The sequence below is a fragment of the Magnolia sinica genome, chromosome 8 (genome assembly GCF_029962835.1).
Source record: "Magnolia sinica isolate HGM2019 chromosome 8, MsV1, whole genome shotgun sequence".
Classification (NCBI taxonomy): Eukaryota; Viridiplantae; Streptophyta; class Magnoliopsida; order Magnoliales; family Magnoliaceae; genus Magnolia; species Magnolia sinica.
In genome coordinates this window covers 88,791,548-88,935,726 of record NC_080580.1, presented here as the reverse complement: position 1 = coordinate 88,935,726, position 144,179 = coordinate 88,791,548, and the positions used below count along the sequence as shown (strand labels likewise).

The following is a 144,179-nucleotide window of genomic DNA, read 5'->3' as shown; positions in this document are numbered from 1 at the left end:
TGTCATGCGCGCGCTGCGTGTGGGGGACGGAAAAACCTCATGAGGGGATAGTGGTATTTTGGTCATTTGCAGAAACCAGGTGGGTCGTCGACAGTGGATTGGAATACTCATCTCCTCCAACGCACTTTTCGTGTTGACCAAAATGCCCCTGGAACTAACAAGTATGTCCGTCGTTTGGAAGGGCATTTTTGTCTAGGAGAGGCGATTCTGTAATTTTGCACACTCTCTCTGGGTATTTCGTCTTTCTTAATTTCTCTCTCTTTTTCTGAATTTTTGTTCTATTTCTTGTTTATTTAGTTTCAGGTTGAGACACGTGGAATTAGCTGGATCTTTCCAACTGAGGGGTGATTAGGTAAATAAATCGTCTTGCAAGGGTGTTTCCGTTCAGTTGGTAACTCACGTGTTCCCACTGGCATACACGTGACACTAGATCCAAAAAATTCCCACCGTACATTTTGTCACTTTGAATTCTATTTCAGTTCGCGCCATCTTTCGAAAATTGGCGCGAAAAGGGCGATGTCGGTGTTACCAAATGGTACCCGCGGGCACCTGTTGCTATGATGACGCGCTTGCACGATCTGGACCGTTCATCTCACGTGTCACTTGGTGCATGTTGGATGTGGACTGTTGATTGATTATCTTTCCTGGTCCAGGACACATGCACCTGATGAACGGTCCTGATCTCGCACATTGACGTTATCCCAGCATGTGTGACCATTAGTGGGATTTAGATCCTACTCGGGTGAGCTGCCTTAGCAGAGATCGTGTTGGTATGTTGTTATGCAAAAGTGCTGTGATTATTGGTGAAAGTAGCCATCCGGACTTGACTCTCCACACGCATGCCAATGCAGTGTCATGGGGGCTGTTCATCAGGTGGGCCCCACAATGAATGAATGTTTCCACTATCTAGAAATCCGTCCAGGCAGGGCTCTGTGGGACCCACCACGATGTAAGTATTTTATCCACGATGAACACCGTCATCGCTTCTATCATACCGTTTCAAGTTATCATCCTAAAATTGAGGCAGGTCCACAGCTCCAGTGGACCACACCAAAAGAAGCTGCAGTGATAATGATACCCACCGTTGAAGCCTTTCTAAGAGCCGCTGTAATTTTTTTTTTTTACCATCCAACCTATTAATAAGTTCACATAGACGTGGATGAAGCGAAAACACAAATATAATCTTGATCCAAAACTTCTCCAGCTCCCAAGAACTTTTTAATGTTGGATGTTCAATCCCCACTTTGTGGTCCATTGGAGCTGTGGACGTGCCTAATTTTTAGGATCATACCTTAAAATGATCTGAGAAAAGAGATGAATGGTGTGGATAAAATACTTACATCGCGGTGGGCCCCACAGAGCCCTGCCCGCCCGGATTACAGGGTAGGACGTAATCCATGTCCATGTGGCTAATTCAAATTTTATGCATGTGTGGCCTGCATGTATTTTGATTGGACAGGCTCGAATCTTGGGCCAGGGCATGAAAATGATGGAGCCCACCAGATGAACAACCCAAACCTTGCATACATGCCACTTTAGCACATGCAGTAAGTGGGTATGGATGGCTACTCTCACGTCTCATGCTTTAGAATGCAAAGAAGATATGCATGATGGTTAACTCACAACTCACAAGGTGTGAGTTGATGGCATTTCAATCATGATACTGCCTATTCGTTTCACCAATTACCACATTAATATAAAGGAAATGTGCAATAATTACAAATTATTATGACCGTCTCCCGACAACATATGCATTTGATTGCCAATTTCTGTGTTTGGTTCATCGGCAATAGTAAAATCGTAACAATGACATTTTTACATTAATGCTAAATCATCACCAAAATACACCTGCTTGGATTTGAGATTCTCATTGTAGTGCTAGGTAAAAGTGCAATGATTACAGATTCCTTTACCTATCTCTTGAATACATCTGCATTCGATCGACAATTCTTATGTTTGGTTTAGCGGGATAAAATCATAATGATGACACGTCTCCTTTAAATTATTGGGGTAATTGGTGAAACAAACAGGCCCTCGTGCAACTTGCACTGTTAATTTTCCAAATGAAGGCTCGAAGGCATGTTTGTACTGGTAGAAAATCCCAATCAGGGTTTTCACCCAATTGTAACTTGCAATTTCTCTACCTGATTAAAGGGTTTTTTAATTATCTTAGTTTGGATACAAATCTTGCATTTGCTAGCCTTATCATTAATGCATCCAGGAATTAGTCCTAATTTGATCATTGTGTCCATACTTCTAAAGTTCACATGACCTAATCTATTATGTCATGATGAAAATGAATCAACAATATAATCAGAAGAAATCAAATCATTGTCAGAATTGAATTTAAACATATCCTGGAAAGCATACCCTTTGCCAACAAACAGCCCTCTTTGGTTATGGCAAACATCTGAAGCTCGAAAACGAACTCAAACCCATGTTGGCTAAGAAACTGGCTGAAACATGATTTTCCGAATTTTCGGTACATACAGTACATCATTGAGGGTGAGAAACTCTCCGAAAGTCAGTTTGAGAATGAGCTTCCCTTTTCCTATTACTTTTGCAGCCGGTGAATTTTCCATGTAAAGTTCATGTCCATCTTGCACAGTCTCGTTGTTATTGAACAAACTCTTGCTGTTTGAAACTTGCTTAGTAGCTCTGGTGTAGATCTATCAACTTCTGTCGTCTCCCACCACAAATTCTTCGAAGATCGTAACAACCATGTGATCTCAGTCACATGCGCTTTTGGTGCTTTCTTTTGCTTGGGCCTGGTTTTGTCTCGTGCTTGTGCTTTCTTCCTCTTAAGAAGTCCACACTCCTGCTTGAAATGGCAGTCTATATCACAATGGTAGCATTGTCCCTTGTGGTTGCTTTTGTTGGAATATTGTTGGAGTTCTTGAACCAATTATTATTGTTGTTGAAATGACATTCATCATTTCCTTCCACCACATGAGCCTTGGTTTAATTTTTTTCTTTCTTTTTGAAGGATGACAACTTGTGAGCCTCTGTTTGATTTCGATCCTCTTTTCCTCAAGGCCTAGATTCTTCCTCTCTTCAAAGGTTTTGAGCGATATCATCCATTACCATTTCTTCAATTTTGTCTTTAAGACTCTTACGGTGGTTTTTCCAACTGAGGCAACTTTGCAATGATGGACCCGACAATAAGATCGATTTATCCATTTTGCTGCCTTGTCTTTCAGGTTGGCTGACAGTGTGCTGAATCTCATGTACTTGATCAAGAATTGGTCTATTGTCAGTCGTAGAACAAGAAACTGACTTATAAAATATTTCTTTCTCTGCATCTTCAGTCTTGAATCTGTGCTTCCAAGCCTGCCACATATCTTTGGCCGACTTCATAAGTTCGTACATGTTGAACAATGAGTCCAACAAAGTATCTAGGATGTGGTCCTTGCGCGGGTAGTTGTTAAACTCCTAGTTTTTTTTAGTTCTTGGGCTAATTCGAGTGACTTTTTTTTTTTTTTACTTCCTGATGATTGCTTTGGTGTGGTCTGAACATAGGCAACTCCATTGTTGGTGAGATGAAGCTGCAGTTTCTATTGCTACCTTTTGTAATTTGTGCCATGAAATTGATCAAACTTGGTGATGTCATGATGACTTCAAGGTGTTCTGTATCCGTTACAAACCGCCTGTAAGGGGCGATACATATGCGTAACGGCCATGACCGTTACACGATATGGGGTGAAACGGGGTGATTGGCCTTTTGGGACCGTATCGTCCGTTATGGGTGGCTGTAAAGGCCATTATGGGGCATAATAACTGTTATCCCGCAACGGTCGAAAACGGCCACTTTTTTTCTTATTTAAATCCATTTTTCTCCTCATTTTTTCTTCTTATCTTTTCTCATTCCAAAAACTCTCCTAGATTATTTAACAATAGATTTCGACTACTCTTATTATAATTTTTAAGATTAAAACCGTAGATTGAAGTGATTTGAGAGAATAGAAGCTTCAAGGGCCTTTTTTTTCAAAAGATTGAAAAAGGAGTATTTATACATTTTTTTTCTAGTTCTAATGCTTGATTGTGATGTGTAAACATTAGATACATATTAATCATGTTCACAAATTCACTCGACAACTTGATACAACACTCTCACCAAAGAGTGGACTGTTACACTACCATAAACATGTTTAAAAAAACAAAAGAGAATACATATTTGGAATATTTACATTATTTTGAATTTTTTACATGTTTTTTCAGAATTTTTTGGACAAAATAAAATTTTCAACCGTTACAGGGGTCGTTACAGTCGTTGTGCCCCCGTATCGGCCGTTATGGCCGATACCCGTATCGGTAATGGTGGTGACTGTTACAGCCACCATTACTGATACGGAATACCTTGGATGACTTGAACAGAAGATTGGGTGATTATATCCAAATAAGGAAAGAAATAGGAATGTTGTCTTAAGATTGTTAGAGGAAGAAACGGGGGCTTGATGCTAAATGGTCCCCAAGTGAGTTAACATCTTCTTCTTGGTTGCATGGTCCTTCTAATCAGGTGCTAGGTGCCAGGTGCAGCTCTTGCTTCGCATTGTTCTTTGGGCTTGGGATTTTTCTTCCTAGCTTTATACCTGCTAACATTTTCAACTAGACACTTCCTTGCTCCTACACCTAAATATGGTGCTGCTTCGCTTCACTTCATGTAACTGTACTCTGATGTGGTGTTTGTGTAGATGTGTGCATGTGTCTAACCCAAGGAAGCTGAAAATTCAAGTTTAAGGAGCCTTATCAAGTAATGCTTTGTGTCTTCTTCTTTTTTTTTTTCATTTTTGTTTGCATCAACTTCATCCTGCCAATTTGCTGTATTATTTGTTCACTCATGTCTTTGATGAATAAGAAAAATAATTTTCTTCTTGTGTCATTTGTTCCAATTTTCTTTTTAGGTAATTTTAGTAAGTCTTTTGTCTTGAAGAATGCTGGCCTCCTTCAATTTCAAAGATGAGTCTGACCTGTAAATGGATGAGATCCATGTGGTGTATGTATCGTGTCCGTAACAACTGAAAAATGGGTGGGTCCAATCAGTTCGATAGGTGAGGACAAGGGACCCACATCAATTGCTCTTCTTAAAAAGGCCACTCCCTCATGTTCCTCCTTTCCATTCCTTCCCAAGATAACCCCTCTACCCAGTACATGAGTCCCATGGCTTGCTTCTCATTTGATGCATTTTATGTAGAGCCACAATCACATTCATTCAAATGTATGCTGATTACCGTACCTTCTTCAAGCTGTGTGCCTTTATCCTGGCAAGACACTGGATGACTGGGTTGGATGACATTACACAAAATGCTGGACTCCACATTTCATCTGGAAGTTTCTATGGTGGTCATCCCCCTTCCCAATATTCCTCAACGTTTCCTTTCCTGTGGCCCACTTAAGCTATGGATCAGGCTGGAGTTTGGTGTCTCACCTAACTTCTTTCAAATTGTTTCCTGCAACTGTTTCTTATTTTGGCAGAGAGTTCAAAGTTTTCATTCAATCCTCAGATTGCCAAAATGTCCTTAACCATTTTCTTTCATGGCAGATAGACTTAGTGTACCAGTCACCACGAGTGTGAAAAACCACAGTAATAGGCACCAGATACATGAGCTGGAAAGACATCCCTTCCCTCCTATGAAGTGTCGACAATAGTGCTGTCATGATTGTGGTGAAAATGACATCAATTAGATTTGTACTTTTTTAACATATATACTAGGTGCAAAATTCAAGTTTTCAGGTGTCTAGTCCATTGTTCCATTGAAAGACCAATACGATGCATTCTGCATATGTATCGCAACTGCAGGACTAAGTCGGTCAAAGTTCACAGTTTCACACTGATATGGCTAATACACCGGTTTGTAATTGGCTGACATATATTTTTTGTACCTGGCTGACATATATTTTTTGTACCTGGCTGATATGTAGATCAATACCAATATTTTGGACCTTGTTTAGCACTAAAAAATACAGATATTTTCACTTGTTGTGGTCCTTGGGGCATTGGTAGCAGCAACGCCCAACTAACTTTGCTTTCCTATATCTATTTTCTTTATTTTATTTTTATAAGCCCACTTGCTGTCTGTTATTTCGAAACGAGAAATCATCTGGTGTGCAAAGTGTATGGGAACCTTCCAATGCATCTAATTGCATTTGGACTTGTTGGCATCCACATATCACCCATCTGGAATCTCCATTAGGGCCTGTGCACCTTCCATAAGTTGCCTCGGAAAAATCATCTGATTAGGGAATCCAAACTGTCCAGTCAATGGCATACAAAATTGATGGACAAGATCCTTTATTTAGAAAGGAGAGATGATCTGGTGTTTGTCCGTATGGAAACCTTTAGATGCACCTAGTCAGATTTGGAATTGTTGGCGTCCGCATCATCTCTCTGTGCCGTTCACCCTTGAAAAATCATACTGATCAGGTGAACCAAACCCTCCAGTTGTCTGTCTCATTAGATGAGCTGGTAGAGACAGTGATCTAGGGTTCAATCCCTGGTAGTGTTACCTTTCAAAAAAAAAAAAAAAAACTAAACCATCCATTTAGTGGAGTGCGAAATAGATGGACAAGATCATCCATAGAAGATAGATCCAGTCAGGCATGTTTAGGACCGCCCGATTGCCCGATTGCCATGACACTTTCTTAGTAGCCGAGGGAGAGTGGAATGGACCTAATGAATAGCCGAGATAGGTGATGTGGGTGCCAACAAGTCAAAATGCAATTAGGTGCAAGGGAAGGTTTCAATGCGCTCAGATCACTAGATCATTTCTCTTTAAAAAATATTATCCCAAAAGGACTGCTATGCATCCTCATTCAATGCTGTGTGGCCAGGAATTTAATGGCCACATTCTTTTCATATCTTTTATGTTAGATCCTCTCCTTTCCCATGTTTCTCTTAATCACGGGTTTAGGGTCTACCGCGCATCGTGGAAATATCAATCTGTGGAGAACCGTAAGGAACCTGTCTTTCTACATTGTATGCGGCTTGGCCAAGTGGTACTGGTACTACTGTAAGCTACAGCGGTATCAGGCAGATGTGGGCCCATGTAATGCATGCATAAAATCCAACCTGTTCATCTTTTAAGTCAATGCATGTTTACTCCCATGGACCTAAAATCAGGCTGATCCATGAATCCAGTGGGCCACACCATGTGGAACAAGTTGGGAGCAGATGTCCACCCTTGATTTTCGGGGTGGCCCACCTTGTTATGTATATAAAATCGAGGCTATTCGGGTCCTTAATCTCATCTGGATGAAGGGTTAGGAAGAAAATCAGGCTGTTTCATAATTCAGGTGTGCCCCTGTGTAAATCATGGGTGGGCGTCACCTCTCACACTGTTCCCTGTGCTGTAGCTCACTTGAATGTTGGATTAGACTGATTTTTGGCATCTGGGGGTAATATGAGGTGACATATCTGATGGATAAGTTGGATAGCCTTCATACATCATGTGGGCCCACGGTGATGCCAGCAACACTTGAGCGCTCCCCATGTTATATTAGCATTGTTATTCAGGTGTTATTCATAATTCATGCCGTCTATATATTTATGTGTGTTGAAGAAATTTATGGTCACAAACTCAAGGACTCCACTGCAAATTTATTTTATTTTCTTTTTCCGTTCCCTAGTTTAACTTTTTAATGCCAGTTCTGTAACTTAAATTTCTTGAAGTTCTAATTCTGTTACCATCTGTAGAGAACATGTTACATGCAACTAGTTGTAGAAAGAAAATCATGCAACTAGATGCGTGTGGGGCCCCATGGTGTTAGGCATCATACTGGCCAGCATGGTTGCCCAAAAAATGAGGCTGATCCAGTCATCAGGAGGGCCACATCATAGAAAACACCTGGCAACTCAAAAACCTCTAAAATCATGTTGAGGTCCAGCTGATGGTAGGATTGTCCTGATATTCGGGCCATACCATTTTTGTGCTGGGATGAACCTGCTGGATGACTTGAATGCCACACACACACACAGCCCATGTTGGGCCCACATGCAGATAGCTGCATGGTTTTCTCATATACAACGACTTGCCTGTCGGACATTCTTCTATTCCTTGCATCTTGTTTCTTACCAAATAAATTGCTAATTCTTTTTTTATTTCCTCCGTTTTTTTCTCTAATTGACAGAGCTTCAATTTCCATAGCTGTCACGTTTCATTTCACTAGTCTTCTTGTGAGCTATGGCAAAACCGAATCGGGAGATGAGAAGGGCCATGTCGAAAAGATCTCATTCCTGGTGGTGGGACAGTCATATCAGTCCAAAGAACTCAAAATGGCTCGCTGAGAATCTTGAAGGTAAAAGAATTCCATTTCTACTAGGGAAGTCCACAGGTCGAGTGCTATGGTCCTTTTTACCCGGGCTAACTGGTTTTTAGGTCTTGCCGGTCCGGGTCCTCTTGGGTCCAGGTCTAGTTCTTGCAGACCTGGGCCTCGATCCCATTGGGTTTGGGTACCCATCGGGTCTTTGGATTTAGGTTTTGAGTTGGTTTGGGACAAATAAGAGGATTTACATGGTTGGGTCCTCCCAATGGATGGATTAAATTTCACACACGTGCCACTTTGACAGGTTCATAGTGTGTAAACAGGCTCTCTTAAATGGGTATGCTTAGGAAACCTTATTTCTTTTGCTAGAATCACGCGCGCGCGCACACACACACACACACACACACACTATTAAAACAATCCAACCTGACCCAACTTTAGTGGGGCCCATCACACGGACCCAACTCGAACTTCATTAGACCTGATTTTTAACCAAAATCTAAAAGGTGAGATATGAATGCAACTCAACTTCTTAACAGGTCCAATTAATGGGATCCAGAGTGATTAAAATTGGGTCAGGTCCATGTGGTTCTTAAGGGTCTGGGTACATACTGACAGCCCAAATTTCTACAATCCAGTTTTAAATCACTAAGAACCCATTTGGGCATTCTTCCTTTTGGCAGAAAATGGGATTTCAGGCTATCCAGATTGATCTTGGTTTCCTTTTGAGCTATGAATTGAAGGAAAACCTATATAATTTGGAAAAAAAAAAGAGGTGGGGACACCCTGTGTCTTCAAAAAAAAAAAAAAACCCTACATAATTTGGAAAGGAGACGGCGCGAAAGCAGAATCCCTCTTAATATGGTTTCTGTTTTCTTTGCCATCCAAAACACCCAATGGATGGGTTCCACTGAAATCCATGATTCTAAATATTGCCTGAAACGGAGTCGATTCAGACTTCTCTGAGACTTGGTTTTTGGACCGTTTTTAGAACCACGGTTTTCATGGAACCTGTCCACTCGGTCTTCCACTGAAAACCATGGTTCCAAGTATTGTCAGAACTGAGTTGACTCCTGCATTTCTCTGAATTGACTTGGTTCTGGACCATATTTACAACCGTGGTTTTCGGGGGAACCCTTCCACATTGTGTTCCATCAGAAACCATGGTTCTAAATATTGTTTGAAACCGAGTTGACTCTATCAAGCTATCACTCTTGAGTTGACTTGGTTTTGGTGGGCCAAGGAATGAGTTACTATTCTGAAACAGACCTAAATTGAATGTCTGGTCGAGTTCTACTGGTTTCGGTCTCCAAGCCAGTCCTGCTCCGAAACCCGAACGTGATTTCCCACAGCATGAATCACATATCAAGATGACCAAAACACCATTTATCGACAGAGATGGATCAGAGCGTCAAACGGATGCTTAAACTGATTGAAGAGGAGGGCGATTCATTCGCAAAGAAGGCTGAGATGTATTATCAAAAGCGGCCGGAGCTAATCTCCCATGTCGAGGAATTCTACCGCATGTACCGATCACTCGCTGAGAGGTATGATCACTTGACTGGAGAATTGCGTAAGAACATCCCTTCTGAGCTGCAATCTCAGGGCTCGGGCTCTGACTTTGGGTCTGAGCCGTCATCCCCATCTCCTACGCCTGACCAGAAGCCCACTCGGCCCAAGCCAAGGCATCGAGCTGCTGGCTTTGATTTCTTCCTTGGCTCTGGTGGCAGCTCTGACCTCTCTCGGAAGGGAAGTGATGGGTCGTCATCGTCGACAGATTCTGAGTCCGAATCTGATGAAGCATCGTCCAAGAATCCTCTTTTGGGCATGCTAGAGAATGGCGGTTATAACACTGGGCTGCATCGGCGGATATCAGAGCTGGAGAATGAACTCAAGGATGTGAAAGATAAGCTCCAAGCAGCACAAGAAGAGAAATCAGGGGCCCTTTCAAAGGCTATGGAAAATGGGAACTATGATGAGTACCGCTTGAAGATTTCCAACTTGGAACAGGAGCTTACAGCCGCAAACGAAAAGATTCGAGTTTCAAAAGAAGAGATTGTGATGTTGAAGCAGGAGCTTGAGAAGAATGATTCTTCTGAGAGAATCCGTATCCTGGAGGCGGAGCTCGAATCATCTCTCAGCGAGAAGCAATCAGAGGAAGCCGAGTTGGAGCTGGCCTGGAAAGAGAAGGAATCCGAGGAGGCCCGGCTTGAACTAGCTCGAAAACATAATGATTCGCTGGTGGCTGAACTTGAATTGGAGAAGAAGCAGACATCAGAGCTCCAAGGACGGATTGCAAAGTTGGTGTCCGACATTTCAGATCGAGACCGCACGATTCAGGAATTGAGGGCTGCAATTGATGTTGCTGATCAGAGATTTTCTGAGGAGAAAGCTCAGCTGAAAAATGAAGTCTCAGGTTTGTTAGGAACACATGCATCAATGGAAGCAAAGCTCAGCGAGTGGGCCATGAGGGGGCAGTTAATGTCGGACGAGATTGCTCAGCTTGAGGCTGAGAAGTTGGCACTGAGGTCAGAGATCGAGCTAGCAAACGCTGAAAATGCTGAGAGACGCAAGCGGATGGAGGAGATGGGCCATGATCTTGATGCAGTTAGATTGAAATATGACATGATGGTGTTGGAGAAAGATGAAGTCTGTGCGAAGGCGCAATCACTCGTTGCTGAGGTGAGTTCACGTGACGATCGGATCCGGGAGATGGACTCTCACCTGCACCGGCTGCACATGGAGCACGCAGAACTGATCGCGGGGTTCGCCAATGCCGAGAAACTGATGGGCGAGCTGCAGGCCAGGGTGAAGGAACTGGAGGAGGAGGTGGAGAGACAGAGAATAGTAATCTCCGACAATGCTGAGGGGAAGAGGGAGGCTATCCGGCAGCTCTGCCTGTCAATCGAGCATTACCGCGACAGCTATCATGAGCTCCGACAGGCTCTGCATGGCCACAGGCGGCCCGCCACGGTAATGGCTGCTTGACTGTTCTGTTTTTTCTGTAAAAATTTTAGGCCACTGGTTTTGTTTGATCATAGAGAACTGATCACCTACAGCCGGATGTATGCTGACTTAGCATGCAGCCCTGTTTTCCTGAACAATGTGTCGCGTCTAGGACATGGGACCCACACACATTGATCCCCACCGCGAAGATCGTGATTAGAGAATCGTTCTGGTCCACTCATTAATTGGCCACAGCTATGTTGATCGATGCAGTAGGCCGTCGATTTATTCCAGTGGTTCGGCTTGCCTGGTTTTTGTATGAGGTGTTTGTCATGGCGGGGCCCACTGTTTGAATGGCCTAGATGTCCTGCAGGAGTGGCGCATTGGTAAGAAAGATTGGGTTGGCTGTAGGTGATTTTAGTTTGTGTTTGAAAATGTATGCGGAATCTGCTTTTTCTTCAGATGTGTGTTTTGCTACCGTTGGATTTGGTGGGTTGTATTTTGTTAGTTATATGTATAGAAACATCTTTTTATTTATATGATTAATTATATATACATCTATCTATTGAAATTCTAAGGTCCTGATGCATCAGAATGTGAAAATTTCATCTGTGATCCCGAGATCAAGACCCTTGATCTAAAGGGGAGATGAATGCCGGCGGAAATAACGACTGTGGATGGTGGGTGTTTAGGATCATGACCTTACAATTTCTCTTTGATGGATTTTATATAATCGGAGGGCATGCTGTGTATGTAACACAGCCTCGTCTGGGACTTTCTAACCGTTCATTTGGTGGTTGGGAAATAAACGGAGAAGAAAGAAACACGGGTTGTCCAAATTCAACAGAAACGCCAAGGATTGGATGGTTAGGATCCTTAGCTCTGGGGATCTGTGGGTGCATGAACCGCCCATCGGTCCGTCAAATCAATAAGCCTGAACATGATGCAGATCCAAAGCTCAGGTGGGCCACACCATAGGAAACGGTGGAGATTAAACTCCCACCGTCAAATACTTCTTGGGTCCACGTGATGTTCGTATCAAGCTGATATTTGCATTATCCCCTTTAGGTCGGAGTCACCTTATTATAAGATTGAATGGCAGATAAACATCACGGTGGGCCTCAGGGAGCTTTCAACGGTGGGCGTCATTATCCCCACCGTTTCCTGTGGGGTCCACTGGAGATTTGGATCTGCCTCAAGCCCTAATATTAGCTGACGAAACAGATGGACATCCTAGATATAACAAATACATCACGGTGGGCCCCACAGAGCTTAGGGCTGGCAATCCTCCTTCCACTTTTACAAATACAAGGAATGTACGTGCCATGATGCACGAATTTGGAAGTGTGGGCCCCATCGGATGTGAGCCCAAAAATCAGACCGGTTCAAAACTAAAGTGGACGGCACCACAGCGAATAGTGAGGATAGAGGCGCGCTCACCGTTGAAACCTTTCTGGGCCCCAACGTGATGTTTATATGACATCCAAGCCGTTCATGAGATGATTATCCACCAGGACGAAGAGAAAACCAAATATCAGCCGGATTGAGAACTTCGATGGGCCCCAAGAAGGTTTCAATGTTAGGCGTCCCATACCCAATTTTACCTGTGGTGTGGCCCACTTGATTATAGAACGGTCTGATTTTGTGCTCACTTGCTGACATGAGCTGGCGCAAATAATGGACGGATTGGATGTCATACACACATTATGGTGTGCCCCACATAGCTTCTTTTATGTAGTGTGCCTGATTACTGGGCATGGACTAGGCGGCCCAAGGTGTGGCCCCTGTCGCAATCAAATCTGGACCGTTCAAGGGGTAAAAGGCAAAAGGAAAATGATATGGTAGAGCAGGAATAACTGGACACGGAACGAAATCGATCCATCGGGTCCATTCATCAACTGGGCCAGGCATGGATGGCTTATCATTCAAAAATAGTATCTATCAGACAGTCCTATCCATCTGATCGGTGGCTCTGGAATGGACGACCAAAAACAAAAATAGTTAACAGTCGAACATTAAGAGGAGTAAATTGAAGAAAATTGATGGATAGGATTTTCTAATAGATTGATTAATCCATCCATGAGGAATCAATAGATGGACGGACCTGATTGATGCATTAACTGGCCGATTCTTTCAGCTCTACCGTATCATCTACCCGGTAGCTTGACAAATGACAATTGGCCCGGTGGCCCCGCCAGTAAGGCCCGGTTTGGAGCCCAAATCTAGGCCCGATATCCATGCCTGGCCCAATAACAAAAGGTCAGCCCGACCAATCATCAAGTGGGCCACCGTTATACAGAAAGAATGGATGGTTTAAAAACACTTGTGAGCCGGTCCCATTCATCGCACGTGTAGCTTAAATACATTTGTTGTATCTGGCCCAAGTTTCAAAGATCCAAACCGTTGATAAGATGGGCTCATGGTAGATGGAGGATACCCAAGAAAATTTCTTAGATTTGACTATTGCTTCGTTTAGATGGCCCACCCTAGCCTTGCCTTTCACTCGTGTTGCTATCTTGGCCATCAAAATTGTGGGGCATGTGATGGATGATATCTCTAAAATCAGGCGAATTAACCAATCCTAACCATCCAATTGATCTAAACACACTTAGTTCCAAATTGGCACGTGTGCCTGCATGTACGGTCCACCTGATGAGTAGATTTGGTATCATCCATCGCATTTTCACCGTGTTCTCACATATGGATGTCCCAGATCCCTCACACGTATCCAATTGGCCTGTCCTCCGTCTCTGCGTGCGCGAATCTCGTTACTCGTTGTCTTGTAAGCTGACATCACCGTGATGTATGTTGGTATGCCACGTGGCACGTGCCTATAGGACGTCTCCTTTCCAGATGGTTCATGACCTGTTTGGCACGGAATGCACGGATGGAAAGTGGGCCCTACACAAAGCGCCTACCCTCCCAACCGCTCTGTTTAGACTGCTAATAGCTACGCCTCCACGTGGATCCAACTTTAGTTAGATCCAACCCGTTCATCAGGTACGCTGTCTTTCGTGCAACCTGGGACCCAAAAATCATGACGAACGAAATCTTAGGCAGATCACACCATAGGAAAGTATATGTAAGAAGGTCCACCGTTGGCTTTGTTTATGCCCCACAGACTTATCTTTTTATTTCATCCAATCCATTCATCTAACTTTTCTCTTTATGATAAAATTATTCTCCAGAAATCACATTCTTCCAAAGATCAGTGGGCCATAAGATGTGAACTTAGAGGTTCAGATGTAATTCCCTGTAGAGTGGCCCAATTGAGTGTTGAATCGTTCTGAATTTTGGCATAAAGGTCAAACAGGGGGGTTTGTAGCTGATGGATGGGGTAGATCTTATCCAAGAAAATCTGTTTCCCTCACGGAAGCGTAAGGAACGCTCTTTCTATCCCCTGCCGGCCTTGACTCTCACGGCCGTTGAAAATGGGGTGTTGGCTTCTCTTTTCACACGTGGCACTCGTGTAAGTCTATCCATTCCATCTAAATTGTGGGTCGCGTGTCGTATAGGGTAGGTAGTTGAACTCAAACTGATAAACAATACTAAGTATGCAATAAACAGCTATAAATTGGACGGTTAAGAATAAATAAGGAGCTGTCCTTTATCATCTTATCTATCAATTTTTATTTATTTTTATTTTTTAAAGAGTTGTGATCCACTTTTTTTAGAGATTTGGACGGTGTGGATTGCCTTACAACTTCCTCATGCTTACGGCTGAAGAGTCGCTGCTATCATTTAATTTAATGGTTGTGAAACTTCGATTAAACAGTGGCCGTGCATTTGACACGTGCTTGTGGGACCCGCAATGAAATAGAAAGCGGCGATCGCCTGGTGAATATCATGCCACGTGGAGTTGTAGGCACCAAGAAAGCGGCACTGTCGTGACGTCGGGGCGGTGATCAGACCCAAGTCTTCGTTATCATCTCTTCGCTCGCTAAAATGAGGCTGGGGTTTGCTACATACGTACTGTTCCCGAATAAGTCGTCACTGTAGCCGTTGGATATGAATTCATAGTCTAGTGATCAAAGCCATTAATATGATGGGACTTAATGAATATTCTTATTTCCAGAAGTATCTTTGAATTTTATCATGCTTTCAATGATATAGACAGTCCAAGTTCAACAAGTTGAATTATCAACGGTATGAAATTATTCCAATTCGAGTTTTTTTTTTTTCTTTATATCTCACAAACATAGTGTCACCCGTTATATAAATGGTACAGATCATTGTATCATAATCTCAGATCCAACGAATTGAGCCTCGAGTATAAAACCAACAGTACGTCGCGGCGAACCTAACCTCGAAAGGGCGGCTTCTCTCATCGCCGAGATGGACATATACTGTACATTGCGATGAACCGGAGGAGGCCACGTAAAAGTCGTGACAAGTTGACTTGTTACTTCCAAACGCCGAATGGGAGTCTTCGTGGTTAAAAAGTCAGATGGAAGTTTCGCTAATCACACACGCGTGTAGAGTCCGTTAATGGTCACCTCACCACATGTGCCAGCGTGGCAGAAAGGTGAAATATCCCAGCCGTCGATCAGAAGGACCACGGTACAGATTAACTATCTACAGAATTAGGTTGGTCCAATAGTCATGTGGGCCAAAATTAATTGAATATACGTAGGGTCGTGAGCAAATCTGCTGAAGTTTCCTAAGCCGTCCACTTATTTCTAATTTCGTGGAACGGTGTTGCGTAGGTTGCGTTTATCTTTCAGCAGAAGCATGGGGTCCATATGATGGATGGCTTGGAAATTTCACTCGTGTGCCATGCTGGCTTAGGCAAAACTGCGTCCAACCCCGATCGGACAATAAGCCGTCCGACCAAAGCTCCTGTGGGTCCCACTGTGACGTATCTGTTTATCCATGCCGTCCATCCATTTAATTATCATATCATTTTTAGGCATGATTCCAAAAAGGAAGCAGATTCAACGCTCAAGTGGATCATACCAAATAGTGAGCTTGGGGTGCATTAATGCACGAAGCATTAAATGCAAGAGTCATCTCTAATGTGGTCCACTTGAGCTTTGAATCTGACTCATTTATATTATTCATATATTAAAATGATACGAGAAGATGGATGAACAGTGTGGATAAATAGATACATCACGGTGGGCCCCACAGGAGCCCTGGTCCGACTGCTTATTGTCAGTTCGGATGCAATCCGCTTCCTATTTGGATGGGAGGATTTCAATAATTTTTTAAATTGCATTGGAGAATTTTAATTAAAAAATAAATATAAATTGTGATTATGACTTTGAGATATGGTTGAATACCGGTGTAAAAAAGGCGTCAGTGTCAAGATGGAAGAAATCTTCGTTTAGATTCACTTGTCATTTTTTAAATACAAGAGAACTCTATGACGCGATGTTTGTGAGAAATCCATCCGCTTCATCTTTTTTCCAACTCATTTTAAGACATCATCAAAAAAAATTCAAAACTCAAGTGGGCCACATGATATAAATGCTGATGATTAAACACCTACTATTGAAACATTTGCAGGGCCTTAGAAGGTTTGGATCAAGCTAATATTTTGTTTTTCAGTTCTTCCCGATGGAAATGACATTATGGACGGTTTAGATGACATATAAACATCACGGTAGACCCACCAGGATTTCATCGGTAGGATTTCAATCCCCTCTGCTTCCGTTCATGTGGCCCACTTGAGTTTTCTATCAGCCTCATTTTTGGGCTCTTGCCTTGACGTGAGTTGGCAAATTAGATGGATGGGATGGATTTCTCACAAACATCTCGGTGGGCTCCACCTAAATTTTGACAGCAAACTGAAGTAAGTTTAATCCTGTCGTTAAATACAATCCAAACAACGTAGTTTGATTTTAATATTTTTCTGTTTCAAACGCAGTGCACTGAAATTGAATGGGATTATAGTCAATTTCATGAGAAGGGTCAATGAAATTGCAATAATTATGTGACAACATGGCCAATGTCACATCACATCTGAAGCATTCATTAGGTAGGGCCCACGGTGAGCATGACTTGACAAAAATAAAAAAATAAAATCAGATCTGTCCGCTCATCAGATGGGTCATATGTGTAAGGTAGAAATGGACGGTTGTTGAGTAAAAACACCCATAGTTCTTTACTTTCACCATACATGTGTGTCCCACGAGGATGAGGGAGCATTCCAATTTGGTAGGATGTTGATGGTTGGCCCAACTGATGAGTGGTATGGACCTTATGTTTATTCTCCTTTAGAATTGTATTATATATGATACAGCTATACATTAGGTTGCAACTCCAACACGGCACTTTATTTATGTTGGACGTGACCTTGGCCCACTTGTTGGATGGACCCCACATAATTTATAAGTCAATACACATTATGAGGAGATATACAACTTTCATTTTCCTGGAAAATGATGGAAAGTTTATTTTATCAACCTAAATCAGCGGCTGAATATTACGCAACACGACACTTGATTTATGTTGGACGTCAGCCATTATAGGCCTACTTTGCATGACCCCTAGCAGTATGGCCCACGTAATTTGCATGCCAAGGGTAATATATATATATATATATATATATATATATATATATATATATATATATATATATATATATATATATATATATATATATATTCCCATATATATAGGGAAAAGGTACTATGCGCTCGACCTCACGAGTTCGTCCCATGAGGTCGAGCTGTGTGGGCCACACCGTGATGCGTTTAGAACATCTACCCCATCAGCCAGATGCACCATTCCATAGTGGGAATAGCTTTCAAAAATCAATTCAATCTATGACTTTTGTGGGCCACACCACATATAGAAGTGGGGAGGGTCTGTGCACCATTAAAACATTCATAATCATTTTTTGGGCCCACCGAGAAGTGGTTTGCAAATCCAGCCCATCCATTATGTGTGTCCCACTTGGATGAGGGTTTAGACCAAGTTTCAGTAGCATTCAAAACTCATGTGGGCCCCACCAAGTGCTTTTATATGTTTTAACTGTGTCTTCACATGATTTTAGATGGTATGGCCCACATGAGTTCCATATACGGGTGATTTTTGGAATATCCCATAATTTAAAGGAGACCCATCAAATGCACGGTGTTGATGATTGACACGCATCACGATAGGGCCCACACAGCTTGACCTCACGGGAGCTTACCATGAGGTGAGGTGAGGTCAAGCGCATAGTACCTTTTCCTATATATATATATATATATATATATATATATATATATATATATATATATATATATATATAGACACACACACACACACGGAAACGCTCACCTAACCAGTTCGCATCATACGTATGTAGATCCAAAATCAACTGCTCATGAAGCACTCGTAAAACCTCCCAGACCAAGTTTTAATCTAAACGTTGATGGGCCACGCTTTCCTCATTTTCATTTCTCTTTGCTATGGCCCACCAGAATTTTATATCGGGGTGAAATTTTGCCACATAAGGTTTCATGGGATTATCACATGAATTCTGGTCACTAAGCAACCTTCAAGTGGAGCATATATATATATATATATATATATATATATATATATATATATATATATATATATATATATATATATATATATATATATATATATCTGGAAATAGGATTATGAGGTTGACCGTTCCGGAACTTCCCACGAGGTCGAGATGTGTGGGCTCCACTGAGATGTGCGTTGAGCATCAACTGTTGTATGTGATGTGGCCCACCCAAGTCATGGATTGACTTGATTTTTAAGCCCGTGGACTACCATGGAATGTGCATCTAACTGATGGGGTAGATGTTCGACACACATCACAGTGGGGCCCACACAGCTCGACCTAATGAAGGTTCCCATGAGGTCAACCTTGTAGAATCATTTCATTTATATATATATATATATTTATATATATATAGAGAGAGAGAGAGAGAGAGAGAGAGAGAGACCCTTTTTTCTAATGGTTGAAAATTTAATTTATAGAGGTATATCAACGGCTGCAACCCGACATGGCACCTGATTTATGCTGGGTGTCCGTTTTTCATTGGATTTGTAGGTTGAAACATTGCAAAACAAAAGGTTTAGAAAAAATTAAAATCAATTCAATATATTAAGCTAAGGATCTTCATTGTAATATTTTAAATTTCATACTTAATTTAAATTACATATTTAAATATGTAGTCATGTCTGATGTTGACTAACAATAATGAAATCTGATCTTTTGCACATGAAATCCTAAAATATAAGAAGAGATTTTTTTGTATATATGTAGATGAGAGAGACTATAATTTTATTTTAAAAATGAAGGCGAGAGTAGTTCAGCCCATCATAACTTCTGTTTCCACGTGATAAGCGTACATGTTTCTTCAAAATATTGTGTATGCTTAGTATGGTTCAAGCATACCACCCCTATACATCTGAACCGATCGCAATTACTATGAGGCCCACCGGCATGCTCAGTTCAAATATCCAATGGTTGTTAGATTTTATCAATCTGAACCATTGATCATGTAATCCTAATTTATAAATGGCTAATACATTGATCACTCACATTATGTGATCACTAGTGAATGGGCCCACATATTTTGAATGGCAAGTCTCAAAGGGATATTTATACCCACTGGTCTATTTATGCACCTGCACTTGGCTAACCCATCTGTGTATATAAGGCAAGTCATATACAGGTTACTCATGTGTCACCATAATATATACATGGGTGGGTAAGAAATATTAACCATTCATCAAAGGGATGCTACATCGCAACTTACAAAACAAATGCACGACTGAAAAGCTTGGTTGAAGTTTTCTTCACCATCTGATTATTTTTTTCATCATGGCCCACTTACCAAATGGATGATAGCGTGTACACTACCTACCTTGTACACGCATGCAAGCTTAGAAAAATTCTTATACATGAATGGATTGGCTATTAGAGACTTTGTAAGGAAAATGAGAAAAATGAGTAAAAAAGGGTGATCCATTTACTTTTTGACTCCAAAGTAATGGGATATAAACATTGTTTAAAAATCCAAAAGCTCATATTCAACCGGATGTTTATTTGGGTGGGGTCAACTTGAAAAATGGACCCCACTTGACTCAGATATTTAGTAATTATAAATTATTATATTCATAATTATAAAAAAAATATTTAAAGAGTTTCTAAGGACAAGACAAAAAGGTAAAAAATAAAAATAAAAAAAATGGTCATTTACTTTTGACTAAAAAGTTATAAGATACTAAATCCAAAAACTCCACTTCCGTTTATTCAAGTGGGGTAATAACTATAAATTATTGTGTTATGGGTAAAATCGGACGGACTATGCAACAAGAATGGGATAGAAAACACAAATCAAGTAACTCGGAAACAGAGGTCGGGTAAAGAGCTTGGTTTAGATGGCTGAGTGCGACCTCCACGATCAGCTCGAGTACCAACCACAAGCATTGACCTCGGCTCTGGCTGACATCTCATTATCACGACCGACGAACGACTGTAAGTATCGATTCGGCCTTAAAGATAGGCTATAACTATAACCAATAGTTCGGCTTAGTTTGTAGGACCTCGGCTAAACCAATTTGGAGGTCGGCATCGACAGTTAACCATGTCGTCCTCAAAAGCCAACCACATGGAGATCTACTCTCCACACAAGGAAGATTAATTCCCTGAGATCTTCACCAAGAATCACGCTGAGGATAATGCCTTGGATCCTGATGGCAATTCCATGTATGATACGCGATTGTATGACAAATTCATTGCCATATATGTAACTAGCAACAAAGGACTATAAATACAAACCCTACGCATCGTAGAATGTATGCACAAAAACCCTAGTTATACTAGACCTAGAGTGCATGTTCTAACTTTGGCATCAGAGGGTCCCCTGCAACAGCCAGGGTCACCCTTTGTGGTTTAGTTTTACAGGTACATGAAGGTCTAGCCGAGACAACTAGATTTCTACATCAACATATTGTATTCATAATTATATAAAATATTTAAAGGATATTGCTTTCAAATGGCATAGGGGTTAACCTTTTGTTAACATGAACAATTCATACAACTTGGAACAAGCCATGGTGCAAAAATCAGGCCAATTAAATGATCTTAATGTTTTCAATGGGGTCAATTTATAACAATCGTTTGTTATTTTTGAGTCCTAAATCATATAATTAAAATCACCAAATCAAAATGTTACTTTAGAACAAAAGGAAATACAAATTGGGATCAATCAACTAGATGTTTGGAGAAGATGATTGGACCTATTTTACTTCTCTAGTTAATCTTAACTGTCCTTTTTCATGCTATTGATTGGAAGCTTAGATCACCTGATTGCATAAGTTTTACATCAAGGTATGCTCTTAGTTGTATAAATGAGAGAATGGTTGGGTGACAATATGTAATGCCCTGAATTTCATAGCTCGAGTACGATAGTCGTGTCCAAAAATCTTAGGTATTATCTAAACTACATAATTATACATTTTTATGAATTTAATCACATTTACATTCATTTCGTACTGAAATTTGGAAAATAAATCCAAGCTATTACATCAATCACCATTAGTCCACCCATATGGGGACTTACTACAAACCACATTACGTGAAATCAATGGTTCAACTACAAACAAAATAGAGTTAGCTACTAATTCAATTCAAACGATTCAACTGTGCTATAATATGGCGCCTCCTTTGATAGCTCCCCATTCACTTCCTTAGGATCTTCTAGTCTGAATCATCAATTGGTGTACATGTACATACACATTAAAGAGTGAAAGGTCATATCTCAATAAAAATTCCCCATCATGATTATTCATCCATCTTCATAGTCAAATATAGTTTACAAGGCAATCAAGAACATCACAATTATCATATTGTAATATAAAGTTAATTAAATGTATGCATGCATGAATGCAAATCGTCCTGAGGATGCACATACAGCCAAGACTTGTAAGTAAATCCACGATGCAAAGACTACCATGGAATAATCCGGGAATCACAAAGAACATACATACAAAGAACATACGTCGACCTCGTGAGGGAGTCTTGAAATAAGTACTCGAGAATCACAAGACATACATCGACCCCACTAACAGGTAGAGCTGGGCATCAGACCAAGTCGGATCAGATTGGGTCCAATTCAATTCGGTCCAAAATCTATATAAGTTGACTCGAATCGATCCAATTTGGGATCGAGTTCGGGACATCTGACTCGAACCGATCCAATGCACGGTTGGCCTGACCCGTACCGAGTCCGACTCGATCAGGGAAACCGAGTTGGATCGGGTTGGGTACGATTCAGATCGAATTTTTTAACAGTGAAAATCATTATCCACGCTGTTATTTTTGGTGCGGTCTATTTGAGCTTTAGATATGATTCCAATTATTTTTTTTTTTCAAATACTCTAAAATGATCATGAAAAATGGATAAATGGTATGGATATAATAAATACATCATTGTGGGGCCCATGTAATTTTGATTTCATTTGAGCCGTTTGTATAACTCGGAGCTCGAAGCACGTAGTTGTGTTAACGTGCACAACACGAAAGTGCAACTCTGTTGATGTGCACTTTGCATTGTTGTATTGACATTAGTAAGTTCTGTGGGTCTGATCATGGGGTATGTGTTATATCCAAACCATCTATCCATTTGGCGAGCTCATTTTAAGGCTTGAGACGAAAAATAAGATAAATCTAACTATCAAGTGGACCACGCGAATTGTTTAATGGTGAAAATCATTATCCCTACTGCTATTTGTGGTGTGGTCTAGATGGTCTTTGGATATTATTCATTTTTTGGATTATGCTCTATAATGATCTTTAAAAATATATGAACGGTGTAGATATAATAAATACATCACTGTGGGGCCCATATAACTTTGATCTCCTTTGAACTGTTGGTACAACTTGAAGCTCGAGGAACGTCAGTACTCGTCTTCACACGACACGTACCAATACGTCTTTCCGGTGCTTAAAGATGATAGTGATATCTCAGTCACTAAGGACTGTGAATCTATGTACATATAGCATACGTTGAATCTGATCCACACCGTTCAGTTATTTGAACATATGATGGATAGTCCACATGCCAACATATCAATGGGATTAGTTAACTATTTGATGCCAATTAGCAACTATCAAGAGTCTTCAAATCACTGGGGAGGATCACTGGATGGCTGTAACCATTGGGTCATGCCCCATTAGGGCCCAACAAATGAAGGGACATGATCTTGTGCAAGTGTACTGAGTAAACTCAGTACCACACACCAGCTATATAGCTATTGTAGCCTATAGGTACGACATATTGAGTAAACTCTGTTGGGCCCCACCGTGAATGCATGTGGTTTATCCACTCCAGATTGAGTCGGGTCGGATCGGATTGGATTCATTCAGATCGGGTTTCGGATCGGATCGGTTTGGATTGACCGCAATCCAAACTCGATCCGAAAAACATTCGGATCTGAATGACCCAACTCGATTCGCACCAATCCAGGCCGTCGGTTCGAATCGGGTCAGACATGCCCAGCTCTACTAACAGGGGATCACTAAACACATACATTAGCATCATGATCTGGGAATCCCAAGTGACATGCAATCCACATCAAATGTACTATGGACACATCATTAGACCAATCCTTTATTAATTTGATTTACAAACAACCAATTATGACTTTCCATTTTTCTCAAGATCGATGTAATAATCATTATAACACAAGTCCATTCAAGGATACCACATAAAGAACAAATCAATGACATACATGAACTACCACGCAATCATCTGGGAATTACAAAGGACATACATTGAACTCGCTAGTTGGAATCACTAAGGACATACATCGATATCTTGATCTGTAAATCATAAATAACATACATCGGCCTAATACAGGAGTCATAAACAGTAAGTCGAAAATCACAAGAGATATACATCAACCTCACTAGCCAAAAATTACGTACATTCACATCATGGTCGGAGAATCCCAAGTGACGTGCGATTAGTGTTGAAGGTGTTATAGATGCATGATTAGGCCAACCCTTTATTAATCTGGCTTACAAACAACTACTTGTGAGCTCTCCTTTTTCCAAAAGGTAGATATAATGTCGTTAGTAATTCTCGACTAGTGGGGTCAATGTATATCCTTTATGATTTCCTTGTCATTGTTTTATAGCTCTCGATATAATTCTCGTTAGTAATTCTCGATTAGGTCGATGTATGTTCTTTGCGATTCCCGGATCATGTTATGGTAGTTAATGCATCGTGAGTTTACTCAGAAATCACGACTGGACGTGCTGCATTCATGCATTTACACATTTAATCAAGATTATATCTTGATATGATTATTGCGTTTGCCTTACTTGTCTTATAAACTAGACTTGATTGTGATAATGGATTAATAATCTTGGGGGAGGGAGTGTATACACATCAGCAGATGACTTTAGACTAGAAGACTCAAAGGAAGTGAGTGAGGTGCCATCAGAGGAGGCTCCATATTATAGCGCAACCAAGTTGTTTAAGTTAAATCGATAGTTATTCCCGTTTTGTTGTAGTATAATAGGTTTAAATTCATATATTGTGCATATATTGTGGTTTATAATAAGTCCTCATTTAAGTAGACTAGTTAGTTGACTTATGTGATGATTGAAACTCTACTTTTAAAGTTCAATTTATTTCACTCTTGTGTGATGTATACCATACAAATGTGGAATGTGGTTCGAATGTTAAAAAAATAATAATAATAATAAAAAAAAAAAAAGAAGAAGAAAGAAAAGACATGTAATGAATAAACATTCGTATATATTATTTAGCTAATACTCTTGAATTCGGGATATAACTGCTGATACTCAAATGACGGGTTCTGAGGCCTTACACAATAAGTCTTCATATTTTTCATTTAAAAGGTTTGATAATGTTGTGGAGAAAATTGAACTGGTCTACCGCTCGAAGTATAGAAAACAAATGTCTTAAATCTGTCCCGCGCTGCTCAACCAGTCGAGGGTCCACTTGACCGGTCGAGGCTCGCTTGACTTGAAGTCCAGCGTGCTATATTTTTTGGAGATCCGGGCCGCTCGACCAGTCGAGGGTCAGGCTCGACCGGTCGAAGGGGTCCTTCGACCAATCGAGGCCCTGGCTCGACTAGTCGAGGGTTACGCAGCCCACGCGTCGACTGCGTAAATTTGATGCGGTTTTCAAAATTTTCCAAACTAGGTGCGTAGGTGGAGTTTCTTAAACTATAAATATGGGTCCCTAGGGCTATTCTACAGCTTCCTCTAGGGTTATCAAAGGGTGTAGCAGGGGTGAGATTCGAGATTGTTCGAATCGGGTAAGTCCTCTCTTTGTAATTTCTATTTCATAGTGAATTTCTGTCGCTTTGTGCCATGGTTTTTTTCTGAAAGGATTTTTCATATTAAATCTTTGTGTTCTCTTGTGATTGCTTGTTGCTCTTGGATTACTATCCTAGATCTAGATTTGTGTGATTCCGCAGCACAAATCCCTAACAAGTGGTATCAGAGCAATCGTTGTGGCACAGATCTGAATCTGTAGGATTAATAATAATAGGAAATGATAAATTTGATATTGAGAAGTACTCGGGCAAAAATAGTTTTGAGTTATGGAAGGTTAAAATGATTAGCCTGTTAACCAAGTAAGGCGAGATTAAGGTTTTTGAGGAGCGAAAATCTACCATGAAAGATGATGGATGGGAAAACCTTGATAGTAATGCTTTAGCCTCTATCCGTTTATGTCTCACGGATGAGTTCTTTATAATATTTTGAGGTAGAAAACTGCGGCTAGTCTGTGGATGAAGTTAGAGAATATTTACGCTAAGAAGTCCTCTGAAAATCGCCTACACTTGAAGCTACAATGTTATACCTTCAAGATGGTAGATGGTGGAGATCTAAAAGCCCACATCAACAACTTTAATAAATTGATGTGTAAATTGCTGGATATGGAGGAAGAGGTCAAAGATGATGAACATGCATGTATTTTGTTGAATTCTCTCCCTGCATCATATGAGTCATTGAGGGACACAATGTGTACCGCCAATAAAACCCAAGTGTCGACATCGTTATCTCAACCCTTCAAGGGAAGGCTATGAGAAAGCTAAACGGCGACATGGAGGCATCTCCCGATGCATTGATTATGAGGGGCAGAGATTCTGAGCGAGGTACAGGATCTTCAAGGCCTAGATCCAAATCCAAGGGCAAGGGTAAAAGAAAATTAAAGTGTTAGAACTGTGGGTTGTCGAGACACATGAAGAAGGATTGTAGAAATTCTAAAGCGAAGAAAGAAAATTCAACGGCTTCTTCCAAGGAGGCCAATCTTGTCACATTTGATGAAGAAACAATTGGTGGTAATGTTCTGTCTGTTTCCATGATTGGTCACATACACAATAATCATAAAGACGAGTGGATACTTGACATAGGGGCATCATATCACATGACTCCTCATCGGAGTTGGTTCGCCAGTTATAAGGAATGCGATGGTGGACAGGTTTTTATTGGCAATGACAATGCTTGTAATGTTGTGGCTATTGGTACGGTGAGCATTAAGATGTTTGATGGGATGGAGCGTACCGTGACTGATGTCAGGCACGTTCCTAATATGAAGAACAGTCTGATTTCTCTCGATGCACTCGAGGCTAAGGTGAAAGTTCACCGGTATTGATGGTGTCCTTAAAGTTTCAAAAGGGTCACTTGTGCTTATGAGAGCGCAAAGGCATGGAAACCTTTACAGGTTGATCGGGAACACTTCAGAAGGTGGAGCGACAACAACTATTGCAGATTCCACATCTCTACATATGTGCAATGCTCGTCTGGGCCACATGTGCGAGCTGGGCATGAATGTACTATCTGATCGTTGTTTGATTCTAGCTTTTAAAAATTCTGATTTAGATATATGCGAGTATTGTATATATGGTAAACAATCTAGATTATTTTTTAAATCTGAAAAATATATATGTAAGGGAGTACTTGATTATGTGCACTTTGACGTATAGGAGCCATCGCCAGAAGTTTCCATTAGAGGGTCGTCATGGTTTGTTGCATTCATTGATGACTACTCCAGGAAAGTTTGGGTTTACTTCATGAAACGTAAATCAGAAGTTTTTGCTATATTCAAATAATGGAAGGCAATGGTGGAAAAACAATCAGGGCGAAAAATAAAGGTTTTAAGGATTAATAATAGTGGAGAATTTACTTCCACTGAGTTTAATGATTATTACAAGGATGAAGGGATCATCAGGCACAACAGTGTGCCACACGCCCGAGCAAAACAGTGTGGTTGAGTGAATGAATCGGACTCTCCTGGAGAGGGTCAGATGCATGTTAAGTAATGTTGCGTTAGGCAAGGACCTATGGAAAGAGGTCGTTAACATGGCTTGCTATTTGGTTAACCGGTCTCCTTCAACAACAATTGAATGTAAAATCCGAGAGGAAGTATAGAGTGGTCAAAAAATTGACTACTCAGATCTACGCATATTTGGTTGTGAGGCTTACTCTCATGTACCGTCAGTTGAGAGAGATAAGCTAGATCATAGAGCCAAGAAATACATCTTTGTTGGCTATGACATTATTGTGAAAGGTTACATGTTATTTGACAAGGTCACACGCAAGGTCATCACTAGCTGTGACGTCAGATTTGATGAAAGCTCTTTATTCCGCAAGAATGATCAAGAGAAATAAGAGGAACTAGAAAGGTTGATCATAGATGTCCAGATTGACACAGATGATACTCAGGTAGAGACAGATGCACAGACAGAGGTACAAGATCAGGTGGAGCAGCCACCTATGAGAAGGAACCCACCGCGTGATCACAGGTTATTGACAAAATACAGGGACGACTCTAATATTGCATATGCTCTCATTACAGATGAGGGAAAAGCGGCTATGGATGATGAAATGGACTCGTTGCATAAAAATCACACATGGGGGTTGGTGAAACTTCCAGTGGGCCAAAAAACGATCGGATGCAAGTGGTTATTTAAAAAGAAACAGGATAGATACAAAACAAGGTTGGTAGCGAAAGGTTATGCTCAGAGAGAAGGAATCGATTTCACAGAGATATTCACGCCAGTGGTTAAACATTTGTCTATCAGATTTGTATTGGCACTGGTTGCCCAATATGATCCCGAGCTAGAACAGATGAATGTTAAGACTGCATTCCTGCACTGGGAATTGGAAGAGCAGATCTACATGAAGAAACCAGAGGGTTACGAAGTTAAAGGAGTAGAGAAAAAGGTTTACAGGTTAATGAGGTCGTTGTACGGCCTGAAACAGTTGCATAGGCAGTGGTATAGAAAATTTGATTATTTTATAGTGAGTCAAAAATTTACTTGGAATGAATACGATCACTATGTCTATTACAAGACATTGAGTGATGAAAAATTTATCATCCTAGTACTGTATGTTAATGATATGTTGATCGCCTATCATGATATGTCTGAAATCAAAGTACTGAAGACTCAGTTATCAGGGACATTCGAGATGAAAGATCTGGGGGCTGCAAAGAAGGTTCTCAGTATAGATATTTATAGAGACATGAAGAAGATCAAGCTTTGGTTATCACAGGCAGAATACCTTGAAAAGGTGTTGATCAAGCATGGGATGGATCAAGCAAAGCCAGTGAGCGTTCCCCACGCGGCTCACTTCAAGCTTTCCTTAGAACAATGTCCTAAATCTAATGAGGAAAAGCATGTTATGTCTCATGTGCCTTATTCAAATGCGATTGGCAGTTTAATGTATACCAGGTCTGTATAAGACCAGATATTTCATAGGTAGTTAGTGTTGTGAGCAGATACAATGTCAAACCCCAGCAAGCAACATTGGGAAGCGGTGAAATGGCTAGTTCGATATATTCGAGGTACAAAAGACTACGTCTTAACTTTTGAGAAGACAGGGACAAAGTCGGTAGGGTATGTGGATTCCAACTATGCAGACAGTATAAATTTCAGGAAGTCTACTTCAGGATACTTGTTTGTACTAGCGGGTGGAGCAATTAGTTGGATGTCGAAGCTTTAGTCCGTGGTGACTCTTTCCACGACCGAAGCAAAATATATGGCAGTGACGGAAGCGTTTAAAGAATGTGTTTGGCTTATAGGCATGATAAATCAGTTGGGACTTCAGCATGAGGCCGTGCCGGTTAACTGTGATAACGAGAGCGCTAACAACTTGGCTAAAAATTCTGTTTATCATTTACATACTAAACACATTGATGTTCGTCACCACTTTATCTGACAGGTGCTTGAGGAAGGAGGCGTAATACTGGAGAAGATTCACACCAGCATGAATCCAACAGACATGCTCACCAAGGTCGTTCCTATAGAGAAGTTCAAGTTATGTGCAACTTCTCTAGGCTTAGCGATGACGTAAAAGAAGGACGAAGTGTGCATAAGAAGCGTTGATTGAAGCTATGATATGATGCAAAGATAAGAGAAGAGGTCAATGAGCTACATGGTTGAAGATTGAAGACATGGTGGAGATTGTGGAAAACAGATGTCTTAAATCTGTCCCGCGTTACTCAACCAGTCGAGTGGCAGACTCAACCGGTCGAGGGTCCACTCGACCAGTCGAGGCTCGCTAGACTCGAAGTCCAGCGGGCTATATTTTTTGGAGATCCGGGCCGCTCAACCGGTCGAGGGTCAGGCTCGACCGGTCGAAGGGGTCCTTTGATCAATTGAAGCCCTGGCTCGACTAGTCGAGGGTTACGCAGCCCACGCACAAATTGCGTAAATTTGATGCTTTTTTTAGAATTTTTCAAAATAGTTGCGTAAGTGGAGTTTCCTAAACTATAAATAGGGGTCCTTAGGGCTATTTAAAGTATTCTAAGGTTTTCTAAAGGTTTTCTAAGGGTTTCTTAAAAGGTTCACGGGTTATCAAAGGGTGTAGTAAGGGTGAGATTCAAGATTGTTCGAATCCGGTAAGTCTTCTCTCTTTGTAGTTTTTATTTCATAGTGGATTTTTGTTACTTCGTGCCATGGTTTTTTTCCGAAACGGTTTTCTACGTTGTGTTCTCTTGTGATTGCTTGTTGCTCTTGGATTGCTATCTTAGATCTAGATCTGTGTGATTCCGCAGCGCAAATCCCCAACACGAAGATCATAATCAACCATAGGAGGACACCAGGGTGAATTTTCAAAAAAAAAAAAAAAAAAAAAATGACAAGGCATGGAGGTTCGGAGAGCTTGGAAGCCACTATTGGTAATTCCATCAACGGAGAGATCCGTCTTCGGACCAAATCAAATCCAATCTAAGCTTGGTTAAAAAGCATAGCTTAACTACAAGAGCCATTCTCTTGAGATGAGCATGTCAACCACCAGGGTTGGGCAAAGATCTTGAAGAATATCCTACCCCAAATCAAGAAGTGAGATCGTGTAATATCTGAAGATATATGGAGATCACGATGACCGAGACGGGCTCGACAAAAACTTTAGATGAAGATCCCCATCCAAATAACGACCTTCCAATAAATCCAGCAAAACTCATAAGAATATGCAGGTCTCGACATCGTCTAAAGATCCTGTAAGTATCTCCACTACAATTGAAGGAAGGCAAGTAACAAAAATCCTAACTCAAGTCTCCTTTCAACATCAAGTTTCCCTGCCTAACTTAGGCATCGGAGGGTCTACCGACGTAGTCAACACTCCCATTGTCTTGTACACATTGTTTGTGCAGGTATATTCAATTGACCCACTTCCGTAGCTGACTATGCCTGTCCATCCAGATTCCAACAATAACAGGTAACATTGCTAACATCCCCATAAAAATGGGAATGATTAGCAAAACTCATTTACAACTTTTCAATTTGTATAAATTCTGGTTTAGCCAGCATGGCTTCATGTTCCAATTATTTGGATGGGTCATTGTTGAAAATATCATAATAAAATTGATGATATAATTTTATAAAAACTTTTGTAAATTGCTTTCTAGATAAAATTTAACCCACCATAAATTTTATTGTCATCAATAAAGTTATGGATGGTGTGCTCCCACACTCCTTTAAAATAATAATAATAATAATAATAATCCATCATGTATCTCATGGTCTACCATGCAAATGTCGCACCAATCTAACAAACAGATACCATTGATCAGTGGACTTTAATATGAATGGTCAATATTATTTACAAGATTTAATCAACAATTTAATTTATTTATTTGTTGGAGCCGATCATGAATTGCTTATGATTTGGAAGAATTACTTTTGCTAGACAATCATAACCATGTCATCCATAGCTTAGAAAAGGGATGGCAATAGAAAATAAGACTAAATTAAAGATGAATTGAATTATTTGATTAGTGTGATTTTTTGCGTGGTAGTCCATAAAATGAAATGTGCTAAGGAGTAAATAGACCGTTCAGATCAATCAACTGAACTGCTCAAGTGAATAAATGCAACTAGGAGCCTAATAACTTATAATGCTCTTCTTTTGCTTGTATGAATCATTTATTCAAAGAAAATGGTACAAAGTTATCTTTGGCAGGGTACTACGTACCATCCATCTTCAAGCACTGACACATGCCTACTATGCCTCTGTTCATCTTCAAGCAACCCACATGTGTCACTAACAATCTACACATACTCTACATGCTCACATTGTTATCATGCTCCGGCCTAATTAGGATGGGCCACTCATCAAGTGGGCAGCACTCTTACGAGAAAACTAGATTGATAAAGATCAACGGTGCATATTAGATGTATATGTGTTGCCAGCTGATGAGTGGATGTTCTACGCCCTTAACACATATGTGTCATACATTCGCAATGATCTAAACCATCAAAATAGCAGGGCCCACTGTGTGTGGATTATAACTCGTAAATCGTATGGGTTGGACGATTTTATATCTAACATCAGCATTTGGGAAGCGGACAGCGTAGTGAGTAAGTCACTTCATTTAAGCGTACTGAGTAAACTCTGTGAGCTCTGGTATGATTTATGTATTTTATCTGCTCCGTCCATCCATTTTACCAGGTAATTTTAGGGCTTGAGCGCAGAAATTAAACATGCAATGTTCAAATGGACCACACCACAGGAAACAGTTGGATTGAACGTGTACCATTGAAAATTTCTTGGGGGCCACAGAAGTTTTGGAGCAAGCTTATATTTGTTTTTTCGGGCCTAGCAAGGTTTCAACGGTGGAAATCATTATCACCACTGTTTCATGTGGTATGATCCACTTAATCGTTGGATATGCTTCAATTTTGGGCTCAAACCCTTAAATTAGATGGAAAAACAGATGGACTGCATAGATAAACCACGTACATTCAAGGCCAACTTAGTTTACTCAGTACGATAAGAGCGCGCTGAGTGATTCAGCAGGCAAAACGATTTCCACTAAAAAATGGTTGTTCTCAAACAACCACGTTAAACAATTATTTTCTTTAAAGGTTTAAACAACAATTTTCTTTAAAGGAGCGAGCTGTGAGAGAAAGTGATTGTTTGACATTGTATAAAAAAAACAAGGTCTTGTGTTCGAGTCTCACGGGGGAATTATTTTAGTGCCTGCATATCATCCATCCTACTTTGCAAGAGTATAAAGTCATTCCACTCTGCAAATCTATCAAAGAAGGTGGGTGGACAGACCACGCGTTCTGTTACCTACCTGAAGTATGTCCTTTAACACGCCATAAGGGTTTTTTTTTTTTTTTTTTTGTTTTAAACACACCCACCCACACCATGAGATTAACTATTGTACACCGTTGATGGATGTACCCCATTGGGAATGGCCCGTGAAAAAAAAAAAAAAAATTAGGAGAGAAGGAAAGCCCAAGTTGTAAAAGTCCTAGTCCTTCAAATAGGTGGCCATGAAAGGGACGGTTAAGAAAGAAACCCACCTTTTTCTTGATTGATTGAGAACCGTCGCTGTATTTTCTTTCCCAACCATCTATTTATCGATCGGCCATTAAAGGGTTGGGATTTAATTTCAAAGCTAAGAGATTTTTGGTCCATAGGCCATCGACGGTGGAGCCCATAGTATCAACCGTTTGGATCAAAGGACCATGGGCCCCACTTGTGCAATTTGAAGCCTCAAACGTTTGCACATTACCCATGTTAGAAGTGGGCCCGTTTTACTATAATGCCATTTTGGACAGTGGGCTACTTTGCTCTCATGGCTCTTATAGATGACACGCATACACTTGAAAATTACTTAGAAATTGCTTACGTGGCATACAACATCAGTTTAATTTCGATTAGTGGATGCCATGTCGACAATATCTGTGTATTGCCTGTGTATCAAATGTTGTACTCTGCCAGAGCATGAAATAACTCCCCGACTCATGTTATCATAATGACCAGACCATCTTAACCGTCTGCTTTTACCTATTGAATTTTGATTGCACCGTCCATTTAATAACAAAAATTTGGATGGTCGGTCGTTTTTAAATGCCACTTTGTAGGTTCATTCCCCATCCAAAATAAGGCCTGACATTTGGACGGCCCAGATTGGCCTATTTCTAAAATGATATTAAATTATCATAGTACTCATGTTCCACGTTATCAGATTCTAAGAATACAAACTCCAAACTTTATATTATTTTACTATTTCCGGTTGGTAGATACAAACTCCAAATATCATGAAATATCATGATAGTTTGCACCACATTATACTGATTAATCATGGAAATTCATGATATATATTTCGTGCAACCAAACGCACCCTACACCAAGGAATTCTTATTTTGCAAGTGAATTTGAAGTACCGGATTCCTCTACATGTGTTGCAGGCAGCAGCTACAACATCAAAGCTCTGTAGGGCCCACCGTGTTGTGTGTGTGAAATCCACTCCGTCCATCGGGTGAGCCCCTCAATGCCACGACCTGTAACAAAAAATGGACCTGATCCACAACTCAGGTGGGCCATGCCGAAGTGAACAATGGGGACTGAGACACACTCCACGTGAATCTCAGATGCTGTGTGGGGCCCACCATAGATATCACATTACATCCACCTTGTTTTCCAGGTAAGCTTCAGAGAATGAAGGGAGAATATAAAAAAATGGTGCAACCCTAACAGTGGAACTCACCTTGATGCATGTATTGTATATCCACGTTGTCTGTCCATTTTGACACATCATTTTAGGACGTGATCCAAAATTGAAGCACATCCAAATATCAGGTGGGCCACATCATAGGAACCGTGTTGTTTAAATGTCTGCCATTGAAAATTTCCTATGGCCCACCTTAATGTTTACTTACCATCTATCCTGTTGATAGAGTCATAAAGATCTGGATGAAGAAAAAAAATATCAGTTTGATCCAAAATAACTCCAATACGGGCTCCCTTAGTGTGTCTAGTGAATCCATTTAGATACACCGATATTCTATAAATACACCATCCTACTTCAAGGGAAAGGTACGCATAAAAATCCCAACTCCAACTGCATCTATTCGAAATTCATCTACTTGACTTTAGCATTGAAGGGTTCCGGCCACAACTGGCCCTCCCATTGTCTGTTGTCTTTCTATTAAGTGCATGTGTTCATGCTCCACAAGTGGAGTTGTGGTTTTAACCAGATTCAAGCAATAACACTTACAATTGCTTTTTGGACAAACAATCGAGGCAGATTAGTCAACAAGATGTAACATGAGTTTGATCTTCCAAGTAAGAACTCGGTGAATTAGGATCCAACGACGGAAGGTCATAAATATTTATACCACTCCTAAGTGTATTGCAACGATGGTGCTAGATAATAGCATTCTAAGCTAACTTAAACCTCAAACGTTCTACAATATGGTTGGACGAAAGTAGAGGAACTAATAACTAAATTAAAGGCAACGTTGTGCTGTGTAGATAGATTATTTTTGGCATGAGCCTAGGGCACTTCATCATGTGCTTATTTTATTGCTTTAAGAGGTAGCAAAACTTTGATCGAGTTTTCTTGCTAATCCAGGATTCTCAACAATCACAATGCGCAATTATACTCTGATCATCCCAGGATTGGCCAAAGAAATCTTCCGAGATCAAAAATCATTTTCGAACCTTTTACAAGTGTGATCATGGAGATTCGTTGATCTTATAGGATCAATCTCATTAGACCCGAATCGATCACGGATCCATTGATTTCCATCTACTTTGATAATATGATCTGCTTCTCAAATTTTTATAATCATCACAAAAGCATCGAACGTCCTTAGGAGAATCTTATATTTTGGAAGGATTGTAAGAGATGGCTTTGCTGAGTATATATAGATTTGTGATAAGATATTTGTCTCAGTGGGTCTTTTGTAGCCTTATCGAGTATGTTACCTCGGTCACACGTACCACGCATATTAAGACTAAGTGTTATTCATCATAGTGGTTTATATACAGACGTGTATATGACTTTATACATCTTTTACTTTTATCGTATCTCCTTCTCTAAATAAGGTGAGACAAAAATTATCCTTGAACACAAATAAGATTTTATCACTATTAAGCGTATAGTGCCAACATGTGGTGTCATCTCATTAATCTACATTGGTACGCGAAAAAGAGTAGAAACAAATGGCATATAAACATCATGGTGAATCCCAAGAAGGTTTTATTGACAATCATTTCCCAACCCACTTTCCCTTGCCTTGCAGCCCACTTGAGTTATGGATCTAGTTTATATTTTGGTTGATTTCCTAACATGACATGGCGACAAGAAAGATTTCTCGCAAACATCACAGTGGCCCATTTAGCCTTCCATCCCTCCAAAATTTCTAGTAAAGGCTTTTCACAGGCAATCCATCGTCCACGTTCTTTATAATCGGTCTCCTTGTTAAGAGCAGATTAGGTGAGACCCCAGCCTCACCTAAGATGGTGCGGCCCTTGCCACCATGGGCCCACCATGATAAATGTATTCAATGTTCATGCTATTCATTCATTATTTTTTTTCAACTCATTTCATGGCATTATTCAAAAAATTAAGCAATCCAATTATCTTGGTGGACCATACTATAAGAAATAGGTGATTGACCATTAATGAAGCACACAATTTTTGGATCAAGCTTATATTTTTTTCCTACATTTATCCAGTTTTACATGACCTTAAGAATGGTTGGTAAATAAATGCTACAGAAACATTAAGGTGCACTGGAAGAAATTTTTAATGGGAGGACTGTCAATCACCACTATTCATTATGGTATGATCCACATTGTAACTGGCCGTTCTTCTTCATTTTTTGGGATACTGCCCTGAAATGATTTGGAAAAACGGATGATGGTATGGTCCACATGGTAATTGTATCTGCTTCATTTTAGATAATGCTTTAAAATGATCTAGAAAAATGAATGATGGTATGGTCCACGCGGTAATTGGATCTACCTCATTCTTGGGATAATGTCATTAAAATGATATGGAAAAACGGATGAACAGCGCACATAATACATACATCAAGGTGGGCCCCACGGTAGCCCCATGCGGATTGCGCACTGATAGCGTAAGTAGCGAGGTGGCTACTGACAGGAAATCGGATTGCATACTGTGTTACTCAGTACGCTCTTATCGTACTGAGTAAACTCAGTTGGGCGCACCGTGAATGTATGTAGTCTATCCACACCGTCCATCTGTTTTTTCAAATAATTTAAGGGGTTGAACCCAAAATTGAAGCATATCCAAAGATCAAGCCGATCATACCACAGGAAACAGTGGGAATAATGATTTCCACCATTGAAATCTAGCTAGGCCCCACAGTGATTTTTATCTGTCATCCAACTTGTTCATAAGATCATACAGACATGGATGAATGGAAAACATAAAAATAAGCTTGATTCAAAACTTACTTAGCCCCTGAGAAAGTTTCAACGGTAGATGTTCAATTCACACTGTTTCCTGTTGTGTGGTTCATTTTAGTGTTGGATATACTTCATTTTTTTGTTCAAGCCTTAAAATTATCCAATAAAATGAATGGACGGAGTGGATCAAATACATAAATCCTGGTGAACCTCATAGAGTTTACTCAGTACGCCAGTACGCAATCCACTTCCTACTGACAGTACTCCGTGGGCCCCGAAAATATGAACGTGTTTTATCCCAGCCGTTCATCTATTTTTCCAGATAAATATAGAGCATGAACCTAAATTAGGAAGATCCAAATCTCACATGGACCACACCATAAGAAAACAGTGGGCCCGTTAAAAACTTGGTAGGTTTCATTGTAATGTTTATTTGTCAAGATAAGGTCACACAAACCTGGATGAAGAGAAAACACAAATATCAGCTTAATCTAAAACTTTCGTGGCCTATAAGAAGTTCTTAACGGTGAGTGTTCAATCTCCATTCTTTCCAATGGTGTGGTTCATATGAGATTTGAATATTTCTAATTTTTGCACTAATAACATAAAATAGTCTGAAAAAAATGTATGGATGGCGTGGATAGGACACATATATCATGTTGGGACCCGCAGAGCACTGTCAGTAGCTAACTCGCTACTGACGCTGTCAGTAAGCAATCCGCATCCGGGTGAGGCCGGGTCTCACCCAAACTGCTCTCCTCTTTATTGCGTGGCCACGGACGCGGATTGCGTCCTACCCCCGCCTGTCTCCAGCTGGAAACGGGTAAGGCCTTTGAGTGGCCATCGTGATGTATGGGTATTATCCACACCGTTAATTCATTTTTTCGTATCATTTTAGAGGATAATCCCAAAATTGAGATAGATATAAGGATTGAGTGGACTACACAATGGGGATTAAATTCTTACCGTTGAAAACTTTTCGGGGGCCAGAGAAGTTTTGGATGGAGCTGATATTTTTGCTTTCTCTTCATCTAGGTCAACGTAACTTTACGAATAGGTTGGATGGCAAATAAAAATCACGGTGGACCCTAAAAATGTTTCAACGGTGCGAATCATTATCACCGCGGCTTCCTATGGTGTGGTCTACTTGAGACTTTGATCTATCTAATTTTTTTTATTATAATATAAAATGATACAAAAAAATGAATGGATGGTTTGGATAATACCTGTACATCACGGTGGCAACTCAAAGATCGTGCCCGTTCCCAGCTGGAGACGGGCGGGGGTAGGACGTAATCCGCGTCCGGCGGGTGGTACAGTGGTACTGTTGTCTTTCAAAAGTACACGTTGCAGACGCGGATTGTCTGTGCCATCGGGTGCGCATGAAGTTTCTGTGGTCAGAATGTGTGTGGGGCTCACACAGATACCCGTGAGAAATCAACTCCGTCCATTAGTTTTCCAACCTCACAATAGGACATAAATCCAAAACTCAGGTCACTTAAAAACTTATGTGAGCCACACGACAGGAAAAATGGGCTTCGTGAAGTTTTCAACGGTTGAAATTTCCATTCTCAATTTTCCTCTCGTGTGGTGCACAGGAATTTTGAATCTGCCTGATTTTTGGAACCCATCACTTTTGAGAGGTTAGTAAGCTAATGAACCGAGTGGATTTCTCACAGGCAGTGTCTTCATGTGACCCGGGCACAGGCAATCCATCTAATAATACCCATCATGGATGGCCAATGCTCCCAGAATCAAGCATGATTCAATCACATCCGTCGATTTTCTTCTCTTTTCCTTCACTGTTCTGATCTGATCGCTACAATCATCCGACGCATGTATATTTGGAACCATTTTACATCCAAGCATAAAAAACTAGATGAACGGTACTGATTGACACATCACCCTTCATAATGTACTGTGAGAGATGGCCTGCTATATTCTGCTTCTATCGGCTCTACCACACTCCGATTCAAAAGATGGACTGATGGACCAGATGGACGGACAAGATGCAGACCGCGTATCAATCAAAAGAACACGTCGCGACGAACCAAAAGAACCTGCTCGGTTTTAATTGACTTCAACGCTAATCGCTTCCCTCCTTTTTTCCATCGCTGTCGAGGTTTCGCTACTCGCACTTTTGAAAGCCGACACGCGAGTGGAGCATTTTCACACGCATGAACAAGTTGGTAATAGATCTGAGCCTTAAATAAGGTGGGGCACAACATTTAGGTCTTCTTTTCTGGAAATTAGGTCATTTCTCTAAAGAAATTAACCACAATATACTAAAATAAATCAACGGCTATAAAAAGTTATTTCATCCGTCCATTTCTTTTAGAAACTGTGGCCCACAAAGGGGCTGATATTTTTTTCAAAGGGATCTAAAAAATTTGGTCCACCTGATAAAAATCTTGGATGTTTCACACGTGTGACGTATTCTCCTACGTGCTTGCGTGTTGAGGAGCTGGGTCCCTGCACGCGTGTAGGCTTATCAAACCTCTTCTAATCGTGAGATCTGCGGCAGAGACGAAAGAAAATTCCCCGAGAGAGAGGGAGAGACAAAGAAATAGTAATATCTCTGCCAAACAGCCCCAAAGAGAATCTACCAAGGGTTACGCTCCCATGTTAATTTTGCACCGTTTTAAAAATGGTGGTGACTCATCCTCATCGCATGTGAGGCTGATTCACAAAATCCAGACCATCCAAATTGTGGGTCACATTATGGATGGATCATATATTCAAAAATAACAATAATCGAGCAATCAATCCTAGCTTTCCAATCAATCGAAATCAAAATGGATGGTTCCCAATTTGAAGGAAACAATGAATGGTTAATATCATGCGAAGTTTTTAGGTACAGGCATCCATAGTTGTTTCAGCCATTTGAACGGTCATGATTTCCTGAAAACTATGCCATGTTTACGGTTGAAGAATCACCACCATTTATTAAAGGTGCAAAACTAACATATAGGAGTGTAACCCATCTTTGAAAAATGAAAGTTCTCTCCCTAGACCAAAAAGAAGAAATCTCTTATATTGTCGTAGTTGCTTTGATTCTCTATCTCTCTGGAAGCAATCTGTTATAATTAAAAAAAAATTAAAAATTAAAATCGTCTGGAGAATTGCTATCTGTTCCGTGTTTGGTTGGAGCTCTTGAACTCTGCTTCTGTTTCAAAGTTTCCTTCTAAAAGGTAAGGAATGTCATTACCATAAGCAAATGCATTTTATATAATTCAATTAGGAAAAAAAAATGAAGATCTCTTCGCCTGTTTTTAATTCGATAATTTTCTTTTTAAAAAACTAACATTTTATAATTAGATATCGAAGTCGTTTTTCTCCAAAAAAAATAAAAAAACAAAATCAAAGAGTCTGTTTATATTCGCAAATGATAATTACATGTTCTTGGTTCTTTCTTTCTTTCTTTCTTTTCTTTTGGGAATTGGATTGGTTTTCTATTGGATTTCGTGTCGGTATGTGTTTGTTCTTTGTATATTTTCAAATTCTGACTAGATCTTGGTATGTGATTCCACCCATGCTGGCCTTTATCTGATTCTCTTGTACAACTATTTTGTAATTGGTAGGATTTTGATTGCAGGGGCGGATTTTCAACAAGTTGGTGTTTTTGTTTGTTGGATTGTTAGTGTTTGGATTTCAATTGTGGGTAGAATTTTGATTAGTTGGTGTTTGATTTTGCCGGATTTTTTTAGTTTCTCTAATTGAATCGTTTTGTGATTGTCCAAATTTTAAGTTGTATGTGAATTTTCGTAAGTGGGAGTGTTTACTTGCTGGATTGTAATGCTAGTAGAATATCTGCATGAGATCGAAGTCGTTTGTCGGGAGAAAATAAAATTAAAAAATCAAAGTTTATTTATGTCGGCAAATGATAATTACACGTGCTTGGTTCTTTTTTTCTTTTTTTCTTTTGGGAATTGGATTGGCCCTCAATTCGTGGCAGATTTTGCATCGGTTTGTGCTTGTTCTTTGTATATTTTTGAATTCCGGCTAGATCTTGGTATGTGATTCCACCCATGTGTTGGATTGTTATTGTTCGGATTTCAATTGTGGGAATTTTGATCAGTTGGTGTTTGATTTTGCCGGATTTTAGAGTTTCTCTCATTGAATTGTTATGTAATTATCCAAATTTAGGTTGTATGTGAATTTTCGTAAGTGGGAGTGTTTGCTGGATTGTATCACTAGTAGAATTGCTCCACAATAGATTAGCTGGGTTTTTTATTTTCTTTCTTTCTTTCTTTTTCCTCGTTGCGTTAGAATTTTTTCTGTGATTAGCTGAATTTTTGTGTGCTTTTATTGATGGATTCTTAGAGTTTCTTTATAGCTTCTACATGTAGGTTGACTTCCAAAGGCAGGTTTTTGATAAGTAGGTGATTTTATTTGTTGGTTTGTTATAGTTTCTCTTGTAGAATGATTTTGTTGTTGGTTGATTTTCAATCCCGAGCGGATCCTCAACAACTTGGTCTTTTTATCTCTTCTCAGATTTTTACGATTTCTCTTCTCAAATTTCAATTGCTGGTGGATTTTCGTATCTAGTTAGATTTTTATAGATTTTCTTTGTAGATTGTGTTCCGTCCAATTTGGATTAGTGGTGAGGGATTTCTTTTTGTAAGATTGTGATATCATTGGATTTCATCTGCCATCTGTATGGATTACTACCATAATCTTTCTGGCTTTCAATTACCACGATCGAGTGTTCGTTTGCCCATAAACAGGCTGCCACCAAAACCCACTCGACGAGATCTGCTCAAACACCTTGAAGGTTTTGCAAAATTCAATTGCTTCAGGGCTGGATTCTGTTGTTTCTTAATTCTGGTAGGATTAGGTTTATTGAGTTTGATTCAAATTGGGGTTCCCAATTCAGTTATGTTATTTTCCTAATTGTCAGCAGAGAACCCTTCTAGCATCCATATTTGAAATGTAGTGAAACTGTATTAGAGCTCTGTCTCTCTAATACAGTTTCTCTACATTTCTTAGGAGATATTTTTCAAATTTTAGTTTATCCCGTTGTCTTTCAATGTTCGCTGATTTTCTTAACTAGATTATGAGCTGGTGTGTCTGAAATTCTTCAAAGACTCCGTTTGGATGCGGAAGTGAATTGGATTCAAACACAGTTTAATGAAAGAGGAAACCGCATGGATTAATCACCCTTCCTAGTATTCCTGCCCTCCAATTGCAGTTGAATTTCTTTCCCAGTCCTACTCGATTGTACTGTAATTGGCATTTGAAGTCCAATCTGTCAATAAAGGAAGGAAACTTTTGTAACTTTGTTCCTTTGATTTTACTGGAGTTGCTATTGCAATTCAATTCAATAGCATGTCCAAACGCACATCCAGATCTCTCTCTCTCTTTCTTTTTCTTTTTGGTTTTACACTCTCATAGAATGTCTCGAGAGTTGTTTTTCTTATGTTTCGCTTGTATACTTTGTGAAGCAGAGCAACCACCCAGAGAGAGCTCGGAGATCGTGTGATAGGATCGAACGGTGAGATTCAAACAGAGGCCTTTGATCTGTTTTTCATGGTGCCATCTCAGTGAATCACTTCTGTATATTGGATTCATTCACCAATGTGCCATCCTGTCGGCTTCGAACAATAGCCCAAAAGCTTGTGAACTCCTGAGTAACGAAGTGAGATTCATTAGTTTGGTGTTTGTAACCTGTCGGAAGATCCGATTCTTTCAGGTCTTTGGTGGAACATGGCCAGCAATGTCCCTAACATCCGGTTCGTCCGTTGTCCAAAGTGTCGGAAGGTTCTTATAGAGCTGCCTGACCTTCCTGTGTACAGGTGCGGCGGATGTGATGTGGTTCTCCAAGGTAACATTTCCAAGCAATTTTTCTTTCCTATCCTTTGATCTTCGATGTTGGTTTTTATGTTATTATGTTATGATCTCAGCGAAGAAACGAGGAGAGAGCAGCCGGTCTAGAACAGCTGAAACAAATCGAGTTCAGAACAATGAAGCAGAGCATGCATCCAACAGTAATGAATCCATTGCTTTGAGCCAGCAACTTACTGCTTGCTCTACAGATGCATATGTTTCAGATGCGGACCATCCAAGAGAGCTGGCTGTGTCTGGGAATGCTGATGTGAGAAACCCAAATGCAGTTTCTTCTTCTGGTGAGCTTGATAGCCATACTAGCAATGGAGAATCGGCAAAAACAGCTAGAAATGGAGAAGAATCGAATGTAAATGAAATGAAAGATACCAACTTTGAAAGCCCAAAGTCGAATGTTGAAAGCCAAATAGTTACTGGTAACTCGACTTTGGACGAACAGGCAGAGAAACCTCAGCCACTTGATCAATGCATCCGTGACCGTATAAGCCCAAGAGAGAATAAGGAAGTGAGAGAAGAACCGATCCACCGCAGCACCATTTCAGATGATACTGTCATTACAAAGCTTGGTGGGTCACTTGGCAATCTTTCAAAATCGCCAACTAGAAGCTCACATGCTTATGATGCAAGCGTCTCTTCCTGTGGTGACGGCACCGATGATCATGTTCCAGACCGGCATCCAAATTCATCGAACAGAATTCTGTTTGAATCTCAAACGGGTGTGGATTCCATCGGCACTGGTAAGATTAATGCCGATTTGGAAATTCAGTGTCAAGTAACCAACCTCTCAGCAATGTCGCTGAATGAGTATGGTTCAGCTACCACAGGCGGCATTGCTTGGAATCAAGATAACCCGTCCAAGTCTGCCAGATATGGACTTCAAGCACCAGAGCAGGGGAGTGTGCAGGAGTCCGACGTCTTCCATTCGGTAAATAGCTGGATGGAATCAGAAAGAGATGGGTCATATCGATATCCACCATCAAGGGACTCTGGCCACGGGTGGGGCCCGCCCAGCATTTATCAGAATGGCGGCCCATCAAACTACCAGCATGAAGAGCTTCCAAATAGCCCGAATTCTTATTCATCCAATAAGCTCAACTACCTCGAGAAGGACAGGATCGAACTCTTGAAGAAGGTGGAGGAATTGAAAGATGAGCTCAGTCGATCATATGGCCAGAGAAGAAAAGGGAAGGAGAAGGTCCCAATCAGAGGTGTCCATCTGGAAAATCAATGGCCGTCAGGCTACGATCACCATCGCCTGCCATACTACAACACAAGCTATCATCAAAATCCTCATCAACCATATATTCAGAGGAAAACCATGCCCCACCAATTTGGGCCATCGCAAACACAATTCACAATCAGACAGCCCACAAGCTGTTCACTCCATGTCGAACACTCCTGTCCACATTGCTATCACAAAGATTGGCAATTCCACGCTCATCCCCCACCCAGCGCCTACCGCAGCCAAGGGCTATGCCAGGCTTGTCCCAGTCATACATGCTACCATTCCTGCAATCCAAGTTCTTCCCACCCGCAGCTGCATCCAGACTCCAGTTTCCTGCCACACCACCACAATCCTCATCCACATGAGCCGAGGCTCGTCGAACATGAGATGGAGAAGCTGCAGCGCAAAGAGCGACGCCAGCCGACAAAGCGGCATTGCCTTCCGTTAGCTGGTGGGGCCCCCTTTGTCATATGCAACAGATGCTGGAAGCTGCTGCAGCTGCCAGCAGATTTTATGCTGTCGACGAGGAGACGCCACAAGCTACAGTGTGGTGCCTGTTCTAAAGTGCTTGCGTTTTCACACAATGGGAAGAATCGTACCTCTTCTTACGTTCTGACCCAAGAACACCGTAAATGGAGTGAGGCCAGTGATATCATTAGCTCTGCGACGATGAATGCCGCATCCACATCTGGTGTCGATGGATTTGTCCACGGTGACCCGATCTCATATTCTGACGATTATGGGCTCTCCGTCTCTAAAAGCTACTCGACAGAGGGTGAGCCTGTGTTCCTTGCTCCTCCAATTCATCCCCATCGAAGTAGTTGGAATGACAGGAATCATGCTGAAAGTAGCTCTCTGAAGCCACGAACACAAGGAAGAAAGAAAAGGGTGATCGCCGAACAATCCGAAAAAGAGCCCGAGCACTCAAACAAAGTGTCAGAATCTGAAGAAGCGAACATGGAGATGTCGCCACTCCATATGCTCATGGGCTATTCTTCAGTCAGTGAAGTCTTATACGGGCCCCGCTTCCTACGGAGAGGTTCTCAAAGCCGTAACATTGAGAATACAGTCACCAATGGATCACTGGAGAACAGTGTGGTATCCCCACTGCAAGATGCAAGCGAGGAAGAAGTGTCATCGAAGTTGTCATCGAGGAATGCAAGACTCCAAACTTCCCTGGTTTCATAAATTTAAGCAACTAGAGCACCAAGCGGGCCGACGGACCTGGGAATCCTCGCTAAGTTCAAGCTTCAAGGAGTGCGGCATTGCTCCATCAAGTCCATCGGGTTATCTTTGGCTAGCCCATGTGATTTATTCTTGCTGGAATCCATTTGAGAACAGAGATTTTCGTTCGAAAATCGAAGGCTGATATCAATCGGCTAGTGAATATGTAGATGATACACTTAACCTTCGGTGATGATTTTATCTTTACTGGTTCGATTATTAGAAGCAATAAGCTAGAAATTCACATATCTAGTAGGACATAATCAAATGCTGATTTTTTATTTTTTATTTTCATGTTGTAATCTTGTATTTGTAAGTGATTTTTTTATTTTTTTTTTTGTATTAGTTTTTTAATGTTGTAATCTTGCAGTGAGTATGTGTTGTAATTTGTCAGTTCTTTTGTCTATGCAATTGAGAGATCATCTGTGCATATATTAAGATATATATTTCATTCGTGGTTTTAAGTCTGGTCCAAGTCACACTCAACTCAATGAGTCGACTCAGATTCTGGCAAGCCAAGCTAATAAACCCGACTAGGTGAGTCACAACTTGACAGACCAAACAAGTCGATCCGACTCTAAAATCAGTGCTTTCATTTGATTCTTGATTACAGTAATTATGTTCTAAACAAAATAGAGTTGTTGTAATGCATTTGAGTTCTTGTATGTTTAGGATGTTATTGTGTAAGGGGTCATTTTGCTCACTGGAAAATACCCATCTGGAAGTGGAATCCGTAAGGGTAAATTCCTACATGCAGGACCTTTTAAAGTTTAGAAGAAACGGTTTCCAGTTGGAGATTCTAATTTTCAGGTTTTTTTTTTTTTTTTTTGGGAATTCTTGGCCAGAGGCTGGTTTGCAAATTCGAAGGAAACAGGTTCCATTCCAACGGTCACTTTTTTTGATTTTTTTTAAAAAGTTCCTATGCAGTATACCCTAACAGAGTCCGAATTCTGCAAAATTGCGTTACTAGTACTCAAACATTACAAACAGAATCTAGTTCTCAGGGATTTTGTTTTAATGGAAATGAATTCTTCAGGCCCTCTTAAATTCCAGGTCGCCAAACAACCCCACAGCTTGAAATGCAGAAATATGTGACTGACACATAACAGTTGCCGACTAATGGATGCAATGTTTGCTTTTTCATTTATTGAGAGTATAAGAATTTGGGTTTGTGAAAACACATACCCAAACGATTTAGGATTTCAAGGAGAAAATTGTAAGATTTGGGGATTTTAGAGAAAACCCAACGGTAGAAAAACAACTTTCCAAACTTGGACTTTTTTTTTTCCCGCGCCCCCATGTCCTGTAGTCATTTCCACTCCGAGATGAATCCATCCACCGGTTTGTCTGACCATGTTTGCCCTAAACTTAATTTGGTTCACTCAGAAGGTGGGCCACAATATTGGAAACAGGTGGATCGGTTACAAAACTTTGGCTACTAGGCCTTCCAAATCCTTAAGGGGTTTATCTAAAAGACTCACGGTATAACTAAAAAGACGTGTATTTGTTTTGCAAACTGTAGCCCACCTAACCAGTGAATCAACCTAATTCTTGGGATAGGAAGTCAATATAACTTTGCCTTTCTAAAGGACGGATTGGATCTTTAGACCTACATGCGATAATGGTAAACATGTAGTGTGCACATGAGCTTGTATTGCACAGGTGCATGGGCTTAACAAGTCAGCACTGGGTTCTTAACAAGTCAGCACTGTGAACCCACCACGATGACCATGGGACATCCACTCCATCCATCCATTTAGGTATGGGGCCATCAATGGGCTGGGCTCGGGCTGGGCAAAATCAAAATTTTGAATAGGCACAGCCCAAACAATTCAATGAAGTGAACCCATGCCCAGTCTGTTGACAGCCCTAATAGGGTTATGACCCCAAAAATTAGGTAGATCCAAGACTAAAGTGGGCCACACTTGCTCACCATTAAAACCTTTGTGGGGAAATTGTTTTTCTTATGCATGTATATCAAACATGCATTTTTTATTTTTTTTTCACACAAGCAGTTCTCATGAAACATTCCAAAGAATTGTTTGTTGAGAATCAATTCTGCGGATGCTTTTGGCATCGCCAAACAGGCCCCAAGAGATTTGGAATTCCAGAGAGATGATGGCATGAAAAAGACTTAAAAGAAACCTACATCTTTTGGGTTCCAATGTACACTGCAATGACATTTGAGATTCGCATCCGGTTACATACCCATGGGGCCCATCCAGTGAACGGATAAGATCTCGCACAAGCGCACCCCACTGGCACATGGGCCCACATAGCTGTTGGCATAAAGGATTAGGGACTCTCTGGGATGTACCGGATAGGCCGTGCCACCCCATTTTTTGGTTTTATCAAATCAGGCATCATCACTTCTCTTTGAGGTACAAAGATGACTCTGCTCAGGATGATTGGATTATTCAAGCGACTGAAATTTTGCATGATTTGTGTTTCACAAAATCCTAAAGAAATATCAAAGACAGACATTTCACTTCTGATTCTCTGAATGTTTATCTATTAGACATTCTTCCTGTTTTGGATAATTGTTTATATACAGTATACTTTGACGTTTGTCCCTAAATAAAGCAAAGGGGATGGATTTCAATCATACTCAAATTCTATTTACAATAGCAGATGACAGAGCACACGGGAAGGACAGGTTATGGAATATCTAAGTTCTTGGGTAGGGACTCCTCGTGCTCATTTGCCGACTCATTTTACGGTTTGAGGCGATGGAGATCCTCTGGTCCTGGAGCATGTTTAGTTCTGGTGCCAATAGCCGGGTGTAACGGTCAAAATACAGGAGCTGTTTTATGAGAAGGGCAAATTCACGAGGAAATTTCAGCCCGTATGATTCACTGACACGAACCTGTAAAATAGATTGTCAGGAGGAGATAAGTGAGTATTATCTTCGCAGAACTGGAAAACACGTGCACGTGCGCGCACACACACATGGTTTGATTCTCATTTGTTCGTGAGCATCAAAACCATGCCGATGCGCACGCAATGTAACAAAACCATGCCAAGATTCCAAAATAACATGATTCCATTTTTGTTTAATTTCTCTACCAAATGGAGAGTTGCATTTTAAAATTTCTAAACATCAGTGCTTTTGCAAGAGATGGGTGTAAGTGTTTTTTTTTTTTTTTTTTTGGGTTAGCTTGTTAGTACACACCCATGTCAGTACACACACTCCATGTTAGCCACCCCTGCTAGGGATCGATACCAAGACCTCAAGTGTTGAAGCGAGGTATCTCCACTCAGTCTGCCAGTTGAGCTATGGATCTGGGTGTAGATGGGTGTTAGTGTTTGATGACTTTAGAAGTTTGGGTATGCTTCATTTCACAAAATTTTACTGGTTTCCTTCCTACCATTTAAAACACTGGGGTATGATACGTGCACTGCACGTGGAGAGAGTAAGGGAGAGAAAAAGGAGGGAGGCCGAGGGAAAGGGTGTGGCTACACACATGCAAGGCTACAAGCAGAGGAGGAGGAGGAGGAGGATTTTGATGGTGGACAACCATGCCCACTTTTCCAGTGCTGTGAACCAACCAAGCTTTAGATCTGCCTCATTTTTCAGCCGACATCCTAACATGAGCTGCACAACAGATATACCGTGTGGATGTTGCAGATTCATCAAAATGGGCTCCATAGAGCCATTGTCGCACGAGCTCCTTGAGGCTACATCTTCTATGCAGGTCACTTGCAAAGAAGAGAAGAAGCGGATGCAGGCTGCTCCCGGTAAGGAGTTGAAAGGACAAAAATACCTTGTGGGTTGAAGGACTACCGAATGAAAAAAGAACCCAATGTTTTTCCCACCCCACAAATGATCCATCACCATCATCATCTAAGCCTTATCCAAACTAATTGGGGTCGGCTACGTGAATCCTTTACGCCATTCCACAACTAATTACAGGGGTAAAAATGTCCAAATGCACTCATGTTATATATAGTATAGAAAACATTAACAGTAGATGACCACCATGAAATAGATGCTTACCACATCAAGGAAAAGAGCATTCATCTGCCTCTCGTCAACAATTACATTAGCTGATACGGCAGCTCTATCTGGCCCCCTCGCAGTCGCAACAACAATTTCCGTATCTAAATCCTGTATTGAGAAGGGTATTAAGTCAATTTAGGAGATAATCAGCATGCAAAATTGTCAGAAGCATATGAGTGATGACAATGGAAAATAGAAGTATAACGCACATTTCAATTTCTCAAAATCAGGATGAATAGCAAATGGTGGCAGTTTCCTTCTAAATCAGATGCTTTGAATATAAGAGATCAGTATCCAGGTACAAACAATTCTTTATGAGTCATGACATTAGCTTAATTCTCTGCATGCCACCAATGTGCCAGACTGCCAGTGCTTTACACCAACTGTAAGGCAGATGGAGAAACAGAAGGGTATGAGAATATTCTCTTCATGCTTTTCCAGGGAGTTAATAGTTGAGAGAAAGATTAAATACATTACCAGATGACATCTAGTGTGAAGTTGGAGAGGTGGAAGTCAGTTTTCAATTTTTGTGAAGTTTTGGGACTCTTCATGGCTAAATATTTCTTGTAAGGGTGCACTGACATGGTACAAGTACCACCACCAATAGTGGCGGTACGTAGCTATTGTTGTGTCCATGTGGTATGTGCATAACATCAAATTCATCCAACAGGTGTGTCCCATCATGATGGTAGACCACCCAGCCCCCCCCCCCCCAAGAAATATTAGACAGATCCAACCATCAGGTGGGCCACAACATAGAATTAATGTAAAATTGCCTAAAATCTCAAAATTCATGTCTCAGGCCCGACTAGATGATTGAATTGGCCTGATTTTTTGGGCATCCCGTCACCATGGCGCGGCACATCTGTTGGATTGGATGTCATGCACAAACAACGTGGACCCCGCCTCTTGAATTTTGGGGGGTTTGGGGCATTGTGCATTGTTTCCTTCAGTGTGGGAGCCCACCGGAATCGTGGATTAGCCTGATTTTTAAGGCTTCTACCCATCACATGGGATTGCCCATGTTGGATGAGTTGGGCATGCACATACCACATGGGCCCCACAATAGCAAGGTACCAAGTACAGATTTGTTTGTGGGCAGGCCAACCATACCACAGACTTGCTTTGGGGGGGGGGGGGCGTGGAGAGGATTGGAAGCAATAACCTTTGTATCTGGGGGCTCTTGGCCCCCTGGTGTTGTTCCTTCTGTTCTTTAGCGAAAATTTTAAGGATACATATTAAATGGGGGAAAAAAACTGACAGAGCCAACTTGACTCGATTGAGACATGGTTGAGTGATTGGAAGCAATAACCTTTGTATTTGGGGGCTCTTGGCCCCCTGGTGTTGTTCCTTTTCTTTAGCGAAAATTTTAAGGATACATATTAAATGGGGGGAAAAAAAACTGACAGAGCCAACTTGACTTGATTGAGACATAGGTCGAGTCAATAGTGTAGCATTGTTAGCATGAAACATCAAAACTTGATCTAGCAATCCCAGAAAAAAACGTGCTCGAAATCTTGGTGAAGCCAAGCAAGAACACTAGGTTTCATTTTTATTTTTCTTTTCTTTTTATTCAGTAGAAAGCTTCCAAATTTGAAAAACTCGAATGAGTTCTAGGCCTTGTCTGGGGTGACTTGGACTGAAACCCTCATTGAATACCGGCTGAGCTACAAAAACAAAACAAAAAAAAGTCAATTTAGCATACCAACATTCATGCCCAAGTGCCTACATGTATACTAATGTTTGTGTATGATGTATATTGAAACAATTTACTGACTTATATAGGAATTTCATATATAATGTAGAAATTGTTTTTGTTCACAAATAGCCTCATCTTTTACCAATCAGGCAGTCAGTGATGTAACCCATAGATGCATGCAGGTACTTACAAACAAACATAAAAACATACACAGGTACATTAAAACCATACCATTTTCAAGAAAATGATTAACTCGAAGAGAAAAAAAAAATCATCAAACAAATTCTCTGACTCGGAGCCCTAAGCTTTTTAAAAAAAAATCTTTTAAAGCCTTGAAAACCTCATATCTTCATCATATAGTGTAACCATTGTTTCCACTTGAAAAACACTGAAACAGGTAACTATCGCAGTCCATATGCCGCAAGAAAATCAAATATACCTGTATTGAAGAAAATATCTTTTCCAAGTCTCTCGCAAATGCCTTAGTATCTACATCCTTATTTGTCGCACCCATCTCGATCAGGGCTGAAGCCATTGATTCATATTCTTCGCTTGAAATTGAAGCCAAAAATATCTCCATAGCAGCCCACGTCTTTGGGGATATGCGGCCCACAATCCCTGCAGAGTTTGTCATTTAGCGTTCTTGAATGAAATTTTGGGCAGATAAATATTCATTTGGGTTCAACTTGCACAAACCAAAATCAAGAAACCCAATACGGCCATCACGAAGCAACCACAAGTTCCCCGCATGTACATCAGCATGGAAGGTTTCACAGGCAAGCAAACTTCCAAACCTGCATGATAATGTCATTACATCAACATTGTATTTATGATATCTCACAAACAAAAGAATTTTACATCATAATAACATTTCAAACCTATTAATATAAAGGGCGCACTCCAGTGGTACCGATACCACCGTAACCTTACATGGTACAGGCCAGATGTGGGGACCAAAAATGATGTATTCACACCATCCAACTCATCCATCAGATGTGGGACCTCAAAAAAGACAAAAGGCCTAATACTGAGTGAATCCAAAATTGAAGTGGGCCACAGAAAAGGAAACCAACTGAGAAGCATCGCCAACCTTGAGTTTCACAGGGACACCCAAGTCATAAAACAGCCTGATTTTTGGCTTGACCCTTCAACTGGCATGGTTGAAGAGTCTGAACAGACTCAATTCTATATATGCAACACTGTAGGTCCCCACTCTAAATGGCGGGCATTCCCCTCAACATGTTCCATGTGCTATGGCCCACACGAGTTTTGGATTGGACTAATTTCGGGGGGCTTGGGGTTTTTCGACGTTACACATATGATGGATGGGTTGGATTCTGTGAACACATCACTGGGCCCCCACATCTGTCAGCTACCTCTGGAGCACACCCCTTAACATAAATCATCGGATAACTAAAAGCTTAACTATTTTCTCTCTTTCAAAGGAGGAACTCAATGATCATGAACGGAACTGTCCTGGAAATGTACAACAAAGAGTTATATGATCCTACACTTGAGGATTTCTATGGCACTGGCAGTTCATTCATTCACACAAGTGGGGCCCACAGTTTGGCAATCCCGATGGTTGATCTAATGGCCAGATCATTGGATGGACTATTGCTCAGAACCTCCTCAATGGAACAATCCTGAGTTTCTAATCCTTCCATTGGCAGCCTGCAATAGACAGTTAAGAAAAGAGAAATAGCAATGGTCCACACTCAACTGTAAAACTATAAGAGATTGGATGGATTTTTGTGTCATCACGCATCACCCATCATGGTGGGTCCATCAGATCAACAAAGTGGATGGACAATTCCTACAAAAATAGAATTAAAAAAATAAAAACTAAAAAAATCCAAGGATACCATGCGTATCTTCAGGTCATGGATCATTAATACTCTTGTACCATTAGATGGCAAAGCAGATGTCTCATGTACACTTACCACACATTAAGTGCAGTAATTAGACTCGCCTCTGGACTAGAAACCAGCGATCTTATAGAATCAAGATCCGTGAGAGGAACTCCATAAAGCCTCTCCATGGTCAGTACTCGCCGTGTGCTGCAGTGTCGGTAGACTTCTGGAGCTTTAGCCTGTCCAGTGAGTCCCATATCTTCTAGATATCTCCTGAAGGACTCTATGTTTACAGCTTCTTTTTGGAAGTCAACCTCTTCAAGCATTGATTCCTTTATATCTTTGACAATACCCACCTAGTGTGAGGATGTATAAGATTGATGATCGATAATCACAGAGAGGTGTATATATCAAAATGAGAGAATTCTAACAATCACTTCCTATTCTTAAACACTGAAGTTGCATAGAGTGATTTGAGCTGTGCCCACTGCCCATATATTGAAAGAGGGAGGACCCAATGCTCAGTATCATCTTAGTCGTTGACCATTCAATAACTGTACACATGGTAAGCATGCAGAAGGTATGGGAAGGTATGGTCCTGTCATCTGTTGGCATCTACCATGGATGGGGCATACCCCTAGAATCACAGCAATCAGGTGATCCCAGCAAATGGCTGGATTACAAACAGGCGTTTAGGAAAATGCCCAACAAAAAAAAAAAAAACCTCCAATTGATGGGCTGGGATGATCTAACTGATGCAATTTTTGGTGAATGGCCTACCCAGAGTAAAGTACTATTCACAAGCAGTCCCCATTCCGTAAATGTGTGCCACATAACTTAGACATTAGCATTTACCATCGCGTGCCTTCTTAAGTCAGTACACTACATACCAGTGATGTACGGCTGAGTTCAGGATTCAAAAACTCCAAAATGCGTGCGACGATGTACACAAAGTTCAGATCTGCAACCAATATATCTTCCATTCCAGGCTTTAAGACCTTTATTACCACATCTTGTTGGGAGCCTTTAAGCCTTGCCCCATGAACCTGGATGGAAATATTTCCAATTCTATGATCTTCGCTGACATAGAAAATGAATGCAGTGGCAAAATTGGGTCCCTGTGCATGAGGACATGAATGGTGTCATGACATAGCATCATGTACAAATGAGGCTTATGGTTTCATGATCGATAACATTCATTTGATCGACCCCACAGTTGAAGGAGATTCCCTGAAATCTGGGAAGATTCAATCCAGCCAATCATTGGCCTTTTCTTTCCAGATTGTTGACGTATTTATTTTAGCCATCCATTAGTAGGCCACCGATCTGATAGTTAGCATCTTCCAATTTGCAAGATTTTTGGGTCATCCCGCATCCAGTGGGGTATATCAGATCTATTGCATGGATCACCAAGACATGGGCCCAACCTGTGCAGATTGATGCATCAGGACATTCCTTGATACACAGGGACCTGATAATTCAATATATACAGAGTAAAAAACATGCAAACCTGAGCAATTGATGCCGAGGCAATCGGCACTGGATCAACAAACTCATAGACACTGTCTATCGGCCTCCCTAAATCTGCCCGCAGAATAGCCTCAATTTCACTAAATGGAATTACTGGAGCCTTATCAAAGCAATTCTGAAACTCCTGGACATATTCTGCTGGAAACAATGTGGGCGCAGATGCTATGAACTGCCAATTTGCAGTACGAAGTAATCAACAAAATTGTCACCCGCAATACCAAGATTGCAAAAATTCTCATATGATCATAACCATCAGAAATATGCAGTTCAAAATCAATTCCTGGTATAGGTTCTAATGTGGCTTTAATGTAGGGTAAACTCATTGGAGCTATAATCAAGATGGTTAAACATAAAATAGAAGGGGGGAAATACTACTATGATGGAAGATGCAGCAACAATCTAATGAATACAGCAACAAGATTCATCAAGTAGAGATGCGATAGGTCATGAGCTTTGGCTAAGATGTTTTCTGATACTCCTAATTCCATATATGAGGGGCCCATGGTTGAATCCAAGCTGTTGATCTGACAAGCCCAAATTTTGATAGGATATGCTCCAAAATATTCCAGATTGGAAGTCCTACCCATAGATCTCTGTCCTCTGTTGAATTTGGACCATTTCTGTATTCTTTTCTTAGATTTCTATCTCTGTACATCCCCCCAAGGTGGTACATTTTTTGGGGTACCTGCATCCAGAGTGGGACCCATCAGATCAACAGGATGAACATGAGAAATGACTAGGGAATTACAACAATCAGCAAACTGTGCATTTGTTGAGGCTCATGACCCTACATTTTCTCTTGTAACGTCAGAAAGGAGAGGATAACACCCATCATGACACATATTTAGCAAGCCAATGACTTCAGATCCTCAAACTATACAGCAACAGTTTGGTCCAGATAGTACATCGATTGACAGTCTGAAATGCAACAAGCATCTAACAGTTGTTGCCTCCAAGGTATTAATCATCATCATCATTATCATCATCTACGCGTTATCCCAACTAAACAGGTCCTACATGAATCCTTTTCTGCTCATATTAATGTTGGAAGTTGTGACATAAATTCGACACCAGCTGCCAACCTGACACAACCCTATTCCTTTATCCAGGCTGGGGACCAGCAACGAGAGCATAAATATCCCACAGGCGCAATGTAATAACTATTACACAGGTTGACTACAATCACGCACTATCTATAGGTTCATTACATTTTATTACAATCAACCTTCACAGGTATTCTGAATGTAAAATTTCAGACAGTCCCACCCTTCACATGCCAGCACGGGAGAGCTAAGACATGGTGAAAACAAGGAGTTACAAATCACCACCAAGCAAGCGTGACAACTGATAGTGGCAAAAGAGAATTCATGACAATATCAGAAGAACTAAATTACTCTTCAAATTAAGAAGAACAACAATAACAAGAAGAAAGAAATTACTCTTTAAAAAAATGAAAAAGAAGTAACTAAATAGCTCTCAAAAGTTAACATGCAATGTGATGTAGCAAAATGAAGGAAATTGGGCCTAACTGAAAATTAGAGCATTTGTACCACTTTAATGAGATCTATCTCTCCTTCAATGACTACAAATAAGATGCTCTCTTCAGTTGCCGCAGAAGATATAGTAATAAAGGCAAAATGATAGAATAATGGAGTCAAACCACCAAGAAACAACCCTGCAGAGTCTCACATAGATCTAGAACAAAAGAAATCAATTTCATTCAATCTACTTATCCATAATAATTCCATGTGTGGGCTATTTATATATAACTTTATAGAATGCCTTATCAAATGCAAAAAGCCAAGGCTTGAAGCCTATTGGCCCAAATAATAGCTTTCCTAAATTGTCTCGACTTGCAATAAAAGAAATTAACTAAATAAGGAACCAAATATGATATCCTGTCATACTACAAGACTTTATAGCCAACTGCATGAAAGATATTGGCACTTCTAAGGAAGAGGAGGAGAGGCTAGATAGGGTGTTCAGGTGTGGCGGTGGGTCATTTTCGTCTTCATATCTTGGCCTTCTGCTATGTGTGGGCAAACATGTGAAGCATCATGGGACAGCTCATTGAAAAAGTCGAAAGGAAACTATCACAGTGGAAGAGCAAGCATTTATCTTTAGGTGGTAGGATTACGCTCATTAAAGCAGCAATGTCTAATACGCCCTTATACTTCATGTCTTTGTTTAAATGTTTGAAGTCCGTGTTGACCCAGCTGGAAAAACTGAGTGAGAATTCTTATGGCAAGGATCCTCGGATCCTCAAAAGTTCGACCTGTTGAGGTGGGAAGAGGTCTGCAAGCCTTATGGGGAAGGGGAGCAAGTATTACAAGGCTGGAGACGGTGACTCTTACCTTGTTGGGGAAATGGTTATGTAGGTTTGAGCTCGTGGAGGAACGAGATTGCTAGCAAGTACAGAGTCAAGGAGAGGAGTTGGTGGGTTAGGGACTCATCTTTATACAAGGCTTCTAAGCTCTGGAAGGTAATAAAGAGTGTTGAATCATTAGCTTCTCAGTTGAGAACGAGAAGATGATCCGTTTTTAGAGGATTTGTGGCTAAGTGACATAGGAGGCAAGACAACTAACCACTTGCTCTAAAAGCTCAAACTGATAGAGTGTGGCGAATCAATCCCTTTATCTCATACCCAGGTTAGGCCTTCAACCAAACCCCCCTTGTGGGCCCCACTTCACGTGGGTCCTAGCTCACACGAGCCACCCACCCCAAGTGTGCCTTTACTTTACACAGGCCACCCCACTCGAGCCCGGTGTGAAAATGCCCCAGCATTAATCACCCCCGATGAAGAGTTTCGAACACAGGACCTCCCACTTTGATATCACTTTTGACACGGGACAACTAACCACTTACTCTAAAAGCTCGAACTGATAGAGCATGGAAAATCAATCCCTTTCTCTCATAGCAAAGGTCAAGCCCTCGGCCGAACCCCCCCTCCCCCAAAGGAGGAATCTGACGAGTTTCATGGCTTTCGCCCTTCACTTGGCTTGAAGGCTGCCATGGTGTGGAGGTTGCAAAGTCGGGTTGGTTTTTTGTCCAATCCTTCTATGATTTGCTTTCCCAATCGTTGTCGGATTCATGTCCGAGTTAATACAGCTTTTGTGTGGCACTACAATGCTCCTCCAAAGGTTGTGGTCTTTGCTTGGTTGGTGGGAAGTTCACCATTGACAGTCTCCAAAAGAGGTCAATGGTCATTCCTAACATGTTCCTCATGTGTTTGCAAGATCCAGAGTTGGTAAACCACTTGTTCATCCATAGTTTGTTTCCTAGATTGGTTTGGGAGAGGTTTTTGGGCCTCTTTAAGTCACCTTAGGTGAAATCGGGGACCATGGAAGGCTTGTTTTTGTTAGACAAGCTCACATGCCTTGTATATCTTGTATACCTTGTATAGCTAGTATACCTTGTATAGAGGATTCTGAGTTTAAAAGTCCCTTGATATACATTGATACACCACACTCTGACGGCTTAAGCTTTTAGAGTAAATGGTTGTTTGACATGGTATCAAAGTGGAAGATCCTATGTTCGAAACTCGAGTGCAGCAAAAATATGCCTCTCTAAAATATTATTCTCCCACGGGGGACTAGGAAAAATCAGGTCCGGCTCTGGAACTGGGTAATTAAGCCCGGCCTATTTATGGTGTGAGTGTCCCTCCACCCTCGTTAGTATGTTCCCGTGCGGAGTTCCCATCCTGCACGTGCCGGGGGGTGTTGAAGTGATAAAAGTCCCTTGATATACATTGATACACCACACTCTGACAGCTTGAGCTTTTGGAGTGAATGGTTGTTTGACAGTTTTTAGCATTACCACCGAGGTGGCTATGGGAAAAAGGAAGGAATTTTTATTTTTTTATTTTTCATTTTGTTGGAGGCTAGCTCCGTTGGTTGGTTTATCGGCTATTTGGGGGGGAACTGGGAAGAAACAACCGGTGCTTTCGAGATCAAAGCGGTTCAAGTTCGAAGGTCTTTAGAAGGGCAAAGTCAAAGGTGTTGAAATGGGGTTTTTCCCTAAAAGTCTTCGTTGAGTGTTTTTCTCTTCTTTGAGCTGGGTTGTTGCAATAGTAGTTTGTTTACTATCTTTTTGGCATTTCTCTAATAAAATTTCATTTCTCAAAAAAAAAAAAAAAAAAAGTTGTACTACTTGTACAAGAATCCTCTTTAGGGCCTATTTGATTTTCCAATTACAAGCGTAAAATGGTTGTAAATGGGTCATGATTATTTGCCCTTGTAATTTGGTGGTCACATCACATGCATTTTACTGTCATGCTGATTTTGTTACGGTGTTTGTTTCACCCTAAAATCACCCCAAAAATGGTGGTTTTGTAATGTGAAAATGTAATTATCACATTTTACTTTACCTCCTCCTTTCACAAGTGTATTCTACTCTTAATATAGAAGCAAGGTGTCCCGTATCGGTATCGGTTGGCGTAACGGTGCCCTCCGAAACCGATACGGATACGGGGGCGTAACGGCCCGTAACGGCGCAATTTATTCATTTTTTGCCAAAAAAATATGAAAAAATATGGATTAAATCCAGAATATTCTAAGCATTCCAAATATGTATTCATTTATAAATTGGAACATGTTTATGGTGGTGTAATGGTCCACTCTTTGGTGAGAAGTTGTAACGGACTGTCTGATTAATTTTTTAACCAAGTAACTTGAATTTGACTACAAAATTCATATATTTAACTTTCTAAATATGAAATTTATATACTTAACAACTTGATATCATTTCTCCCAATAGTTCTTTAAAAAAATAAAATTAAATTCAGGTAGATGCCGTTGCCAATTTAGGGCCGACTTGGAGGACCAATCTATGCTCCAAATCAGCCTCAAATTCATGCAATTTATTGCCATTATCTCACTTATGAATTGGTGGACATTTATTGGATAGTGAATCATTAAAAAAACCAAAAGGCCCTATTTTAAAAAAATAAAAGTCCACAAATTAACAATTAAAACTATTCAAACAATTTGATTTTGGCATTGTGAGTTAGCAATTGCAGTCCATAATTTAATTGCTAAATTTTAAGTTAATATATGTCTCGTGTACAAATTTTTAAGGCTCGAATTAGGCGGGACTCGGATTGTGAAGTGTAGCACACATGTCAAAGTTTTTTGGGCCCCACCCGCGATGAATGTGTTATATCCATATCGTCCATCCATTTTGCCAAATAATTTTAGGGCATGAGCCCAAAAATGAGGCACATCCAAAACTCAGGTAGACTGAACCATAAGAAACAACAATAATTAAATGTTCACCATTAAAAATTTATTGGGGGCTACAAAAGTTTTAGATCAAGCTGACATGTGTGTTTTCCCTTCATTCACGTCAGTGTGACCTAATTAATAGGTTTGATTGAAAATAAACATTACAGTGGACCTTAAGAAATTTTTAATGGTGAGCATTCTATAACCACTATTTCCTATGGTGTGGTCCACCTGAGATTTGGATATGACTAATTTTTTGGATCCTGACCTAAAATGACGTGACAAAATGGATGGATGACATGGATGAAATATATACATCATGGTGGGGCCCACTCGGGTCTGATAAGATTGGATGGAAAATAAACGTTACCGTGGGCCCAACGAATTGTTTAACGGTGAAAATCATTATCTCCGCTGCTATTTTTGGTGTGATCTAGATGATCTTTGGATATAATTCATTTTTTGGGTAGTGCTCTAAAATGATCTCTGAAAATAGATGAACGGGGTAGATGTAATAAATACATCACTGTGGAGCCCATATAACTTTGATCTCCTTTGAACCGTTCGTACAACTTGGAGCTCGAGGAGTGTCAACGCTCATCTTAGTGTGACATGTACCTATAGCAGCTGGTGCGTGGTACTCCTGCAAATTTTAAAAAAAAGGGAGAGAGGGAAACCGAAAAGAAAAAAGAGGGAAAGAAGAGAGAAGAAAAGAGAGAGAGAGAGAGAGAGAGAGAGAGAGATAGAGAGAGAAGAAGAAGAAGAAGAAGAACAGGAAGCAGGCCGAGGCCGCAGCCGCATCTACCGAAGAAGAAGAAGAAGAAGAAAAGAAAGGGAAAAAGGTAAGTTTTTTTTTTCCAAGACTCATTACAGCCGTTACGGGTCCGTAACGGCCGTTATGGCCCGTAACAGCCCCGTAACGGCCGTTACGGTCACAGAATTCCGTAACGGCCGTTTCGACCCCATATCGCGTAACGGGTCCCACTGTTACCGTTACATATCGGCCGTTACGGCCGATACGTAACTGATTTGGGACACCCTGTATACAAGCCATAATTCCTTACTAAACAAACACCTAGAAATGGTAATGATGGCTCATTTACCTCACATTTCATAGGAAATTGGAAAATCAAACAGGCCCTTAGACATCATACAGTTGGTATAAATGCCTCAAACTAGTATCTAGTTTAACTTGTGGATGTGGGCCCCACAGTCTAATCGGACTGTTGGATTGACCCAGATATATCATTCAGGCAATTTACTCAGTCTAGATCATTAATTGGCTGGATCTGGACCACTGATGTGTTCCATGTCTTCAATCCAAATGGATGGACTGTCCCAGATCTCCAATTTGCAATGTAAATGGTTGGATCGCCTGATCATTTAATCTGGAACCTTGAATGGACCTGATTTGCAATTTGAACCTATAGATGGGCCCGATCCCACATTCGGCAATATCTAGGCTTCGGATCATTGGGTCGCCTAGATGCATTACAATGGAATTAACAGAGCACTGCTCAATGTGGCCAAACAAGGAATTTATAGAGCCAACAACATGATTGATCTGTCTAGTAATAGTTACGAACAACGAAATGAAATTGTATGGTACATGGAGAAGTAACAAGTTATAGCTTATAAGAGTAGCTATACAAAGTTGTGAAGATCATTGTAAGTATGTTGGGTCGTGACCTTAAAGGTCGTGACATTGATCACTATTCACTTAAGCTACACCCTCAACCCCAGAACTCATTATTTAAGAAAGAACATGATCTGTTGGAGCTTTCCTAAGCCCATACACAACTCTACACCTGGCCACCAGGCATGTGCATTGACACTAGATCGATGCATCAAGTGACGCGATCATGTAGATTACCTCATGTAACCTAGAGGGGGACCCATAAAAGCCTAGGAATGGACCCCCATGATTTGTCTTATTAGTAATCTAGGCCCTAAAAATCTATAAGTTGGCTTTCTGAACCTCGATGATGATTTGATCAATCTATTGGCCCCACATGAGTAGGTCAACCAGTTAGCGGACTCCACAAGTGATGCAATTAGAAAGTGGATCCACAAGTTCATATGGTTAGTTATTTAATTAGTTGTTAGAGTTCGAGTTAATCATGATTCGCTGAACAAGTTCATCTTAGCATTTTTGCCACTTATTTTGTGGCCCATTACTTAAGTATCACATGACGTTAGAATTGATTGAATTTGCAAGTTATTGAATTAGCTTTCAAATAAGACCAAGATCGGGTAATTTTGATACCATTTGAGTAAGTTATGGACAACTTCCGAAAGAATGCATGGCTGTGATAGGACTCAGAGATATTTTAATCATTTTTTATATTTTATTTAAGAAGGCTGTTAGGGTTAGAAGTGAAAGGATGGTAAGGATTGTAGTCGACTTTCTTTGCTTTGAGAAAAGTACATAGATATGAAATATTCTTGAATGGTTGAATGAGAAAAAACAATGCATTTACTCACTAAAATAATTTCTTGCTTCTAGAAGTAATTCCTCGAAACATTTCGAGTGTTATGCTCACTACAAGCATGGTCTGATGTTATGCTCACACAAGATGTGATGCTTTGCATCTGGTTGACGCAATGATAATCATTATTGGACAGTCTTGTCCTATCAAACTTGGAAGGTAAGATCTAAACCTGCAAATTTAGTCCTTGTTTTCGAAACTGCTTAGTTAATATGTTCTTGAAGAATTGAGAAGAATGAAATTGCAGGCTGAGCATAAACATCCTACGGTCACCATCATAACCTATCCCAAAAATCAGGCCATCATCCAAGGGTCACCATCATAACCTGAACGTGGACCTTTAACAATTCTTTTAGACCACTGATTTTCATGGATGTGTGGCCAACCAGGTAAATTGGCCAGCCTGATTGTCAAGCCAATTCAAGTGCAATTGAAGCCCATCTCATAACAGCTTGCTTGACCTACACATGAGCTAGGTCACCATACATGTGACAAATAAACTTTAACTTCCTATTGGATGGTGGTGGTGCTGAGTGCTGACGAACAACACAGCTCCACCATTCTAATGCCTTGGGATTGCAATATAACAAAAGGATCCAGCATGCAAATACGGACGTGTCAGAACTCAGAGCAACAAGGAGAAAATGGGATAACACACCATCAAAGACTTCCAACTGCAATCAAAGCCATTGATATATGACTTGGTAATTACCTGACCTAACTTGATGTAGGTTGCTCCCATGCGTTCAAATAGTTTCCGAAGATAAACGGGTGAAAGTAATCCAAGCTGCATTTCAGTTGGCAGTCCTGCAGATGTATTCGCTATCTGCAGAAAAGTAAAGACAGTCGTCATTCACTGCAGTATAACTATTGGTTTGCTTTTTAAAAAAATGGTGTTTGAAGTAAAAGAAGTCATTTAATAGAAAGAAATGGATGTCATTTGATTTATATATATATATATATATATAGAATGCTGATTTGCAGGCCAAGATCCCAAGTCTTCAATACTGAGCAAAAATCCCAAAGTTAAGCTGTTGAATCCAAGACTCAGAACCAACACACTTAGTAATTCAAATAACATATTTGATAATTTCACATTTTAACAACAAGAATCAAGAAATACTAATAAATAAATAAAATAAAAATAAAAAACACACATTAGTCAGGTTAAAAAATTCATTACGAGGACAAAATCACCGACAAGAAGACATTGCGTCTTCCACATACAGCACTACCTTCTGACTGCTAAAAACATAACATTGTTGAAGCATGCATCGGCCAGCACCAAAACCAATACGAATCAGTATGCATTGGATACTGCATGGTAAATATCGTCTACATAGGTGCTATTTTGGACCAATCCAAAGAGGGTGTGTTCATAGCTTCAAGCAAAATTTCAGGTTGCTCATTGAAGAAGATTTCGAGTAATTTGACTGATGTCCAGCTGAAATTTTTGAAAAGCTTCTGCTTGCTCGTCAAAAAAATATCTGACTGTCAAAAATCTTCTGCATCCATACCAGGGAATATTCATTAACCACTTATGAAACTAATGCCAAGTGGTAACAAGTTAGGATCTACGATGCCCAGATACTAATGAATGCTCAACATATCACTTGTACATGACCAATGTTTTAAAACCTGGACTGGAACTCAACCAGTTTCTGTGGGCAGTTTGGTCAAACAACCAGTCCAACTTGTCAGACCCAAAGTGCACCCATCCTGTCTGGAACCTACTTAAAATTATATGAAATAAAAGGAATTAGTGAGCAATATGTTGTTAGCATAATGGTTAGAGCATTTGACTCTTGAGTGGCAACCGTGGTTGTGAGGTTTGGCTTGTCCATTTGACTTTTGAGTAGCAGTTGTGGGTTCAAGGTTTGGCTCGTGCATTTGAATTTTGAGTGGAAGTCGTCACTTCTTTCGTAAAACCAGCTGTTCAATTTTTTAAGCTTCTCAAAAAATAAATAAATAATTGCAAAAGGTTTACCAAATTGACATGCGTGTATAGTCAAGCACTAGTGAACTGATATTTCAACAAAATCTACTGGTCAAGCAGATGATCGATTGGCAAAATTTTTACAGAAACTCTGCTGGCATTACGAAATGCAAAACTTTTTGTTCTTTTTGGTCAATTTGTATTATTCTTTGAATTCCAAGTTAATTTTGTCATTTACTCATATTGGGCAGCTCTTTTCTGTCTCTAATTCCCAAAATAGAAGGAGCCCCAAAATATTAAAGATTTCTGCCCCATCAGTCTCAAAGGTGAGCCGTACAACATTCTTTCTAAAGTGTTGGCTCAAAGGCCTAGGGCTGTGGTTTCTAAGGTTGTTTCTCCTTTCTAATTTGCCTTTGCGGCTTGTAGGCAGATCCTGGATTGTGTGCTTGTTGCTAATGAGTGTTTGGATTCCTGCATGTGTCACAAGAGATCAAGTATCCTTTGTAAGCTTGATCTAGAGAAAGCCTGTTGATTGGGCTTTCCTTGATTATATGCTTGAGAGGATGGGCTTTGGCTTCAGGTGGAGAGTGTAAACCGAGAGGAGCTGAAAGCTTTTGTGTATTTGAGACAATCCAAAGGGGTTGAATATATAGAGATTACAACATCTATACAAGGAAAGAAATAAAATCAAAAACATCTACCTATGGAAAACCAACTATATAAGGTATGCTAGCTATACAAGGTATATTACAGTCTGTCTAACATCCCCCCTCAAACTAATGCGGGTCATCGACAAGTAATAGTTTGCCAACGAGAAATGAGTGACGTGCAGAAGTAAGGGACTTGGTGAAGATGTCTGCAATCTGATCATGGGATGCAACATGTGGTAGAGAAATGAGCCCAGACTGAAATTTCTCACGGATAAAGTGACAATCAACTTCAATATGCTTCGTCCGTTCATGAAAAACCGGGTTAGAGGCAATCTGAATGGCACTGAGATTATCAACATGGAGTGGAGTAGGATTCTGCACAGGAATGCCCAAGTCGGAAAGAAGTCCACGTAACCAGACAAGCTCACTACACGCAGCAGACATCGCTCGATACTCGGCTTCTGTGCTTGATTTGGAAACAGTGGCCTGCTTCTTACACTTCCAAGAGATGAGAGAAGTGCTGAGAAAAACACAGTAGCCAGTGATAGATCTTCGTGTGAGAGCGCAACCAGCCCAATCAGCATCCGAATAAGCATGAAGGTCCAGAGTCGCCGTGGAGGAGAAGAACAGTGATCGATCTAGAGTTCCACGTAGATACCGTATGATGCGTAACATCGCAGTCATATGAAGAGTCCGAGGAGCAGAAACAAACTGACTAACGACTTGGACAGCATAGGCAATATCAGGGCGAGTCATAGTTAAGTAAACCAAACTCCCAACCAAACGACGGTATAAGTCGGGCTGTGCAAGTAGATCACCATTGTTGCGGCCATGATGAATGTTAAGTTCTAAGGGAGTCTGAACAGTTTTCTGATCTGTCAATGATGCCAAAGCGAGAAGATCCTTGGCATATTTACGCTGGCTGACCAGGATCCCAAGTTTAAAACGTGAAATTTCAAGCCCAAGAAAGTATATGAGATGGCCGAGGTCTTTCATCTTGAAGGAGGATTGCAGAACTTCCTTTAAAGCCGAGATGCCAGCAGTATCGCTACCAGTCAGTAGGAGGTCGTCAACATAGACCAGAACAATGACAATTCCGTGAGCAGTGATGCGCAAAAATAAGGATGGGTCATGACCACTTTGAGTAAAGCCAGCACCCGTAACAACATCGTGAAAGCGTTGGAACCATGCCCGAGGTACCTGTTTGAGGCCGTACAGGGCTTTCTTTAGGCGACATACCTTATTGTCAGGGATTAAGGAGCCAGGAGGAGGTTTTAAATACACGGTTTCTTGGAGATCTCCATGAAGAAAGGCATTTTTCACATCCATATGAGCGAGTGGCCATGAGCGAACAGAAGATATAGCCAGAAGAATACGAACAGTTTTCATCTTGGCCACGGGAGCGAAAGTCTCATCATAATCAATTCCGTATTCCTGTTTGTATCCCTGAGCGACAAGTCGAGCCTTGTATCGATCCAATGATCCATCAGACTTGAGTTTGACCGAATAAATCCATTTGCTACCAATTAGCTGTTGAGGGTCAAATGACGATGTCCCATGTATGATTATCTTCCAATGCCGCAAGTTCTTCGCCATAGCCTTCTTCCAACAATCATGAGTGGTTCCCGAGAGTATGAAGTAGGAATAGAAACGGTATCCAGAGTAGCATTCATGGCAGACATAGAGCATATCAACCGATCAGGCGCTTGATGTTCACGAGCGGAACGACGGATCAAGGTAAGTTCGGGATCAGCAACGGGTACAGTAGGTTCGGGTTGAGTAATAGGTGGTGGATCTGTATGTGGTCGGCGTGAGTAAACCTGCAACGGACAAGGGAGAGTACTTGAGGCAAACGGAATTTCTGGAAAGGCAGTTAGACCAGGAGAGTTTGGAGTGTGCGGAGGAGGAAGAGATGAATGAAAAGCAATGTGCTCAAGAAAAACAACATGTCGTGAAACCCGAATACGACGAGAAACCGGATCATAACATCGAAAACCCTTCTGAGTATCCCCAAATCCCAAGTACATACATTTGACCGATTTTGGAGATAGTTTGTTACGTTCACGTGAAGCCAGGTGAACATAACAGATACAACCAAAAACACGAAATGTGGAATATGCAGGAGGTAAGCCGGTGAGAACAGAGTAAGGAGATTTACTGTTCAGAACTTTGGTTGGCATCCGGTTAATCAAATAGACGGAATGTACTTCAGCCCAGAAAGAACGAGGAACACTCATGGCTGTTATCAGGGTGTTGGCAGTTTCAACAATATGACGATTTTTTCTTTCAGCCACCCCGTTCTGTTGTGGAGTATCAGAACAGGTGGTTTGATGAAAAATTTCATGCCTTTGAAGAAATGTAAGAAAATTAGTTGAGAGATATTCCCCCCTGAGTCAGAGCGGAGAGTTTGAACTGAAACCCGAAATTGAGTCTCCACCATAGAGTGAAATAACTTGAATTTTTCAAAAACTTGTGACTTCGATTGCAGAAAGTAAATCCAAGTGTAACGTGTGAAATCATCAATGAATATAACATAGTATCGTAACCCAGAGAGAGATATAATTGGTGAAGGACCCCAGACATCCGTATGCACAAGTTCAAACATAGAAGATGATTTTGTAGCACTTAGGGAAAATGGAACACACTTACTTTTTGAAAGACAACAAGAAGAACAAGAATAATCCAAATCTGTTTTATTAAGAGAAATATTCCCTAATATGCCAGACGAAATTAACTGAAGCAACCGATCAGAATGTGGATGACCCAGGCGAAAGTGCCATAGTTTCCACAATTTATTTGCCGAAGAAATATCTGATGAAGAAGGAGAAAAGAAACAACGAGCCGAAGTGACAGATGGATCAAAATCTAGCACGTACAGACGACTATGCCGCCTACCCCTTCCAAGTACCTTCCCCGTCGCAAGATCTTGCACAAAACAACAGTTGGGAAGAAATATGACTAAGTAGTTATTTGATGTGAGTTGACCAACTGAAATTAAATTGGAGGAGAGGTTAGGGACATGAAACACATCACGAAGGGTGAACTGGCGATGTGCAGAAGGAGAGAAAGTCAATGATCCAACAGACTGAATAAGTAGTTTGGTGCCATCCGCAGTAGAAATAGCCTGATTGCCGGTGTAGGGACGAATGTCACGAAGATGGGATACAGCACCGGTCATATGATTGGAAGCACCCGAATCGAAGAACCATGTAGAAGATGAGGATATACCTGACATACCGGCCGCAAAAAGGGCCTGAACGATTTGCTGGAGCATCGCAGGAGTCAACGGAGATGAAAGTCCTTCAGTAGAAACAGTAGATGTAGAATCAGTAACAGTCGGCTCGGAAGAAATAGTGGCAGCAGTAGCAGAAAGAGCACAACCACAGCCACGACCACGACCACCACGTCCACGAACAGAAGAAGATGCATATGCATGTGTACAGCAGTCTTGAATACCATGACCAGTTCGTCGACAATAAGCGCACCATTCTTTGCATTGAGCAACAACATGACCCACCTTGTTGCAGCCGCGACAGGTCAAAAAAGAGGAGCCACGTGTTGGTGTAGTGGTGGACACAGCAAGCACCATATCAGATGATCCCGGAGTCGAGGAAGGAAGTGATAGAACTTTCAGTCGTTGTTCCTCAGCCAATAGATCATTAATAACCGAATTCAATGAAGGTGTAGGGCTACGGTTCAAGAGAGCAGCTCGAAAATGCTCGAATTCCGGACGCAGTTTCATAAGAAATTGGCGAACTTGCGCACTCTCGCGCATAGTTTGGAAAATCTTAAAGTCATTAGGAAATATTGGATCCATCAAGGCCATCTCAGTCGAAATTGTGACAATTTTAGAATAAAATAATTGAATACTGTCGTCACCCTGAGTAAGGTTAACGAGATCCTGTTCCAGACGATATGACCGGGCTGCATTACTTTGTTGATAAATTGTCTGAAGATGCTCCCACATTGCCTTAGCCATGCGATGAGGTGTGAGGCCAACAGCAATGGACCGATCGACCGAATCGAGAATCCAGGTAATAATCCGTCCATTGTTCATTTCCCAATCAGCCAATTTTTCGGTATCCGTGGAAGTGGGAATAGTAACAGATCCATCAATTAGTCCCCACAAACCACGACCTTTCAAGAAGTTCTGAAAATGAATGGCCCATAGCGAATAGTTCGTACCATCAAAACTACACCTTGGGGCCTCTGTACGTGATGAGTTCTTGTCCATTAATCGGAATTAATATAAGGCACACAAAGAGTTGTAGCAGAAGAATGTTTTAGGTGTACCGTACAGCAGGAGATACCCAACGGGTAGCAGTATCTGGATCTGGCGGAATAGGAACAGCAACAGGACTTCTGGATCTGGAAAATGTAGATCCGGCGACGCAGCAGCAACAGCAACAGATCAGGCGACGCTGGACGAGCAGAGGGGCTAATGGACGAGAAGTGGTGGTCGGACGAACGGTTGGACGCGCAGGGGGTGGTCGGATCTGTAACAGGGGGCGGTCGGACGCGCAGGGGGTGGTCGGATCTTCAACAGGGGACGGTCGGACGAGCAAGGAGTGGCCGGATCTGCAACAGGGGCGGTCGGAAGAGCAGGGGGTAGTCGGATCTGCAACAGGGGCGCAGGACGAGCAGCAGATGGCGCTGGACGAGCAGAGGGATGATCGGACGAAGCAACAGAGGTGGCCGGACGACGCAGGGGTGGTCGGATCTGACAGGTGGTGCCGGATTTGGATCAGTGAAGCTCTGATACCATGTAAACCGAGAGGAGCTGAAAGCTTTTGTTTATTTGAGACAACCCAAAGGGGTTGAATATATAGAGATTACAGCATCTATACAAGGAAAGAAATAAAATCAAAAACATCTACCTATGGAAAACCAACTATATAAGGTATGCTAGCTATACAAGGTATATTACAGTCTGTCTAACAGAGAGCCTAGATAAGAGTGTGCATATCCTCTTCAAAATTTTCAGTGGTGATCAATGGCTCCTCTTTTGGCTATTTTAGAGCCACCAGAGGTCTCCGACAGGGTGACCCCCTGTCCCCCTTCCTTTCTGTTCTGGTAACCAAAGCCCTAAGTGGTATGTTGTCCAAGGGCCAGGAGGTGGGCCTATTGATGGGGACATCAAAGGACCTATTTGGATGTACCAAAGATGGAGACGACTACCCACATCAGTACAACTTTCCTTGTGGATGGGAGACAAGTTCCAGATAGGGCCCACTAGGCCATTTTAAAGATCCCATATGCATTGAACGCGCATCAGAAAGACCCCACCTTGGGATGATGCATGTGGCCTGCTTAGGAGATCATTTTAGTCATAGGATTTCTATTTCTTGTCAATCCAATCGTTAGATCTTGTCGATCAAGCCATCGGGCCACCAGATCTTTTAGATATGGGCCCCTTGGACTCTGATATTGCTTTCTTTATGTTTTTTGTTATTTTTAGGAGTTATTTGATTGTTGAGATTGATCATAAATATTTTTATTTTTTTATTTTGGATGATGGGCCACTTCACTTAAGTGAGTGACATAGTTGTAATTACGCTGAATTTTTAATTATAAAAGCACAGGGTGGGTGGAGTTCCAAACCTAGTAGAGATTTGAGAAGAAAAAAGAAGAAGAGAGAAGCTCTCTTGTATGAAGGAATTTTTCTCCTTATTTTCTACGGTTTCAAAAAAAAAAAAAACCTCCCTTCCAATTAAATTGTGGAAGAGTAGAAGCTTATTTGGTAATGAATTCCCCATGGTACATCATTTTTATTTCTCTTCTTCAAAAGGTATTCTTCTTATTCTTCTTTTGTCTTCCTCTTTTCCCTTCCATTACAACCTTCTAAACCCTAGATCTTCAATTTCTTATTTTCCCCAATTTCTAAAAACCCTAATTCCAAAATCCTCAATTCTTATAAACTCTAATTTTTCAAATTTAAGATTTTCTCATTCCTAACCCTAATCATAAAACCCACTAGTCATTCCCTTGAGTGTGGAACGTGCCTATGATAAATTAGAAGTTTTATCCTTCCATCGAGCCTACTTTTAATTGATTTATGTGATTTCTAAGCATGCGAGCATGTGATTTAGATTAAATCAGATTTTATTTCCCATTGTTTACTCATAATTACTTAGTAGGTTAGCATCTTTTGTTAATTGAATTACTTTATGGATTCTTTCATAATCTCCACGTTGCATGCTAGCATTAAATCATATGTCCTGCATCACCTATTCAGAGGGGTTTCTATTAGAAATTTCCCATCTACCATCTGTCATCTTCAGTTTGCTAATGACACATTGTTGTTCTGTAAGGTTCACGAGAACATGATTACCTTCTTGAGTATGACCATATGCTAGTTCGAGGTAGTTTCAAGTTTAAAGGTCAATTAGTCTAAAAGTGAAATTTACCGGATTAATCTTGCTCTGGAGGTATGTAACTCTCTGCCTGGTCTTTTTGGTTGTAAGGTAGGCCGTCTCCCTACCATTTATCTAGATTTACCTTTATGAGTAGGAAAACCTCCCTTATTCTTGTAGGACAAAATTGTAGAAAAGATAGAAAGGAAGCTCTCTATTTGGAAACTGAATGTTCTATCTCTAGAAGGTAGACTTGACCTGATTAAGGCATCTCTTTCTAATTTGCCTATATATTATTTGTCCCTAATCCAATGCCCGAAATCGATTATCAGCAAAATAGACAATCTGGAGAGAGGTGTGTACTCCTTTCGATGAAGGAGGCCGGATGTTAAGAATCTTCAAATTGTCAACAAAGCTCTCCTTGGTAAATGGATTTTGAGATTTGGAATTGAATAGAACAGTTTATGGTGTCAGATAGTGGCTGTTAAATATGGCACCTCCCCTCTTGGATGGAGGACAAAAGACTCTTCTTTGTATAGAGTGTCCTTTACATGGAAAAGTATAGTTGAGATGGGCCCCTTGTTTTTGACAAGATTAACCCGCCTACACAAGCAAATTGTTGATAAAACTCCAAAATGGCATTTTCCCTCTGTTGTACTGCGCTCTCCAAGTGTGCTTGTTCCCCCCTTCTTCCTTACAATGGCAAGTCTTTGTGAAATAACTCCGATGAGAAGAAAAAGAAGGCGAGTTACTGCATTTATCCGAGTGATCCACAAACGACGAAAATCTCTCTTTCGCCGTTTTCAATAGAATCTTCTACAGTCATAGGTTCCGTCGTTCCCATAGCTTCTCCATTAATGGCTAGGCCTGAACTCCGCAATGGAGCTCCTCAATTCAAGTTCATTCCCAAGTCAATCTCCTCAGTCTCTATTGACTTTAGGGAATGGCCACATAATTAGGTTTTGGCTAGATATTTGGTGTGGCTCCCCCACACTGGTTGAATGTTTTCATGGTCTCTTTTCCATCAGCCTAAACCCGAACATTTCAGTGGGCGATTGTTTTGTAGAAGATGACAATGGAGAATTCGACTACCTCTGTTCAGAAGAAATCTATCTACCCCTGAGATCCATGAGTTTACTCTCCTTATTTCTCGCTTGCAGGAGTTTTCTACTTCATCCTATGAGGAGGATTCCATTCGTTGGATGTTGTCAAGTTATGGGCTCTTCTCGATCAAATCCTTTTATCGCCACCTTGCAGCCTCTGCCGATCCAGTTGGTTGTTGCCACATGCGAGCGCTTTGGTCCTGTGGTGTGCCTCCAAAAGTGGAGGCTTTTGGCTGGCTCGTTGGTTGGAATCGAATACTAACTATTGATAACTTGAAGAAAAGAGGGATGGTCCTTCCTAATGTCTGTCTCTTTTGTTTGAGGAAGGAGGAATCGGTGGATCACATGTTCATTCATTGCCATTTCACTATAGATCTATGGTGGGGTGTCCTTCGTCCAGCAAGAATATCATGGGCAATGCCCAATTCCGTCGATCAACTTATCTATATGTGGCATGAGGAGACAGGTGGCGCTAATGGAAAGAGGAAAAAGAGAACTCTTCTATTAGATGGTTTTTAGGCTATTTGGGCTGAGAAAAACAATCGATGCTTTAGAAACAAGAGTGTCTCCTCGGTGGGAGTGTTCTCAAGGGTTCTTGTGCTCTTTTGAGATTGGGCTCATTAGCTTTTATTCCCTCGGGTTCTTGCCAAATGTGGATCTGGGTGCTGTATTTTTTTTCTAGGTTTTTCCTGTATATAGTTTGTTTTCTTTTTCTTTTCTTTTTCTTTTTCTTTTCTTTTTCCTTCTTTATCCTTTTCCTTTGTTGTTGTTTCTGCTCTTGTAGCCTTTCTTTGTGCTTTAATAAAATTATCACCTTTCAAAAAAAAAAAACATTTTTGCTTAACTCTGGTTTGATGCTTTATCTCCTTTTGTGTTTTGCTTCCTTCTCCTAAATCAAATTTAAGTGACGAATCAGAAAAGTTACAAATGTATTTGGTTTGAATCATGTTTATACCACCTCCACAGAAGCTTAACAAGAACCAAAGCATAATGTCTAAAATATTAAACATTAGCAGCTTCATTAAATATAGAAAGTTAGAAAGATGGGGAAAAAACCCTCGTAAAATAGGCCAAATGGTTCAAGCATGTTGCAAATGGGATACCATTAATCCCTTGTTCATAGCTGTGTCCTGAACTTTAAGAAATGGACATTTGCATCCCAACCTCAATACATGTATGCACAAAGGGAAAATTCTAAATTGGAGTTTTGGAGGAAGGCTCTAGAGTCTAGAGGCTTATAAATTAGCAGAACCAACAGAGTATTTGGAATACAACTAATAGGAATTGTTAATAGAGGCAAGGCATTAGTTAAAATTGATGGCCTGGAGATCCTCAAGTGATTTCTTTCATTACCTAAGCACTATTAGTCAAGAGGATTAAAAGATTATGGGGATGTTTCTAGTGGAATGAATAAAGAGGAGATGTGCCTCTGTATGCATGTATAACTGTCACATGCCCATGAGATTAAAGGGGAAATTTCATAAGACAGATCCTCAATCAACTATTTTGACCAATTACAAACCAACATAGCAAAGGATGAATGTTGCAGAAATGAGAATGTTGAGAGGGAAGTGTGGCAAGAATAGCAAGGGTAGATTTAAGAATGGGGTCATCCAAGGCGGCCTAGGAGTAGTCCCTATAAGAGAGTGATGGAGAACATATCACCATGTTTCGGTCATGTACCCCAAAGATGCTCTGGTAGGGACGGCAACTCAGTTAGGGTTGAAGAGCTTCGAAAAGAGGATGAAAGGAAGAGCTCAAAGAACTAGGGCCAAGCTAGCAAGAAAGATAAGAACATACGAGGGCTTGTTAACTTACTGAGCATAAGGCCCTAGGTAGGAATGATCAGCAAAATAGGATTCCTAAAGCTAACTCAAATTGCTAGGACCGTATTTCCAAAACTCGGTGACTCAACTAGAAGCTCCACCGAGTCCACTCGAATTAGCAAGATTTCAAATCGGATCATTAGGAAACTCAATCCTGTGTGAGACTTGGTCTTGACTCATCATGACTCGTCGAGTTGAATCAAATCAACACGACTCACAAAGATTCTTCTCCAAAAAACAAATAGGTTAACTTTTGAACCACAATCTCTGTGAGAGATGAGTATTGAGTACACATCCAACCAGTGCACCGTGAGCCCAATGTATTAAAGTACTTTAAACATTTGTTACTACCATAACTAGTATTAACTTAATTCCAAAACACCGACTAAAGTAAAGAACATGTCATAGTCTTCGAGACAACCCAAACCAGCTAGATATCAAGTCGAGTTTTTGGCTTTTGAACCATGGCTAGGACAGCTATAACAACGAGAGAGATAAATATGGGTATGATAGTTCAAAGTCCCACATGGGTTATCTTGGTTTACACCAAATGAAGATCTCGAACAAAAGAATCTTAACCTCACAGGATATTTTTTCAATGATTTTTAGCTTAAGTAATTCTTTTCAGCAATCAGTCTCATTATATCTTGGAGCACTGATTGAGGCACATTGCCTACTTTTCACATTTTAAAACCTATCAAGAATAAGCTCCACTCAAGCTTTACCTCCTCTTTTTTGGAGAACTAGAACTTTATTTAAAAACAGAAGAGGAAAAAAGAAAAAAACTATAAAGAGGCTGCTGATGAGGGGTCAATGACCACAATACAACAAAGAGCCCTCTCCCCAAACAAATCAAAGAGCTCAATGGAAAAATTCTTGAAGACTTTTAAGGCCCAGGCATGGAAAACCTTCAAAGGATCTTCCCTTTTGGATGGTGACAACCCTCACGCCAAAAATACAGACCAAAGCGATTGAGGCATCACACATGAGAGCTGGTCAAAGAATCACCACTAAGGACCAAGCAAGCTCCCAACGACTGAATAGATGATCCACCAATTCTGCATTGCGGAGACATAAAATACACACATTGAGTATGATCATTTCTGCTTCTCAGGTGGTCAATGGTCAACATCTTATTCTCCCCAATCTTTCAATTATCCTTTTCTTCAATGGAAGGGTTTTAAAACTGCAGATGGTCCAGGAGACTATTTCTTGAAAGTCCACTTCACTAAAATAGAGACAACCATACAACCTAATCCCCGCCCCCGGTAATGTAGCACTGACAATGGCCAATTCTCTTACTTTCTATCTGGGGGGGGGGGGAGGGGGCGGGGGGTGTGGTGAACCGACCCATCAGACGTTCACTTCTTATTCATGCTTTGAATGCAATTCCCTTTCCTGTCTATATAAGTTCACTAACACTAAGCATTTACACAGTACTTTAAATTCACCATACAAATATTTTCATGTAGACAAAAAATGCAACCCAAATATCCTAAACCGAACAGATGTGGAGCTAATGGATGAGAATAGATCATCATCATCTAAACCTTATCCCAACTAATTAGGGTCGGTTTAATGAATTAGAATAGATACTTTAAATAAAAGAATGGAGAGTTTTACAACAAACTACAAATTGATTGAATGAGCAAAAACTGCTGCATCAGAAAAGAAAATGCACATGTTGGAGATTGTATATTTTATTTTGGTGCTTCTTCAGGACATGATTCTGTTTTGTAATTAGGTTGTTATCTTAATAAAAGAGAGTCAGAAAATACTCTCTAATCTAATTCCCCCCCAAAAAGCTCTCTCCATCCTTTTCTCATGGTATCTGATCAAACCCTAGATCAACCGCCTTCAACCCTCCTTTCCTCCCTCTCTTTCTTTCTTCTCTCTTCTTCTTCTTCTTCTTTTCTTTCACCTAAGGTTACTGCCACCAGCGCCAAAATAAAACGTGCAATCTCCAACAGTACACCAGAACATATGATGCAAACAACATATGTTTGTTTATCAAACCAATACCCATACCCATCCTAATTGATAGAAGCACCTTTTCCTTTCAACTATTGGCAATACAATGTACAACTTTGCATGGTTGTATTACCAAAGGTCAACAGAATGGATTCACTCTCAGCAAGGGAAAGCATAAATAGTGACTCTCTAAAAGTAAATATTACCTTTGACACATCTGCTAGCCACTCCCCACCAACCCCTATAACAGCTTGAATGCCTTGGGCTAGCCTCAGGGCTCCACGTGGCCCTGTGTTTATGGAGGTCCGGACAATGTCCTCCACTAACTTGGGCAAATTGCCAATGCTATCTGAAGTAAAGAGAAAATCTTCAAAGGCTACAAAAGATAAACCTCTTTATAGAAATACAATCACTGTACGAAATTTAAGTTCGCACATGAGATAGCCCGTGTTTCAACATTGTGTTATTGAGTACAAGAAACCATATTTAAATCTTAACTTTCAAGTGGCATTAGAATGCATAAGTGGATTGAATTGAGAGCATTCAATTCAATCAAGAGCAAATGACCCAATTGTAATTTCACCTTCTTTCATATTCAAAATGACAAAGTAGGCCCCAAATTGCAGTTACAATCCTTTCAAGTCCAACTTGAGAACAAGTTAACTGCCATTTGGAATCAAGTCTCTTGGAAAATACTACTGAAGGTGATTAAAATTTGGTAATTTCCAGCACATCACACAAAATATTGCAATTTAATTTGATAGTGCATCCAAACACACGCTCAGTTGGTTGCCTCATGCATGAATTTGACTACCTTTTAGGAAAGGGACAACCACAACAATACCTTGAACACGGGTAGAAAAATCCTGAGTCTGGGAATACCGGGCAAATGTAGAAAATCTGCCTGACCGAACATTGAACTTCTTCAATCGGAATGATGATTTTATAGCAGGCAGCTGCAACCAAAATAATTGAATAGCTCAGTCTCAGATAGAGAATATCCAAGAAACAAAAGGAAACAAATTTCTTGTGTTCATTGGTAAATAGGAGATTATGCACACCCAACCATCTGCTCATGGCGGATGCAATCCCTAACCATCCAATGTAGGACTGGCTAGGGACCCATTTGTGCCTATGATGAATGGACAGATAGTGTTATGGTACAGTGCCAAATGAAACAAAAAGGTTTTGCTGAGAACAAGAGCCCATTAAGCAGTAAAGGTGACAATCCGTCCACAAACCCCAAAAAATCAACCAGATTGTTTGGATTGGAGATTATCCAAATTTTTAAAGAGTTTATGATTATTTGCCTATCTTTCAGAAACAGGCATTAGTACTCCAAATTCCAGTTTGCAGGCATCTGCCCCACACTTCGGTTATCGGAACTATTCATTTGGTTAGCCTTGCAAGTACGAAACCCCCACCGACCCAATGATCCAGTGGGCCCCAACATGGCCGGCAAGTGGACAGTTATAACATGAAGGCCAACTATTTATGCTCCGCAAGCAAAGTTCCACAAAGTGAACAGTTGAGCTTATTCAACGGGTGCAATTCGTCCATATTGAGGCCTGACAACCAACAATGCCAAAGGTGGGCTCCACCATCAGAACTAAAAGACTGGAATAGTATAGGAAATAAAATCCCTACACACAGAAAGAGAAGAAGAGAAATGCCGCACCAGTTTGCTTGAGGGGAATATCTGGGCCATTCATCAGGAAGGGTCGTCCATGAGCATGCTCTGGCCCAACCATTCACTCTCCACAAGCAAAGGGTCCATGAATTGGACAGTTAGGGCCTGTTTGGATGCCTGTAACTTTTCTAAAATGTAACAAAGTTACAGATGACTTTGTTACAGTTGGTGTTTGGGGGAGGAAAGTCACAGGTAACTTTCTCTCAACCTGTGACTTTCTTACAGGAGAAAGAGGCGAAAATCTTACAGGCGCTTGAGTCGTTTTTCAAGTTACCTGTATCTTTGATATAGGTAACAGTTGAAATTTTTGAAATGAAAATCGTTGGGAAGAATCGCACTTGCATTTCCCTCTCTCAGCCTCCGTTTCCCTCTCTGTCTACTTCTCCCTCTCCCATCGAGCTTCCGCAGGGTAGGAAACCCCTTTTCTCTCTTTCTATTGTGTTTTTTTTTTTTTTTTGCTTTTGCATTGACAGACGCAGCTTGGCGAGGTGGCGTGGATAATGCAGATGATCTGTGGGGCCCACCATATTGTATTTGTTTTATCCATGCCGTCCATCCATTCTTTTGGATCGTTTTAGGGTTTGATTCCAAAAACAAGAGATATCTAAATCTAAGGTGGACCACACTACCGAAAACAATAATGATTGAAAGTCCACCATTAAAAAGCTACTAGGGCCCACTGTAATGTTTGTTTCACATTCCAGCTATTGATTAGGTCATAAAGACCAGGATGAAGGGAACAAAACAAATATCAGTTTGATCGAAAACATTGGTGGCCCGCCAAAAGTTTTTAATGGTGGGTGTTCAATCAACATTGTTTCCAGTGATGTGGTCCACCCAAAATTTTGATGTACCTTATTTTTGAGCTGATGACTTAAAATGATCTGGAATAATGGATAGATGGTGTGGATGAAATAAATACATCATAGTGGGCCCACATAACACATCGCATAGCCTTCATGACTTACTTAAAACTATAGAAGGCCAAAGCAATTATCATTGAGGGCTCCTGAATTTGTATTTTGATCCATTTTATAGTGATAGCATCATTTAAAGACCTTGGATTCAATTTCTTGGGTCGATTTGTTATCTTCTTTTGTTTCAATAACATGTTAGACTTCTGTTGTTTTTTTGTTTCTTTGGTATTGCTGTCGATCTGAAGATCTGGGTTTCTTGATATTGTTGTAATGAATTTCTTTTTCATGTTCTTCTTTTCTTTTTCTTTTTAAAAATGAGGATCTATTTTTCAGTTTCTATTTGTGGGTTCTAATGATTTAAGATTGATGTTCTTGTTTCTTTCCATTTCTTGGGTAAGGAATGATATGATCTCTTGATTTGGTGGTGATCCGACAGTTGATCTGATGGGAGAATGTCCAAAGATCTGTTTCATGGGAAGATCTTGACCATTTTATCTTTGGCCTTCATCAATTAAATGAGGATTGCTGCCTTTTGTTTTATGTTAATCATCAATTCGTGGGCAGCTGGTCCAAAGGTCAGGATTTTCCAATCTGGAAAATATTGGGTATCTAGTATGTGCCTGGATCTTCCACTTACTGTCCTGCATACCGTACATTAGTGCAAGTACCTCAATTTCTGACCTTTATATGCCTTTTATGAGGGCCACAGTACTAGCATTTTGAAAACATGGGCCCACTTTTATGGCCCACTTGTTGATTAATTTAGCCTAAGCATCGGCCAAACTATTCATTTACATGGGCTTAATAAAATGGAATAATTTTATCCCATCTTTTTTATGTGTCAATCTGATTTTTCAACAATTCCCTACTTCAACTCTATCTAGTGTGAATATCCAACTTCTTACCAGTAAGAAAGTTACAGGTTATCCAAGCACAAAAACAAAATTACCTGTAACTAAGTTACAACTTACATCCAAACAGAAAGAATTATCTGTAAGTAAGTTACATGTAACTTTCTTACAACTTTAAAAAGTTACAGGCATCCAAACAGGCCCTTAAGCTTATTCAACGGGTCTGATTCGTCCACATCGACGAACGGTAGCAAAGGCAGGCTCCACGTTCGGAACCAAAAGACTGGAATGGTATGGAAAGAAAAAGCCCTATAATCGGAAATAGAAGCAGAAAAGGGAAAGATCTGAGTCATTCTTCAGGAAGGGCGCTCCGTGAGCATGCTCTGGCCCAAAAACCAGGCCAGATTACTCAACAGGTGGGCCACACGTGTTTGAGAAGCACGAACGGATAGATAAAGAGAGAATAACGGTCCACATCTAAAGGGATATCTGGACCGCCTGATTTTCAGGCCACGGCATATTCAAGGTGAACCACACCGGATGGATGGACCAGATCGCCTCTTCAACCTATCATCTTGCAAATCACCACCCAATGTATTCTTGAAAAGGAAAAGCAGCTCTTGGGAATTTCATGCTCGCGCAGAGAGAGGGAGGGTGGGAGGGACGGAAGGAGAAGCGGTGCGCAGTATAACTAACCTGCGCCGTTGTGGGATGGAAGAGTGGCAAACGGCCGTAACCTGCGCCCCTGAAAGCTGAAACCGCCATTAACGAACTACTGCTCAGCTCTCTCGCACGCGCGTTTACAGGGAAAAAAATGGAAAAAGGAGAAAATCAAAAGGGTCTAAGAAGTACGAGGCTTGTTGAGAGATGAGCGGGTGATAGATTGCCACGTGGCACAAGGAAGTACAGTGCGCTCGCAACATATTCGGTCAGGTCGGGTAACACGGATGCGGATTAGATACTGACAAGTTCAGTATCCAAATCGCTACTGAAGTCACGTTACCAAGCTCTGTGGACCCCACCATGATGCATGTGTTGTATCCATACCGTCCAACCATTTTTAGAGATCGTTTTATGGCATGAGAAAAAGAATGAGATAGATCTATAGTTCAAGTGGACCCACCACTGAAAACCGTGGGATCAGTCACTCCCACTGTTGAAACATTTATAAGGCCCCTATTATGTATCTTGTAAGTCCAACCTATCCATAAGTTAACATAGAGATATATGAAGTGAAAACAAAAATATAAGCTTGATAGGAAACTTCTGTGGCTCCTAAGAAGTTTTGAACGGTGGATGTCATTGTCCCCACTTTTTTTTATGGTGGGGTCCACTTGAACTTTACATATATCTCATTCTTTTTCTCATACTATAGCGATTTGTATACTGACTTGTCAGTATCTAATCCCTGCCCGGGTAACACCGAGTTCGGTGGAAGCGGATTGGCTGGTGTACCGCACATCAGCTATATTGCTGGGGTGTATTGACGTCAGCAAGTTCCGTGGGTCTTCAGCGGGTGCATCGTAAGTTATTATGCAACCATTTTTCTCCCAAGCGTGTCATATTTTTTTGTTTTCTGTCTTTTATATTTTTTAGAGATGCGCATATGCAGGTGTGCATATGCGCGGTTAAGGAAGCATCTCCCAACATGTGCCATAGTGGCCCACCTGTGTGATGTGTTAGATGTTTGATCATGCGGCACCCAGAGTGGGTGGCCCTTCCACAAAAATCCTGTGGAATCTGAGTGGGCCACACCTGCATCTTATCATAAGGTGATTAAAGAAAAAGATTCTAATGGTCCACATTCAACGTAGAAATCTAGCCATCCGGACAGTAGGACATCCAGGATTCTAGTTCACCAAATGGGCCAAAAAATCCGGGATATTTCACACGTGTACTGCATCGGCATCCATTGAGCACGTGCATTTGGATCAGCTGCTTCACTGGATGCAAATATCACTGCGATGATGTGTGATTTTTTGGGTTTTAACTCAAACCACCCTGTAAAATGTCAAAATTTCACAAATGTCCCCCTTCTAATATTTCTAAAGCTTTACATTCTAAAATTTTTCAAAGAGGAATCATAGCACATTATCCTTCTTTTGACTGAACCACGCTTCTTCAATCCACAGCACTGATTTTATTTTATTTTTTATTTTTTATTTTCATTTCAATGGTCCATTGGATGATCACAATCTATCATATAAAAACACAGTTTGAACATGGTTTCCACATTGTGAGCCATGAGGCCTGTGATTTGGATGGTTTTGCTGGAAATGCATATATTCAAAGGGCTCTACAATGTTTTAACTCTCCTGGAAGAGCCTACTCCTTTTCACGAACAGGTGAGGAGACGGTTTGATGATTTGGACCCTGGACCGATAATGAAAAACCCATTTTGTGGACAACCCATCCCAACTTTTTTTCAATTTTGTGGTCCACCCTAAATATAGATGTAGATCATTTTTGGGGACAGCTTCACTGGATCCTTGGATCCATTGAGGTCAGTGGATCCCTGACTGTGGGGCCCACCTTGATACACGTGCCTTATATCCATGCCAACTATATGTTTTGCCAGCTCATTTTAGGGTTTTATTCTAAAATTACCCATTGAAAGGAGCCTACACAAATCAGGATTAGGCCTGCTGGACCTAATATGCGTGGCTCTACATGTGTCACCATGCTTGGACCCTACCCTAATGTTTCAATGTTTAAAATCCATTATGCCAATACTGTTCATGTATACGTTCGAGAGAAATCATTATACATCCACATCAATATATGATAAATCAATGTTTGGATCAAAGTGCTTGTTTGGGCAGGTATACAAATGCATCCAGTGATCAATGTTTGGATACGACATATTAGGGCTGCGTAGTGTATATACGTGTAATATCGATCTTGACTAGAGCTGGCTATACGCAGCAGGACATGGTTTGGCTTGTGACGCTGACACCAGCCAGGTGGCTAGTGACTTCAATCAATTGTACTGTTAAGGTAATTGGTATTTTATCATTTCCTCTTCATTGGACAACTTACTGCAATTCAATTACACTGCATCCAAAAAACAAACGCACCCTCCAATCTCCTCAAAATCAATACAAGGTGAATAAAGTTCAAACTAAAAACAAGTGCACTTCTGATCTCCTCAAAATCAATACAAGATGAATCATTCCCTGCCTGAAAACCTTGCGTGTTTAGGAAACCTTTTACAGTTGTTTGCAAGAATTAAACTCGTATCCGAGAAACCAGCCTTTCCACTCTTTCCAAAGCCAGTGTTAAAGAGCAGCTGACATTTATGAATCTGATTCCGACCGCCAACATCAATCTGACTCCGAATCAGATTGCAACTCATGGGGTCTGATTCTGTTTGTATTGGCTTCAAGTGGGGGAAGTCCATCATCATCGCTTGAATTTGATTCTACTTCCAGCTGGGATAGGGGTCTTTGCAGGTGGCCGTTTGGATCATCTGCTACTGTCGTCTTGAAGATTTCGGGCCTGCATTTAAACTCAGGAGCAAGTGCAAGGGATGAACGATAGAGAAATCATCAATAAAACATGAAAAAGAATGTGTAGAAAAAGAACTGAATGAGAGTTTACAAATGTGTGATTTCCTGACTGAAAAAGAATGTGTAGAATAAGAACTAAATGAGAATTTACAAATGTGTGATTTCCTGACTTGTTTGGGGCAAACACATTAGCCTAAATTGGCAGTAAGATTCCATACTTCCATATAAGGCTGTCAATGGGTACCCAGAGATCGTAACATGGTTTTAATGGGGTCTGGGTCCCTTCTATTCAATCCATTAAGAAATTGGGTTGGGTTCGGGTCTCACCTTTTGGATCTGGTTAGAAATTGGGTCTAATCGGGTTTAGGTCAGGCCCATGTGATGGACCGAGTTAAAGTTGGGTCAGTCAGTCAGGTCCGTTTTAATAGTAATTTTTTATATTTGATATTATTATTCTAGCAAAAGAAATGAGGTGAGCCCCACCATACAAATGCTCTTATTTGTCCAAACCCAACCTGAAACCTGGATCCAAAGACCAAATGAGTACCCAACGGTATCCAAACCTGATCGGATATGGTACCGGGCTTTCAATAACTAGATCCAGACCCTAAAGGACCCCAACCCAGCAACACCTGAATCCGGATAGCCTGGGTACGAGTACTATAGGACAGACCCAACCAGTTGACAGCCCTAGTTCCATACAACGTTGGGTCAGTCAGTCAGGTCCGTTTTAATAGTAAATTTTTATATTTGATATTATTATTCTAGCAAAAGAAATGAGGTTTCCTATGGCACACATGTAAGAGAGCCTGTTTACGCACCATGCACATGTCAAAGTGGCTCATGTGCTTGGAATCTAATAATTCCATGGGTTGAGCCCCACCATACAAATGCTCGTATTCGTCCGAACCCGACCTGAAACCTGGATCCAAAGACCAGATGAGTACCCAACGGTATCCAAACCTAATCGGATCTGGGACCGTGCTTTCAATAACTAGATCCAAACCCTAAAGGACCCCAACCCAGCAACACCTGAATCCGCATATAGCCTAGGTACGAGCATTGTTTTAAATATCGACGATATCGGCCGATATATCCCACGATATATCTTGTATCCCACCAGTGCGATACGAAACGCACAAGTAGTGCGATATATCCCACATATTATCTAGTGAGCATTTTCGAATTTCGATGCTCTTATTTTATGTAATTCATGCTAAATTAGTGTCAAATTGTTACAAATTCATGATTTTTCAAGTTCTGCATGAAAAATCATGGATTGGGAGCTTTGATTTCGAGATTTGGAGGAGATGGGCTGAGTTGTGAAAAATTGAAAAAAAAAAATCAAAATTTTCCAATTTCTCGTAAATCGTCTGCAATCTGTGTTCAAACATCACATTAAAAATGTTTGTAACCTAATCTAGTGATTCTTCTTTTGCTTTTGAATGTATTGCTTGTGTTTCCACACGTCTTCTTACATTTATAAATTATATGAATAGACATTGAATATACTTGCATCAATTCAATTAGAAAACGCATAGATTAGGACCCCATACAAAGAAAACCTATTATGTGTACTTGTTTTTTGTAATGTTTTGATTTATAAGTGTATATTGATGTCTTTTTTAACAATCACCGAAGTTTCATCGAAAAATTCAACCAATTTCCCAATGTTTCCCCATGTTTCCAACAACAGCGATACATTACACGATACAACCGATATATCCCATGCGATAACCAATACGTATCACCAATACGTATCTGTATCCTAAGAATACGATACGTAATGCGATACCGATATTTCGAACACTGGGTACGAGTACTATAGGACAGACTCAACCAGTTGACAGCCCTACTTCCATACAATAGCACAATACTTTCTATAGCACGGATGTTTTGACTTGTCCAGGTGAGGATCCATGTCTTAGCCATCCTAACCATTGATATGACCCACCTTGGATGGCCATTCACAAAAATCTCTCAGAATATCCTTCAAAATGTCCAGCAAATAGATGGTTAAGAAAGAAAGCACAACAAAAGGTCCACATTCTACCCGGGAAAAAAAATCGTACCCGTGAGAGAATCTTCCAATCTGGGAGATTTTTGGTGTTCAAGGTGGGACATTGAATCGGTGGCTTGGATAACCAAACCATGGACTGCACTTGTATGAACTGAAAACCCAAACATACCTCAGAAGGTATTGAGACGAGATTGTATGATAGATACCTCATCAGCAATAGAGGGAGTGTGTGGTGTGTGCATGTGGGCGGGCGCACAAGCAGTAGAGAGAATGGGTAATTTAGACAGGTTGAAGCTTGTCTTGTCAGTCAATACCCTGATGGATGCAACTCAAAACAATGTTAAAAGGAAGAAGAAGAAGGAAAGAAATTGTGGATGATTTGGCCAAGGTGGGGGTCTCCAGCCCTTCTTTGTATTGGGAATTCCATTCCCTTCTTAGTCTTCAATCAACACTTCATTTTCTCAAAAAAGAAAAAAAGGAATAGAAAGAATAAGAAAAGAAAAGAAAGGAAAAAAGTTCAGAAAGTTGGTATATATACGAGTTGACTCAATTCGACTCACTCAGCTCCAGATAATCTGATAACCGGCCAGCTCTCCTCGAATTGGACAATTTAACTGCGAAATTGAGAAATCAATCTCCTAAGTTTGAGTCTGAGAATTTGACTGGGATATTTGTCAGCAATGTGATGCCAATATGGCACAAGTGCGAGATTCGAGTTTCCCATCAAGTTGGCGATGCCATAATCTTATGCCTAAAAATCATGCCGTTTAACTCCTCGGGTGGGCCACAGTGTATTGAAACAATATTTTCTTGCCATCCATTTGCATTGTACACTGTGGCACCTGAGGTGCAAAACAGTCCGACTTTTATACCAGAAGGATCCCTCCCAAAAAAAAAAACTACTGAATAGGACAATCGCAGCTCTTCAATTTGTAGTCTCAAAATAGATGATTGAGAGTAATACAGCAACAGTCTAAAATCAACTGGAAAAAGCTCGAGAGTAGGATCATCCAATAGATTTCTGGGGCATGGTCATCCATGATGGGGCCCCACAGACCATGTGTCTGGATCACTGAACCATGGACCCCACTTGTACAACCAAAAAGTGTCTGCTGTACAAATCTTCCAGTAAGGCTCCAATAATGCCACTTTCTTCTATAAACCTACCACAACTTCTCATGGTATCAACATGTTGAATGGGAAACTTATCGATGTCTGTATCTGTGTATGCATGCCCAGGCATCCATAGAAACTGACGCAGTCTGAATGGATGTTTTAGCAAGTCTAATATCTGTGGAAGAAAAAACACACCATTCAGGAGACTTTTGAAGTGCACGGACTTGCTCATAATAGAGGACTTGTGAAACCATACATGCCACCTTGCTCCCCGATTCAAGGGCCTTGTCCTTCCCACTTTCATCTACCACAACAAAGCTTCCTGCATAAATTAAAACCCTATAAGAGTTTGTAAAGCATTTTGCTCAAATAACGTTAACAACTTAGCATGACTTTTTTTTCTTTCGAAAGATCAAAGTGAGCATGCTCTTGCAATAATTCAAGGGGCAATATATGATCCTTGGCCCGAGGATTGCACTATATCCTTAGGGTTTCAGTTTGTAAAAGGGGAGGTCCATGGTTTGGTGATCTAGACAGTTCATTTGATGGTCCTTCCATGGATGGACCACACCTCAAAAATCTCCCTGATTGACTTATCCTAAAGACCCATTTTGTGGCCTTTTCAATTGTATGTGAGCCATTGCCTTATTTCTCTTCCTAACTGTCTATTACCACATGAGAAACATAAGACAATTAGCAAAAAGAGGCCCAGCCATAAAGAGTGGCAAAGAAGTAGAATATGGAAAACCTCAAAACATATAAATGGTAAGGAAGCAAATAAAGCAGAAGCATAAAACATAAAATGATTATACGATAGGTTAGGCACTAGAAATGGAAAGGGATAAAGAGAGGGAGAATAGAAGCAAAGACAAACCACATTAGATGGATCAAGGATGTGGATTAGAGAGTCTTGGTGAAAGACAACGATATTAAGGAGAGATGGAGAGGCTACTTTCAGCTGTTGTTGAATGAAGATGTATGAATGGGATATATGTTAATGAGGAGGGTCTTGGACTTGGGGTTAGGAGTGTATGTGTATTTTTGTAGAATTCGAGTAAAGGTAGCCTTAATAAGAAATAAAAAGAAAAAGGCTTTGGGGATAGGTGATATACCCATATAAGTTAGGAAGATACTGGGCGAAATTGGAATAGTTTGATTCATATTCTTCAAACCATGTGGTCAACCCACGACTTGGTCAAGTCATTGGATCATGATAACTAGACAGTCCCTAGTCTGCATGTAACTCAGCCTTGGTTTATCGGGTCAACTCGACTTGGTTTCAACGAGTTGACCCAAGTAAGAAGACAATGAAGAAGAAGAGGGAGAGAAAAAAAAAAGGTTAAGAGGTAAAATGAAGTGGAGAGAGGAAAGAGGAAGATGAGAATGAGGGAAGAGGGAGGAGTGGAAGAGGAATTAGGAAGGGGAAAAAGGAAGTGGAAATTTCTCTTCTTCTTCTTCTTCTTCTTCTTTTTTCTTTTTTTTTGTTTGTATAATAAGAATCATTTGTTGACCCAACCCAGCGACTGACCGAGTCCTGAGGAAGGTCCTACTTTGAAAACTATGGTTTGGTTAACTAGTCACTTAAATACATTTTTGAAGGAACGGAAGATGCCAAATGAGCGAAAGAGTTCCTCTTCCGATGTCCCAAGTCTCATTAAAACCTGCTTCTCCTCCCTCTGTACTTTGTCCCTCTTCCGATTTCCCAAGTTTGTCGTCGAAAGAATAGACAAGCTCATAAAGGACTTCCTTTTGTGTGGTAGTTCGTCTTCTGGGAAATTCCACCTCTTGAACTAGAAAGGGTTATGTTCTCCTCTATCTGAGGGGGGTTAAAAGATTGGAGGTGACCTCGGCTCTTATGGGCAAATGGATTTGGAGGTTTGCCATTGAAGAGGGCAGCTTTTGGATATCGATTATAGCTGCCAAATATGGCTCGGTTGCAATGGGCTGGAGAATCTAGGAGTCCACTCTTTATCGGGAGTCCCATATTTGGAAATATATTACCAGGATGGCTCTTGCTGTTCAGGAGGGTATAGCCTTCACCCTGGGTGATGGATCTCATATTCATTTTTAGGAAGATGCTTGGTGCGATGACACCCCTCTTCGTAACTCGTTCCCTTCCCTTGCGGCAGTTTGCACGATTCCAGAGATCTCAGTTGCTGACTGTTACTCAGGTGTTGAAGGCAAGGGTGTGTGGATTCCCCATAGCCATCGGAACCTCCGGGATAACGAAGCAGACCAACTGACCAATCTCCTCTTGCATTTGCAGAGCCTCAGCCCAGATTTGCTGATTTGGAAGTTCTGCCATTCGGGCATCTTTTCCATGAAATTGCTTCACGACAGAATTTCTAGTCAAGCCTCCCTTCCCTCCGGCAGTCACGTTTTGCCAGTCTGATTCTCTGATGCTCCTCCTAAGATGACGAACTGCATACTCATCATAGATAACCTGTGCAAAAGATCTATAGTCCTTCCTAATATGTGTTTACTATGCTACGAGGATGCTGAATCAGTGAACCACCTCTTCATCCACTGCTCTTTCACAAGGGAAGTCTGGTCCAGAGTACTTCGAACGTTTAGCACATCTTGGGTTATGCTGGATGCAATGGAGGCTTTACTTAGATCATGGTTTTCCAAAGGCTGGAAGAAACGCAGGAAATCTGCCTATTGACTTTTCTCTTCTGGCTATCTTCTGGTGTATCTGGCTAGAACGCAATAGCCGATGTTCTAATAATCTAATCCAGTTCAGCTTTAAGGGGGTTCTCAACAGGGTCTTTCGTTCTGTGAGAGAATGGATGTTGGTTTAAATCTGGCTGAGGATTCCTTTGGTTTTGTTGTACAGTTTTCTTTCTTTTGCATTGTTTCTATTTTCCTTTTGGCCTTTGTGCCTTCTTAATAAAATTCAGTAGCTTTCCCGAGAGAGAGAGAGAGAGAGAGAGAGAGAGGAGATTTGGGACTCATTTGGCATCTCTTCTCTAATATGATAAGAGCTTTTCAAATAAGAGCTACTCTAAAGCTCTTTTTATTCTAGCTCTTATTTTAAATAAGCTCGATCAGTAAAATCAGGTTTTCAAAAAAAAAAAAAAAAACACTCTTATATGAAATAAGCACGTTTGGTAAAACATTCAAATAAGAGATTTTTCTTGGGGTAGTTGATGCCATTTTTAAAAAATTACAACAACTACATTATAAGAGTAATTCAAACAGTTGTTTTGGTGGATTTCATCATAGACTGACCATGCCTCAAATTGCAAAATAATGGATGGCTACAACCTTCATGTTTTAAGACATTTGGTCCGTCCATTATGTCGAACATTGGATGTGGATCCTCCATCATATGGAGCCCACCTTTGATGTGGATCATCCATCGTGTGAGCCAAACCTTCAAAGTGGGTCGTCCATCATAAGAGGCTTGTCTTGGATGTGGACCATTCATCATTAGGGGTTGACCTTTGATGTGGACCATCCATTATGTGGGGATCACCTTGATGTAGGTCATCCATCATGTGGGCCCCATCATCAATGCTAATTGTCCTTTATGTTGGGCCCCTCAATGTCCACTACCCACCACGTGGAATTTATATTTGATGTGTCCATCATGTGGGGCCCACTTTTGATGTCCACCATCCATCATGTGGAGTGCACCTTCTATGTGGATCATTCATCGTGTTGGGCCACTTTGGATATGGGTTGTCCATCATGCGAGACCTTGGATGTGGATCATCTATTAGGTGGGGCCCACTTCATGCAGACTGTCCATCACGAGGGGCCATACTTTGATGTGAGTCATCCATCATCCATCATGCTTCCTCATTTCTCCTTAACCAATTCCAACCCACTCTCTCTCCAATATGAGCATGCTGGTGGTTTGGTCATGTGATCCAAACTGTCAATCTGATGAGATGCATTGTAGATTAGAAGCCCCAAAAACTTGCGGATTGGAAGATCCTAAGCATGTACATTTGACTTAGCTCGGGGATCCAATCCAAGATGTAGATTTGATGGATCATAGGACCCAACTTGGATGAGGAGGCCCCAAAATTCTTGCATATTGGAAATTCTCGACCTCATGTCTGTTGGAATATTTTCCATTGGAACATAGATATTACATTTTCTCTCCCACAGATGCATTTGTTGCCCATTCATGTGAGATGCAAGGGTTATAATCTTCCAATATAGGTGACAAGGATCCATCATAGTAGGGCCCATTTAGATCAATGGCTTTGCTCATGGTCTCCCCGCCAAGGGCCCACAACTTTTTGAACATGCCATGCTCGTGCCTATTGCACTCAGACTCTCAACCCAACATGGGCACAAGCCAAGCTTTGGCTCAAGTTGCATGTCACATGATGGGTACGGCCACGTTACGGCCACCACCATTATCGTCATGATACGGGCCATAATAGCCGTTGAAGCCCTTTTTATTTTTTGAAAAAACTGTTACATGACCGTTACAGGGCCTTTACGGCATGTTTTTTCTGTAATGGTCCTTTCGACCCCGTAACGCGTAAAGGTTATGACCATTACTATTACGTAACTGATTTTGAATACCTTGGCTTGGGCAGACAACCAGATCCTCACCTAGCTTGAGCCCTACCTATGGACAGCTCTACTGGTGGATGAAGTGGACATGTGCCTCCAAAGTATTATGCCGAAACTTGAGAGAATTTTTTAAGACATGTTGAACCACCTACGTTATATTGCGGCGGAGTGTCAAGAATTCAACATGAGCAGAGATTGGGTTTGGCAGAGATGGGGATGTTGAGATGGATGTGTGGGAAGAATAGAAATAATAAAATTATGAACGTCGTCATCCGAAGCAGCCTAGTAGTAGTCTCAGTGGGAGACAGAATGATGGAGAGCAAACAGACATGGTTTGATCATGCACAATAAAGACTAGAGATGGCACCAATGAGGAGAACATTGATTAGGACAAAAAGGGCTAAAAAAGGGGTGAGGGGAGAGCTAAAAAGACTTGAATTGAGGTGGCGTGAATGGATGTGGAGGCTCTATCGCTTAAAGGATATAGCCTTAGATAGGATTAATTAAATAAACATAATTCCAAAGCCAACCCCAAATAGTTTGGACAAAGCTTCAATGACGACGATGATGATGAAATGTCATGAGCATAAAGGAGATTTATGCGACAAGGTCCCTCCAATGAGAGGGCCCAACAGTTCAATGGTCAAAGATCAACCAGCTGTTGGCCCATTCATACAAAGGACCCAATGATACTACACGTCCTCATGTCAAGGATCATACAAATCCTCTTAGGTGATATAACTATGATGGTAAGAGAAATCATGAAGATTTAAAAATGATATGGCTATGTGGGATCAACTGCACCCATCAAAAAAATGTAGGAACAAGTACTTGAGAAGAATTATCTAAAGTGCTTGAACTTTGAGCGGCAATTTGATGAGGATGAAATGTTATGCACATAGATGAGATCTTTGGGACAAGGTCCCTCCACTGAGAGGGCACAACAGTTCAACAGTCTACATCAACCAGCTATTGACTCCATTCATACAAAAGACCCAAGAAAACTACACATGTTCTCATGTCGAGGATCATAAAATTCCTCTTAGGTAATAAACCATAATGGCAAGAGAAATCACGAAGATATCAACAATGGCATGCTATATAGGAACAACTTCCTTAAGAAGAGTTGCCTAAAGTGCTTGAACTTTGAGCTGCAAATGCTATAACACAAAAGCTAATGTTTAGGTACATTGGCACACACCTCGTTTTATCCACATGCTCTTCTGAAATCTTGCCGGAAAGAGTGCTAGTGCTTTGACACCTCCAGCATCCATTACCTGAGAGCAACATAATGGAGAAGAAATAAAAAGAGTTAAAATTTTAAGTTTAATTGTGCAAATTTGGCATTATTAAATTCCCACTGGGTGGAATGCCCATTCTCCAACCTCACTTTCTTCTCCTACAAGAACTGAGCTTCATGGTAATTTGGCATCAGTTTGATAAGAAGTCAGTCGGAACAACACACAATTGGATTCTCCATTTGCCAATAAGCACACATTTTAAATTGCACGATGAAGTGCGATGTGGTGGTTTTTGTGTCATTTCGGCGTTTTCCAAATACAGCCTAAACTAAGACAAAACAGGGACTAGACGGTGCACCCCACGTCAAATAATAACAGGAGCAATCACCATCCATTCTCATATCAAGGTGGATTTTCGTGATCCGGAGTGTATAGTGTCTACATCCACTGATCCACATACTGCAGGATTTGCCAAATGGTCTGCTTCTACATTATGCGCCTAGGCTAGTTAGAAAATGATTCTATTCCAACAAACATCCAAAGAGGCCCTAATTTTTTAACAGAGTAGAAGCACTGAAACCATATATAGCCATAACATAAATAGCTAAAGTTGCATGCTACTTTGATGCACATCTTCATGAAGTTCCATGAGTTGCACGCCATCACAACTCTAACGTACTCGAGGCAATTCGACATTTTTCCAAATGCATCTTAAACTAAGACAAACCGAAGGCTCTCTTGAGCAAGGAGGCAAGAGGCAAAGATCCTATTTGGAATTCTGCTAAACAAGTACTGGAGGGTGCACCCCACCCCAAAGGAGAACAGGAATCATTATCATCCGATCTTATCTTCAAGAGGATTCCCTCCATCCACTGATCCATATTTTGCAAGATTCTCAAAATGGCTCCACTTTTGCGGAATGCACATGACCTAATAATGCAAACTTGATTCTCTTCCAAGTTAAATCCAACATGGCCCTAGTCTTTTGAACAGAGTAAAAGCACTAAAATCATACTAAGCCATAACAAGGCCCTACTTTGATGTACGAACTTCATGAAGTTCCTTGAATTGTCTAATCATAAGAAGCTAATATACAAATGGCTTTTCAGCATTTTTCAAGTGTATTCTAGACAAAAACAAACCTAGGGTTATCTTGAGGTGAGAGGTAATGGGCTTGTCTACAATGTTTGCCAGACAATGACTTGATTCATGCTGGAAGTAATGGCATAAGTTTGACAACGGCTGCCAACCTGACACAACAACCCTCCTCCTTTATCTGGGCAGGGGACTGGCAATGAAAGCATAAAACTCCCACAGGCATTATGTCATAGACTATTATATAGGTCAATGACAATCAAGCACTATCTAATAGTCTACTACATAGGTTGATTACCATCAACAAGTATTATAAGAAACATCCAGTCATTGCCAGATGATAATTGAATGTTTCTGACAAGACATGTCCTGTTATCATCCAGACTACAATCATTGGGGATATGGAGTAATGTTCGGCGATCTATACCATTGGTCTGACAAGATACAATGTTAATTGTAGTTACATCAAAGATCTTCACAACTGGAAGATCCCAAACTTTTGATATATAAATGGCACACAAAACAATGGTTAAGGCAACGTTTGTTTCATGTTTCAAATGAAAATAGTTAAATGATCAAAAGGTTGAAATATGTAGGTGTGAGAGCTTTTCTTTTTTCATGGCGGTCTGCTCCATCCACTGTGAGGGACATTATATCAATGGTTTGGATCATTCAAACATGAACCGAAATCTAACAGCTCTAGTCCCATTTCCTACAACACTACATCAGAGCATGTTGCAAAAAAACACCCATAAACCTTCATTTTCCAACTGCCAAGTGATTCTGCACCTCTGTACGCATGTCTTTCTCGCGCCTCCACATCTACCACCATCAATTCAGTTCCAAATGAAATCCTTACCATTTGATGGAGCCAGTTTAGTCTGGCTAATAGACACATGAACTGGCCCCATCCCGAAGGTCCTATATTCACCAACAAATTCAAACGGACGGTGCTACGCGGTGCCTCCAGAGGCACTGAAACCACTTCAACTCTCTCCACGTGAATTGCACGTGCTAATTTACTCGCACACCACTAAAATCATTTCAGGTCCAGCTAGAAACGCATGGAATTGCAATTTCGGCTTTTGCTCTACAAATTTCGATGTGATTGGAGTCAGGCCGGTATGCAGATGAACTACTTATCTCCACTCCATTTCTGATTAGATTTATCACAATTTGATTCGATTGAGCATCCAAACATACCACAAAAAAGCAAAGAAAGGGAGAGAAAATCACCTCGATGAGATTGGATCCTCGAAGAGATACGACTTGCATGATGCTCTGTCCTTGTTGGAGAGAGAAAGCTCCGTTTTCCACCGTTGCTGCTCTCTTCAGATTCTTCCTACCTCCTTTCATGGCGTTTTTGTTTTCCTAGTATCCGGCTGCGATCTTCACGACCCTATAACAGAAGAAGTCGAGAAGACGTCGCGTCGAAATTGATACTCTGGCTGCTCATGACGCTTGATACGCAGGCGCTAAGGTATCAAGTCCGGCAAGTGGGACCATAGATTTGGACGCGGGTGGCCTCTGCAGTAAGCTCTGTGCGGTCCACGATGATGTATATGTTATATCCACTCCGTCCATCCGTTTCACCAGCTCGTTTTAGGTCACACGCCCATCAAACCAAACATGAGGTGGACCCAAAGCCCGGCATGTGGACCGTGGGAAGTTTTCAACGGTGCGCTTTCATTCCCCACTGTTTCCTGTAGTGTGGTCCAGTTAAGATTTAATTCTGCGTCGTATTTAAGCTCAAGTGGTTAAATAAGCCGGTGAAACGGATGAATGAAGCAGATACAATACCTACATCATGGTGGCCCAGTGGAGCTTAGGCGTTGAGGAATTCCCTGCAAGCCCTGGCTCGAGTAGGGTTGTACACGAACCGAGCTAGCTCGACTCGACTCGAAAAAGCTCGGTTTGAAGCTGAGTTCGAGCCGAGTCAAGCTGATTTTTTGAGCTCAAAAGTGAGTTCGAGCCGAGTTCAAGCAGGCCAACTTGACTCAATTCGGATCGAATCCAGCTCGAATCGGACTCAGATCGGACTAGTTCAGTGACTCAGTTACTTTACCATTGATGTTGCTCACCAACTATGTAATAAAATGATTCAGCGAAATGTGGTTGGTGGCAACAAAGGTATGTACATGAAACAAATGCCCTTTTTTGCTTTAATTTTTTTGGTTTTTATGTTACTTAGAAGGTGTTTGATAAGATACCTATAAAACTATTGCCTCTATTTGTAAAACAATAGGATTTTGAAGTTGCAATTCAGGTATTTGTGGAAATGCCTCAATAGTGAACTCGGGTCGATCTTGGCTCAAACTTAGCCCGAGCTGCTTACTGAACCAAGCCAAGCTAGCCAATCAGGCTTGAGGACCAAGCTGAGCCGAGTTTGAGCTGAGGTCAGCTAGTAGCCAAGCCGAGTCGAGTTGAGGCTAGCTCGACTCGATGTACACCCCTGGGCTCAAGTGTCGACCACCCAACATGTTACTGAAATCAGATTGCATACTGGATAACCCAATACGCTTTTATTGTACTGACTAAACTCTGTTGGCCCCATCATAGATGGATGTGGCTTTTTTTCAACTCATTTTTGGCGTTGGCCTAAAATTGAAGCATGTTCAAAGTTTGAGTGGACCCCACCACATGAAATAGTGGGGATAATGATGTCCGACGACAAAACCTTCTTGAGGCCTTGGTATGCAAGCTGATATTTGTGTTTTTTATTTCATCCATGTATTTTGTAATTTTATAAACAAGTTGGATGACAAATAAACATCTTCATCAGCATTGCCAAGAAATAGCCACATTCACTCATTGTGTGGATCATAACTATATCTCTCATTGTTTGTAGTTAGCTATAAATATTTTCTAGGATGGTGGCCCACTTGATGAGGCACTCTATTTAAATGGTCTGATTTTTACATGGAGTGATACTCTTCGTCCGGCCACTATTTGGAGGGTTGGATTTTGGACAAAGATGGAAGTTGGAAATTACATGTTGGGTGGATGGTAACTTATGATCCAGCTGGTTGAACGTAAATCTTCTCATTAACTTAAAATAGAGTAGACTAAATTGTGGAAACCACTGCTACTAAGTTACAATCCAAATGTATGATTGGTTAAATAATCCTAACTTTTAATTTGTTGACAGTTAAAATAAGGCTATTGATTTAAAAAAAAATAAAAATAAAATAAAATTAGCCCTTCCAATAAATCTAACATATAGATAATCTAATGTGTAAAATTTTGTTCACAGCACCTCTTAGCTGTTACCCATACTTGGAACAATTTCATTTTAATTATTGAATGTCATCGATGTGACCTTTCAAGTAATTTCAAGTGATTATTATTACACTTTGCCAGAGCATTGAAGTGTTTTTTAGGAGCTTGTTCCGATCTAGACAATTTTTCCATGTGACAAGCAAATTTTTATATCCTATCTAGGCTTAGTTGGCCATTGATATATTGTTGTTTGTCAAATGATTTGTATCATAAATGCGATAAATTGTAGCACGTATGAAAAAAAATACATTAGAATTTAGTTTATAGTATATTTATACATGAGCGTGTGCACATTTGATGTACATGCCACATGTGTCATGCTTGAATGCATGATTGAGTTTGAAAATGAATATGGAATCATCAATGAAACATGATTATAGGGTTACAACTTTTATAATGCAAGAATGAGAATTTAAATAATTTATATTAGGATTTTATAGCTTGTTTATTTTGACAATTTCTCTATTAATGTAAAGTAATTGTGTTCTTGTTACTGTTTTACTACTATTGAATAGGATGCAAGAGGGGTTGATTAAGTGCAGATGTTTTTGGCGGGCAAATATAAAATTATTTGTGATCATTTCATTTTTTTATGTAATTACTATAAGAAGCTTCATCCAAGCAATAATATCAATTTATTTTAATAATAATTTGATGTTAAATTGTCATTAATAATGTGGATAAATCAAACAATATGGATTTAACTCCATTGCAATTTATAAGGAGATAAGTAAAGTTATTCGTAATTATTATTTATTTTCTTTTCTTTTCATTGCTGTGGCAATTAACAAAATAAATCATTGAAAGTAATAGAGGGGAAATTTTGTGTTTTGTATATCACGCTAGTTATTATTGTTATTGGTTGGAACTACCATGAAATCCTAAAATTGTATGTATAAACGGTTGGACGGCGTGGATATATAACAATCATGTTCTGTCCAGAAGAAGCGGATTGCCTGCACAAAAATCCGTCCAGGCAGGGATATGTGGAGCCCATGGTTATGTAAAAGTCTTATCCACACCGTCTACCCATATTTACAGATCATTTTAGGGAACCAACCCATAAATGAGGAAGAACGAACGTTTAAGTGGACCACAAAGTGGGGATTGAACGCACGCCATTAAAAATATATTGGGAGCTGCATAAGTTTCGGATCATGCTGATATTTGTGTTTTCACTTCATCCAGGTCTACATGACCTTATGAATAGGTTGGATGGTTAAAAAACATCACGGTAGTCCCTGGAAAGGTTTCAATGGTGGGTGTCACTCTCACCGCTGCTTCCTTTTGTGTGGTCCATTAGATCTGTGGACCTGCGTTTTTTTAATTTTATTTTATCATGCTGTAAAATGATCCTAGAAAAGGTATGAACGGCGTGGATAAGATCCTTACATCATGGTGGACCCCACAGATCCCTGCGTGAACGGATATCGTGCGGGCGGGGGTAGGACGCAATCCGCTTCCTATCCAGAAAACGTTAGTCTTGGATCCGATCTCTTTCCCACAAATACCCTTCGTTTACAGTTTTAATCACCACACAACCCTTCGAGATTCGAAATCCGGTTTCTGTCTTCATTCCGCAGGTATAAATGCCCCAAGCCGCTCTTCACCTCTAACCTCTCTCCCTCTCTCTCGCGCGCGAGCGAAAAAGCTCGATTTCAGCTCTGAAAATTCCATCTTAAAATCATTCCACTATTCCCCTTTCAGGTCAGCATTCAAGAACTTATCTTTTTTTTTTTTCTCCCTTTTTCTGTTGAATTTTTCTTGAATTCAACCCAATCCATTTCTACTTCCTAATCTCACCCTCAGCTTTTCTTTAGCATTTAATAGTGAAATTTCAATTGTATTTTAATAACGATGTTCCCAATAATTGGGCTGTTGCGGTCTTGCCCGCCACAGGAGGGCAGTTGCTAGTTGTTGGCTAATCCATTTATGGGCTCTAGATTGGATGGTTAATCTGGTGGGCCACCACTTTGACGGTTCATAACTTGAAAATCACATCTGGACAATGTTCCCAATCATCTGGTTGTTGTGTTTGCTGGTTATTGGGTAGAATTTGTGTGAGCTGTCCATTTATGGGCTCTAGATTGGATGGTCGCTGCAGTCCAATTGTCTTGCTTTTTTTTGGAACCTGGCCCATCTGCATAATGGCCTGCCGAATCAATGGACTTGCTCTCTATATGTGCATGCCACGCAGACTTGTTTACAAATTCGTGGAGGTCTTTGCCTGTTGGGGATTTGGAATGTGTGATTCACAAAAAATTACCAAATTTGCAAACAAGTTTCCCCTTTGTACTGTTTTATTAATTTGTGGGAGCACCATACATTCCAGGCTGTGATATATCACAAGCCCTTAATTACATGCTTCGGAGAAAATCCTTGATTAAAACGGAAAACCCAGTAACCAACATTACATTAGTTTATAGTGCAGTGCGTGCACTGTCAGGAATGATCGTGCGATTTTAGACTAATCTTTTGTAGCTCCACATGTCAAAGATCTTTGATTTTGAGTTCCTAGCTGTAGCTGACTGCGTTTGGTAGGTTCTTTGGTAACTTGTCAAGCATCAAGTAAGGCTTGACCCAACCCGAGTTTGGGTTGGGTCGGTTCGGCTTGTCAAGGTCTTTAGGTTGGGTTCAGGTTGAAAAACACCAACTTGATTTGAATATGGTTAGGTCTGGGCTGAGCCAAGTTGGGTTATTTAGATTGGGTTGGGAATAATCACATGTATTTGGGTTGTGTTGGGTTGAGTTGAGCATAGAGGACTTCGAGTTGGGCACATTGGGTTGGAATTTGGGTTAGGTTGGGTCATCTTGAGATTGGGCAGGGCTCAATCCATAGCCAGACAAGCCTGCCCGAGTAGCACCCTTAACATCAAGGGCGGCGTATGTTGCAAGATGGATAGCCTAAATTATAACGATGCGAATGAATTAATAACGGATTATTAGAGTAAATCAAAATATAAAATATTGCCAATCTATCATTAATATAAAGAAATCAAGTAGTCAACTATGCTCAAATTCAAGGCTACATCAACACCTAGATCCATAGCTCAAGTGGTAGACTGAGTGAAAGATACCTTGTTTCAACACTGAGGTCTTGGTATCGATTCCCTAGTGGGGGTGTAACAGTGAAGTGTGAACTGACAGTGGTTGTAGTAACAAGCTAACAAAAAAAAAAGAAAGAAGGCTACATCACAATCTCGTAGTTGGATCTTAAGATTATCGATCGGAAACGGCCCAATGGAAGGAAGAACTTCCATTTAGCGTAGGATTCGATTTAAATATGAGGATTCACTATTTCGCTTGTGCTTTATTAGGGTTTGCAGATTTAAGGTTTACAAAATTTGGGAGATTAGAGTTTGGAATTCTAGGTTTACTGAATTTGGGAGATTAAGATTTAGACTTCTAGGTTCTAGGGTTTGGGTTTTAGATTTTAGTTTTAAAGGGGAAGGATCAAGCACAAAAAAGAAGGAAAGAAGGGGGGATAGGGGCAACAAAAGAAAAAGAAAGAATATAGAGAGAGGGAAGAAGAGAGAAGAGAAAAGAATACCTTGAAAAGAAGAAAAAAAGAGAGAAGATAGTTGGAATCACTCTATAGCTTCACACCAAACTCTAATCACAAGAGGAATTTTACTCCAAAACAAGGTAAGAAGAAAATTTCATTCAATAGTTAAATGCCACAGGCTTCACACATCTAAGCCTTATATACTCTATTTGGGGTGTTTTTACTAAATACACCCTTACTATCAAATGTCCAAAACACTCCCAATATCAACTAAATCATAAAATAGATCAAAATAATCAAACTAACTAAAACTAGTGTCCAATATGAGTCCACGATCAAGATGACCCAACCATCAAAATGATCCAACGGTCAAGATGGCCCATTGTGCGAAATCCAACGGTCCGATAGATGTATCCAATTGATCCAATGGTCCAATACTCTCAACTAAGCAGCTCACATACATCTTCTCAGTGGATTATGCATGCGTAGTTTTCAAAGTGGCTAGTAACTAGAATTGGGCCCACTGGGCTCTGCGTAATGATCACCTAGCCATAAAGAAACTGGGGCAACTCTCCTCCTTTGATAAACTCTAAAAAGGTGCTTGGATGTCATCATCAACTTATTTAGCTGCCAGGCATAAGACATACCTATTAGTTGTTAGGTATCGGGATAACTCTTTGAGTGTGTAGCATCGAACTATCCGTGCAGCCGCAAAGCATTAGATAACTCTAGCCATGAAACATTTAAGTCTCTCTAGCTATAAAGTATGTAGAACATCTTGTAAGCTGTAAAGCATGTGGAGCTTGTTGAGGCAACAAGTGACCCAGGATTGATCCAGGGTGCAGATTATGGAGTGTAAGCCTGGGTGGACTTTTAGAACTGGCAGAAGGCATTGCTCAACTCCATGACATATGTGGGAGCATGATTTAGTTGCTGAATCATTTGTGCATGCCTTCAATACTTTGGTAGAATTTATAAATTTTTATATGATTTTTTAATTACTAATGGTTTATTCATATGCTGCCATGTATTAGCTTAATTCCAGCATCTTTTTCTTGTATTGATAGTTTGATAGTTCTATCCTCTGTATTCAGTTAATTCAGTGGACACTATATTATAATGATTTAAGTCTGAACCTTGAGCTCTGCTAAGCCAACATGTGTGTGCAGTAAAGTGAATGTACATGCCATTCATGTGCCTGCATGGCATGATAGGTTCGAGATCCAATCCATCCATCAGAATGGCACCACTATATTGATTCCATACCCCAAGATTCAGGCCGATCCACTGGTCAGGTAGGCCTCAGTTTGCAAAACAAAATATATAGCTCAGAAAAAAACTTGGCTGAAGTTACCCATCCACCTGTCTCCAATATATGGTGCACATATTGATTGGACCATATTTTATTTCTCAGAAAAGATCTGCAAGGTTGGACCAACCTGATGGACGGATTAGATCTCACACTTATGTGCCATGTTGGCACATGGATGGCATGTACACGAGCTTTTTGCACAAGTGTGTGCGCTTAGCAAAGCTCCTGAACCTTAGTATAATTACACACATTCCAATTTCAATTTTGTTCTTTGTCAATGTCTGATGGTCAAACGGGGACATTAGTATCTTGTGATCTAGCTGTTTGGGCATTCCCGTGATGGAAAAATGTTTTTATTTTTTAAATATTTATTACAATCTTTATTTTGATTGCAGCAATGGGTAGAAGGAAGCAAAGACGTCCAATTAAGTCAGGAGGGATGATAGACAATTTTAATGCCACAGAGAATAGTGATGGAGGGAGGTTAGAGAATATTGAATGCTCGAAGCCCGTTGATGCAAATGAAAGAGGCAACATTGTAGATTCTAGCAAGCCTTTTTTTGTTGAAGTAGATCGGAGTTATTGGGATTCTGCTGAGCATTTTGATATTGCCGAAGTTGTTCTAACAGATGTCAGTTTTGCAGATGGGTTTTCAGATTACAAATTGATAGAAGATTGTTACCGAGAATTGAACTTCTCTCTTAGGTTTAGGTTATCTCCATTAGAGAACCATTCTTTTAGGCTAGGCCATTGGCCTGTAATATCAGCAGGTGATATCTTTTTGGAGTTTCTTCTAGAAAATTGTCAGGCAGAGCAGAAAAAGACTACGAATGTAATTTTTTCGGGTAGTTTTGATGGACCTGATGAGGGGGTTTCTGGGCTTGTGCATTTGGTTTCTCAGAAGCTTTTGACAGTGAGGCCAAGTTCAGAAGTTAGTTTGTCAGAGAATGGTCTGCCTTTTAGGATGAGGGTAGAGATTCTGAATAGTGCTTTTGATGCATGTGGGTCACTCTTGGAGAACATTAGGCAGCCGTGGAAAAAGAGTATGATGAACGTCATGTCTTGGCTACGTCCGGAAGTTACAAACCAGGAGGCTAAATACGGATTTAGTAAATTGACGATTGAGGGACTTGATGAGTATTCTGAAATAGCTGATAACTTTGGTTCAAGGAAGCGTGCCAGGTTTGATGCTGCTGGATTCTATGAAGCGATTAAACCATCCAAGTGAGTTTATTTTCTTTTACTTTTAGTTCTTTCATTTTTTCATAGTCACAGTTGCTGACTTGTTATTTCTTTTATTTTCTTATTCTCTCTCTCTCTCTCTTCCTTTTATTTTTGTTATTAAGCATTTTCTTGATAGTTGCCTAAATCTCTTTGTTTCATGCTATGTTATAAAATTCACACTAAACTTGGCAATGATCTTTAATTTTCTAAGCCCTGACTCAGGAGAGTCAATCAAAATTCACTTGGCTATAGAGGGAGAATTCTCTGGCGTCTTGCATTCTGTGTGGGATTATGGGAGATTTGGATTGAGCGCAATAATTGACGATCGTCGTCATCATCATCTAAGCCTTATCCCAACTAATTGGGGTTGGCTACATCAATGTTCAGGGTATTCAGTATCGTTACATTTACTGATTAACTAGTGATACAGAAACATGTATCGGTATTGCCAATTCTCGGAAAGATATCACTGTCTAAGGGAAACATTGGGAAAAAAAGGTGGAAACTTTTAGTGAAACTTTAGGAGATGTTAAATGACACATGTTTACACATGTAGGAATCAAAATATTGTAAAAAACAACCATACACAATAGGTTTTGGGCCTAAGCATGTGTTGTAAAAAAATAAGTATAAAATAAATACATAAATTCATAACCAATCAATAGATCAGCCCACACTCATTGATATATAAAATTTCCACATTAATCAGTAATGAAAAACACATAATTTTCAATATAAAAATGGAAATTAGGATTTCACCAAAATTTCCCATTTTTCACTGATATGTTTTTTTTTGGCCACAAATTCATGTCAATGCATGAGAATCATGCATAGACATGGATTTCCATTGCAATCCATGCCAACATTTGAAAACAAAAAAAAATGAAGTTTCTAACCTTCTATGGATTTTTCATCACCTTTGAGTTTCGGCCCAATCATGCATTGACATGGATTTCCATTTCAATCTATGCCCACATTTGAAAAAAAATGTTTTCTATAGATTTTTCATTACCTTTGAGTTTCGGCCCATCTTTGTTTCGAGTCGAGCTTTCTATCCAAATCCAAAATTCGATTAAATAAAAACCAAGAGTGATTGAAATCACCTAGGGAACAAAAAAAAAATCCATAAAAAAATGGAAATTTCTTGGGTTTTTAGAATGCTTTTCCAAAATTTTGTCAAAATTTGCCAATTTATGGATGTTTTCCAGGTATATGGGGATATTATCATTGGTATCAGGGATATTATCAATGGTATCGCCATGGGAGGGAACTTTTATAAGGGATTCTTTTCAACACGTCGCTGATATATCGATAATATCAGTAAATATTGCCAATATTATTGAAAACATTGGTGATATTTGAAACTTTTTAAACTTTCAGCTGTTTCGGTATCATTGATCTGGTGATATCGATAATATTGGCAATATTTATTGATAATATCTACAATACTTGGAAGGTTGGGCCTACACACTGTTTTAAATATTGACGATATCGGCTGATATATCCCACGATATATCTTGTATCCCACTAGTGTGATACAAAACACACAAGTAGTGTGATATATCCCACATGTTCGATCTCTTGAGCATTTTCGAATTTCGATGCTCTTATTTTCTGCAAATCATGTTAAATTAGTGTTAAATTGTTACAAATTCATTATTTTTAATGTTCTGCATGAAAAATCATGGATTGGGAGCTTCGATTTCAAGATTTGGAGGAGATGGGCCAAGTTGTAAAAAATTGAAAAAAAATCAAAAATTCCCAATTTCTCGCAAATTGTTTGACATCACATCAAACATGTCTGTAACCTAATCTAGCGATTCTTCTTTTGCTTTTGAATGTATTGCTTGTGTTTCCATGCGCCTTTTTACAATTATAAATTATATGAATATACTTGCATCAATTTAGTCAGACAACGCATAGATTAGGACCCCATACAAAGAAAACCTATTATGTATACTTGTTTTTTGCAATGTTTTGATTTATAAGTGTGTATTGATGTCTTTTTTAACAATCACCAAAGTTTCATCGAAAAATTCAACCAATTTCCCAATATTTCCCCATGTTTCCAACAATAGCTTTACATTATACGATACAACCAATATATCCCATGCGATAACCGATACGTATCCGTATCTCAAGAATGCAATACGTAACGCGATGCCGATATTTCGAACACTGGCCTACATGAATCATTTTCTGCGATTCCACTCTATTAGGGGACATAACTTAGTTAACCATAGGTCATCAAGTCTTTCCTTACTACCTCCACCGACGTCCTTTTGGGGCCCTCCTTTTGTCCTTTTAGAGCCTTCAACTTGTATGAACTCACTCCGTCTAACTGGCATAGTTCTTGGTCTTCATTGCCTATGACGAAACCATCTAAGTCTGCTTTCCTTCATCTTGTTATCTATTACTGCCACTTTTAAATTTCCTCAGATGCATTCATTTCTAAATATTGTCCCCCCTTGTGTCCATCTCAACATCCTCATTTCAGCTACACTCATCCTATGGACATGTCGTTCCTTAACTCCCCAACATTCTGTCCCATAAACAAGGTTGGACTTCTAGCCATCCTATAAAATTTCTCTTTCAGTGAAATAATTGGTGCTTCCGCAACCAATCCTGCAGCCCTGCCATGGTGTTTTGGAAGGCAAAGTTGGAAGTGGTGTTTTAGGCTTTGGTGTTTAAGCCTTTGCTAAATGTCATTTTGTAAATGTTGAGTCCTTTTAGGATGCTGTTTGTAGTTTGCTAAGTGTTGATTTCTCGTCTTTGCTCTCTCTTAAAAAAAAATATCGTTGCCTCTTTTAAAAAAAAGGAAAAAAAAGAAAAAAAGAAAAAAAAAAAAGAAAAAAAGAAAAAAAAAGTGAGGCTTTGTTGATATTGCGCAGCCAGATTTTTCCAATATCTGGAATTTGGACTTGGTATTAACTGGGATGTTTCAGCCAAATTCGAAGTTGATTAGCAGGTGTTTGAACATTAAGGGCTGTTTGCATTCAAGTTGTTAGAAATGTTAGAAAGCCTTATCATTTCCAGCAAATTCTGAGGTTTCCACACCAGCAACACCCCTGTTGTTTACTTGGAACGAGCAGTTTGCATTCAAGTTGTTAGAAATGGTAGAAAGCCTTATGATTTCCAGCAAATTCTGAGGTTTCCACATCAGCAACACCCCTGCTGTCTAGCTGGAATGAGCCCTAAAAATTTTGTTCTCTTTTATTTCTAAAGAGGAAAGGAAATGAATCCCGTTGTATAGTCTACCCGCTCCTTTCGGCTAAGTGATGAGGCTGCTGACTAGAGGTGTACACGAACCGTGCTAGCTCGGTTAGCTTGCTCGACTTGACTCGAAAAAGCTCAATTTGACTCGGTTTGAAGCTGAGTTCGAGCCGAGTCGAGCTGATTTTTTGAGCTCGAAAATGAGTTCGAGGCTTCGAGCCTAGTTCGAGTTGGCCCCAGCTCGACTCGACTTGGATCGAACTCTGATCGAACCAGTTCGGTGACTCGGTTACTTTGATATTGATGATGCTCACCAAGTGTTTGATGAAATGACTCAAAGAAGTGTGGCTGGTGGCAAGGAAGGTATGTATATGAAACCAACACCCTTTTTTTTCTTGATTTTTATGTTGCTTAGAAGGTGTTTGATAAAACCATTGCTGCTGTCTCAAATATAGTGAGATTTTGAAGGTGCAGTCCAGATGTTTGTGAAAATGCTGCAATGGCGAACTCGGCTCGAACTGGCCCGAGCTGCTGACCGAACTGAGCCGAGCTGGCTAGTCAGGCTCGAGGGCCGAGCCGAGTTTGAGCTGAGGTCAGCTAGTGGCCAAGCCGAGTTGAGCTGAGGCCAGCTCGACTCGGTTCGACTCAATGTACACCCCTACTGCTGCATGGCACCCTTGTCAGAACTTTTCGGTTAGAAAAAAGGGTTGGTATCCTTTTTAGTTGTTTGAATGAAAGCAGTCCCTAACATTGAAGTTTGAGAGGGAAACTAGTAATGATTTTGGATTCTCATTTTATCTGAACAGTGTAATTTCTTGCCGACAGAGGGGAGCCAATGCTGGAGGATGAATTGCCTGATTTGCTTCCACAACTTAGACCATACCAGCGTCGTGCATCTTATTGGATGCTTCAACGAGAGAGAGGAACCCTTGAAGCTCCAAGCAAGAGGAATCAAGATCAGTTCTTTAGTCCTCTTTGTGTACCTATGGATTTCCTTGACTTGCACTCACGGATGTTCTATAATCCATTCAGGCAAGATTTCTACAAGTAGAATGCTTGTTGATGTTCCCATAGATAGTCCATTGCAAACCTTGTACTGTTCATTTTATAGCTTTCCTGAAGCATGCAGAAAAAAAGCTTTGCTAGTCCCATATGAGTGTGCAACAAAGCTCATGTACACGCTACAGATGTGCCAGCATGGCATGGCAGGTCTGGGATCCAATCCACCCATCAGAATGGCACCTATTTTGATGCCCTACCACAAGAATCATGTTGATCCACTGGTCAGATGGGGCTACAGTTAGCAAAACAAATGTATGGCTCCGAAAAGCTTGGCAGAAGTTTTGTAACCCATTCAACTGTTCCCGATATTGGGGCCCACTTGTTGAATGGAACAGATTTATTTCTGGGACAACATGCACAGGGTTGGACCAATCTGATGGCTGGATTGGATCCTGCACCTATGTGCCATGCTGGCACTTGTGTGGTGTGTGCATGAGCTTTATTGCACGTGCTTGTGCACTTAGCAAAAGCTCTGCAGAAAATGCTAATAGACTGATAATTGGCAGTTGAATATTTAATCGTGGTTAATGGTATATTATTCCGTTACATATTTAGCCACATGAAAGGACCTTATAAATGAGTGATTGAAGGCCTTCTCTATTTCTCAAGAGAGTGGAAGTATGATACCATAACATCTTTACAAGGCGGGTCCTTCCCCTTGCTCGGGTGGTAGACTCTCAGGAGTTTCAACTCCCGGTCAAGGGTTCGAGTACCCATAGGTGGTGAAATTCCACTAGCGTGAGTGTGTGGGGTGTGCGTGCGTGTAAAAAAAAAAAAACATCTTTACAAGCACATCTTGGGCCTCATTGAATGTAAACCTGAATAAGAAAGAATCGGATGCTGTCCACGTGAAGCCATTTGATGGATCTCTCCATATGCAAATGGCTGGATGTGCTAAACACTCCTATCAATGAAATGCCCCCCAAAATGAGAATGTGATGATGCCATCTGGTCGGACTTGTTATCCTCCCATTCTCATTCCACACATCATTCATTTAATGTTCGAAGCCCATTACTTACACACGTGCGTGTGTGTCCTGGGGGGGTAGGTTTCAATCAAATGGGTTTTATCGTTGATTTCTTTTTTGCTCTGAACTTGCCGTCATCTTGTATTCAAGGGATTGCCTTACTGGAACCTTTGAGTTTTTGCACTCAGCTTTTCAGTTTACATCCTTTTGCACTTCTCATATGGGTTACATTTCATTTTCAGTGGAAATGTTTCGCTTCATCCAGAATCCTGCTCATCATATGTACCTGGTGGGATTCTTGCTGGTAAGCAAGTGCTGTGTATGTTAGTACTGTTTGCATGTATCATAATGCTATGAATTTGTTGTGATACATTCCTGATATGATGACACCTGCCGATATTATCAAAGTTGGTTCCATTATCCAGGGAGGAATGTATCGACAACAAATTAACTATGCTTTGTATTGGAATGAATAGACGATAGCAACCAGAACAGACAATACTTTCTGGATATGTATCCATTTCACAATACAGATGCTAATATAGTTTCCCCTGATGAATTTATCATTATAAATTCCTGATAAAATATGCTGCATTCTGATATTTTAAACCTTATCTTGAATTTATTGAAACAATAGTATGTTCCACTTTTAGTGTCTTTAACTTGTTTTTCGTTGTTTTGATTGACAACCACAGATGAGATGGGTCTAGGGAAAACTGTCGAGCTTCTTGCTTGCATTTTTGCTCATCGTAAGTCATCTTCCGAAGATGGCCTTCTTTCTGACAAGGAAATCAGAGATAGTGAAATCCTCAGAAGTAATATCAGAAGAGTGAAAAGAGAACGCGTTGAGTGTATCTGTGGGGCTGTGACTGAAAGCCCTAAGTATCGAGGATTGTGGGTACAGTGTGATATTTGTGATGCTTGGCAACATGCACATTGTGTTGGTTATTCACCTAGACGGAAATCTTCAGGATCTCGCAGAGTTTCAGAGGGAAAAGGCCGTAAAAAGGATCAGTCAATTAAGTCACGAAATCACTCAAAAAAGAATGGTGCTACTAACATAGTTCTAATGGATGGAAATTATATTTGCTCGCTTTGCTGTGAACTGATCGAAGCTACGAGCTCCACGATTACTACTGGTGCGACTCTTATAGTCTGCCCTGGTCCTATATTACAACAATGGCATGCTGAAATCATTCGGTATGTTTCTTGTTCCGGTACCGTCTCTATCTTTTCCAAGCAATGCATATCTTGCCAAACCAATTGTTGTTGTTATTTTACATGTCGTAGTTGCCATTATCTTTTAGATCTTTCTAATGTGTTGGGATGTTTTACTAATCAGAATGGTTTTAGTTATGGATGCCAGGGATTACACTATTTTCCTGGCCGAAATATCAAAGAATAGACCAGTATGAGACATTATCTAATAATCATAATGCATTGAAGCATTTGATTTAAGCAAAAATTTCTGCGTGAAACTTAGTGGTAGATACAGTAAAAGGTGAAAATTGAAGGCATTGAGAGTCAGAGGGTAGCAAGGGCATCATTTTGGGATTTTAGTAGACATGTCCTGAGAAGGATGGAATCGAACTTATAAAATCAACCATCTGCTGGTTATAATATTAGTTTGGAAACTCAATGGGTTGACTTCAGAATTTCCTGAGTTGACCCACTTGGTTGAAATTTTGTATTTTTCCTTCAAATGTTTGTACACTTTAATTTAATCAGAAGTTCAGCCGAATAGTAACTGGTATGTTGACTGATGAGTTGAACATTGTTTTTTTATTTTTTAGAATATGATTAGTTTTTTTTTTAGACATGGTATCATGGTAGGTAGTCAGTAGATCTTAAACTCAAATCAGGCTAGTGATTATGTATACATTTCATAGGATTAGAATGCTGAAGTGAAAGAAGCTTTTAGAAAGATGAAGATAGGATAGGCCTTATGACCAAATGGTATACTAGTAGAGCTTTGGAAGTTCATAGGGGCAGTTGTCTTATTTTGGTTGGATAAGTTCAACAAGATTGTAAGAACGAAAAAAATGCATGCATGGAGGAAAAGTACAGCGTTACCTGCCTACAAGAATAAAACAGACACATGGAGCTGCATTAACTATTGCAAGAGTGAATTTATGGATCATGCTATGAAACTCTGGGAGAGTGATTGAGCCAAGATTAAGGCATGGTAATGATGAATTAGAAAGTCAGTTTGGTTAATGCCAGGGAGGTCAACCATCGAGGCTATTTTCTTACTTAAAAGTTGATGTAGAAGTTCAGGGTGAGGAGGGGGATCTCCATTCTTTATTGACTTTGAGAAAGCATACGGTAGGTACCTTAGAGAGATAACTGGGTGGGTGTTGGGAAACAAAGGTGTCTCAAGATGATATATTGACGTGATTAAGGACATGTCCGAGGGAGCAGCAGGTAGCGTGAGGACCACTGATGGAGAGTCGAGTGAGTTTCTAGTTGCAATAGGCCTATGCTAGGGGTTGATGTTTGAAGCTGTATCTTTTTTAAATTGCTCATGGACAGGCTAACTAGGCATTACAAGAAGAGGTCCCGTGGTATATGTTGTTTGTATGGCAAGTTCTGATAGATGAGAAAAGGGAAGGGGTAAACACAAAACTATAACTACGGAGTGATGCTTCAGAATATGAAGGTTTAAAATTAGCCAGACAAAAGCATAGCATATGGAATGCAGTTTTAGTAATAGTAAGAGTGAAATCGAGGAATTAGTTAAGATTGGTTCTCAAGAAGTACCGCCAATATGATCATGTCTGATATCTTGGGTTGATAATTCATGAGAAAGGAGAGATTGAGAAGGATGTTGCTGACAGCATTATAGCTTGGTGAAGTGGGGTTTTACCTCTAGACTTCCATGTGATTGTTGCATACCGATGAATTTGAAGGGTCATAGGACAACTATATGACTACCCGTGCTTTATGAGATAGAATGTTGGCTAGTCAAGGAACAACACATTCATTGCACGAATGTAGCTGAAATGAGGATGTTGAGATGGATGAGTGGCAAGACGAGGATAGAATTAGAAAAAAATGAATGCGTTTGAGCGAACCGAAGAGTGGCCTTGATGGGTAATAAGATGAGGAAAGTAGACTTAGATGTGCATCGAAGACCAAGAACTGCATCGGTTAGGAGTAAGTTGGTTCAAGTTGAAGGCTATAAAAGGGAAAGGGGAAGGCCTAAAGGGACGTGGGTGGAGGTGGTAATAAAAGATTTGTTGACCTATGGTTTAATTGAGGATATGGTCTTTGATAGAGTGGAAAGAGCCTAATTTGGTTTCTTTTCAATTGCCTCCTCCAACCTTCTGTAGAGCTTTTCTTGTAATGTCCTTGTACTGCTTTTGTCTTCTTGCCCTTGATCTAACAAAATTCCTTATTGCTGATCAAAGGGGGGGAAAAAAAACTTCCTCGCCTTCCACCTAGAGCCTTAAATCCTATCTTCTATGTATATGTAACTTGGAAAAAAGAAACAAACTTGAGAGTTCCAGTCATATGCCTCACACCTAAGAAAACTGGGGCTCATTTTGCTCTTAGTAATAGTCACTCGTAATAATTCCAATTTATGAATATTTTATCAGATAACTTTAGATCTCAATGTTATCATTTACTTTATTACCAATAAATGTTATCAATATTATTTATTCTTGATAATATTGCAATTAATTAGTCATTGCTGATATTATTTCCAATAAATAGTTGCATAAAAATATGAATAGCAATAGCAAACATGCCAAAGATGGACAAGGCAAGAGTCATCCATCAAAATCTATCAAGTTGGGAAGGATTTGAGATAATATTTGAGAGAAGCTGTGAATACCATCTCTCTCTTTCTCTCTCTCTCTCTCTCTCAAAAGAAGAAGAAGAAGAAGAAGAAAGAAGAAGAAAAAGAAAGTAAAAGAAAAAAAGAAGAACCAAGACTATGAATACCTCACATTGTAAGTCGCCCTTAACTATGACAGAACTACATGCAAGAGGTACTTGTCTCATGGATAACATCGACATGGTAAATCCTAAACAAGTGAATTTGTCATCAGCTAGAATTCTTGGGCATGATGGTTCTGTCAAGTTTCCGTTTGTCCCATTGTTGTTCAGCTATTTGAGGTGGTTTGGTTGGTATTTTTTTTCTGTCTATAGATATGCATGCAATTTGATACAACAAGAGTTTCTTAGTGCTTGTTGAATTGACTCACCAAAGAAGGGGTCCCTATAGAGAATGCTAGTGTATTGCGTATGTGGTTAGTAGTTGTGTATGTAGTTAATAGTGACCCTTTTAGTGTAAGTGCATGTGCACACTTTTCTCTTTTCCTGCGGTGTACTATATGCTCTATTATAATAAAATATTATATGTTAGGGCAAGCAAGCCTAACACAACATCTTTCCCAAACTCTCCTCCTTCTCTCTCAATCTTCTCCTCTTTTCTTCACATTATTATCATCAAATCATTCTCTACATGGTATCAGAGCGGAAGGTCCTACGTTTGAATCTCGAGAGCAACAAATATGCCTCGCTAATATATTATTCTCCCACGGGGGGTCAGGAAAAATCAGGTCCGGCCCAGGGACTTGGAAATCAAGCCTGGCCTATTTATGTTGTGAGTGTCCCTCCACCCTCGTCAGTATGTTCCCGTGCGGAGTTTCCACCCCGCATGTGCGGGGGGGTGTTAAAGTGATAAAATCCCTTGATATACATTGATACACCACACTCTGACAGCTTAAGCTTTTAGAGTAAATGGTTGTTTGACAGTCCCTTGTTCATGTTTATGTACGGGTTCTTCTTATCAATTGTCTTTATGGATCCTATGTAATGTTCTGGCTGTTATCAATAAAATGTCATGTTATGATAAGAAAGGCTTTGTACAGTTGGATGTTTGCTTGTTTTTGGCATTTGGCTTATCTAAATGCAGGAATCAAAGACCATATATTAGTGATAGCTTTTGGCTCCATATCATTTGTTAACGTCTTCCATTATCTGCAGTGGCCTCTTGCACATCCATATAGAACAAATCATAACTGTTTCTGAGGAAACTTTTGTGTCATCAAAGCAGAACTGTTTGGATTTTGGCATATCATTGCCTCTTCATGGAACTTCATATTAAAATTCTACGGGATTTTGATTTCTTGTGTGTTTTATGTATCAATTTGGATACTGGGGCTGACTTATTGATTGTGTTTTCATCCAGTCATACAAGGCCAGGTTCTCTCAGAACTTTTGTTTACGAAGGTGTAAGAAACTTGAACCCTTCAACCACTTCAAGAATGGATATGAATGAACTTGCCAGTGCTGATATTGTCTTAACAACATATGAAGTGCTAAAAGAAGACCTGTCACACGATTCTGATAGGCATGATGGGGATCGTCGCTTCATGAGATTCCAGAAGAGGTTCCTTCAAAGCATTTGTTTTAAGTTTCATCATTTATTAATTTTCTTCCAGAAGAACAATATCTTTATTTATTTATTTATTTATTTCAGAGTGATAATCATCATTATTGTCTGAGCCTTATGCCAACTAATTGGGATTGGCTACAAGAATCCTGTTTCCACTCTATCCATGTCCATACCCTCTTACCTAGAACATTCTAGCATGATTTTGAAATGTGGGATTGTTAGGATTCATGAGAAAATTTTGTGGCAGAAGTTTAACGCGGGCTCCAACCTGACACATCTTCCTCCTTTAACCAGGCTTGACAATATACACGTGCACACACACACACACACATCCACCAGGTGTGTTTGCCGCACTTTGCTAATGGCAGTGACTTGTCCACTTTAGACATTGCTTGATTGTATGTTAATCCAGACTATCCAAATTGCGGGATCCATTGTGGATGCTGGATAGCCAAAAAGCACACTGACAGATGACCTTAATCATCTGACTGCTGATCATTTTATTCTTGAACGGTTCATTTGATGACCACTAGTTGTATTGATAAGATCACTCAATCAATTTGATTTTCAAGCTCATCTATATACACAGTGGGGACCACGGTTCAGATTCTTTGGAATGAGGTAGTTGCACGTCATGTAAGGTGGATCAGTTTCTGCCATTTCTCATTTTACGACAAACGCTCGTCAGGGTCTAGCTTTTGGTTACCAGTTATAGTGGTTGTTTCTTATACGAGAGAATGTGTAAAGGAATCATAAAGCAGTGTTGTGCATATTCATGCTCAGAATTGGAAAGTTCTTGTTGCCAACTGTACACTTCTCTATTCTCTTTGCACACACCATTATATGGTTGCTTAAAAATGACCCAAGCACAATGTTTTACCTTTTGGTTTCAAGACCTTGGCACTGAATTTAAGATGACTGTATGACTGCAGAACTTTTTTGTATGGAGTTCTTTGTATCATGTGGATATTCTGGATTAGGCGTCATCATTTTTTATGCATGATTTAAAATATTATTATTTATGACTTCCTAAATTTGGCAGTTCTTGTCTTATGCTGTTTGTACATTTTGCTGCATTTACAGATTTTCCTATACCTTGTAGATTGTGGGGTTTCTAGAAGTGTTTTTTTTTTGGAAAGATTCTAGAAGTGGATTTTCTAATTACCATTGTCTAAGACCAGCCGATTTCTTGTATAGATACCCAGTTGTTCCAACTCCCCTTACAAGAATCTTTTGGTGGCGGATTTGTTTGGATGAGGCTCAAATGGTGGAGAGTAATGCAGCTGCTGCAACAGAAATGGCAATGCGATTACATGCTCAACATCGTTGGTGTATCACGGGAACTCCTATACAACGTAGGCTTGATGACATTCATGGACTGCTGCGGTTCCTTGGTGCCAGTCCTTTTGATGTCTATAGGTGGTGGGCTGATGTTATCAGAGATCCCTACGAGGTATGATAGCTTTTGTACTGCTTGTTGCGAGAATTATATCTGCTGTTTTTAAAGTGGCTTACAAAACCATAGGCAGCGTAGAACTGACAAACTTTCCTTTGTAGTCATTTACATTCTTCTTGGGCTATCACTAGCCAACTTTTATTTTTTTATTTTTTATTATGAATAACAATAAATTATTAAATAGCCTCCTTTCACGGTTTAACATCTGCTGGGTCTCTCCATGCTCAACCCGCAGTTTTTTTAAAGCTTGGTTTGGCCTTAGGTGTGGAAAGCAAAGATCTATAGTCTGGAGAATCTCGCTCTTGGCAGTTTGGTGGGCTGTGTGGGAAGAAAGGAATGCTAGATGTTTTAATGGAACCTCCAAATCAATCGAGAGTATTGTGCTTAGGGTGATTTCTTTCATAGCAGATTGGAGCTCTTCTGTTGTTAAGCTCCAGAGTTGTAATTTATCTTTTTTGGGCTCTAGTCGATCCGCTCTCTCAGCGGAGTAGCTATCCTTTCTCTTTTTGTTTCTTTCTTGCTTTTTCTAATAAAGTTATCGTTATCTCTAAAAAAAAACAATAAATTATTAAATAAAAAGGAAAATTACATCAGTGGGAAAGAATTCCCAGTGCAAAGAGAAGAATGCTGGGCTCCCTCTTTCACTAGAGTAAGAGCTACAATGTTATCTTACCAGTAGCCTTGAAGCTAAAACCCCAATCTTGTAAAAAATAAAGGCGAGTCTCCTTGCACTGTCCTTTTTTTGCTAAACCAAGAGGCGAAAAGTTTGGATACGCCTTCCAAGATCAGAGGACCTGAGGCCAAAGAGGAAAAGATCCAATGCCCTTTCCTCAACTTGTTTTTGAATATTTGCTCCTTTCTCCCAGAATGCCCCAAAGAACAGCAGAATTTTTTAAACCATGGTTGCTCAAATCATTCAAATGTGGACAATATGATTTTTTATTATTATTAAAAAAACTGCCCATTGTTTTTGTACAATATGCGGCTACCCAGTGAGTTAACAAGCTCAATGTTTGGTTGGATTCATCTACTGGTGTGGCACACTGCACACCTGATGCATGGATTGGATGTCGTAGACAGTAGGCATGTGTGGCCTCATGTCTAGCCTTGCATGCGGGCTTAGCAAAGCTCCTACCTATACCTGTACCTGTGAATGTATAGGGTTCTAAACCTTAATTCTTTGCAGATAATCTTCTGACATGTTAGAATTATGTTCTCTCTTTTATGTAAAAAAAAAATGCAACCCATGATATCTTTCCGTCTTCTTTTGGATGCGGCAGCTTGTGTCCCTACTTCTTTCTTATAATACAGTGCACCTTTTTCCTAACATTCTACCTGTCTTTACAGAGGAGAGATGCGGGCGCTATGGAATTTACACATAAATATTTTAAGCAAATCATGTGGCGTTCGTCCAAATTGCATGTATCAGATGAGTTGCAACTGCCTCCACAGGAAGAACGGTTGTCCTGGCTTGCTTTCTCACCAATTGAGGCACATTTTTATCAGAGGCAACATGAAACTTGTGTGAGCTGTGCACATGAAGTTATTGAAAGTATCAAAGATGATATTCACAAAAGAGATGTCCAGTCTGGTAGATTACCATTTTTCTTGATGTTATTATTATTATTTTTTTCCTTTTTGTGTATTGAGGAATGCATCTATAAGTTCTAAGATATTCATTGTGTTTACTCATTTCCAGGTTCTGATGGTTCATCTGATCCTTTTCTTGGCCATAATGAGGCTTCAAAGCTGATGCATTCACTCTTAAAGCTCCGCCAGGCATGCTGCCATCCTCAAGTTGGGAGTTCAGGTGTGCGCTCCTTGCAACAGGCTCCTATGACTATGGAGGAGATATTAGAAGTAAGGTTCATATCAGAAAGTAGTTCTGCAAGCCAATGTTAACATTTATGTGGGACTCTACCTGATAAGTTGACTGGCTTGATTTATCGGGCTGGGCTATTTATACTGTGGCTCACACACACCTGATCCACAACTTGGATGTTTCACATGCGTGCCAGGTTGGCATTTTGCCCACATGTAAATGTACATCTGGGCTTGGCAGAGCTTCAGAATTAGTTCTTTCCTTTTTTTTTTAAAAAAAAAAATAAATTTTAAAGAACTTTCTAGCATGTGAATTTCTCTCTTGAGTTTTCTTTCACTTGTCTTTTTAATAGAAGGATGTTCTGTGTAGGTTCTTGTAGGCAAAGCCAAGATTGAAGGAGAGGAAGCTCTTAGGAGAGTAGTTGTTGCACTGAATGGGCTAGCAGGAATAGCTGCACTTGAGCAGGATGTCCCGCGAGCAGTGTCACTATACAGAGAAGCACTGGCTTTAGCTGAGGAGTATTCAGATGATTTCCGTTTGGACCCTCTGTTGAATCTTCATATCCATCATAATTTATCCGAGTTACTTGCAATCAGCTCAGAGCATTCACAACAGAGTCCATTGGGAGGACACTTCTTCCAAAACCCTGAAGAGAAGAACAATGAATTTTATCTACGTAATGGGTTTGATCATCACGTGGAAAAAAAACGAAAAATAAGCAGGGACAGCAGTTCAGATTTAATCTTTGATGATGGGCATTTGGAGCGTGATGAGAAATTACCCAGTTTTAATTTGGATGAAAAAACAATTTGTGTAAATGGGGACGCAGGTGTGGAACTTGATGTTCAGCCCCAAGTGTCATCTAGATCCTTCCGTGATGGTGGTTTGAGAAAGGAATGTGAAAATATTAAACAGAAGTACTTATCTGTATTTATATCCAAGCTATCCTCAGCTCAACAAGAGTTTACAAACTCATATATGCAGGTACTGTCCTGTTTATTCTTTTGTTTTTTTAATTTTTTCTTCACAGAGTTGTTGTAAACTTGTAACTCTACATTTTCCTTGCCCTTCTATGACCTTAAAAAAAAAAAAAAAACAAAAAAAAACAAAAAAAAACAAAAAAAAACACGTAACTCTACATTTTCCTCGCCCTTCTGTGACCTTAAAAAAGAGTAAAGAAACAAAATAAAAAAATAATAAAAAAAAAGAATCAAGAGAGAGGGAGGGAGGCTCCATTTATGAATTTAGTAGTGTTGAGGACCAATTTATTATCTCCGGAACAATGACTTGAGTTGTCCTTTACTGTTTCAACTTTTTCTTAGTCGGGCTTCTTAATAAAAATTGTTACTTATCCAAAAAAAGAAAAAAGGAAAAAAAAGAAGAAGCCTTGATTTCGGGGATGACCAATGCATTATCTCCGGAACAATGACTTGACTTGTCCTTTCCTGTTCTAACTTTTGCTTAGTCGGGCTTTGTAATAAACTTTGTTACTTCTCAAAAAAAAGAAAAAAAAGAAAAAAGAAGAAGAAGCCTTTAGTTTGGGGATGAAAATATTGAAGCATAGTTGTTTTCTCCCTTGAATGAAAAGAAAACCAAATATGGGCGTTTCGGTATTTATAGGCTTCTCAAATTTATCTAGGAAGATCATAAATATCTTCTCACTCTTATCTAGAGATATCTTAAAGAACCTTCTCAAGGTCATTTAAAAGATTTATTTAAATTACAAGAATACCTTCCTTGTACATAGAGATTGCAAGAATGCTCTAATAGAAACTACACTATTTCTTACCACCTGCTCAAACTGCATGTACAGCAGCTCATCGTTCCATGTCTGTACATGATTTTTGAGTTGGGCCCACAAATAGAAGGTTAAGACGATAAAGATATGGTATTTATAGGCTTCTCAAGTTTATCTAGGAAGATCATAGAAATCTTCTCAAGTTTATGTAGAGAGATTATAGGGATCCTTCTCAAGCTTATCTAAAAGATTTAAATTACAAGAATTCCCTCATTGTATATAGAGATTGCAAGAATACCCTAATAAAAATTTCACCAAGAATACCCTAATAGAAATTTCACCACCATTTCTTAACACTCGCTCAAACTGCGTGTGCCATTGTTTGTACCTGATTTTTGGGTTGTGGCTTACAAATAGAAAAATGTTAAGAAGAGAAATACGACAAGGTCCACATTCGAGGGACCCATGCACCAAAATCTCCATATTTAGGCTCAGTTTGAACACTTCAACTAGAATCCTAAGACTTGGCAAGTACCCAAGCCTGATCAGAGCAGTGTTCGAAATATCGGCATCGCATTACGTATCGCATTCTTGAGATACAGATACGTATCGGTTATCGCATGGGATATATCGGTTGTATCGTATAATGTATCGCTATTGTTGGAAACATGGAGAAATATTGGGAAATTGGTTGAGTTTTTCGATTAAACTTTGGTGATTGTTAAAAAAGACATCAAGTCATCAATACACACTTATAAATCAAAACATTGCAAAAAACAAGTACACATAATAGGTTTTCTTTGTATGGGGTCCTAATCTATGCGTTGTCTGATTGACTTGATGCAAGTATATTCATATAATTTATAATTGTAAAAAGACGTGTGGAAACACAAGCAATACATTCAAAAGCAAAAGAAGAATCGCTAGATTAGGTTATAGACGTGTTTGATGTGATGTCAAACAATTTGCGAGAAATTGGGAAATTTTGATTTTTTTTCAATTTTTTACAACTTGGCCCATCTCCTCCAAATCTCGAAATCAAAGCTCCTAATCCATGATTTTTCATGCAGAACATGAAAAGTAATGAATTTGTAACAATTTGACACTAATTTAAAATGATTTATAGAAAATAAGAACATCGAAATTCGAAAATGCTCACGAGATCGAACATGTGGGATATATCGCACTACTTGTGCGTTTTGTATCGCACTAGTGGTATACAAGATATATCGTGGGATATATCGGCCGATATCGTCGATATTTAAAACAGTGGATCAGAGTCGGGTCTCATACCTTAGTTATAGTACCAGGACCTGAATCCAACAAGACCAGGACTCGATCCCCTTGGGTGGTCGTGGATATGTGTACACCAGTAACTGATCAAAACCTAGCCCTTTGACAATAGGAGGGACGCAATAAAGTTTTTGTCCGCAACTCTATGTAGAGATATATGGATTAATGTACCATCTATATTGTGTAGTCATGTGGAGTAGCTAACACAAGATTAAGCCCCCCCCCCCCCCCCCTTTCTATTACTTCTCTTTCATCTACTAATTTCAACTTGGTATCAAAACATTGATCTCTGCCGATTGAGGATCAAATTGGTTGCGAACATAGCTAACAACATCTCTGTCCATATGGTTGATGTCAGCACCATATGATGAGATGGTCTGTTAAAAGAAAACTACATATTTGAAGAGAGCATGACTATACAATATACATGGTAAATTACTCCACATATCTCTACATTTTTGAAATATCTTGAGTCAAGAGATTGTTAAGAATCTTGTCCACTGCAGTATTTCTTGGGCATTGAGATGGATTGGTTGCGTTAGGGCATAGTCATCTTGCAACATAAGTAATACTCTAGCCTGATGTTACTCATTGTGACCATGTGGTTGCAATTTTTATCTCTTCCAACTTCGTGTATCATGGATGTACCAAGCACATCTAAGTCGACTATCATTTTCTTTGAGAAACGGTGACTTCAAAGGAAGTGAAGATTGTCATGTCACTTTCAGCTTGCAGCTTTTCTGACTAAAGGAATTGGTGGTCATCATCTTGATTAGGTCTGTCATAAGTTGGCATGATTGATGTTCATACTCCAGCTTGAGGTGGAGTGTCAAGATATACGGAGTAATGTAACATGTATATTATGTAGCCATTCAGATTACGATACTCCTTTTCTATTATGAATAAGATAGTGTTAGTCACATTAGGCTGACACACAAGATCCTCTCTCTATTATTAATAAGATAGTGTTAGTCACATTACGCTGATACACGAGATCCTCTCTCCCTCTCTCTCTCCCCAAATTCCTCCTCTTTCCTTTTGCTAAATTTTAATTCTCTACCCCAATAAGAGAATACGATGATCGTGGGTTGGACTCGTTATCTTTTAATTCTCATTCTGGGTGATGGGCAAGCTGTCAGCCTGCATGCTTCTGAACATTCCATTCAAGTCTGTAGGGACACCCTTAGGCATTCAGTTCTGGGGTCAAGAAACTTGAGTTGCCTCAGAACTCCCTGAAAAGGTTCCAAACCATAGGTGTCTATTCACCATAGGCATGTCTATAAAAGCTCCATCTCTGGATTTAAATAATAACTGGGGAGAAGTCATCACCGATCAGCGATCTCTTCAACATTTGAATTTCACCTTCAAGTTTCAAATTGATAATCTCTTATTTCATGATTTATCTTATGCAGTCCAAGCAATTTTATTTATTATTATTATTATTTTTTTAACTTTAAAACTTTCTACTTGATGCCTCTAATGCTTTTCTTGTCTTTCAAGGTCTGTGATGCATTTACTGAATTCAAAGGACAACATGCCACTTGGTGGTTGCATGCTCTTGATCTTATTGAGCAGGATGACTCCTCGAATGAGCTGATGAGAAAGATCGATGAGGCTGTTTCAGTGGCTGTGAACAATTCCAAATCATCGAGACTTGCTTCGAGGTTAGTTATAGTTATCTTTTTCCCTTTTTATATCTCTTTTTTATGACTCATTGAAATTAATTCTTATTCTTTCTTTTCCTTGGAATGGCATGACTTTTGATTTATCATGCAGCATACTGCGCAGACCATGTACCTGACTCTTTAACACTTAAATCAGTTTATTGACTTTAGGATATTGAATTGCCTCCTTTCTCAAGTTTACTATCTCAAGTCTACATGCTTTGGGGCAGCAGTGAAATACAATGATAGAATGGTGGTACTTGGTAAGGAGAAAAAGAAGAAGAAAAGGAAAAAAAGATAGGTTCCCTGTTATTCCATGGTAACCCATTTACTGAGGTTGTGAAATTACGTCTCCCATGCTCAATGACTAGTTGTTGAGGGGGACAAACCTTATTTGCAGGAACCTTCTATCCAGCTGCCTCTCTCTCTCTCTCTCTCTCTCTCTCCACACACACACACACACACACACACACACAGAGTAGGTCTCAAGTCCAACCGGTTGGACCACAAAGTACAGTCCAACCAATGGATAACATCCAACCTATTAAGTGCATGTGACATCCAACCCTTCCAATAGGTTGGGCCCACCATGTGGATCATCTAATGCAAAAATCATCCCTATCTACTTGTCAGGTGGTCCACACCATATAAAAAATTTCTAGCCATTAATAAAGAGCAAAAAAGAAGTGTGGTGCACTCAATGAGTAGATTTTTATTTTATTTACAAGGTGATCCTCATGATAAGGCTAACATATTGGATGGGTTGGATGTCATGTCATACATTCATGAAAAGTTGGAAGTTATTGACTGGGTGGACCATAACTTATAGCCCAACCGATTGGACTTGAGACTACTCACACAGACACACGCGTGCGCGTGCACACACATTTGTGTGTGTGCTTGCGTGAGAGTGGGCAGGTGTGGGTGGGTGCGTGCATTCGTGCACGCGCACACACATCTGCTGCTGCTTCCCTTCACAGTTTGTTTATCCATGGGATTGACATGGTGTTATTCTGTGGGTGAAATGATAGACGTGCCTTGTTGCATGTTTGTGTGTATATTCTAAAGATATCTGATCCTTGTTTCAGATGGCTCCTGCTATTTGCATTTAGAAGGTTATGGTTGTCCTATATGGTTTTGTGGGCTTATTGCTCCTATCATGTCTTATAATTCTACTTTATTCTTCTAATTGTTTCTGTTGCCAAAAAGAAAACATCAGGAAGCAATCATAGGTGCTGAGCTTTATCGAGGCTCATGATTCCTTTCATGTGGGATCCATATCATTGATCTGATGGACACCATTGTGGACAGGTGATGCACCAAGATTCTCTGCAATTGGAAGACTGTAATCATTAATCAGTGGACTTAAAATGGAGGGTTAAGAAATAAAATACAGGAACGATCCACATTGAATGGAGAAAAAGGTGAAAGTTTGAACTGTTAGGATCTTCCAACAGGAAGCTTTTTAGGGAATCCATTCATGCAAGCCCATTGGACCAGGTCTGATTTGCAGATCATGGGTCCTAGATGTAAGGAACTGTGTGCCTGGCAAGCTGTACTCATTCTTAGGCGCTGTACTCAATTCCTCAACAGTAGGGAACACATAGTCTTAAATCATTAACTGTAAAATACACTGGTTTGTCTTCCTCAATGGGAAATTAAACATGGTTGGCAGCTTGATATATATGAGGACATGAAGTGCAAATATTGTTTAGGCCTGGATAATCGGTTTTTTCATCCTTTTGGTTTGATAAGCTCCCTTTATTGTGTAAATATATTTGATGAAGCAGAAAACTGGAATATGGTTTAAAGCATTCATGAAGATAAAGCCAGTTCCTTTTGCTTCATTGAAGTTCATTTGGTAAAATGTCTTAATGAGAGTAAGGGATACTCTTATTTTGCAGCTTCATCCACTGCAATGAGGAGGAAATGAGTTGTATACTCACATTTTGAACTTTATCTTGGCACATACAACTATACTAGCAAAATAAAGTTTGATCAGTGCAACCATTTTTGGCATGCTATGAAGTCAGATTCTAAGTGTTTTTTTGAATGGTAGCTAGTAGCTACTCGGAAATTAAGAGTGAAGTTAATGGTTTTATTGTATGAAAGATATAAAAAATCCTTCAACAAAAAGAAATTATGGAAAAATACTATTCTGAGTTGCAGACTTTAACATTTTAATTTATCATCATAATAGCTTTACTAGGAAAAAACCATAATCAAGTGCAGTGTGTGTCTACTTCAAAATGTTAGCATGTGTGAACTGCTAGGAAACAGAATCCGGTGTGCGAGTCTTAAGTGGAATGCAAAGCAGGTGGCGTCTGGGTAGAAGGTTCGTGCCAATAAGAATTCAACCCTCCTGGGCTAGGGACTGGCTGGCACATTGCCACAGGCTGGCATTGTATTTTCACCCCAGAAATCACTAATCAGGACCCATCTCAAGCACATCGGACAGAAGAAGATGTTCTACATTCTTTTTTTAATGCTCCCAACTGTATATTGTTTCATCGTCCTGCTGCAGCTAATGTCTATTGTCTGTTTTGGTGTAAAAAAGATAATACATTCTATTCTTAACATGCAGAATTATTACACCGTTCATTTTCCTGCTGCTAAAGAAAACTCCATACATTCATTTCTTAACATGCACAATCATTCATTATCCTGCTGCTAGCTAATGTCTACCATCTGTTTAAACATGTTTTGGTGTAAGTTACTCCATTAGACATATGGTAGAGATTTGTTGTTTTCATGTCCTATTTGCAACACCTCAGATCAACTTTTCGAGGAAAATGTAATGTCAGAAAATCACTTGCATGAAAAACACAACTGCTTCTAGGAGGACGATGTAATGTCAGAAGATCACCTGAGGAATTTGGGGTTATGTGCACACTTGTGGATAAGTTTTTAATAAAATTCTTCGCGTGAATAAAGGGAGGGCAACAATAAGGGAGTATCTCCAAATCATGATATTAAACTGAGTGGTGCAATGTAAGGTTGGGGCATGGAATGAAATTTGAAAATGGCAACCCCGTCTCTCAAAGTTGTTACTGTAAGTGATGACTCCCTATGGCCTGTTTTAACTTCTGAATCAAACGCTAAGGAGCTGTTTGGATATACTCCGGAATACAGTTGGCTGCATTTTCACATCCTTACATGTACATTGTGGGAAGCGGGGATTTGGTGCATCCCTAAAAATGGAAATGGTGGGATGCATGAAATGCTCATCCACAAAAAGAGCCTCAAAGTGAGAATGGGAAATGGCAGAAAGTTGTATCATCCCATTCTCATTTTGAGCAGGAGGCGCACACTCATTTGCACATTTTCGGATAGTCAAACTGCCTCCAAAACTTCAGCTTATAGAGAATTCGAATCTAGAATCGGTCACCAAAAAAAAAAAAACACTGTATATTTTGCACATGTAATTTAATTTGTATGAACATGCATTCATTGATTTTTTAGTACAATCTAAAATGTGATTTCGTGCATTTCTTTTTTTTTTTTTTTTTTGAAAGACGTGATTTCATGCATTTCTTAATCCAGGCTTCGAAGCATAAGTGGTCTGAAGTATTTTATCCAAACTGGTCTGGATGCATTGGAAAGCTCTAGACAGGAGTTACTTGAACGTCTTTTGGAAATTGACCAAACAATGGGGAAACCCAGGGAAGAAGACATCGAGCGTGTGAGATACTGCCCGAGTTGCCAAGATAATTCTGAAGGTCCTATATGCATTCACTGTGAACTAAATGAGTTATTTCAGGTAAACTCCTTGAGAGGAATTGTTGGGTTGTGGTGCATTAGGCTTTGACTAGTGTTCTAATGTATCCATTTTGTATAGGTAGGGCAAGTGGTTTGGTGATCTAGACTGTTGATGTGATGGGCTGCACCATATGGATGGGTGATTCCCCAAGAATCTTCAGAAGTTCCTAGCCATCCAATCTTTGGCCCTTTTCTGGGTTGTTTCTGTAGTTTTTCCCCCTCAATCGTCTATTTGATGACCCCTGATTTGAAGGGTTCAGATTTTCCCTATATGGAAAATGTTTGGGGTATCCCCTCTTCACAATGGAACCAACCAGATCAGCTCAATCACCAAACCATGGACCCCACTTAAATGGAAAGGGCACATCAGGACCCCGCATCCTGATGCATCAGGAGCTGATTATTCTTCACCACTTGATATATTTCTTGAAATTAACACTTCACTATTACAAGGATGTTTGCATTTTTTGTCATCACTTCCACCCAACAGATATATGAGGCAAGGCTTTTTCGTCTTAAAAATGGAGATAGTGGAGGTATGATTGCATCAGCTGAGGAAGCAGTGGACTTGCAAAAGAAAAAGTTTGCTCTGAATCGTTTCTTTGGGGCTTTATCCCAAGCCAACAGAAGTTCTACTGTACCTGATATCAGTAAAGAAGAAAATAAAAGGCAGCGGGATGTTAGAGCTAACGTAGTGGTAAATCCTTATATCATGTCTTTTTCCATGATCAAAGACTTGTCTAACGTTATCCTCTTTACCATTTTCACATGTTTCTTCTGACCTGACATAATATACCAATGAACTAAAAAATTAGGTGGCAAATTATTTCATGACTGCACTGCTTTGTTTTTGTTTTTGTTTTTTTCCTTTTTTATTATATTTTCTATAATCGACAAGGATCCTTTATCCAACACTACAAAGGTTCACCTGTAGGATTTCTTTATGCTTTCTTTGCATTACTTAATAGCTTCTCTTGTTAACGATCTCTGTTGATGTGGTCTGATGACCTTGTGTTGCTGTAACTGATTACAGGTTTCAAGATCTCCTTCTGAATTGGAGGTCATACTTGGGGTTCTAAAGAGTTATTCTAGAGCACTATTAGGAAGAGAGGGTATGTCATCTGCTACTAAGCAGCTACTTCTTTTTGAGGTATGGGATCCTCGATGCTTATATTTATCTTGCTTATAGCATTGATGTAAGCAACTACTTGTCAATCTGTTGCTTATGGCATTCCTTATAGCATTTTTTTGAGCAATTTTGTTCTAATCGCTCAAAGGAAAAAAAATGGCTTCAAAAAAAAAGGAAAAAAAATGGCTTCATTTCATGGGCTGCTCCAGAAGTATTATGGCATTCATCATTTTGTATGTCTTTTACAACCATGAAGAAATTTCATTTTTTATCAATAGTGTAAGGTAGTAATCATAGTATACAGTGTTTAGAATCCAGAAATACTTAACAAAATGAGCCCCAAAAGCAGTGTGATCTTAAACTTGTGTCACTGCTGGGCAAAGATTATTTTATGTATAATACATGTCAATCTTTTACTTTAAACACTTCACCTTAAACTTATCTTGTATGACAGGCTTCTAAGTCTTCAAAATATAAAATTATTTTCAAACTCTGATCTCGTGAGCATGACGGGGCTTTGTCTTTTTTCCTTTCTTTTTTCCTTTTATATATATATATATATAAATTTTTGAATGGCATGACTAGGCCTTTTGTGTGCTAGAAAAACCAAAAAAGTCATGTGAGTCTCTGTGCTAGCCTTGAGATTAGAAATAAAGTAAAGAAGTGATGGAAATAGATTTTAGGAGCAATGTTGGAGGTGCATGTTGCATTCATCTCTTTTCTAACAATAGCAGGGGCACATGTTGGTTATTTATATTGTTTTCTTTGAGAAATAACAAAAATTTTATTAGAAAAGATAGGGGAACATTAGGGCATGTTTGGATACGTGGAATTTAGGCAAAAGAAAGGAAAAACAATAAATTATCCAATGGTGATTTCCATGAGTACTTTTGAAACATGGATTGCAATTTTGAGTTCTTGTTTGGGTAGCAAGTGGGAATCTCATATTCCTCTTACAATACTCACCTAGTTTCTTGTGTCAAGAATCCAAATTACGGAAAAGTGTAATGATTGCTTGGTGGGATCCACATTTTCTTGCTATTGAAACAATACAAATCGTTACATCAAAGAAAAACCCTCTTCTTTTTTCGCTGTTTGGTATGGAATCAATGATTTCCAAACAGTCTTAAGGATTAGGGAGAAATTCCCAATGCAAAGTGCTGAATGGCGTGCACATAGAAATACCTACCTTATCAGAGATCAGAGAAAATCTTAAGCCCCTTGCCCTTGTCATATCTGAATACTGCCAGTATCACAGGGCCTGTGTTCCTATGGCCATGGGAGGAACCATCGATATTTAGCTTCAAGATGACAGCTGGTGGACACAGCCACTTATTATTGGGACTCCAAACTTCAGTGCTAATGATGGTGGACCAATGAAGAAGAATTCCTAGGTAGCCAGCCCTTGGGATCCCTTTTGGGATAGGGCCCATTTGATCACCAAACCATCTATTCTTTTAATGATTTTCTCTACCGAATATTCAAATGCAGCACTATAAAAAATGGAAGAGTTTCCCTCTTTCCAGATCTACCAACAAATGGCAAATGCCACAAAATTCTACCCCTTCTATTGAAGAGATCCGCTTCGCAACATTGAATACGTCACCAAGAGCTCATGGAAAGACCAACAAAATTCAAAACTGCTTAAGTGCATCCAAATTATTTGAGCGTCATATAAATGGAAAAAGATGAGGCACCCTTTATTTGTAGTTTCTCCTTGCATGTCTTATTTGTAGAGAAGTATTTTGAAGATGCAAAAGGAGATGTCGACCCCTTTTCTAGTTCTCACTAATCCTGCTTGCTATGAGTATCTATTATCTTGTGTTGGTATTTCCTTGGTTGATTGAGGCTTCAGCTCTTTATAGAGGGCAAGAGGATACTTAATATAATTAGAAATATCATATGGCCTGGGCCAAGCAAAATTGAAACTTCAAATAGGCCTGGCCCAATCAGTTTAATGTCCATGCACAGCCCAGGCTTGGCCAATTCACAGCTCTAAATAAAATGATATCACATGAAAGATTCAAAACTCCAGGCCTAGACCACCCCAGACCTAAAATCTGGGCCTAGACCAACCCAAGGAGAAGAACCCGACTTAGTATTGTTAAAAAAGAGAGAGGAAGCAGAACCAAGTCAAGATGATACAGATCACCCCTTCTTCTTGCGCCAAAGATCTGACCATTTCCGAAGGAACTGGGCAAAATTATTTACCATCTTTGTTATAATATTTTCAATTTTCTAACTGGACCACAACTTGCTGTATGTTATATTACCATCTTTACTTACTGTATTTAATGGCACCGAATCTTTTTACGGAGTTCTTAATCCAGTTCTTGTCCTATTTAAAGACTGCATGTTTGGAGATCTTTTTCAGTGGGATTCATTTGTGCTTATTTGGTTCAGTCAATACGCAAGGAGTATGTCCAAGCAAGACTCTTGGCTGCTGCTCAGGCCCAAATTTTGCGTGCTCATGATGAGATTAAGATGGCGACTTCACGTTTGCGCCTGAGGAAAACTGAGGATGACACATCTGCTATCGACGCATTTAGTTCAGAAGAGCTAATTGTTGCTAGCGTGCAGTTTTCTAGTGATAAATTCCTATCCATGTCCTCATTATCACGCATTAAAGGGCAGCTTCGTTATTTGAAGGTACAGATATGAACTTTCAATCCACAATGCTTGCCTATTTGTTTGTGAAGTTATTTCATGCGAACATGCCTCTTTGTATCCATAGTGACAAGTAAATGATATCTGATAGGAATAATGCATATGATTAATGAGGGTGAAAAATGTTCTTATCTTTTAATGCAACTGTCTTAGTCTTGTTGCTCATTTTGGGGAAAACTATTTAAAATATTTTGCATTAACAAAGATGGGCATGCCTAAGTATGGTTTTACCAGACCCACACATCTCAAGATGTGTCCAAATGTGCTAGGTAGCCAAGCTGTGCATTAGGTGGGTCCCCACCATATAGATGACCTGGCCCAAAATCTAGGGTGGTCCAAGTTGAGTTTGAGTAGATTTGGACAAGAAAATAAAAGAAAAGAGAGAAGAGAGAAAGGAGAGAAAGATGTTTGGGAGAGAAGAGACTAGTGTTAGGGCTAATATGACCTATGCACATGCATGCACCCAAAATATATATAAACACACCACTCTTCCTATCCCCCCCTCAAGTTGGAGCGTGGATGTTGATCATGCCTAACTTGTCATTAATTTGATGAAGAGCATCAGCATCTCAACTAAGAGATTTGGTGAAAGCGTCTGCTAATTGCTCCCTAGAGCGAACAAAAGGGGTCTCATTTCAATCTCTTTAATAACAACTTTTTCCTGGATAAAATGGTAATAAATCTCGATGTGCTTAGTACGCTCATGAAACACCAGATTGTTGGCAATGTGAATTGCAACCTGATTATCATAATACAAGGGAATGCGACTAAAAAAGGATAGCCAAGCTCCTGTAAGAGAGTTCAAAGCCAAATAAGCTCACATGTCACATGGGCCATCGCCCTATACTCGGCTTCAGTAGAGGATCGAGCAGCAACTGATTGCTTTTTACTATTCCAAGTGACAAGATTTCCACCCACAAAGGACAATACCCTGATGTAGATTGTCTATCATGCAAATATCCAATACAATCAACATCAAAGTAATCGGAAATATGAAGGTGGCTGTGCTGTTAGAAAAGTAAACCTCCACCAAGGGCTGATTTTAGCTACCAAAGAATACGATACATTGCTATTAGATGGGCTGCATGAGGAGCATGTTTGAGCCGATTGACAACACTTGCAACATATGAAAGATCTAGCCGAGTAATAGTCAAATAAATGAGCCATCCAACCAACCGACGATACATCACAGGATCAGAAAGGAGTTCACCATTATCTGGGCCAATTTTTTGAATAGCATCCATTAGTGTAGCAACAGGCTTACACCTAACATCCCCATCTCTAATAGATGATTAAGAGCATTTTTCTTTTGACATAGCACAACTCCTGACATTGATCGAGCAACTTCAATTCCTAGGAAATACCAAAGAGTCCTAATGTCTTTAATCGCAGATCTTGTCTTGAGGAAAGATTTAAAGGGTGATAATACCTTCGGTATCATTTTCGAACAACACTATCATCCACATAAACAATCAACACCATAACTTCTATGAGCCATTGACAAATGAAAAGTGAGTGGTCCTCCTGGTTTCGAACAAATTCAAAATCCAGAAGAGCGCTACTGAATTTATCAAACCCGGCTCAAGGAGACTGTTTGAGATGATAAATAGACTTCTTTAGACGATATACAAAGTGTGAGTTTCTTGTCACATAAAATATCGGTGGCTAATTCATATAAACTTTTTCTGTAAGATGCCATGTAAAAAGGCGTTCTTCACATCTAATTGAGATAAGGGTCAAGATAAATCTACTACTAAAGAAATAACCAGATGGTGAAGCCACAAATGATCCAGTGAAGATTCATCGTGATAACCAAAATGCGATTCATCTTGCAACAAGTCCAGTGTTCCATGCAAGGACGAAGCACATCGAAGCGCACCACCACTATATACAGGATATGTTAAATGGAGATATTGACCTTATGCATGTGTCCATCAAAGAGCAACTCGCCGATATCTTCATGAAAGGACTCCCCATCTCAAAGTTCAAGTTTCATCGAGAACGTCTGCCTTTGTAAAAAAGTTGGTATTGGTGGAGGGGGATATTAGATGCAATACCAGCTTCTGATTTGCCCACAGGAGAAAGCGTCTCAAAATAATTCACTCTATTCGTCTCTGTGTAACCCTTGGCGACAATCAAGCCTTATATTGCTCAATAGGACCATCTGGAAGGTATTTGATGGTATAGATCCGTCGACATCCAACAGTTTTCTTACCCTCAGGTATCGGAACTAACTCCCATGTATTATTTTTTCTGAAGCGCCTGCATTTTATCCATCATAACATGTTTCTAGTCAGAGCCACTCATAGCTTCCTTCAACATATGCATGACAACCAATGATGATATGGAAATTGCAAATGACTTGAAAGAAGGTGAAAGATGTTGGTAGGCAACAAAAATACCGATGGGATGTTTAGTGCATGAACGAGAAGATTTACACAAGGCAATGAGAAAACAATCACGAGAGTAAGAGATTGTACTTGAACCACCAGTAGAAGCAGATGGAGTGATGATAGGCTGATCAGTGTAGGATTTTTTTTTTCTGGCATTGATCCACAAGTATAGGCTTGTAGGAGTCAGAAGAAGTGGGTGCATCACCATGACAAAGGGTTGGAAGAGGTATAGAGTTATATTGCAGAAGCTCCCCTTGACTAAGAAGAGGATCGTGCAGTGATCGACTTTCATCTATAACATTTATACCCTTTCTTAGATCGAGAGTAACCTAGCAAGGCACACTTTATAGCCCGAGGACTCAACTCATCGTTACAGTTGGTTTGGATGGATTTAGGGAGAGAATGGGAGAAAAGAGGAAAAGGGAATAGGGAGAAAAATGTGAGAGAAGAGGAAAGCTTGTTGTTGTGTGTTAAAGTTGGAAACCCTAACACACACCTTTTATTATTGCTAGAGATATACTTACATACTCCACAGGAGCACACATATCTATACACATGCACTCACCCAAAAAGGAACATAATGAAAATACACAACTTGCATTCTCCATTCTCTATACTCCCCCTTAAGTTGGAGCAAAGATACCGATCATGCCCAACTTGCCAAAGATACGAAGAAGAGCATCCCGAGTAAGAGACTTGGTAAGAACATCGGCCAACCGATTTCTGGATTGAACAAAAGGAGTTGCAATTTCTTTGTTGGCAACCTTTCGTGAATGAAATGACAATTAATCTCGATGTGCTTCGTGCGTTCATGGAACCCGGGATTGCTGGCAATGTGAATGGCAACTTGATTGTCGCAATGCAAAGAAATGGGACTTGAAGGATGATAGCCGAGTTCCTGTAAGAGAGTTCGAAGACAAATAAGTTCACATGTCGCATGAGCTATTGCTTGATACTTAGCCTCGGCAACGAATCACTCCACGGCGGACTATTTCTTGCTCTTTTAGGTGACAAGATTGCCACCAGTAAATGTATAATATCTGGATGTAGACTTGTGAACATAGAGACCGCCAACACAATCAGCATCAGAGTAACCTGACAGGCGAGGTGACCATGCCGTTGAAAACGTAGACCTTTGCATAGAGAAGATTTGAGATACCGAAGGATACGATATACAACTGTGAGATGTGTGGTACGGGAAGCATGCATGAATTGACTCACTACACTCGTAGCATATGAAAATCTGATCGAGTGATGGTGAGATAGATAAGGCGACCAACTAACCTTCGATACATCCCTAGATCATGAAGAAGTTCACCATCATTAAGACGAATCTTGTGAGTCACATCCATAGTGATGCAGGACATGAAAATTAAATATAATATGCAAGATTTTAGACCTTAGATCATACTAATTTTGAAACAATCACAAAAAATTTCACGTCCCACATAAAGTCAAGCATTCAACAAGGGGAATCTACGAGGGTTCAAGCCTACATATGTTAGGGCTGGATCAATTAAAATTATAGACCAAACAATGATCAAAGGAGAGTAGATTCATCCACACACGCAAAAGGTTATTTCCCCAATCAAAGGGATTCACATGTTTCAATTCGAAAAACCCTAGGGTTGAAAAAGGGGGATAGAAATTGGAATTTAAGATAATCTAGGGTTAGGGTAAGAGAAATATGGTGAGAGAGGAGTGAAAGAGAGGAAAGAGAGAACTTGGGATCAGTCCACGAGTGTGGGCAGCAAGCGGGCCTGATGCACGTGCGTGGATTGTGGCCCGCACGTGTGTGAGGCCCACGAACCCAAAAAGGGTCAGCAAGGGGTTGGTCGGCCAGGGATGGGCCACCCACACACCAATTTTCAGATCGAACGGATGACTGGTTTGAGCATGGTGCTTCGCCGAAGTTTCGGCCCTCCTGCAGGGCCTGATTCTGGAAATCTGCTGTAGAGAAAGATTGACTGCAAAATAATGGTGGATTTAAAGAGTGGATGGCTGTGAGAGATGATGATTATGGATGGTAGGAGATGGGGGCGATTTGAGATAGGTGTGGCTTCGCACCACGGTAGTTAGCCCTTCGAAGAAGGGAGGGTTTTGCACTCAATTGGATTTCCACAACTCCGAGAATTAGAGAAGCAGGAAAACGCAAAATTTTATTCATAATATTCAGTGAAAAAAAACCTACAAGGGGTTGCCTATTTATAAGAAAAACCTATACCCCAAAAGTCGCGCCATGTGCGCGCCCTATTTCTTAGAGACGAAGTAAAAAAAATAACAACTAATTAAAGCAATCTAAACCGTCCATGATGTTCGTAATAACAATAATAAGCAAAACTCAAAGTACTAGATCATCTAGAGTAGTAGGCCATGATCACGAGATCCAATGGTGGGATCCACATGACGATCGGGTCCACTCCAATGAACCAAAACACAGTCCTCTAATTAGGAGATCCTCTTTGGACGTCGTCATCGATTCAGATCGACGGTGGGGCCCTCCTCCTCCTTACGTATGTGCGTAGGGGGAGCGTGTGTGTGCGTGAGATGTCCCTATCACATAGGAGTGACAACAGGCCTACACCCGAGCATTCCAGTCTCAAAGAGAAGATTAAGGGCATATTTCCTTTGAGAGATCACAACGCTAGATTTAGATCGTGCAACTTTAATATCCAGAAAGTAGGAAGAACCCCGAGATCTTTGATCTCAAACCAAGCCTTGAGGAAAGATTTAACTGCCACCATTCCTATAGTATCATCACCGGTCAATACAATGTCATCTACATAGACAATTAGCACCATAATCCCGGTGGGTCGACGACAAATGAACTACGAGTGGTCGACTTGGCTACGAACAAATCCAAAGTCTAGAAGAGCACGATTGAATTTGTCGAATCAGGCATGTGGGGATTGCTTGAGACCATAAATGGACTTCTTGAGTCGGCATACAACACGCGAAGTGTGATGCGTAGAGAACCCGGGGCCTGATCCATATAGACTTCCTCGGCAAAATGACCATGCAAGAATGCATTCTTTACATATAATTGAGCTTCATCGAACTATACTTTTCCCGATCGAAAACTATCCATACAGTTGCTGACACCGGCCGTATGTCTGCTGGTGTCAGTAGGTTCCAGTAGCAACAATCAACATGAATAGTTTAGCTTTGATACCAAGTTGAGTAGATTTGGAGAAGAAAATAAAGGAAAAGGGAGAAGATAGCAAATGGTTGGGATAGAAGAGACTTGTGTGTCAGGGCTAATACGGGCCAACACACCTTTAATTATATTATTAATAAAAAAAGCAGGAAACATACTCCTCAGGAGTACACAAAACTATGCACCTGCATGCACCCAAAATACATAAATACCTCAAGATGTGTCCAGACATGCCAGGTATCAAAACTGTGCATTAGGTTGGTCCCCACCGTTTAGACGACCTGGCCCAAAGTCCAGGGTGGTCCACTTACCAGGCAGGCCATATGTGTAATGCGAATGTGGAGTGTCAGTGGATACGCATGGCGGTGGCGTGTAGAGATGTGTGTTGGCTTAGCAAAATCTGTCTTGGGTATGGAACTCAAAGTCATGCCTGGACAGGCCATATTTCAGCTTAATGAGCTCAACCTCTGCCAAATTGTATGCTCTCAGCTCTACCCTAGCTGGTGTGAATTTGCTGGATTAGATTTCAATATTTCATTCCGCTGCTCAAGGGGCCATCTACTGGATACGTCTATAAATGATGACTATTAGAGACCTCATATGGTAGTTTGATTGTAAGCTTATCCTAAGAATGCAACTACCATGTCTTGGATCCTCTAGTGATATGGTCTTCTGTGATTTTGCTTATGCCACAACAGTGCGTCTGAAATCACATGTATGCTTACCCACATGCATCTACTGTCATACTGAACTTCAGCCTGCTGTTTCAACTTTTAAACCCTGCAGACTAGTATAATGTAAGTTTGCAAGCCCAAGCACACCTTATATTGTTTTTGTGATAACAGTTAACCCTAGTCATTTTTATCTTCATCTGGTTTTTGTGTTTCTATTGTTCTTTAATCTTCTCAAACATCAAGATTCTTGTTACTTCTAGTACTTAAATGTATGGAAAAATTGTTCCAGGGATTGGTTCTGTCTAACCAGAAAAATGAAGTTGATGGCCCTAGTGTTTCATCTGTGCCTCAAGATACAACCAACTTTGCCGCTGCTTCTAACCCTACAACAGTTGAATGCACTGGTAAATCTGATGATGAGGCTTGCCCGATTTGTCATGAAAACCTCAGCAACCACAAGATGGTGCTTCAATGTGGACATGTTATGTGCTGTAAATGTAAGTCTGAACAACTTTCACCCCTGCATTTCTCTTGCCATTCTTGAAATGACAAATATTTCGTAAGTACCAACATGTATGCACATGTACTCGATGTTTCCATGGATAAGTAGGTAAACATGGGTTAAACTTGCAACCTCTGCTTTGTGAACTTAAGAGTTCTGGTCAGCCCGTCGGATCCTGGTCCATCATAGGGTGGGGTTAGGACTAGATTTATTGGCTTGGTGTCATAGATCAGGTGGACAGCACATGCGTCAGAGATCCGATTATTCATCAGGCAGGGTACACTATGATCATGCCATGGACCAAAAATTTATGTTGTTCCGCCGATTAGGCAAATCAAACTCGTACAAGAAAGATGGTAGGCCAAAAAAGGTACAACAGTTCAGATTCAACATACATGCTTGGCTTACTTGATGAATGTGCAGCCTCACTTTATATATATATATATATATATATATATATGGCATGTTTAAGTGTGCCTTACCTGATGAATGGCCTGGGTCTCTGACATGTGTACTTATTCACGTAGATTTGACATGTGTTTTGGCCCCTCCAATCAAGTCCGCAAAAGCATTTCTTGGAAATGTCTTGAGGCCATTTCCAAAAAAGAGCGCTATTGCCATAATTGCTTCTTAACAAGCAATTAATTAAATAAGATAACCAAATGCATTCAAGTTAAGAAGTAGTGTTTTTAGGAATCAAAGTCACCTAAAAAATGCTAAAGATAGCAAAGCCAAATAGGTCCTAACTCCTAAGGTTTCTGGCCAACAATGTCAGGTCCTCACCCATCATATGCTGGGAATCCGACTAGACTCATTCGCTTTGTCCCTATTAAATATGTAGAACCAATGATCTCAGGAAAAGGTAGAAGTGCCTCTAACCACAAACCCTAGGTCTACATCAAGTCTAAAACTTCAAGCTCAGCTACCTGTTGGCTGGGCTTGGGTCGAGGCCACGTGTCCATTGGGTGAGGCTGGGCTAGGCTGGGCTGGGCGGTGTATGTGTCGGTGGGTGAGTGTTAGGGCTGTCAATGGGCCAGGCTTGAGCCAAAATTTTGAATAGATCCAGTCCATCAGGCCCGTTCTGAACAGTTCAAAATCCGGACTGAAGCCAACCCCAGGCCCGGTTCAGGATAATAACACACGTTAATCCTGTGCGTGTACGGAACTGGTTTGCCAGGTCGTCTACATTGAGGCTAAAAGTTCAAGTAGCTGACCATTGGGCCATGCTGGGCCTGGGCCACAATACACATTAATGGTACCCAGAGGCTGGGCTCTGTGTTGTGTGTGCATGCGCAAGGTGAGTGCCTGGTGACTAGGGCACTAGCTTCAATGTCCTACGTGTAAATGTGTTGAGGATAATGTCCCTAGCGTATATTGTTTGTGGATGACGTGGCCTTGATCAATGGAGTTTCTAGACCTATTATTATTCTTTGGCATTTGAGTCATTATTGCATTGCAGGTTTGGTTGTAATGACAGAGAAGATGAAAGTTCAAAATGGAAAGTCGAAGTCACAAGGGAAATGGGTTATGTGCCCAACGTGTCGACAACGTACAGATTTTGGGAATATTGCTTATGTAGACGATCGACAAAACAAGGCTGGTGATGATGGGATACCAAATGTATTTGAAGGCCATGACATGCCAGAAATTTCTATTCGCGTAAAAGGGTCTTATGGAACAAAGGTTTGTTCCTCCTGCTGTAGTTCATCATCATCCTCATTGCCTTGCTCCATCTATTTTGTGTGAAAGTGATTCATGCAAAAAGAATCTTACCTTATTTTTCTGATGTGGATGTTTGTGTACCATGAAGATTGAAGCCGTGACAAGAACACTCCTTTGGATCAAATCTACCGATCCTGAAGCGAAAGTTCTCGTCTTCTCAAGCTGGAACGACGTTCTCGATGTGTTGGGACATGCTTTGGATGCTAACAACATTACCTATGTTCGGATGAAGGGAGGCAGGTAGGCAATTTTTCTGACCACTTCATCTTATTTTATCTATTCACTGCTTTCCTTGGATCTGAAGGTCCAGCTCCTTACTCTTCTGGAGGAAATTTACCAAAATATAATCTGGGACACGGTTAAGAACTTTGATGTTTCTGCTCAGAAACTTGCAAAAGTAGAGGTTTGAGAAACAGACAAATTGCAGGGCCCTGGTGCATCTGAGCGTTAGATGGTGTCCTGATGAGGCAATTGCACACAAGTGGGGCCTGAGGATTTTCATTATAGTCTGTTGATAGGATGGGCCCATTGTGGATGGCAATGCCCCTGAAATGGCATATTGTGTAAGTTCTAATGCTTCAGCCATGGCCTATAAAAAGATGGTTAAGAAAAGTAGAAGGCAACAGCCTGGAGAAAGCCAAGGATTCTATCACTAGGATCTTCTAATCTGGATTATCTTTTGGAGCAACTGCCATTGTGTGCTTGGGCCCATTGGATCAAAGGTCTGGATATCCAAACATTGTACCCAACTGGTAGGGAGTGTGTATTTCAGGATATCATGCAAATTCTGATGCAGGACCCAGTGCTTCTCAAATAATTACAAAAGAAAAGAAGAGAAAAGAAAAGGAGAACACATTATTTAATAAGATCCTTCTGGAAAAAACCAAAATACTTGGTGCATACAGGTTATGAAAATTGGAATTGCAGGAAATCACATGCTGCGATCGCACAATTCAAGGAAAAGAAAATCAGTGCAGAAGGAAAGCCACGAAACCAGTCTGCTCAAGTGCTATTGCTATTAATCCAACATGGGGCCAATGGCCTTAATATCCTAGAAGCTCAGCATGTAATTCTTATAGAGCCGCTGTTAAATCCCGCTGCTGAAGCACAGGCGATCAACCGGGTCCACCGCATTGGACAGGAGAAAGTGACATTCGTTCATCGATTCATCGTATGTAGACTGCTTCTCTCTCTCTCTCTCTCTCTCTCTCTCTCTCTCTCTCTCTCTCTCTCTCGCGTGTCCATTGCTATCATCCAACATATAGCATCAAGAGGTTTCCAAATTCTATATGCCGGTCCCCACATGGGCACAAATGTAACATGCGTGGGCCATTCATTACATGGATGCCACTGTGTAGATGCCCTTGGCTAAAAATTAGATCAGTCTAATCATTAGGTGGGCCACACATCGGTGTTGAATGCAGACCATTCGATTTTTAACCATCCATTCTTTCTGTACAAGTGGCCTGCCAGATGATTGGATCATCCTGACTTTTGGGTCTGGGTACCATCTTGGTGCACCCACCTGATGCGTTGCATTGCATGGCTGTATCAGACGTGCCACTGGCAAATTCGGCCTCTTTTAGATGACACGTAGAATCAGAATTAGCAAAACTCTTGTATGTATAGGAGTTGGTGGTTGGTCTTGTTACTCCACCAGCAATTTCCCATTTGAGGTTCTAGCCTCTTTCATTATATCAAGCCCCTGATAGCATGAAGAATCTCATGGTTTTTGGTGTCAACGTTTAAAAATAAAGGAAAAAAAAGAAAAGAAAAAAGAAACACTCGGACTCAAACTTCCAAGATTGATTTGGCTGATTCAATAAGCTTGTTGATTTTATGTAAAAAAAGCAGTGACAGAACCTTTTTGTTTTTAGTTTTCTAATTTGTTTCTGTTCTTGATTTAGAGGTGGGTTCTAATTTTATTAAATGTTAACAAATTAAGTATTAGAGGGGGATATTGAAGCTTACCTTAGACCAGTCTCAACAAACCAACAAAACCTTTTAACATTTCCATGCAAAACAACACTACAAACTAAACAACAGAATAACTGATTGGATTCTGTGGTCCTTCATTTCCTGAGGATTCCACAGGGGTATACCATGTCCACGGATGGCTCTCTCTAATTTAAACAAACAGGCTCTTACTGATGAGCTGCAGAGCGCACCTATCATATTTAGGAAATCCATATCTTTTGACTCTCAGTGCATAGAATAGCCAAACTGAGTTCTCACCACAAAGATTGAATGAGTTTTTGGGTCCATTCACCATGCATGTCATGGTTAGATCATGTTACATAGACGTGAATGCAGGAGCTTTAAATTTCTAATAATTCTTTTTTTTTTTCTTCCCTGGTGGTATAGGTGAAGGATACGGTAGAAGAGAGCATCTATAAGTTGAACACAAGCAGGAGCACCAACCGGATCATAAGTGGAAACATGAAGAATCGAGATGAACCCGTTTTGACTCTCAAGGACCTTGAGTCCTTATTTTCTCCGACGACACCCGTTGGGCCGCTGGAAAATGGTGATGAGCCGACGAGCAGTTTAAGGCATTTGCCTCCTGCTGTCGCTGCTGCTCTAGCTGCCGAGAAGAGACTGAAAGAGGGTTCTGCATGATTGTCCATGTATTTAAAGTGGGCCACGTCTCTCACGAGTTTCACGTCACCACTGGCAATATGCATGCACGTAATTATTAGTTCCCCGCTCTGGTAATTTGAGATGAGATTGGAGGGTTCCACATGATTACCATGGATTTGAAGTGGGCCACGTCTCTAGCAAGGACATCAGCACGAGTGGTGTGCATGGCTGTGATTTGTCATTTGTTCCATAACGTATGTAAACACATGCATGCAAATTACATGTGAAAGTTACAAAGCTGATAAGATGGCACAGTTGTGAGAGGTGTGCTGTGTAGATCAAGGTGAATGGGTGAAATTTGTGGGGCATTTCAGGTATAAAGGTTGTAGTGTAAGCAAATTTGTGGATTTGAAATGCGAGGGTTATTCAAGGAATTTTTTTGTACATAAGGTTGCAGGTTTTCAATCCAAACAGGTAGTGCAACATCAGGCCCACCAGGTGAACGGTGGGATTTGCGTTAAGACCGCACTTTAGAATGCATGTTGTAGGTTGATACTTAATAGTAATAGTAAGATGTAGGGCCATCCTACTTACACCTGGCCCCAACTTGATTATTTTTTACTGTTTACATATTCATATGTGATTGTTGAGTGGGGAAATGTATATAAAGTCAATGGTCCTGATTCAATATCTGTCTCGGTAATGTAGGAGCATCCAATCAGAGTAATTTTGAGCCGTAGAGTTCCAAGGTTGGGCCCACCAGGCGGACAATTGGGATAGAATTGGTCTGTTGTGGGATGGGCCCCACATCATGACATGCTTGTAAAAGGTTGCAAAAATTTTAACTTGTACAAGTGGGTCCCATGCTTAACTGAAGCATTGGACCATGGACAGGCCGTGCTGCAGAGATAATATCTCAGGTTGTGAGGTCCTAATTGCTAATCTTGGGCATTTTAAAGATTCAGTGGACCACTGCTGTTATTTCAATTTTTAAACTCATGGAGGTATAAAATACCCTCCAAGGAGATATATGGGTCATTGTATGTCTAGTACGGACTGAAAAATGCAAAGATGGCTTAGACCCGTCTTTTAACTGAGTCCAAAATGATGGACCCGAACTTGACCCGATTTCTAACTGGGTTTGAGGAATTGGACCCCAACTAGTAAAAATTGGGCCCGGTGGATAGGGTAGCCATGTACCCGAGCTATCCACTGATGTGTCTTGGTCCAAACATTACAAGGATCATAGCCTTTTCATTGGTAGCATACAAATTAACACTAGACAAAACTCAACAACAACTCTCTTCAATTGGACGGCTAAGATAATCCAATCAAACCAACTTTGAACGTACGGATTTACGAGCACCATTCACTACGTTGAGATGCGTGTAGAAGATAATTTACGTGTTTTGATTTTGATGCGGTTGTAACTCAAGAATTGGGCTGGTGCGTTGACGTCACCAAGTTCTGTGGGTCACATCATGATGTATGAGTTATATCCAAACCGTCCGTTCACTTGGTGAGCTTGTCGTAAGGCTTGCTCAAAATAATACAGTTCCAAAAATCAAGTGGGCCACACTGTAAAAAACAGTGGGGGATTGAACGCCTGCCATTGAAACCCTTTTTTGGGTCACAGGAATTTTAGATCAATATGATATTTGTTTTTTATCTTCATCCAGGGCTGTTTGACCTTATAAACATGTTGGATGGAAAGTAAAGGTTATGGTGGGCCCTACAAATGTTTTAATGGTGATAATACTGCTATTCGTATGATCTAATTTTTGAGATCAATATCTAAAATGAATTTGATGGATTAATGGAATATATATGATAAATACATTATTATGGGGCCACTTAAATTTTATCTCTTTAAACCGTACCATTAGGAGCTGGGGTGTCAACACTCGTGCTCGCAAAACACCTACATACAGTCATGCACCAGCAATATAGCCGAGGAAGCGCGTGTTAACCAACCGTGGAGGCGTTTAATATGAAGCGCGAGCATTGCATTGTGGACATTGAAGATTTCTTAGAGCAGGATCTTCAAGTAGGATTTCTTATTCTTGACGGAGGAATGTGGAAAGAATATTCCCATTAGTTTAGTATAACCAAGGTTTCATTCAAATAGGGATTAAACCTTCTTCCTGATATCGCTCGGGTTGCTCCTTTGCTTGCTAGGTCCAGTAATGATTCCATGTTGCCATTCCTTTTAACTTCACCTTGGGATAGCTCTGGCATGCAACAACCCCCAAACACGATGAAGCCCACTTACAGAGCCCAGCCACTTTCTCATCTGAGTCTAGAAATCGCGGAAAATTCTGATTCATTCCTGTAAAGCTTCTTTCCTACTAATATGGAAGTTCTTTTTAGATACAAGGAAATGATTCAGTTCCAGAGCCAAAGATCTAGTTCTCCAATGAGCAACCAAAAGTAGGTCCACAGGCCCAACCGTTTAGACGCGGATTGGCTGGTGTACCACCCGGCTATGTAGGTACGTGTCGTGCAAACACGCTCCTCGATGTCCGAGTTCTACGAACACAGGAGATGAAAGTTGAATGGCCCCAAAATGATGTACGTATTATATCCACACCGTTCAACCAGTTTTCGAGATTATTTTAGTGCATGAGACAAAAAATGAATCATATCTAAAGGTCAAATGGACCACACCACAAATAGCAGTGGGGATAATTATTTTCACTGTTAAAACATTCATAGGGTTCACCATATTTATTTTCTATGAAATCTGTTCATAAGGTCACAAAGATCTGAATGAAGAGTAAAAACAAATATAATATTGATCCAAAACTTCTGTGACCCCAAAAGGGTTTTAATAGTAGACGTTCAACCCCACTACTTTATGCAGTGTGGTCCAATTGATCTTTAGATCTGTCTTATTTTTTGTATCAAGCCTTAAGACAAGCTTGTCAAATGGATGGACGGTTTGGATATAACACATGCATTATGATGAGACCTACAGAATTTGCTGACGTCAATTCACCAGCTGTTGTGTGGTACACCTTTCCCATCTGTGAGCACGGAGCAACTGACCATTCCTTCTAAACCCAATCTTGTAATTTTAAAAGAGTTGAGTCTCGTAAACACTGTAAAAATTAACAAAGCAAATTAAAAAAAGTCACAAGGTTATAACAGTTCTATACAGATATTATAGAGGGAGAGCTCAAAACATCCAAATTCGAAGGCAAAGCTATTGAGAGATTCTTATCTCATTCCCTTCTCTTATTTTCAGATAATGGTAAGCTAATGGTAATTGAAAACCGGAATATCCCCGTCAATACTTAAAGAAACATTTAGAGAGGATTTTGGGGTAATACATAGAGTTAATCAAAAGATAATTATAATTTTACAAGAATTTTGTGGAGGGTGTTGCATTCGGAATCTCTAAAAATGCATAGAGTTGTATTCTAAATCTCCAAAAAATACATGGAGAAGATTTTGTGATGATACAACTTAGCAGTATTACATTATCGACTAAGTAAGAGTGGCTGAGTGTCACATTATCCACCAAGTAATAATGTTCGAGCGGAACATGATTGAGTCGATAAGGACACTTGAAACGAATATAAAAAAGGAGATAAGTTTAGAAATACTAGAGGGTTAGAGTGCTAAAACGGTAGTGTAATTGTTAGAATGCGGAAAACATTCCATAAATAGTAAGAGAATTAAATGGAAAAAAAAATGTTGGATACTTACTCTTGATCTAGTGGTAGACTCTCAAGAGTTTCAACACGTGGTCAAGGTTTGAGCACCCATATGGGCCCGCATGTACTTTGAATGGAGAATTGAAGTTTCTAACTATTTATATTGATGCAAATTTACTATTTAGAGCGTTAAAGATGCCTCATTTTAAGGCTCATACCTAAAACTAATATAAGAAAATTAGATTATGGTGGCCCCACATGATCCCTATATAACCGCATTATTAATTAAAAACTGACATTTTCATTATTTCAAATTCACAGTATTGTTCAACGAAAGAAACTTTAAAATATGTCCCCTTGCCTACTAATAATTCTTGGTTTTGAATTCCTCCATGCAAAATCATAAATCTACCTAATTCCGACACAATCTCCTTACGAGTTTCTACCTCCTATCGTTTCAAAAACCCTATATTTTGAGGAAATTGAGCTTGATTTTGATAGAAAGAAGAGAAATTTTCAAGATAGATGGATTCTATATATTAAAAATAAAATTGAAAAAAAAATTATTATAATTTATGTGTACCTTTACATATAACTTTCAAGCTCTCTTATCCGTTTCAATTTCCTCCCATGTCTCAGTAACTTTATGAAATCTTTAGTTTATACATCCTACCATATATAATAAAAAACAAATTCATTAAGCAAATACAACAAATATTTGTCTTCATTAATAAATCTAATATAATATATAAAAATTAAATATGAAGAATTTTGGTGTGTATTTAATAAATTTGAAGGCTCACACGAAAATGGGTCCTTACTCATAGCTCAGGGATACTCACAAGAGTTTTAAGAGAAAGATTATGGGTTCGAGTACCCATTGTGGTGTGTGCAGCCTGTAGGTGAGTGTGTGCGTAAAATAAATAAATAAAATAATAAATATGAAGAATTTTGAGAGGGTTAAGAACTTTAACTAAGAATAACTCGTTAGAAACTACATGAATGTCAAAGTCACACAAAACACACGCACCAGCTGTGAAATATGGACAAATGTAGATAGTTTTGAAGTTAGTTCCTTATGATCTAACTTCACAACAAATGCACATTTAACTAAGAGAATAGCTCAATAGAAATTACATGAATGTTAAAGTCACACAAAACATATGCACTAGCCGTGAAATATGGACAATTGTAGATAATCTTGAAGTTAGTTTAGTCTATTTGGTAAGCTTTAAAAGTAACTTATG

General features: G+C 40.2%; 5 protein-coding genes across 14 annotated transcripts in view; 3 read left to right on the top strand and 2 right to left on the bottom strand.

Moving 5' to 3' along the window:
* The window catches only part of LOC131253629 (protein NETWORKED 4B), a 13,192-nt gene extending 1,450 nt beyond the window's left edge, over positions 1–11,742 (top strand). The window contains exons 2-5 of one of the 3 annotated variants that reach the window (XM_058254706.1): positions 304–352; positions 4,692–4,750; positions 8,125–8,292; positions 9,656–11,742. In XM_058254706.1, coding sequence (XP_058110689.1) covers positions 8,178–8,292; positions 9,656–11,247 — 1,707 coding nt within the window. In that variant the 5' untranslated portion in view covers positions 304–352; positions 4,692–4,750; positions 8,125–8,177 and the 3' untranslated portion in view covers positions 11,248–11,742. Of the gene's footprint in view, positions 1–303; positions 392–4,691; positions 4,751–8,124; positions 8,293–9,655 lie in introns of all 3 variants that reach the window. The other 2 variants (XM_058254705.1, XM_058254707.1) reach the window with 2 other exon arrangements.
* Positions 11,743–39,863: 28,121 nt separating this feature from the next.
* LOC131253628 (protein ENHANCED DISEASE RESISTANCE 4) lies at positions 39,864–45,568 on the top strand. Its single transcript, XM_058254704.1, has 3 exons — positions 39,864–40,038; positions 42,295–42,671; positions 42,751–45,568. Exons 2-3 carry the CDS (start codon positions 42,554–42,556, stop codon positions 45,102–45,104), a joined length of 2,472 nt encoding a protein of 823 aa, XP_058110687.1. The 5' UTR covers positions 39,864–40,038; positions 42,295–42,553; the 3' UTR covers positions 45,105–45,568.
* Positions 45,569–47,600: 2,032 nt separating this feature from the next.
* Positions 47,601–80,087, bottom strand: LOC131253627 (uncharacterized aarF domain-containing protein kinase At5g05200, chloroplastic). Of its 4 annotated transcripts, none has more exons than XM_058254700.1 (11): positions 79,927–80,087; positions 76,617–76,728; positions 75,979–76,121; positions 62,646–62,759; positions 54,203–54,391; positions 53,583–53,738; positions 52,783–53,048; positions 51,536–51,633; positions 51,279–51,457; positions 49,138–49,248; positions 47,601–48,006 (listed from the first exon to the last, which is right to left on the bottom strand). In XM_058254700.1, exons 1-11 carry the CDS (start codon positions 79,993–79,995, stop codon positions 47,809–47,811), a joined length of 1,635 nt encoding a protein of 544 aa, XP_058110683.1. In that variant the 5' UTR covers positions 79,996–80,087; the 3' UTR covers positions 47,601–47,808. The 4 variants fall into 4 exon arrangements, with proteins under 4 accessions (XP_058110683.1, XP_058110684.1, XP_058110685.1 ...); XM_058254701.1 differs by lacking the exon at positions 79,927–80,087 and adding an exon at positions 77,451–77,536; XM_058254702.1 differs by lacking the exon at positions 75,979–76,121.
* A 2,206-nt stretch (positions 80,088–82,293) lies between these two features.
* Positions 82,294–94,263, bottom strand: LOC131253626 (uncharacterized). The gene is made up of 4 exons (XM_058254699.1): positions 93,984–94,263; positions 91,613–91,688; positions 86,071–86,197; positions 82,294–82,728 (listed from the first exon to the last, which is right to left on the bottom strand). Exons 1-4 carry the CDS (start codon positions 94,101–94,103, stop codon positions 82,554–82,556), a joined length of 498 nt encoding a protein of 165 aa, XP_058110682.1. The 5' UTR covers positions 94,104–94,263; the 3' UTR covers positions 82,294–82,553.
* Positions 94,264–97,561: 3,298 nt separating this feature from the next.
* On the top strand, positions 97,562–139,961 carry LOC131253624 (uncharacterized). 5 transcript variants are annotated; one of them, XM_058254694.1, is made up of 20 exons: positions 97,569–97,733; positions 101,239–102,067; positions 106,106–106,312; positions 107,553–107,614; positions 108,006–108,510; positions 112,511–112,711; positions 113,915–114,170; positions 115,521–115,764; positions 115,873–116,033; positions 116,365–116,979; positions 120,527–120,690; positions 124,234–124,450; positions 124,940–125,146; positions 125,483–125,599; positions 127,982–128,227; positions 134,759–134,966; positions 136,431–136,654; positions 136,782–136,933; positions 137,621–137,864; positions 139,058–139,961. In XM_058254694.1, exons 2-20 carry the CDS (start codon positions 101,241–101,243, stop codon positions 139,310–139,312), a joined length of 5,112 nt encoding a protein of 1,703 aa, XP_058110677.1. In that variant the 5' UTR covers positions 97,569–97,733; positions 101,239–101,240; the 3' UTR covers positions 139,313–139,961. The 5 variants fall into 5 exon arrangements, with proteins under 5 accessions (XP_058110678.1, XP_058110677.1, XP_058110680.1 ...); XM_058254695.1 differs by lacking the exon at positions 139,058–139,961 and having other exon boundaries at positions 97,562–97,733; positions 137,599–137,737; XM_058254696.1 differs by lacking the exon at positions 97,569–97,733 and having other exon boundaries at positions 101,931–102,067; positions 106,087–106,312.
* The last annotated feature ends 4,218 nt before the right edge of the window (positions 139,962–144,179 follow it).

What these genes read in the sequence shown, in the direction of transcription:
- LOC131253628 (XM_058254704.1), top strand. Translation starts at nt 42,554, where the DNA reads ATGGCCAGCAATGTCCCTAACATCCGGTTCGTCCGTTGTCCAAAGTGT. An exon ending in ATGTGATGTGGTTCTCCAAG is followed by an intron (nt 42,672 to 42,750) that starts GTAACATTTCCA and finishes TTATGATCTCAG; the next exon opens with CGAAGAAACGAGGAGAGAGC.
- LOC131253627 (XM_058254700.1), bottom strand. Translation starts at nt 79,995, where the DNA reads ATGGCGGTTTCAGCTTTCAGGGGCGCAGGTTACGGCCGTTTGCCACTC. An exon ending in AACTCAGCCGTACATCACTG is followed by an intron (nt 53,049 to 53,582) that starts GTATGTAGTGTA and finishes TCCTCACACTAG; the next exon opens with GTGGGTATTGTCAAAGATAT. An exon ending in ATGCTCTTTTCCTTGATGTG is followed by an intron (nt 48,007 to 49,137) that starts GTAAGCATCTAT and finishes TCTATTTTACAG; the next exon opens with GTTCGTGTCAGTGAATCATA.
- LOC131253626 (XM_058254699.1), bottom strand. Translation starts at nt 94,103, where the DNA reads ATGAAAGGAGGTAGGAAGAATCTGAAGAGAGCAGCAACGGTGGAAAAC. An exon ending in GAGGATCCAATCTCATCGAG is followed by an intron (nt 91,689 to 93,983) that starts GTGATTTTCTCT and finishes TGTTGCTCTCAG; the next exon opens with GTAATGGATGCTGGAGGTGT. An exon ending in GAGCATGTGGATAAAACGAG is followed by an intron (nt 86,198 to 91,612) that starts GTGTGTGCCAAT and finishes TAATTTATGCAG; the next exon opens with GAAGCTTTGTTGTGGTAGAT.
- LOC131253624 (XM_058254694.1), top strand. Translation starts at nt 101,241, where the DNA reads ATGGGTAGAAGGAAGCAAAGACGTCCAATTAAGTCAGGAGGGATGATA. An exon ending in ATGTTCTATAATCCATTCAG is followed by an intron (nt 106,313 to 107,552) that starts GCAAGATTTCTA and finishes TTTCATTTTCAG; the next exon opens with TGGAAATGTTTCGCTTCATC. An exon ending in ATGTTAGAGCTAACGTAGTG is followed by an intron (nt 125,147 to 125,482) that starts GTAAATCCTTAT and finishes AACTGATTACAG; the next exon opens with GTTTCAAGATCTCCTTCTGA.